General features: G+C 34.9%; 8 protein-coding genes, 1 non-coding gene and 1 pseudogene across 33 annotated transcripts; 6 read left to right on the top strand and 4 right to left on the bottom strand.

Annotated features, from left to right (window-relative positions):
• The first annotated feature begins 9,300 nt into the window (after positions 1-9,300).
• On the top strand, positions 9,301-9,408 carry LOC112753413 (small nucleolar RNA R71). The gene has a single exon (XR_003177801.1). It is a non-coding gene; the product is annotated as a small nucleolar RNA R71 (small nucleolar RNA).
• Positions 9,409-29,749: 20,341 nt separating this feature from the next.
• LOC112749660 (lysine-specific demethylase JMJ17) lies at positions 29,750-45,917 on the top strand. 2 transcript variants are annotated; one of them, XM_072218670.1, is made up of 34 exons: positions 29,750-29,873; positions 29,970-31,305; positions 32,491-32,548; positions 34,096-34,218; positions 34,556-34,613; positions 34,706-34,842; positions 35,221-35,382; positions 35,485-35,571; positions 36,372-36,545; positions 36,843-36,995; positions 37,083-37,268; positions 37,388-37,453; positions 37,616-37,711; positions 37,841-37,927; positions 38,101-38,217; positions 38,302-38,509; positions 38,626-38,690; positions 38,791-38,849; positions 38,936-39,067; positions 39,196-39,346; positions 39,426-39,761; positions 40,041-40,214; positions 40,402-40,463; positions 40,843-40,921; positions 41,324-41,473; positions 41,559-41,683; positions 41,809-41,926; positions 42,015-42,088; positions 42,882-43,026; positions 43,170-43,319; positions 43,450-43,545; positions 43,626-43,721; positions 43,826-44,016; positions 45,405-45,917. In XM_072218670.1, exons 2-34 carry the CDS (start codon positions 29,972-29,974, stop codon positions 45,667-45,669), a joined length of 5,514 nt encoding a protein of 1,837 aa, XP_072074771.1. In that variant the 5' UTR covers positions 29,750-29,873; positions 29,970-29,971; the 3' UTR covers positions 45,670-45,917. The 2 variants fall into 2 exon arrangements, with proteins under 2 accessions (XP_072074771.1, XP_025653768.1); XM_025797983.3 differs by having other exon boundaries at positions 41,550-41,683.
• Positions 45,918-49,792: 3,875 nt separating this feature from the next.
• Positions 49,793-52,975, top strand: LOC112749659 (uncharacterized). Of its 20 annotated transcripts, none has more exons than XR_011873187.1 (9): positions 49,793-50,098; positions 50,343-50,572; positions 50,659-50,716; positions 50,896-50,964; positions 51,056-51,151; positions 51,229-51,321; positions 51,672-51,737; positions 51,898-51,939; positions 52,470-52,975. XR_011873187.1 is itself a non-coding variant. In XM_072218667.1 (9 exons), the coding sequence occupies exons 2-8, from the start codon at positions 50,430-50,432 to the stop codon at positions 51,895-51,897; spliced, it is 510 nt and encodes a 169-aa protein (XP_072074768.1). In that variant the 5' UTR covers positions 49,793-50,098; positions 50,343-50,429; the 3' UTR covers positions 51,898-51,939; positions 52,470-52,975. The 20 variants fall into 20 exon arrangements, 8 of the variants coding, with proteins under 8 accessions (XP_072074768.1, XP_025653762.1, XP_025653766.1 ...); XR_011873184.1 differs by having other exon boundaries at positions 51,894-51,939; XR_011873188.1 differs by having other exon boundaries at positions 51,880-51,939.
• Positions 52,976-53,884: 909 nt separating this feature from the next.
• Positions 53,885-57,384, top strand: LOC112749658 (AT-hook motif nuclear-localized protein 5). The gene is made up of 5 exons (XM_025797975.3): positions 53,885-55,374; positions 55,925-55,992; positions 56,357-56,488; positions 56,607-56,765; positions 56,901-57,384. Exons 1-5 carry the CDS (start codon positions 54,828-54,830, stop codon positions 57,141-57,143), a joined length of 1,149 nt encoding a protein of 382 aa, XP_025653760.1. The 5' UTR covers positions 53,885-54,827; the 3' UTR covers positions 57,144-57,384.
• Positions 57,385-73,835: 16,451 nt separating this feature from the next.
• LOC112749656 (large ribosomal subunit protein eL6z-like) lies at positions 73,836-74,891 on the top strand (annotated as a pseudogene).
• On the bottom strand, positions 73,879-76,295 carry LOC112749657 (probable phospholipid hydroperoxide glutathione peroxidase). Of its 2 annotated transcripts, none has more exons than XM_072218661.1 (6): positions 76,098-76,295; positions 75,914-75,990; positions 75,751-75,812; positions 75,538-75,671; positions 75,290-75,448; positions 73,879-75,201 (listed from the first exon to the last, which is right to left on the bottom strand). In XM_072218661.1, the coding sequence occupies exons 1-6, from the start codon at positions 76,131-76,133 to the stop codon at positions 75,172-75,174; spliced, it is 498 nt and encodes a 165-aa protein (XP_072074762.1). In that variant the 5' UTR covers positions 76,134-76,295; the 3' UTR covers positions 73,879-75,171. The 2 variants fall into 2 exon arrangements, with proteins under 2 accessions (XP_072074762.1, XP_025653759.1); XM_025797974.3 differs by having other exon boundaries at positions 75,538-75,656; positions 76,098-76,272.
• Positions 76,296-76,339: 44 nt separating this feature from the next.
• On the bottom strand, positions 76,340-97,731 carry LOC112749654 (probable copper-transporting ATPase HMA5). Of its 2 annotated transcripts, XM_072218659.1 has the most exons (7): positions 97,184-97,702; positions 80,486-81,865; positions 80,142-80,396; positions 79,953-80,075; positions 79,371-79,853; positions 78,871-79,270; positions 76,340-78,033 (listed from the first exon to the last, which is right to left on the bottom strand). In XM_072218659.1, exons 1-7 carry the CDS (start codon positions 97,463-97,465, stop codon positions 76,625-76,627), a joined length of 4,332 nt encoding a protein of 1,443 aa, XP_072074760.1. In that variant the 5' UTR covers positions 97,466-97,702; the 3' UTR covers positions 76,340-76,624. The 2 variants fall into 2 exon arrangements, with proteins under 2 accessions (XP_072074760.1, XP_025653756.1); XM_025797971.3 differs by lacking the exon at positions 76,340-78,033 and having other exon boundaries at positions 78,764-79,270; positions 97,184-97,731.
• A 5,138-nt stretch (positions 97,732-102,869) lies between these two features.
• On the top strand, positions 102,870-104,052 carry LOC112749653 (actin-depolymerizing factor 7). Its single transcript, XM_025797970.3, has 3 exons — positions 102,870-103,156; positions 103,237-103,496; positions 103,603-104,052. Exons 1-3 carry the CDS (start codon positions 103,154-103,156, stop codon positions 103,751-103,753), a joined length of 414 nt encoding a protein of 137 aa, XP_025653755.1. The 5' UTR covers positions 102,870-103,153; the 3' UTR covers positions 103,754-104,052.
• Positions 103,946-108,426, bottom strand: LOC112749652 (probable LRR receptor-like serine/threonine-protein kinase At1g63430). 2 transcript variants are annotated; one of them, XM_025797969.3, is made up of 13 exons: positions 107,644-108,426; positions 107,349-107,487; positions 107,149-107,220; positions 106,883-107,026; positions 106,640-106,789; positions 106,373-106,489; positions 106,215-106,285; positions 105,796-106,035; positions 105,505-105,710; positions 105,275-105,410; positions 105,028-105,185; positions 104,634-104,849; positions 103,946-104,543 (listed from the first exon to the last, which is right to left on the bottom strand). In XM_025797969.3, exons 1-13 carry the CDS (start codon positions 107,735-107,737, stop codon positions 104,298-104,300), a joined length of 1,989 nt encoding a protein of 662 aa, XP_025653754.1. In that variant the 5' UTR covers positions 107,738-108,426; the 3' UTR covers positions 103,946-104,297. The 2 variants fall into 2 exon arrangements, with proteins under 2 accessions (XP_025653754.1, XP_025653752.1); XM_025797967.3 differs by having other exon boundaries at positions 103,946-104,849; positions 107,644-108,407.
• A 15,263-nt stretch (positions 108,427-123,689) lies between these two features.
• Positions 123,690-127,736, bottom strand: LOC112749651 (uncharacterized). Of its 2 annotated transcripts, none has more exons than XM_025797963.3 (6): positions 126,692-127,736; positions 126,025-126,608; positions 124,940-125,132; positions 124,784-124,848; positions 124,485-124,695; positions 123,690-124,401 (listed from the first exon to the last, which is right to left on the bottom strand). In XM_025797963.3, exons 1-6 carry the CDS (start codon positions 126,884-126,886, stop codon positions 123,997-123,999), a joined length of 1,653 nt encoding a protein of 550 aa, XP_025653748.1. In that variant the 5' UTR covers positions 126,887-127,736; the 3' UTR covers positions 123,690-123,996. The 2 variants fall into 2 exon arrangements, with proteins under 2 accessions (XP_025653748.1, XP_025653749.1); XM_025797964.3 differs by having other exon boundaries at positions 126,766-127,120.
• Positions 127,737-131,947: the final 4,211 nt, after the last annotated feature.

Here is a 131,947-nt window from a genome sequence, read left to right as displayed (position 1 = left end):
CCCTCAAATGTTGTGTTGAATTTGCCAAATCCACAATGACTTCCTATGCTTCTTCCGTGGTCTTGTGCTTAGTGAGAGATCATCCACTTGAGGCATTGATGAGCGAACTTTTGTGTGGTCTAGAATTCCACTAATGAATGAATTCTCGTTGCAAGAATAGTTCTAAACCAACAAACAATTCCCACATAAAAAATATTGGTTTTGTCACATGTACAAACCCCAAATAAGAATTAACCGAAGTATTTGAACTCCGGGTCGTCTCACAAGGAATTGCAATGAAGTGCTCAATTATTGGCTATGAAAATGCAATGGGGGTTTGATTTTGATGATTGACAAGAAAATACAAAAGCAAGAAAGTAAAATAACGAGAACTAATAGAAGAAATAGAAAGATACTCTTGGCTAGACATAGGTAATTGAGATCACCATCCTTGTCTACAAACCATACATTGACAATTATGAGAGGCCAACCTATTAAGTCTACTTCCAAAGCCTTAAGTACGTAATATCTACTCCTAGGCTTGAAGTACGTCAAATAGGTTTGATCACATCAATCCATAAGTCCCAACCTACCTACTAATTAGATTAGTAGTGGGTTGGCGTCAATGAGTATCAAATTAATCACTAAGGGTTCTCAAATCACCAATTCAATGAGACCCAAATGACTCAAGGTCACTCAATTCCCTTAGCCTAGGCCAAGAGCAAAAGAAACTACTCAAAAACTAGTTAAAGCATTTTAACAAACACCTAGAGTGCAAGAAAAGTAAACATCATCAAATGCAAGAATTAGTAAAACCCATAACTATCATAAGCAAGAAATCAACAATAACAATGAAGATGAACATAGAAGAGCATGGAAACATAAAATTCCATTAAAGAAAAATAAGATCCAACAATTGTTCATAAACATAAAAGAGAGCAAAACAAGAAATTAACAAGAGAAACTAAGAAGATTAAGACAATAGAACATTAAAATATCAAGAGAGTTGAAATTAAAACAAGAATTGAAAGACAAATTTGAGAGTGATTAACCTAACTTTACCCTAATTTCTATCCTAAATCTAGAGAGAGGAAAGAGCCTCTCTCTCTAGAATTCTATCCTAAAACATGATGAAAACTAAACTATGACTAATTGGTTCATTCCTCCCTCAATCCTTGGGTTCAATAGCATCAGAAATGAGTTGGATTGGGCCCAAAATGCTTCAGAAATCGCTGGGGGCGATTTCACTTTAGTGGGCCACGGACAGCATCGGCGCGCACGCGTACATGGCGCGTGCGCGCCCCTGAGCGCGAAGTAACATATGGCAAATTTTATATCATTTTAAAGCCCCGGATGTTAGCTTTCCAACACAACTGAAACCGCCTCATTTGGATCTCTGTAGCTCAAGTTATGGTCAATTGAGTGCGAAGAGGTCGGGCTTGACAGCTTTACGGTTCCTTCATTTCTTCATGAGTTCTCCCACTTTGCATGCTTTTTCTTCATTCCTTCCATCCAATACTTGCTTTATAAACTTGAAATCACTCAACAAACACATCAAGGCATCGAATGGAATTAAAATCACCAATTTTAGGGCGTAAAAAGTATGTTTTCACATTTAAGCACAAATCAAGGGAGAATTACAAAACCATGCTATTTCATTGAATAAATGTGAGAAAAGGTGATAAAATCTCCCAAATTAAGCACAAGATAAACCACAAAATTGGGGTTTATCAAATCTTCCCACACTTAAACCAAGTATGTCCTCATGCTAAGAATAAAGAAGGACAAGAAAAGGGTATGAACATTTATTCAATGCAAATAAACTATATGCACCTATCTATATGAATGCAACTAAATGCAAGATGATTCTACCTACTTGGTCAAAAGCAAATCAATCTCGAAGAATATATATCAAGTAGGGCTAAGTAGTATGAAGATTCTTAAATCCCACCAATTCAAATATCAAAATGAAGTTCAAATAGACTTGCAAGAAGAAAAGCTCATGAAAGCCGGGAACAAGGAATTGAGTATCGAACCCTCACCGAAAGTGTATCTGCTCTAGTCGCTATAGTGTATAGGGTCGATCACTCAATTTTCTTCTAATCATGCTTTCCATGATTTGTTTTTCATCTAACAATCAACAATTATTCAATGCTGCATACATTCATCATGAGGACTTATTCATAGGTTGTAATGGGGCTAGGGTCAAGGTGGGATGCATATGGTTAAGTGAGCTTGAAATTTGTATCTTTGATTAGCCTAAGCTCTCACTAAACACATACAACAACCTATAAAATTCTAATATAGTACCTAGCTACCCATGATTCCCACTTTTTCACATACTCATGCATTCTCTTTAATTCACATTCCATATGCATTGATTTTTTTTATTGAACTTTACTTTGGGGCATTTTTATCCCCTTTTTATTTCTTTTTCTCTTTTTCTTTTTCTTTTATATATATATATATATATATTCTTTTTCTTTTTCTTTATCATTTTTTTCTAAAGTATATACAAATGCATCAATGCATATGGTTTTACATATTTAATGCATAAGCATGTACCCAATCCCATGATTTTCAACAAAAATGAAAAAATACACTTTTACTTCAACCAATGTCCCAAGGTTCCCATACCCAAATGATACACACCCCACTAGCCTAAGCTAATCAAAGATCCAAATTAAGGACATTTATTGTTTTTCGCTTAAGGGTAATGATGTGCTAATATTAAGAACATGGTGCACGAAATTGTGATGTCCAGGCTCAAACAATCCCCGGCAATGTGAGCAACTTGGTGCTCTGATCTCAATACATAATTGTCACAACTTCGATACAACTAACCAGCAAGTGCACTGGGTCGTCCAAGTAATACCTTACGTGAGTAAGGGTCGAATCCCACGGAGATTGTTGGTATGAAGCAAGCTATGGTCACCTTGTAAATCTCAGTCAGGCAGATATAAAGTGATAATGGTGTTTTCGAATATTAATTAATAAGATAGGGATAGAGGTACTTATGTAAATCATTGGTAGGAATTTCAGATAAGCGAATGGAGATACTTTTCGTTCCTCTGAACCTCTGCTTTCCTGCTATCTTCATCCAATCAGTCTTACTCCCTTCCATGGCTGGCTGTATGCAAGGGCATCACCGTTGTCAGTGGCTACATCCCCTCCTCTCAGTGAATAATATGCTCACGCACCCTGTCACGGCACGGCTATTCATCTGTCGGTTCTCGATCATGCTGGAATAGGATTCACCCTCCTTTTGCGTCTGTCACTAACGCCCAGCACTCGCGAGTTTGAAGCTCGTCACAGTCATTCAATCATTGAATCCTACTCAGAATACCACAGACAAGGTTTAGACCTTCCGGATTCTCTTGAATGCCGCCATCATTCTAGCTTACGCCACGAAGATTCTGGTTAGGAGATCTAAGAGATACTCATTCTAGCTTAATTCATGTAGAACAGAAGTGTTTGTTAGGCACGCGTTCATAAGGGAGAATGGTGATGAGCGTCACACATAATCATCACCTTCATCACGTTCTTGGGTGCGAATGGATATCTTAGAAGCGAAATAAAAAGAATTGAATAGAAAACAGTAGTACTTTGCATTAATCTTTGAGGAACAGCAGAGCTCCACACCTTAATCTATGGAGTGTAGAAACTCCACCGTATGAAAATACATAAGTGAAGGTCCAGGCATGGCCGAGATGGCCAGCCCCCTAAACGAGATCACAGGATCAAAATACAATCCAGGATCCAAAGATAATCCAAAGATGGTCCAAAAGACTAGTAAAAGGTCCTATTTATAATAAACTAGCTACTAGGGTTTACATGAGTAAGTAATTGATGTACAAATCCACTTCCGGGGCCCACTTGGTGTGTGCTTGGGCTTGGGCTTGAGTGTTACACGTGTAGAGGTCCTTTGTGGAGTTGAACGCCAGTTTCTGTGCCAGTTTGGGCGTTCAACTCTGGTTTTGGATCCTTTTCTGGCGCTGGACGCCAGATTTGGGTAGAAGGCTGGCGTTGAACGCCAGTTTACGTCGTCAATTCTTGGCCAAAGTATGGACTATTATATATTGCTGGAAAGTCCTGGATGTCTACTTTCCAACGCAATTGAAAGCGCGCTATTTCGAGTTCTGTAGCTCCAGAAAATCCACTTTGAGTGCAGGGAGGTCAGAATCCAACAGCATCAGCAGTCCTTCTTCAACCTCTGAATCTGATTTCTGCTCAAGTCCCTCAATTTCAGCCAGAAAATACCTGAAATCACAAAAAAACACACAAACTCATAGTAAAGTCCAGAAATGTGAATTTAACATAAAAACTAATGAAAACATCCCTAAAAGTAACTAGATCCTACTAAAAACATACTAAAAACAATGCCAAAAAGCGTATAAATTATCCGCTCATCACAACACCAAACTTAAATTGTTGCTTGTCCCCAAGCAACTAAAAATCAAATAGGATAAAAAGAAGAGAATATACGATAAATTCCAAACTATCAATGAAACAGAGCTCCAATCATATGAGCGGGACTTATAGCTTTTTGCCTCTTGAATAGTTTTGGCATCTCACTTTATCCATTGAGGTTCAGAATGATTGGCATCTATAGGAACTTCAGATTTCGAATAGTGTTATTGACTCTCCTAGTTCAGTATGATGATTCTTGAACACAGCTTTTTTATGAGTCTTGGCCGTGGCCCTAAGCACTTTGTTTTCCAGTATTACCACCGGATACATAAATGCCACAGACACATAGTTGGGTGAACCTTTTCAGATTGTGACTCAGCTTTGCTAGAGTCCCCAATTAGAGGTGTCCAGGGTTCTTAAGCACACTCTTCTTTTGCTTTGGACCTTGACTTTAACCGCTCAGTCTCAAGTTTTCACTTGACACCTACACGCCACAAGCACATGGTTAGGGACAGCTTGGTTTAGCCGCTTAGACCAGGATTTTATTCCTTTAGGCCCTCCTATCCACTGATGCTCAAAGCCTTGGGATCCTTTTTATTTGCCCTTGCCTTTTGGTTTTAAGGGTTATTGGCTTTTTCTGCTTGCTTTTTCTTTTTCTTTCTTTTTTTTTTTCGCCCCTTTTTTTTTTCTTTTTCTGCAAGCTTTGTTCTTTGCTACTTTTTCTTGCTTCAAGAATCATTTTTATGATTTTTCAGATTATCAAATAACATGTCTCCTAGTCATCATTCTTTCAAGAGCCAACATATTTAACATTCTTAAACAACAACTTCAAAAGATATATGCATTGTTCAAGCATACATTCAGAAAACAAGAAGCATTGTCACCACATCAATATAATTAAGCTAAGTTCAAGGATAAATTCGAAACTCATGTACTTTTTGTTCTTTTGAATTAAAACATTTTTCATTTAAGAGAGGTGATGGATTCATAGGACATTCATATCTTTAAGACAAAGTTACTAACTACTAATGATCATGTAATGAAGGCACAAATATAGATAAGCACATAACATAGAAAACGAAAAACAGAAGAAAGAAGAACAAGGAATGAATCCACCTTAGTGATGGTGGCGTTTCCTTCTTGAGGAACCAATGATGTCCTTGAGCTCTTCTATGTCTCTTCCTTGTCTTTGTTGCTCCTCCCTCATTGCTTTCTGATCTTCTCTTATTTCATGGAGCATGATGGAGTGCTCTTGATGTTCCACCCTTAGTTGTCCCATATTGGAACTCAATTCTCCTAGGGAGGTGTTGATTTGCTCCCAATAGTTTTGTGGAAGAAAGTGCATTTGAGGCATCTCAGGGATCTCATGGAAGTGAGCTTCTTGCGCCTCTTGAGCTCCATGACTGGGCTCTCTTGCTTGCTCCATCTTTTTCTTAGTGATGGGCTTGTCCTCTTTGATGAGGATATCTCCCTCTATGTCAATCCCAGCCGAATTGCATAGGTGGCAAATGAGGTGAGGGAAGGCTAACCTTGCCATGGTGGAGGACTTGTCAGCCACCTTATAGAGTTCTTGAGGTATAATCTCATGAACTTCCACCTCTTCTCCAATCATGATGCTATGGATCATGATGGCCCGGTCTATAGTAACTTCAGACCGGTTGCTAGTGGGAATGATTGAGCATTGAATAAACTCCAACCATCCTCTAGCTCTAGGCTTGAGATCCAATCTTCTTAGTTGAACCGGCTTGCCTTTGGAGTCAATCTTCCATTGAGCTCCTTCTACACATATGTCCATAAGGACTTGGTCCAACCTTTGATCGAAGTTGACTCTCCTTGTGTAGGGGCGTGCGTTCTCTTCCATGTATGGCAAGTTGAACGCCAACCTCATATTCTCCGGACTAAAATCTAAGTATTTCCCCCGAACCATTGTAACATAGTTCTTTGGATCCGGGTTCTTACTTTGATCATGGTTCTTAGTGATCCATGCATTGGCATAGAACTCTTGAACCATTAGGATGCCGACTTGTTGGATGGGATTTGTTAGAACTTCCCAACCTCTTATTTGAATTTCATGTCGGATCTCCGGATATTCATTTCTTTTGAGTTTAAAAGGGACCTCAGGGATCACCTTCTTCTTGGCCACAACATCATAGAAGTGGTCTTGATGGGCTTTGGAGATGAACCTTTCCATCTCCCATGACTCGGATGTGGAAGCTTTTGTCTTCCCTTTCCCCTTTCTAGAGGATTCTCCGGTCTTAGGTGCCATCAATGGTAATGGAAAAACAAAAAAGCTATGCTTTTACCACACCAAACTTAGAATATTGCTCGCCCTCGAGCAATAAACAAAAGAATAGAAGAAGAAGAAGAAGAAGTATGGAGAGGGAGAGGGAGATGTGGTTTCGGCCAAGAGGAGTGTAGAGGGGTGTGTTGTGTGAATTTGAAGAAGAATGGAGGGCTTTATATAGGGTAGGGAGGTGGGGTATTGGTTCGGCCATATGGGTGGGTTTGGGTGGGAAATTGGTTTTGAATTTTGAAGGTAGTGGGAGTTTATGAGGTAGGTTTATTGGGAAGAGTGGGTGGATGTGAGTGGTGAAGGTTTAGTGGGGAAGAGAGATTGAGGTGATTGGTGAGGGGTTTTTAGGGGAGAGTGTTTATGGGGTTGTGTGAAAGAGAGTGGTGGGAAGAAGTGAGTGGAGGTAGGTGGGGATCCTGTGGGGTCCACAGATCCTGAGTGGATCCTGTGGGGTCCACAGATCCTAAGATGATCCTGTGGGGTCCACAGATCCTGAGGTGTCAAGGCATTTACATCCCTGCACCATTAGGCATGTAAAAATGCCTTTGTACCTAACTCTGGGCGTTCAGCGCCAGGTTGGTGGCCATTTTGGGCGTTCAACGCCCATTTGTGTGCCATTTCTGGCGTTGAACGCCAGAACCATGCCTGTTCTGGCGTTCAACGCCCAGAAGCTGCCCATTTTGGGCGTTCAGCACCAGAACCATGCTCTGTTCTGGCGCTGAACGCCAGACAGATGCTCCTCCAGGGTGTGATTTTTCTTCTGCTGTTTTTGATTCCGTTTTCAATTTTTCTATTTATTTTGTGACTCCACATGATCATGAACCTAAGAAAACATGAAAAACAATAAAAATAAGAATTAGATAAACATTGGGTTGCCTCCCAACAAGCGCTTCTTTAATGTCAATAGCTTGACAGTGGGCTCTCATGGAGCCTCACAGATGTGCAGAGCTTTGTTGAAACTCTCCAACACCAAACTTAGAGTTTGGATATGGGATTTCAACACCAAACTTAGAGTTTGGTTGTGGCCTCCCAACACCAAACTTAGAGTTTGACTGTGGGGGCTCTGGTTGACTCTGCTTTGAGAGAAGCTTTTCAAGCTTCCTCTCCATGGTTGCAGAGGGAGATCCTTGAGTTTTGAATACAAGGGAGTTCTCATTCCATTGAAGGACTATTTCACCTCTGTCAACATCAATCACAGCTCTTGCTGTGGCCAGGAAAGGTCTTCCTAGGATGATGGATTCATCCTCTTCCTTTCCAGTATCCAGGACTATGAAATCAGTAGGTATGTAAAGGCCCTCAACCTTTATTAATACATCTTCTACTTGTCCATAAGCCTGTCTTCTTGAGCTGTCTGCCATCTCTAGTGAGATTTTAGCAGCTTGCACCCCATAGATTTCCAGTTTCTCTATTACAGAGAGGGGCATGAGGTTTATCCCTGAACCAAGGTCACACAGAGCTTTAAAGATCATGGTGCCTATGGTACAAGGTAATATGAACTTTCCAGGATCCTGTCTCTTCTGAGTTAATGTCAGTTGATCCAGATCACTTAGTTCATTGATGAACAAGGGAGGTTCAACTTCCCAAGCATCAATGCCAAATAATTTGGCATTCAGCTTCATGATTGCACCAAGAAACTTGGCAGTTTACTCTTCAGTAACATCCTCATTCTCTTCAGAAGAGGAATACTCATCAGAGCTCATGAAGGGCATAAGGAGGGTTAATGGAATCTCTATGGTCTCTAGATGAGTCTCAGATTCCTTTGGTTCCTCAGAGGGAAGCTCCTTATTGATCACTGGATGTCCCAGGAGGTCTTCCTCCTTGGGATTCACGTCCTCTCCTCTCCTCACAGGTTCGGCCATGGCGCTTATGTCAATGGCCTTGCATTCTCCTTTTGGGTTCTCTTCTATATTGCTTGGGAGAATACTAGGAGGGATTTCAGTGATCCTTTTACTCAGCTGGCCCACTTGTGCTTCCAAATTTCTAATGGAAGACCTTGTTTCATTCATGAAACTTACAGTGGCCTTGGACAGATCAGAGACTAAGTTTGCTAGATTAGAAGCATTTTGTTCAGAGTTCTCTGTCTGTTGCTGAGTTGATGATGGAAAAGGTTTGCCATTGCTAAACCTGTTTCTTCCACCATTATTAAAGCCTTGTTGGGGCTTTTGATCCTTCCATGAGAAATTTGGATGATTTCTCCATGTTGAGTTATAGGTGTTCCCATAAGGTTCACCTAAGTAATTTACCTCTGCTATTGCAGGGTTCTCAGGATCATAGGCTTCTTCTTCAGAAGATGCCTCTTGAGTACTGTTGGATGCAGCTTGCATTCCATGCAGAATCTGAGAGATCATATTGACTTGCTGAGTCAATATTTTATTCTGAGCCAATATGGCATTCAGAGTATCAACCTCAAGAACTCCCTTCTTCATAGGCGTCCCATTACTCACAGGATTCCTTTCAGAAGTGTACATGAACTGGTTATTAGCAACCATGTCAATGAGTTCTTGAGCTTCTTCAGGCGTTTTCTTTAGGTGAATGGATCCACCTGCAGAAGTGTCCAGTGACATCTTTGATAGCTCAGATAAACCATCATAGAATATATCCAGGATGGTCCATTCTGAAAGCATGTCAGAAGGACACTTTTTGGTCAACTGTTTGTATCTTTCCCAAGCTTCATAGAGAGATTCACCTTCTTTCTGTCTGAAGGTTTGAACATCAGCTCTAAGCTTGCTCAGCTTTTGAGGAGGAAAGTACTTGGCTAAGAAAGCCGTGACCAGCTTATCCCAAGAGTTCAGGCTGTCTTTGGGTTGAGAATCCAACCATAATCTAGCTCTGTCTCTTACAGCAAAAGGGAAAAGCATGAGCCTGTAGACTTCAGGATCTACTCCATTAGTCTTAACAGTATCACATATCTGCAAGAATTCAGTTAAAAACTGAAAAAGATCTTCAGATGGAAGTCCATGAAACTTGCAGTTCTGCTGCATCAGAGAAACTAACTGAGGTTTCAGCTCAAAGTTGTTTGCTCCAATGGTAGGAATGGAGATGCTTCTTCCATGTAAATTGGAATTAGGTGCAGTGAAGTCACCAAGCATCTTCCTTGCATTGTTGTTGGGTTCGGCTGCCATCTCCTTTACTTGTTCGAAATTTTCAATCAAGTTGTCTCTGGATTGTTGTAATTTAGCTTCTCTTAATTTTCTCTTCAGAGTCCTTTCAGGTTCTGGATCAGCTTCAACAAGAATGCCTTTTCTCTGTCCCTGCTCATAAGAAAGAGAAGAGAAAAAGAAAAGAAGAGGAATCCTCTATGTCACAGTAAAGAGGATCCTTATTGTTAGTAGAAGAAAAGAAGAAGAAATTCGAACACAGATAGAAGAGGGGGTTCGAATTTGGTGATGATGTGAGGAAGAGATGTTAGTTAATGAATGAATAAATAGAATAGGATGAGAGAGAAGGAGGGAATTTTCGAAAATTATTTTTGAAAAGGAGTTAGTGCTTTTTGAAAATTGGTTTTTTTGAAAATTTGTTAGTATTTTTCGAAAATTTTTGAAATCAAAAATAAAAATAAAAATAATTAGTTAATTAAAAAGAAATTTTTGAAAAAGAGGGAAGATATTTTCGAAAATTAGAAAGAGAGAATTAGTTAGGTGGTTTTGAAAAAGTTAAGAAACAAACAAAAAGTTAGTTAGTTAGTTGAAACAAACTTTGAAAAAGTAAGAAGTTAGGAAGTTAGAAAAGATATTTTGAAAAGATATTTTTGAAAAAGATAAGATAAGAAGATATTTTTGAAAAGATATGATTGAAATTAGTTTTGAAAAAGATTTGATTTTTAAAATCTCAATTAATGACTTGATTCACAAGAAATCACAAGATATGATTCTAGAATTTAAAGTTTGAATCTTTCTTAACAAGCAAGTAACAAACTTCAAATTTTTGAATCAAAACATTAATTGATTGTGTTATTTTCGAAAATTTGATTAAAAAAAAGAAAAATATTTTTGAAAAATATTTTTGGAATTTTCGAAAATAACTAATAATTTTGAAAAAGATTTGATTTTTGAAAAAGATTTTGAAAAAGATAAGATTTTCAAATTTTGAAAATTTGATTTGACTCATAAGAAACAACTTGATTTTAAAAATTTTTGAAAAAGTCAACCCAAATTTTCGAATTTGATGAGAGAAAAAGGGAAAGATATTTTTTTGATTTTTGAATTTTTATGATGCAAGAGAAAAACACTAAAATGATGCAATGCATGAAATTTTTAGATCAAAACATGTGATGCATGCAAGAATGCTATGAATGTCAAGATGAACACCAAGAATACTTTGAATGTCAAGATGAACATCAAGAACATATTTTTAAAAAATTTTTGATGCAAAGAAAACATGTAAGACACCAAACTTAGAATTCTTTAATGCTTAGACACTAAGAATTCAAGAATGCATATGATAAACATGAAAAGACACAAAACAAAAAATCATCAAGATCAAATAAGAAGACTTACCAAGAACAACTTGAAGATCATGAAGAACACTATGAATGCATGATATTTTCGAAAAAAATGCAGGATGCATATGCAATTGACACCAAACTTATAACATGACTCAAGACTCAAACAAGAAACAGAGAAATATTTTTGATTTTTTTGATTTTCTAATTTTTTTTGGATTTTTTTCGAAAATTTTATGAAAAAGAAAAATAAGGATTCCAAAATTTTTAATATGAATTCCAGGAATCTTGCATTCTTAGTCTAAAACTTCAGTCCAGGAATTAGACATGGCTCACTAGCCAGCCAAGCTTCAGCATGTGATTCAGACATGACATGCTTGACATGCCCTACAGTCGTATAAAGTGATGGTTGGAAGCCTCAGTCCAAACGAATTTAGACATGGCTTTACAGCCAGCCAGGCTTCACATGCTTCATGAAACACTAGAATTCATTCTTAAAAATTCTGAATAAATTTTTGAAAACATTTTTTTTTCAAAAACAGATGAGAGATTTTTGAAATTATTTTTGAAAATTTTTTGAAAAGAAAACAAAAAGAAAATTACCTAATCTGAGCAACAAGATGAGCCGTCAGTTGTCCAAACTCGAACAATCCCCGGCAACGGCGCCAAAAACTTGGTGCACGAAATTGTGATGTCCAGGCTCAAACAATCCCCGGCAACGTGAGCAACTTGGTGCTCTGATCTCAATACATAATTGTCACAACTTCGATACAACTAACCAGCAAGTGCACTGGGTCGTCCAAGTAATACCTTACGTGAGTAAGGGTCGAATCCCACGGAGATTGTTGGTATGAAGCAAGCTATGGTCACCTTGTAAATCTCAGTCAGGCAGATATAAAGTGATAATGGTGTTTTCGAATATTAATTAATAAGATAGGGATAGAGGTACTTATGTAAATCATTGGTAGGAATTTCAGATAAGCGAATGGAGATACTTTTCGTTCCTCTGAACCTCTGCTTTCCTGCTATCTTCATCCAATCAGTCTTACTCCCTTCCATGGCTGGCTGTATGCAAGGGCATCACCGTTGTCAGTGGCTACATCCCCTCCTCTCAGTGAATAATATGCTCACGCACCCTGTCACGGCACGGCTATTCATCTGTCGGTTCTCGATCATGCTGGAATAGGATTCACCCTCCTTTTGCGTCTGTCACTAACGCCCAGCACTCGCGAGTTTGAAGCTCGTCACAGTCATTCAATCATTGAATCCTACTCAGAATACCACAGACAAGGTTTAGACCTTCCGGATTCTCTTGAATGCCGCCATCATTCTAGCTTACGCCACGAAGATTCTGGTTAGGAGATCTAAGAGATACTCATTCTAGCTTAATTCATGTAGAACAGAAGTGTTTGTTAGGCACGCGTTCATAAGGGAGAATGGTGATGAGCGTCACACATAATCATCACCTTCATCACGTTCTTGGGTGCGAATGGATATCTTAGAAGCGAAATAAGAAGAATTGAATAGAAAATAGTAGTACTTTGCATTAATCTTTGAGGAACAGCAGAGCTCCACACCTTAATCTATGGAGTGTAGAAACTCCACCGTATGAAAATACATAAGTGAAGGTCCAGGCATGGCCGAGATGGCCAGCCCCCTAAACGAGATCACAGGATCAAAATACAATCCAGGATCCAAAGATAATCCAAAGATGGTCCAAAAGACTAGTAAAAGGTCCTATTTATAATAAACTAGCTACTAGGGTTTACATGAGTAAGTAATTGATGTACAAATCCACTTCCGGGGCCCACTTGGTGTGTGCTTGGGCTTGGGCTTGAGTGTTACACGTGTAGAGGTCCTTTGTGGAGTTGAACGCCAGTTTCTGTGCCAGTTTGGGCGTTCAACTCTGGTTTTGGATCCTTTTCTGGCGCTGGACGCCAGATTTGGGTAGAAGGCTGGCGTTGAACGCCAGTTTACGTCGTCAATTCTTGGCCAAAGTATGGACTATTATATATTGCTGGAAAGTCCTGGATGTCTACTTTCCAACGCAATTGAAAGCGCGCTATTTCGAGTTCTGTAGCTCCAGAAAATCCACTTTGAGTGCAGGGAGGTCAGAATCCAACAGCATCAGCAGTCCTTCTTCAACCTCTGAATCTGATTTCTGCTCAAGTCCCTCAATTTCAGCCAGAAAATACCTGAAATCACAGAAAAACACACAAACTCATAGTAAAGTCCAGAAATGTGAATTTAACATAAAAACTAATGAAAACATCCCTAAAAGTAACTAGATCCTACTAAAAACATACTAAAAACAATGCCAAAAAGCGTATAAATTATCCGCTCATCAGAACAAAAGGGATTAAATAGGCTCAAATTTAGCTAACAATGGTTGATAAAAGGTAGGCTATTTGGGTAAGTGAGCTAAATAAAATGATAGCATCAATCATATAAATGTATGTATACATGGAATAATGGACATATAGAATCAAACAAATCAAAGATCATAATCATAGAAAGAGAACAATGCACACAAGACTGAAAATAAGTGGTTATAAGATGTAACCACACAATTGGGCTCAAAACTCACTTGCTTGTGTTCTTAGCTCAAAAATCATGTTCCAAAATACATTCTTCAAGAAAGTTCAACACAATTTTTTTTTTCAAATTGGTAGGGTGCCCTAAAAATAGTTTCTTGGAAAAGAAATCATCACCCTAACAAAGTAGTCCTAACATAAAAAGAAGTGGTAAAATATGTACAATTTCTAACTAGCATGCAACCTATCATGCAATGCAACAACTAACTAACAAAGAAAATCAAGGATTGGTGTTGAAAAAGAAAATTGTTACCCATGGAGATCAGTCGGACGACCTCTCCACACTTAGAAATTTGCACCGTCCTCGGTGCATGTAAAGAAGAGCAAGGTGGACGGATTGCTACAATTGATGAGCTCCTTCAAAAGGTTGTACGGATGAACTTGTTCGTTGCCCCATTTGAAGCTTCCTCATTCCTTTCCTTCTTGGTGGCCAACCTAAAAGGAAAGAGAAAGAAGGATAATTAAGCCTATAACAAAGATATCAAAGCAAATAGAACATAGGCGGGGGCTAATGCCAAATAAGAGTGAGGTTCTCACTACATGTTAGCTACGCATGTAAGTGAGAGAACAATATAGGCAAAGGGTATATCAATTAATACTTGATGCAAGAGAAAAGACAAAGCATGGGTACATGACATGAAGAGTATGTTGCATCAAGCTTAATCAACTAGTGACACAAACAAGATTAGTGATAAGCATGAGAGCATTTGGTCCCATCCTAACTCAATGATAATAAGGTACAAAAATAAGGGATCATGAGTTGGGAAGGACTAAAGCATTAATCTTGTGTGTAGAGCAAATATTACAATTAATATCAAACAAGTCACAAAGCACCAAGATTAACCAAGAAATTATCAACAATTGAATATAAGAATCCAACACCATTATTAAAATAAGAACTTAGAAAAGAAAACAAGAACAAGCTATAAAAACAAAATTAAAATGCAATAAATGAAAATAAGTAAATGCAATAAAAGAAATTGGAAGAAAAGAAATTTTTTTTTAATTTTTTTTTTACCGGCGCGGACGTGTCATGCACGCTTCCGCGCCGATGCACAGTTTGGCTAACGGACACGTACGCGCCAGGTGCGCGCACGCGTGGGTTGCAGGCACAGGATAGGCACAAACTGGGTATAACTCTCTGGGACATGTACCATGAGGGTAGGTGATGCCATCGGCGCGCACGCGCACAGCGTGCGTGCGCGCGCATTACGCAATTAGCTTCAAGGGCGCATACGCGCCAGGTGCGTGCACGCGCGGGTGGTTTTGTGCCTCAGGCATGGTGCTGGTGCAGTGTAGGCGCAACTCTCGGGTCAATGTATGGAGGGGTGAGATTTTTGCATCCACGCATCCGCGTACATGGCGCGTCCGCGTGAATGGTCGAAAATGCTTAAGGCGCGCGTACGCTCCAGGTGCGCGCACGCGCGGGTTGGTGCTCTGTTTTTTCAAAATTTCTCCAAGTTCTTGCACCAAACCAAGCATTCCAAACCTCCAAATAGCTACCCAAACACCTTAAAACCTTATTGGGCATACTAAACTACCAAATAAACTCAACAAACTTAACAAAACATGAAATTAAACTAATTACCAATATGTACAAAAGGGAAAAATGAAAAGAATTTACCATGGTGGGGTGTCTCCCACCTAGCACTTTTAGTTTAAGTCCTTAAGTTGGACATTTGGGAAGCTCCTTGTCATGGTGGCTTATGCTTGTATCCATCCTTGAACCTCCAAAAATGCTTGCTCCTCAAATGGTTGTCAGAATTTCCAACCATCCTCACCAAGCTTGGGGGAAGTTCTTCCCAAGATATGAGCTCCCAAAATTGGTCTTCATGTTGTGATCCGGGATCCCATATCTTATTTTTACACCCATCGTCTAGTTGATCATCATGATTCCAATTGGGTGGTAGGCACATAGAATTCTCAAAGAAGCCTCCAAACAATTTCCTAGACCCATACAATTTAGCTCCACACCAAACCTTGCAATCACACTTTGAGCAAGCAACCATCATGAACTTAGAGTGATGCTTCCAACCACTACACAACTCTCTCTTACTCTTAACTCCACAAAGAGCTCTAAGTTGACCATCATTTTCAATCAAACCATATTCAAGTGGGAAAGTGAAGCTTAGGATAGAAATTTTACCTACTTGAATATTGTATTGGATGGTGACTTAGGAAGGGATGTCTCCAATGGTCTTGCAAGTTCCACTCCCTTGTGCTCTTCTTTGATTATTTCTACCTTTTCACAAGCTTCTTCAATTTCAACCTCTTCCTCTTGGTAGCTTCCTTCCAATTCAATCTCTTCTTTATTGCTTACCAAGGGCATGGGAGGTGAGGTATCTTCTTCCTTACCCTCTATGTCAAACTCAATTGGAGAGAATTCAATTATACATAAGAATTCTTCAATGATTGAATCCATCTCTTGGTCAACCTCTTCAAAGGCTTCAACCACTTCTTCCGGCTCAATTGTCTTAACTTTCTCCTCTTGTTGCACTCCTTACTTCAACTCCTCTTCTTCACCTTGAAGTTCTAAACTCACTCCCTCACTATGCTCCTTGGGTGCTTCTCCACATTCGTCAATGGGAGTGCCTTGGTTGCTTAGGCTTAGTCGAGAGGAGGCCATATTGCTAACGGCTTCCACTAGGATAACCATCTTGGCTCCTAGCTCTCTAAACTTCTTTTCATCCTCCTCTTGTCGCCTTAAGATATGAGATTCAAGATCTCTCAATTCCAACATGGAGGCTTTATCGGAGGGCGATGGTGGAAGAGAGGGTTCATTGTTTGAGGGGAATGCATTATAGTTGGAAGGTGGTTCATTTTGGTAAGGGTATGAAGTTGGTGTATATTAAGGTGGTTTTTAAGAGTAATTGTGTTGGGATTGTGGTGGTTCTATGTATGGTTCATATGGCTCATAAGGTGGTTGGTAGGGTGGATAAGGGTTGGGGTCATATGGGGGTGTTTGGTGGTAGGGGGCTTGTGAGTAAGGTGGTTCAAAGTCATGTTGAGGGGTGGTTCATAGGCATATGGTGGTGGTTGTTGACAATCACAATAAGGGTCACCACATCCATTAGATTGATATGCATTAGGATGAGAATTATACCCATAAGAAACCGGAGGTTGTGGTTGCCAAGAAGGTTGATCAATCCCTTGAGGCTCCTCCCATCTTTGATTGTTCCATCCTTGGTGCACATCTTCATTATAGCTCCCATTTCCTACAACATAATTTGAACCAAACTCATAGCCAAAGTGATGAGAATTCATAGTGGCAAGAGAAAATAAAATAAATACTAATAAGAACTAATAAAAACTAACTCCTAAAACAAGCAAAAACTAGCAAAGAAGCATATTAACATATATACAATAGCCAATAACATACACCATTGCAACTCCCCGGCAACGGCGCCATTTTGATGAGCGAACTTTTGTGTGGTCTAGAATTCCACTAATGAATGATCAATTCTCGTTGCAAGTATAGTTCTAAACCAACAAACAATTCCCACATCAAAAATATTAGTTTTGTCACATGTACAAACCCCAAATAAGAATTAACCGAAGTATTTGAACTCCGGATCGTCTCACAAGGAATTGTAATGAAGTGCTCAATTATTGGCTATGAAAATGCAAGGGGGTTTGATTTTGATGATTGACAAGAAAATATAAAAGCAAGAAAGTAAAATAACAAGAACTAATAGAAGAAATAGAAAGATACTCTTGGCTAGAAATAGGTAATTGAAATCACCATCCTTGTCTACAAACCATACATTGACAATTATGAGAGGCCAACCTATTAAGTCTACTTCCAAAGCCTTAAGTACGTAATATCTACTCCTAGGCTTGAAGTACGTCAAATAGGTTTGATCACATCAACCCATAAGTCCCAACCTACCTACTAATTAGATTAGTAGTGGTTTGGCGTCAATGAGTATCAAATTGATCACCAAGGGTTCTCAAATCACCAATTCAATGAGATCCAATGACTCAAGGTCACTCAATTCCCTTAGCCTAGGCCAAGAGCAAAGGAAACTACTCAAAAACTAGTTAAAGCATTTTAACAAACACCTAGAGTGCAAGAAAAGTAAACATCATCAAATGCAAGAATTAGTAAAACCCATAACTATCATAAGCAAGAAATCAACAATAACAATGAAGATGAACATAGAAGAGCATGGAAACATAAAATTGCATTAAAGAAAAATAAGATCCAACAATTGTTCATAAACATAAAAGAGAGCAAAACAATAAATTAACAAGAGAAACTAAGAAGATTAAGACAATAGAACATTAAAATATCAAGAGAGTTGAAATCAAAATAAGAATTGAAAGACAAATTTGAGAGTGATTAACCTAACTTTACCCTAATTTCTATCCTAAATCTAGAGTGAGGAAAAAGTCTCTCTCTCTAGAATTCTATCGTAAAACATGATGAAACTAAACTATGACTACTTGGTTCATTCCTCCCTCAATCCTTGGGTTCAATAACATCAGAAATGAGTTGGATTGGGCCCAAAATGCTTCAGAAATCGCTGGGGGCGATTTCACTTTAGTGGGCCACGGACAGCATCGGTGCGCACGCATACATGGTGCGTGCGCGCCCCTGAGCGCGAAGCAACATATGACAAATTTTATATCATTTTGAAGCCCCGGATGTTAGCTTTCCAACACAACTAGAACCGCCTCATTTGGACCTCTGTAGCTCAAGTTATGGTCGATTGAGTGCGAAGAGGCCGGGCTTGACAGCTTTACGGTTCCTTCATTTCTTCATGAGTTCTCCCACTTTGCATGTTTTTTCTTCATTCCTTCCATCCAATACTTGCCTTATAAACTTGAAATCACTCAACAAACACATCAAGGCATCGAATGGAATTAAAGTGAATTAAAATCACCAATTTTAGGGCCTAAAAAACATGTTTTCACATTGAAGCACAAATCAAGGGAGAATTACAAAATCATGATATTTCATTGAATAAATGTGAGAAAAGGTGATAAAATCCCCCAAATTAAGCACAAGATAAACCACAAAATTGAGGTTTATCAGGCATCAATGAGAAGCTTATTTTGAGGGACTAAACCTTGGCTAAAGTAGCTAATAAGCACCAAATCATCTATGCAGTAGTGAGGACAAGACTCCAACAACTTCTTAAACTTTTTTCAATACTCATAAAGTGTCTCTCCATCTCTTTGCATAATGCATGAAATTTCTTTCCTCAAACGATTCGCCTTTTGAGGTGGAAAGAACTTTTCAAGGAACTATTTTCTCAACAATTTCCAATTAGTTATTACCTCATCCGGTTGGGTGTAAATCCACTCCTTTGTTTTTTCCTCTAGAGAGAAAGGAAAAGCAAATACCATCATGGCTATCTTATCCGAGCCATGTCTCCTTACGGTTGAGCATACCATTTGAAAGCCCTTCAAGTGCTTGAGAGGATCTTCACCCGGTAAACCATGATTTTTTGGAAGCAAGTTGATCAACCCCGTCTTAAGTTCAGAGTTTGCATCTAGATCCGAGTAGCGAACTTGTAATGGTTACAAGGTGATGTCTAGAGCTCCCGCTTCCTTAAGAGTGACTCTCCAAGGTGGTGCCGCCATGTTCTCGTCACCTAATTCACTCACAGAAATTTTATTACTTCCAACAGAAGAATACAAGGTCACCTCGTTAAATGGAGAATGAGAATTACAGTTAGAAAGTGATGGTAAATTGGGTTGCTCTTCAAGAGAATTCGATTCACTATGCACAAATGCTAATCAGTTCCGAGCTTGCCTAATATGAGTTAAAGTCCTTTCTATCTCAGGATCAAAGGGGGCTAAGCTCGGGTCTGAAAGCGGTCGTGTCATTCAACTGGAGAATCATAGAAATCATGCAATTATCAAAACCAAACAAGAGTAAGAAAGTAACCAAAAGCAAGCTAACAACTAACAACTACCAAAACTATCAAAATAAAAAAACTAGCTACCAATTAGTGTCAAGTGACAAACAAAAATCAAATATTCACACTATTCACATATTTACAACAACAAAAAATGTGGCACTCAAGTGCATAAACTCTCCGGCAACGACGCCAAAAACTTGATAGGGGTTGAACGTTGGTTAGGAATTTCTTAGGAATAAAAATTGCGTTGCAAGTATAGTTCTAAACCGACAATTGACCCCAGATTAAAGTTTAAATTAAGGAGTGTCACAATTCAATTTAATTAACCGAGAGTTTTACTTCTCGGGTCGTCTTTCCATGGAGCTAGCAATTACAAGTGCACAAGTTTAGTTGTGAAGTTGGGGGTCCCAAGCATAGAGTGAAAAATAAAGGAATTAAAGAATCAACAACTCAAACAATGAATTAATAAGAACTAAAACTAACAAACAAGCAAGGGAATAATGGTAACTAAGTAATAATATAGCAAATAATAAACCAATAATGAATCAAAGAACAATTAATGCTAAATTGGAGAGAATACAATCAAAACTAGTGAAAATATGGTTCAAAGCATAAGGGAACCTTGGCTTGGGGTTGAGGATTGAGAAATTATTTCCTTGTCATAACCACAACTATGACAATTACAATGAGTCCCATTTAGTCAACTCTTAACATCGTGAGTAAGTCAAGTGAGCATAATTGTCCTTAATCCACAAATCCTAGCTAACTTACTAATTAACCTACTAAGAAGCTAGCGTTAGTGAAAACAAGAACAACTAACAACCCAAAATCACCACTAAATGTTGGATATTATGACTCTAGTATATATGTATTCATTTTTCCAAGCCAAGGAGTGAAAATCTACTACATATTCAAAATTGACATTTTCACACACACTTGGTGGGCATAATGACCAAACATAGTGATATTGCAAAAAAATTTGAAAAGCTTGCTCACATTCTTGGGTCCATTCAAATTGATTCCTTTTTTGAGTATCGAGTACAAAGATAGAGACTTCAATCCTAACCCTACCAGGAATCTAGAGAACGCTGCCAACCTTCCATTTAGTTGTTGGACTTCTTTAAGACAAGTCGGGCTTTTCATCTCTAATATTACTATGCATTTGTATGGGTTGACCTCTATGCCTCTTTGAGTGATCATGAAGCCTAAGAACTTTTCGGCCTCCACTGCGAAGGTGCATTTTGAAGGGTTCAATCTCATCCCATGCTTTCTTATTATGGAGAATACCTCGGAGAAGTCGGACAAGAGAGTAAGTTCATCCTTAGTCTTGACGAGCATGCCATCCACATATACTTCCATGAGTTTTCCTAGGTGAGAGGCAAAAACCTTATTTATTAGTCGTTAGTACGTGGCTCCAACATTCTTTAATTCGAAAGGTATTACTATGTAACAATAGTTAGCCTTGGGAGTGATGAAAGAAGTCTTTTCCTAATCTGGTTTATACATTAAAATTTGATTATATCCCGAGTATGCATCCATAAAGGATAGATACCTATACCCTGAAACTGAGTCAACAAGGGCATCAATACTGGGGAGAGGGTATGGATCCTTAATTCCAGCTTTGTTGAGGTCGGTGTAATCAACACACATCCTCCATTGCTCGTTTTGCTTTTTTACCAGAACCACGTTAGCCAGCCACAAAGGATACTTTACCTCTCTTATGAATCCGACTTCTAATAAAGCTTGCACCTGTTCTTCCACAACCTGTGTCCTTTCAGGACTAAGCTTCCGCCACTTTTGCTGAATAGGTCGAGAGCCCAAATAAACGACGAGCTTGTGAGACATGAGGTCGGGTCTATACCAGGCATATCGGAGGCTTTTCAAGCGAAGAGGTCAGAGTTCCTTTGTAAGTGATCAACGAGCTGTGCCTTTAGACCTTCCTCCAGGTTGGCCCTTATACTCATTGTCTTTTCAGCATGATCCCCAATTTGTGCATTTTCTATCTTCCCTTCAGGTTGGAGACATAGCTCTTCCCGAATTCGAATATTGTCGAGCTCAATAGTGTTGACTTCTTTACCACCTGTACAACCTCTTAAATTGAGGATTTCATTGTAACACTTTCTTGCCAATTTTTTATCTCCCTTTACGGTAGCAATTTCTTCTGCAGTTGAAAACTTCATACATAGGTGGGGTGTAGAGACAACTGCTGCTAGTCAGTTTAAAGTAGTTCGACCTATTAAGGCATTAAAAGCGGATATGACGTCGACCACGATGTAGTCCATGCTTAACGTTCTTGACCTTGTGCCTTTAACAAAGGTGGTGTATAACGAGATGAATCCAAGAGGTCGAATCGGCGTGTCTCCCAACCCAAAAAGGTTGTATGCCTTCAAATCCTTTTCTTCTATCCCGAGTTTGTCAAAAGCGGACTTAAACAGTATGTCCACTAAACTCCCTTGGTCCATCAAAGTTCTATAGAGATTTGTATTTGCAAGGATCATTGCTATTACTACTGGGTCATTGTGGCCAAGTGTCACCCATTGTGCATCCTCTTTGGTGAATGAGGTTGTGGGTAAATCGAGAACTTTGTTGTTTTTCCCAATCTGGTTCTTTAAGATGCCTTTTACGTGAGGATTTAGTGATTTTCCCTCCTGCGAACCTTCCATTTATCATATGTATGTGCCTTTCAGGAGTTTGTGGGGGTCGATCTCGCCGTCCTTCGTCATCATCATCTTTTCTTCTTTCTTTGGTCATCAACCTCTCGGCTAGGTACCTTTCTAGCCGACCTTTTCTGACTAGCTTTTCTATGACATTTTTAAGTCGTAACAATCATTTGTCGAATATCCATACAGCTTGTAGTACTCGCAATATTCCGTCTGACTTCTAGCCTTTTTGTGTTTGATGGGTCGAGGAGGTGGAAGCTTTTCAATGTGACATATATCCCTGCAAACATCTACAAGAGAGACTCAGAGTGGGGTGTAGTTGTGTTATCTTCTATACTCCTCCCTTTTCTTAGCTTTCTTCTCATTGTTCTGAGCTTGGTAGGATAAGTTTGGCCTCGAGGGAGGCTCTCTAAGTCAGAAATTCTCCTCCATATTGATGTACTTTTCTGCTCACTCTTGTACTTCATATAAGGAGGTTGGGTGTTGGTGCGGAATTTACAACCACAAACTAACCGGCAAGTGCACCGGGTCGTACCAAGTAATACCTCAGGTGAGTGAGGGTCGATCCCACGAGGATTGATGGATTAAGCAACAATAATTGATTAATTAGCTTAGTCAGGCAAGCAGAAAATAATGTTTGAGGGTTCAAAAGACATTAAACAATATAAAGAATATTAAAGGAAGGCAAATAAATAAGTTGGGAATAAAATATGGAGAAGGCAGTTAAGGCTTCAGAGTTATCTATTTTTCTGGATTAACTTTTCTTACTAACTATTTTAATCATGTAGGATTTAATTTATGGCAAACGATATGTGACTAGAACCTAATTCCTTAGACCTTTCTAGTCTCCTCTAATTTTTATCAACTGCCAATTCCTTGCTCAACTAATTCCAATTAGAGGGTGAAGTTTAATTCTAGTTATTATGCCACAAAAACTCTAATTACCCAAATATAAAAGGATTATATGTCACGTATCTCGTTAAGTCCAGATAATTAGAAGTTTAGGAGAATTTGTTTTCAAACTGTTGTTCATGTAAAGAGCTTTTTCAAGTTATACAATAACTCAATTAGAAAGAGGGTCATACTTCCGTTCCACCCAAATTCATAAGATAAAGAGCGAAAACAATTCTTAAATTGTAAATCCATACATGAATTAAAATAGAAAAAGCAATAAAATCAATCCATACAAATAGACAGAGCTCCTAACCTTAACAATGGAGGATTAGTTGCTCATGGTTCAGAGAAGAAAACTAGGATTGTAAATTGGGCTAAGTTGGAATGAAAAGTTAACTAATTGGGATCCCCCTGGGACCTCTGCAAAATGGAGGTTTCTTTTCCCTTTTATATATAATCCTAATAAATTTAAAATCTAAATTTTAAAATTAAAATAATATCATTTCCTAAAATCAGATTTGAATTTAAATCAGAATTAATTAAATAATCAGCAAGTCTTCAATTGATGGATGGGGACCACTTGTTTCGTCCATTCTATAGCTTCTAATCTATGTTTTCTGGGCTGAAAACTAGGTCAAAACAACAGTCAAAATCGCCCCCAGCGTTTTTCGGTGTTTTCTGCACGTGGCGCATGTCACGCGTACTCGTCAGGTACGCGCACGCGTCGCCGTGCAAATCTTCAAATCACGCGTACGTGTCAGTCACGCGCACGCGCCGCTCCTCGCTGTCATCTCCTTTAATTTTTGTGCTATAAAAACTCCATCAAATCCAGCCGAATGCTATCTAAAGTAAACAGAATTGCGCAAGACTCAAAGTAGCATCCATAGTGGCTAAAATATAATTAATTCTTGATTAAACTCAACAAATTAAATGCAAATTCACTAGGAAAAGATAGGAAAGATGCTTACGCATCAGGTGTCTCTTGGATATGGATTGGGAGAATGACCCTTCTTTAAGGCCATTAACCAAATCCCTTATTACCGCTTCAGGAGGTAAATTTTGTATTTCCAAGCAGGCTTTATTAAATCTCTCCATATAATCTCAGAGTGTCTCTTCGACTTTTTGTTTAACCTCGAGCAGGCTTGGAGCATGCTTGACTTTATCTTTTTGAATTGAAAATTGGGTAAAGAACTTCCTTGCCAGGTCATCAAAGCAAGTTACCGACTTGGGTGGTAAGTTGTCAAACTATTTCATTGTTGCTTTAGTAGTGTAGTTGGGAAGATTTTGCAACGAGTTGCATCAGAAGCATCAGCTAGGTACATCTGACTTTTGAAATTATTGAGGTGATGTCTCGGGTCGGTCGTTCCGTCATAGAGATCCATGTCAGGGGTCTTAAAAATTTCTTGGAACTTTGGCTCGCATAATCTCTTCAATGAACAGATCCTTTCCTCCAAGAGGGCTTTCCTTCCGATCTGCTCGATTTTTCAGTCTTCAAAGGTCGGCTTCTAACTTCGAGAGCTTTTCATCCAGCTCTTTTCATCATCGTACTTCTTTTCGTAATTCTCTTTCTGCTTCTCGTTGTCCTTCAACCTTTGTTTGAATTGTTCCAATCGACTGCGTTGGCCGTGAACTAACCCTAATATCTCCGTCAGATGTGGAGGTTCTTCGTCTTCAGGTGGGTGGACTTCCGAGTGAATCCGTTGCAGATGATTATTTCCTGACGTTCCTTCCCCATGGGGGCATTTGTTTTCTCCCGTGGTGGAAGTAATGTAAGCGTTAGGTCGTTGTTGTGGGGCTCTGGTTCCGACTCAGATGCCGTATAACCATCTTCATATTGGTTGTCCGCCATACGTAGATGTAGACTTCTAAGTCCCCGATAATGGTGCTAATGTTCTGAGGATTACCTGAAACTGGGTTGTATTTGGGCCTGGAAGTGAGGTCCAGACTCATTCTGAGACAGCGTCTGACTTATATTGGAACCGAGGTGCCGCCGTCCGAGTTCCTCGTGAGGGGGGTGGGGGTGGTATCTACAAGAGACTCCGATGCCTAAGTTAGCAATGACTTTAAGTTGGTTTTTAGTAGATTGAGTCTTGAATATACCTGAGATTTTGTAGTGTATTTATACTAGAAAGATAACCACCTCTTTAGAGTAGTTCCACCTTTGATGGTAGATGACCGTTCCCTTATTCTTAAGAATTTGTTGAGATCTCCCTTCTAGATAAAGGAGAGATAGTAGGAGATATTTTAGGGGTCGGTTGCTTATTTAAATAAGCAGAGCTGATCTCCTGTTGTCGTGTCCAACCTCTATGAGGTCGGGTAAGAGTAGCCACCTTTATTGGATGAACTTTTATCTTTTTTGGGCCTGACTTTATGTTTTAGGCTAGAAAGGGTAAAGTATACTTTTTGTCCCTGAAGTTTATTAAAAGTTTTAAAATTACCCCTAAGTTTCAATTTGTTTCAATTTTATCCCAAAAGTTTTCGATTTGGATCAATTTTATCCTTTAAGTTGACACCATTTAAATTAGTAACAGACGTTAGTGATATGACAAAGTATAGTGTGTGATGTGGCAAGAAACGTGAAACTCCCAAAAGACCCATGGCTGAGTAACCCAAGTATACTAATTGGCTTTCTTTTTCAAACATAACCTGTTTGTCTTCCCTTTGGCACGAAGGAACATAGCCAGAGAAACAGAGTCACATGAGGAAGCTTGGTGGGTGGTCAGACGTCGCACCGTTGTCTTCAGTCCGCCGCGACGACGTGCAGGACGGCTCATGTTGCGACTCCATCGAGACTGAGGGAGGAGTCTGGGATAACATTCAGTCATCAATGACTCAGTCTGGGTAGCGCCATTCTGATCAAGGTTTCTGACGAGGTAGGCCACCATTCTGATCAATTTTGCTACTGCATGTTTGAACGGTTAAGATTTAGGATTTTTTTTATCACTCTTAATTGCTGTTAGGGTTCTATTGTGTTCTATTTTTGTAAAAAATATAACTTTTACGTGGTCTATATTTTTGAATGATTAGTTACTCTATTCTTTGGTCTGAAAATGTTTTTATAACGGCATGATGGATGATTTCAGTGTTAGAGTTCATCACAGGGGTAGGTTTTGTAGTGATAAGGATAAAACTAAGTATATTGATGGTGAGGTGACAACAGTTGACTGGTGTGACAGAGATAGATGGAGTGTTATAGAGGCTTATGATGTGGTTGGATCTTAAGAAAAGGATGTGGAGAGCTGCAAAATGTACATATCTAGCAGCATGGGAAAAAGAGTTGATGAAAATCCGAGCCATTAGTGAGGGTGCCTATCGACACTTGATAGGAATTCGTCCAAAATATTGGACTAAATCAAGGTTTTAATTCTATCCTAAATGTGACGCTCTTGTCAATAATATGTGTGAAAGCTTCAACTCTGCAATTGTTGAATCAAGGGAAAAACCAATATTGACAATGCTATAAGATATTAGAGTTTATTTGATGAAGAGATGGGCTGAAAATAGGGTACTTATTGAGAAGTATAAGGATGATATTCTTCCTAGGATTAAGCTTAAGTTACAAAAGGAAATAGATGCTTCTAGGTGGTGGTTTCTGGTTGCTGCCGGAATTTCAAAATTTAAAGTCATAAGAGGCAGGGACAAATTTGTAGCAGATCTTCTGAAGAAAGAATGTACTTGTAGAAAGTTTCAAATGACAGGTTTACCTTGTCCACATGCAGTTAGTGCAATTAATTGTGCTAAAGATGATATTCGAAAATATGTTGCAAGCTGTTACACTAAAGCTGCTTATGTGGCTTGTTATACCCCATGATTAACCCTTGTAATGGACATACAATGTGGGAGAGAACTACTCATCCAGATGTGATGCCTCCACCACACAGAGTGCCAATTGGGAGGCCTAAGAAGAAAAGAGCAAGAGGGGCGGGTGAAGAACCACAGGGCCCAAGCACATCTAGGCTGGGGTTACAACAAAAATGTTCTCGTTGTCTAAAATTGGGTCACAACAAGCGAGACTGCCCTCTTAAAAGGCCAAGTGTGAGTACTTGTCTATTAGATATGGTTCCATACATAACACTGTTTTTTTATGTTGTTTACCTCTTTATAATTGTAACTTGTTGCTGTTTTTTGTTCATGTCCATCATAGGAAACAACTGCTGCCACATCCTCAGCATCGCTAGCCCAAAACAATAATGCTAGAACTGCTACAACATCACCAGTCCAGCACAGCACTGCTAGGAAAGCTGGATCTACTAGCTCAGTGCATAAGAGGACCAGGTTGGCCAATGTTGCAGCAAGGCCTAATACCCAACCAAATGCATACAAAAAATTTCAGCCACCAAGACCAACTAGAATCCTTAGGAGCAACTCCACTTTAACTGCACAGGGACAACCCTCATCACAAGGGAGTCAGACTCAGAGTGCTCTCACAGGGTCTTAGTTGTGTCACATCTTGTGTTTGTTGTTGCTTTTGAAAGATTAAACAATGTTGGCATTTTGTATTATGACTTATGACCTATGACTCCAACTCTTTCTTTGTTGCTGAATTATTTTTGCTTATGACTTATGTAATTAAGTTTTTACTTTGGTTATGACTTATGTTAATTAGAGATTATGTTGATTAACAACTTACGTTATTTTGATAATGACTGATATGATGGATTCATTCATGCAAATTTATTTTAGTGCACTACTGAAATTATTTCTCATTACTTGAGTTTGTCTTTGCCACAACAGGTTCTTAATGCCAATTTTAGTGCCAAACTATTTTAATCCTTTCAGGGATATTTTTGAAACATAAATTAAACTTCAAGGACAACTACATTAACAAGTTTTCGAGTTGAGTACAATTTTGTAACTGATTACAAACAGCCGCCCTATTCTTACTTCTGCTAATTTCAGCTGTCCCAAACGCATTAATACCCTAATCTCAAATGGGTTCCATTCTTCACCCATAAATAAACCATTAGAATTACCATAAACCAACCCAACACACCAAAAATAACAGCCACCAATAATTTGCATTTAGCATAAACTAATTTAGCCTTCAAGGTGAAAATCTTCATCTTCAACCTTGTAACCTCAGCCTCTTCTGTCTCTACAACTCCATCTGCCCAGGAAAAATATGTGCACTCCTTCCCAATCTGCAACATAAACAAAAAAAAAAGGGAACTTGAAGAAACTCATGAAGACATCAAAATAAAAAAGCACTCAAACTTGCATCAAAGTATACACAGCCCCAAAATTTCCGGCCGGAATTTTCTGGTGTCTTCGACCATCTCAGTACAGGGGATTCACCACAGTTGCATGTCAGCGTTTGTCGTCGCCGACTACTTTTTTGTGATGATACAGAGCCTTGGGAAGCCATTCTTTAGGGTTTCTTATTCTTGCAGAGAGTGAAGAAGATGAAGATGCAAACGTAAATGAAGAAGTTAATTTTAGGGTTTGAGGTTGAGATTTTTAGCCATATCATTTTTGTAATATAAATTTTTAAATAAAAATTAAAAATTATTTAAAAAACGTTTTAGAAATGACTCACACACATATGTGCCACATAGAACTCCTTTATTGCCACGTCACTAACGTCTGTTAGTGATTTCAATGCTGTTAACGTTCAGGGATAAAATTGATGCAAATTGAAAATTTTTAGGATAAAATTGAAACAAATTGAAACTTAGGGGTAATTTTGAAATTTTTAGTAAACTTCAGGGATAAAAAATATACTTTACCCGGCTAAAAATGAACAAGGTCAATAGCAATCACCTTTATTTATTTAAAAAATAGAGAGTACAATAATAAGAGTACAATATTCAACTGTTTGGTTTAAAAAATTTTAACTCATTTTTAAAAATTGTCTTTGAAAATATGTTATTTTAAAATTTTAAAATCTAATTTATCCAAATAATTTATTCTTACAAGAAATTATTGTGATAAAATTGAAAAAAAAATATTTTTATTCTAGAAGCAACAATAAATATGTATAAAAAATATATTTAAAATTATTTTTTAAAAATTAAAAATAATTTTCATTACCTTTTGAAGGTGTTTAAAAAAAGAATTTAACTTTTATGTTCTGTGAACATAAAAGAAGTTTACAACTATAATCAATCGCACATAGTCGTATAAAAAAATAGATAAATTTAATTGAGTGATAGTAAAAATATTAAATTTTTATTTATTAAAAAGTATGTAAAATAATTATTAGTTAAAATGAAAATAAAAAATATTTTTTAAAATATATAATGTATATTTTTTTTGGTGACAAATATATAATGTATAATAATATTAAATATAATATTAGTTAAAATGATAAATATGTTGAGTTTTAAAAAACAAATTTGAATTCAAGTATTAGAAATAATAAAAAAAAATTTGTTTTTGAAAAGATAAAATACATTGTTCTTTTTGTTTGTTTGTTTGTTTTTTTTTTCCAGAAACGCATTGTTCTTAATAACGTGTTCAATAATTACTAATCAGGGTGATTTGGGTCTCTATGGATTAAACATATTGGGCCTGAGATAAACAGCCCAACCCTTTATTGAGTGTTATCTTTCCCACGAAGGTTTTCCATTGTCCCACGGCACATCAGCATTGCTCCATCCTCCTTTTTTATATAAAAAAATCAACAGACACTGCTCCTTTAAACAAAAGCACCAAAAGACTAGTCCCCACTTACACCATCCATAAACCATAAACCATAATTTATCCACTCTCATTGACTTCACTTCTCAGAAGGTAAGCGCCATAAACCTTAGCTCTTTACTCATTTTCATACTTTCTATATCTGAGTGTTGTGTTGTGCACTGCACATTCATGAATTGGTATGTATAGTGATGGGGAAGGGTAGACCTAGGGCTGTGGAGAAGGGTGTAGTTGGGGCGAGCAACACTGTTACCTGCTGCGAGTCCACCAGTGTACCCTCAGGTCCTGTGTATTACCCTACTGAGGATGAGTTCAAGGATCCTTTAGATTATATTTACAAGATTAGGCCTGAGGCTGAGCCTTATGGGATTTGTAGGATTGTTCCACCAAAGGGTTGGAACCCTCCTTTTGCTTTGGATCTGGATACTTTCACTTTTCCCACCAAGACACAGGCCATTCACAAGCTCCAGGCTCGCCCCGCCGCATCGGACTCCATGACTTTTGACTTGGAGTACTCTAGGTTCTTGCAGGACCAGTGTGGTAAGAAGTCTAGAAAGAGGGTTGTGTTTGAAGGGGAGGACTTGGACTTATGCAAGTTGTTCAATGCGGTTAAGCGCTTTGGCGGGTACGATAAGGTTGTTGATGCCAAGAAGTGGGGGGATGTTGCTAGGTTTTTGAGGCCGGCCGGGAAGATTACGGATTGTGCTAAGCATGTGTTGTGTCAATTGTACCGGGAGCATTTGTATGATTATGAGGAGTTTTATAATAAGATGAATCAAGGGACTGCTGTGAACTGTAAGAAAGGTGAGAGAGATGAGAGGAAGAGTGATCACAGAGTGCAATCCTCGACGTCCAAGAAGCATCCCCGGAGGGTTAGTGGTCTGAAAGTTAAGGATTGTAAAGTACATGTAGAAGAAGAACGTGATCAGATTTGTGAGCAGTGCAAGAGTGGTTTGCACGGTGAAGTCATGCTTTTGTGTGATAGGTGCGATAAGGGCTGGCATACTTATTGTCTTTCCCCGCCGTTGAAGCAAATTCCACAGGGAAATTGGTACTGTTTCAGCTGCTTGAATTCTGACAGGGACAGCTTTGGTTTTGTGCCTGGGAAGCATTACACATTGGAAGCCTTTAGGCGTATTGCTGATCGGTCAAGGAGGAGATGGTTTGGATCAGGGCCTGTTTCAAGGGTGCAGATGGAGAAAAAATTTTGGGAGATTGTCGAAGGATCAGTTGGTGAAGTTGAGGTTATGTATGGAAATGACTTGGATACATCTGTATATGGAAGTGGTTTCCCACGCGTTGCTGATCAGAAAATGCAATCCGTTGACGACAAGTTATGGCAAGAATACGCAACAATCCCATGGAATCTCAATAACTTGCCAAAGCTGAAAGGCTCAATGCTTAGATCTATTCAACACAATATCACTGGTGTTATGGTACCCTGGCTATATATTGGGATGTTGTTCTCATCTTTTTGCTGGCACTTCGAGGATCACTGCTTTTACTCAATGAATTATTTACACTGGTATGCTCTAATTTTATTCACTTGTGCTGTCCCCGTACAAATTATCTTGTTATTTATTGCACAAGTTATCTTGTTATTTATTTGTAATACATTAGTTATCAGCACCATCAATGGCCTGATTTTTGTTTTTTTTTTTGGATAATGTACCAACCTTACTGTAGTACTAGGTGATTTAGGGTCAGTTTGGATAGGTCCATAAGTAATTTTTTTTTTACTTTTAACTTATGAAAAGTTATAGCATGGTGCAAATTTCAAAACCAAATTGTAACTTTCTAAAAAGCTATTGAAGTGCTTATGAAGAAGTTAAAAAATGACTTCTCTCGTAATAAAAAGCTTTTTTTCACTCTTCTTTTAAAATAAGCACTTTTAGGACTAAAAATCCAAATACAAAATAACTTATTTATAAGCTACTTTTAATATAAATATTTATTGTTTATGCTCTTTTTTCAAAAGGAGCTTAATTAAGTTGTTTACCCAAACTGGGCCTTAGAGTTGAATTCCATAAGCTAATGTCTTCAATGAATACTAAAATAGTCATAGGAGCAAGATTTTATTATATTAGGGATGGCTTAAATGTGGAAAATTTTCACTAGTTCATTCAACTTATATATGTATTATGGAGATCCTGACATGCCTATGAAGTACCCTACATGTAAGAATACAAAGAAATCATGGGATTTAATTTTAACTTTCATTATTGGTTCCAATGCCCATTAAAAAGTCTTATGCTAAAGAGTGAAAGAAAGATAAGGGCAAACAAGGAACTACACATAGTGAGAATTAACAAATAGTGGGGTATGCACATTTGTAGCAAACTCTGCAGAGTAGGCATGTGGAGTGAGGTGGTAAGAACTATATAGGATGTGGGAGAGTGCTAAGTGGAGCATTCCGAAAGGTTGGAAATGGACCCGGAAGAGCTAGGTCTCTCGAACACCTAGCGGTTATCATACACTCTATTTTTTTTGCCCTTTCTTTCTGGGAATAATGTATACATGGAAGAGGGTAATATATTCTACAGTACTAGTATGGCTTTATGCCTAGAAGTCTACACATCTGGTTAGTATTGCAGCAATTCCTTAACATTTCGTTACTATTGCTGTAATTCCTTAACATTTTTAAACGTTTCTACCTGAAATCATGTATTTTTTCCTTACGAATCTGGTCCTGATTTCAATTTTGTTCTAGGGGAGAGCCAAAGTGCTGGTACAGTGTTCCTGGCAATCAAGCCAGTGCATTTGAGAAGGTATGTCTTGGGGTTCTTGAATTTCACTGTGTTATTACTTCTTCTACTCTTCTACTTCTATTGCTTTTTCCATCCTTTCACTTGTAGGATTGAAAGTTGCCAAAAAGAATTAACCAGTTTTATCTGATTCTATTATCTAGTAGAACCTAATTATTCACATTTGTGCGTATGGTAGCCATAGGTACAGGATTTATTTGCTTTACAGGAACTAGAGATGTAAGATAAGTAAAGATAGATGGACAATATTTTGAAAAGGGTTCCAGTCATTGAAAAATCAATTTATTTGTAATTTACAAGATAAAACAAAACCTAGCACAGAGGTGGAATACCAAGATAGCCATGACTTATTGGCCACATAGATCTGATAGTAATCAACATGCTAATTTAGTTATAGTAGGTGGGGTAGTTATGGCAGCTCTGCAGGTTGCTGGCCGCAGGGAATGATCCTGCATTACACTTATACTAAAGCTTAGCTCATACTCTTAGAGCTAAAAGTATTTTTTGGAGAAGCCATTCTTTCAGCTTCTATTAAAAAATTGAAAAGATTTTTTTAAATATTCTGTTCATTTAAGATAAAAAGTGACTTGGTTGCCCCAAAAAATGAAACAAATACACCCATAGCATAGAGGGATTCCTTCAATAATTTGATTGAAGTGATTTTTAGAATTTATTAGTTAAAATTTGAAATTTTGATTATGTAAATAAACAACTTTTATGAATTGATAACATCACTAAATTTAGATAGCCTTGCCTGTGAAGAATCTCTATCTATTGGTGTACTTTGGATTTTGAAATAGTTTAAGTATAGATATGATTTTTCGCCAGTATGGTGTTGCTTGATCTATATAGTCTATCTCATTTAGTGAGAAAAGGCTCAGATTTTTATAGTTAGTGTACTATGAATAAAGATAGACTTAGAATAAATTTTTGGTCTCTATAAAATACTCCTATTTTGATTTTGGTCCCTATATTTTTTTTTTGATCCAGTAATATTTAAAGTCTCTAGTTTATTTGTTGTCAATAGTTTGCTCTGTTTAAGTGCTGACGCTGCATTACAATAGGGACTAAAATAGAGACCACCTGTATTTTACTGGATTAAAATCAAAAGAAAAGTTTTATAGGGACCAAAACCAAAAAGAGTATTTTATAGGAACCAAAATCTTATTTAAGCCAATACAATATTTCATTTTCTAAATGTAAAAATATTTTACAATTCACATGTTTATAGAGATTTTTTAAAATTTTTTTTTTAAGATAAAGCATTTTGTTATCATTATTATAAATGTATATCAGGCATATGATGTGATTCAAATTTTGGTAATACTGTCTAAATATCACTTTATGTGCATTTATTAATTGCTTCTTTATTAGATCTTATGTATTATATCTCCTTTGTTTAACTCCAAAATAAAAATGCTTTTCTTCTTTTTTTTTGTTAAGGATTTATTTATTATTTTATTTATTTATTTTTTAAATGGAAGAGTCCACCTATGTGAGTGTTCAAATACTTATTTATAATGACAGTAAAATGATCAACTTCATTGTAGGTGATGAGAAGTAGTCTTCCTGATCTTTTCGATGCGCAACCTGATCTACTTTTCCAGCTTGTTACTATGTTAAACCCATCTGTCTTGCAAGAAAATGGGGTTCCTGTCTACAGCGTACTTCAGGTTTCATATACCTTGCTCATTATTAGTGAACCTTCTTTTTTTTTGGCTTACTATTGTAAATGCATGATTGATTGTTTGCTTTTATTGAAATTGTGAAATCAGAAGAGAAATGTTTTATATTGTAAATAAGCACTCCACACTAAATGGACTTGAAAATCATGATTGGCGTAGTAGTTTTATTGAAGTTGCTACTACGAACATATTATAGATTCTTTGCGTCTACCTGCTTGCATGTTTTCTTAGAATGCCTAGAACAACTGTAGAGATTTTACTCTTCATTTTCTTGTTATATGTGTTTACCTTTTGACACTTTTCTTCCATTCTTTACATTCATCAGGAGCCTGGGAATTTTGTTATAACCTTCCCACGATCATATCATGGAGGTTTCAATCTTGGTATGTGGTTATATATTGTATCTATCAAAAACTACCAGCTTATTATTCAATCTAGTGCCTCTGAAGCTCGTATAATTTGTTTGTGTTCTCAGGTTTGAATTGTGCAGAGGCAGTAAATTTTGCTCCAGCTGACTGGCTACCTTTTGGTGCATTTGGTGCTGATCTCTATCAGCGGTATCACAAACCTGCTGTATTGTCGCATGAGGAGCTTCTTTGTGTAGTAGCCCAGGTTTGTAGATCTTCTGACTTTGTTGCATGCAATTAAGTTGCAATTTCCAGACAGCATTAAAAAGCTACGAAGTATTTGGCTTATTTCTTGTATTATTGCAATGACAAATGCCATATTTTTGAGGGGGGGAAAAGTTCTTGCATTCAAAATTTTCTGAAGTTTTTGTTTCCACCATTTTCTTCATAGAATTTTGAAACCATGAAAGGTAAAGAAAATAAAGTAGTTTCTGTAATTATAATGGAGAATTTCAACAACAAATAAAATCAGGGGGGGAACTTTGTAAATATTTGAGGCATGTTGTTTGTGGTTCAAATCTAGCAAACAAAAACCAGTCTTGACCAAAATATATCATTTGTTGGTTGATTTTCGTTGTTTCAGCATGGCGATGTTGACAGCAGAGTATCTTCATATTTGAAGAAGGAATTGTTGAGAATATCAGATAAAGAAAAGTCTTGGAGAGAGAAACTATGGAAAGATGGTATAATTAAATATTCTCGCATGACTCCTCGCAAATGTCCACAATATGTGGGAACTGAGGAGGTAAGGTAGTTGTTGTTGGTTTTGTTTTTAATCTATGTCAACATAAATTGATTATTCCTAATTTCTTTCTCTTCTGGTTGTATGCATTGGTGTCTTTTGTAGGATCCAACATGCATTATTTGCCAGCAATATCTCTATCTCTCTGCTGTTGTGTGCAGTTGCCGACCATCATCTTTTGTGTGCCTGGAGGTAAATAGATGTGCTTATGGTATTGCTAATGGGTTTGATTAGCATCTATCATTCATATGCAACATTGAATCAATGCAAAACTCAAAAATAAATCTGAACTCATCTCTATATGTATTTCCAATTTTTTCGGTTGAATCATTCAACTTTCTGTATCTTATTAATTTTGAAGGAAACTAATAGATATATAGACACGTCTAAAGATATCCACATGACTGCTTTGAGCTCTTTACAATATTCTGCCTTATATTCAGTGTGATCATAAAGATTTTGGTTCGATATGCATGTTGGTTCACATCTTACATATGATTGAAAATTGCTAATATATGTTCTGTTGTTTTGTTTGTATTCTTCTGAAATTTACGATAGTACTGATCCAGCAAGTGTAGTTGCATTATTCCATGACAAATCTGGGGATCAATTTGCTGCATTTGCAAAAGTCATTTTTCAGTTTATGTATTACACATCTGGCCTCTTAATATTGGTTTTTCTTTCACTTTATCCCTTATTTTTTTGTCTCTCTTGATTTCCAACTGAAGTTTGCAATGTCTTAATTCTTGGTGGTTATTTGTTCTTTCAAACCTCTTTTGTCCTGATCTTTTGAGGTTAAATTGGCTTTGTAAACACCCACCGAAGATATAATTCCCAATCATTGTATTTATCAAGTGGCTGTGAAACTTTAACCCATACTTATTATTATTTGTATTGTATATGCTCTAAATTTCCAGGATTTTACTAGTCTGGGTTTGTTAACTCACTGATGGTGACATTTCAATTGGCTGAATTCGGTTTTTATTGTGCAGCACTCGGAACACCTTTGTGAGTGTAAGACTGTGAAGCTGCGTCTTCTCTACCGTCATTCACTTGCAGAATTGTTTGACTTGGCCTTTTCCATGGAAGAATTTACTTCTGATGACAAGGCTGAATGTAGAAGTGTTAGAAGGCAATCTTCTTGTCAGGGTGCTTTGACCAAAAAGGTTATATATTTAGTTTTTTTGGTTCTTTTTCAATCTTGTTAAATTATAATCCAGTTTGCAAGAGTAAGATTTGGTTATGTTTCTGTAATCAAAAGATATGCTGTCTTTATACTTCCATACCTTTGACTTAGCTGTTCTCTTGAAAGTGGTATGTTGTTATCCTCCCTAACAACGACCACCTAGTTGATTGTCAACAAAGTTTTGCATTTCTTAAATAAAGTTAGACAACATGATGTTTGTATTGTTATTCATAAATAATATTTCTTGTTTTAAATCTGAGACCTCGAATGCATGTAGGTGAAAGGTATCTCCGTTAATTTAAATCAACTTGCTACAGAATGGCTTCTGCAATCTAGTACGATTCTTCAGAATCCATTTCTGAGCAATGCATTTGTTACTACACTAAGGAAAGCTGAACAGTTTCTTTGGGCTGGTTCTGAGATGGACTCTGTGAGTTCTCGTTGTTGTTGTTGATGTATTACTTCAAACTTATTATGCACTGTACACAACTAAGTCCAGCTTTATTTTGGGATATAGGTTCGAGATATGGTGAAGACCTTGATTGAAGCTCAGAAGTGGGCAGAAGGGATAAGAGATTGCATAACAAAAATTGAGTTTTGGTATCAAGACTCAACTGTAAAGAAAGTTCATTTAGAATTCATTGATGAGTTATTGAGATTTAATCCTCCACCTTGCAATGAGCCTAATTATCATAAATTGAAGGTGCCTTTTCACTTGAATAAGCTGGATCGTGTCTTTTGGCTGAGAAGCTCTATAGTGTTTTTGGTGGTTGTAACTTTCTGCAAATTGGATTTGTACAATAAAAACTTTTGTTCTTGCAGGAATACGCTGAAGAAGCGAGGTTATTAGTTCAGGATATTGATACTGCTTTATCGAGGTGTTCAAAGGTACTTTGTCCTAGAATCTAGACTATTCATATGCCTTCATTACTTCATATTGACAATAAATGTATCTCCTTAAAGCTCATGTTTTTGCTAGTTGTAATAACATATTATGACATTAATTTTTCTTTCCACTCCATTCAATTTGATTAATATTATTCATTCCAGATGTCTGAGTTGGAACTTTTATACTCCAGAGCTTGTGGCTTGCCCATCTACATGAAAGAGAGTAAGAAATTAGAAGGGAGGATTTCTTTGATTAAGGTAGGCATTGCCACCAGATAGTTTGACACATATTTCTTTTCTTTTCCCATGTTTAATCTCCTGTTCATTACTTTACTGATAAGTTTGTTTGGACACTAATATTATTTTTGTTTGTTTGAGGCTTGACAGACATGGCTGGACAGTGTTAGAAAGTGTATCTCTGCGAGACATCCTACTGTCTTAGAGTTTAACATTCTTTACAAGTTAAAATCAGAGGTAATAAAAACCTTTCACTGGTTTTGTTAAATTTGTTTATCGTTCTATGGCCCATCCAAAAAAAAAAAAAAAAGAAAAAGAAAAAGATGGAAGGTAACTTAATAAGTCGAGGAAAAGTAATATGATGTTAACTTTGAGCTTATATCATATTAAGAAATTCATGGTTTCAATAGATCTTGGATCTTCAAGTTCATCTTCCAGAGATAGAGGTGTTTGAGAATATGCTAAATCGAGCTGAATCTTGTAGCATCCAATGTCGTGAGATGTTAGAAGGTCCTATGAATCTACAGGTCTGCCTATTGCTTCTTTTTCACATCTTTTAATTGTTTGTGATGATTCAAAGGCATAATTTTATTAACTAATGAGGTCTGCAGAATGTTAGTTTGCTGCTTAAGGAATGGGACAATTTTGCAGTTGCTGTACCAGAGTTGCAGCTTCTAAGACAATACCATTCAGATACTGTGTTGTGGGTTGCCCATGTTAATGATCTTTTAAGGAGAGCTCATGTGCAGGGTGATCAACATAATACAGTTAATGAATTGATGCACATTTTTGAAGAAGGTTCATCTTTAAAAATTCAAGGTATTGTGGATTATTTCAGATCTATGATCAATTAGATTTTTGAAGGCCCGTGCATTTGGTATTTTTTCTTTTATTGTTAATTTACAGTAACTGAAGGTTCAGTTTATATTTTGCAGTTGATGAGTTGCCATTAGTTGAGATGGAGCTAAAGAAAGCTAGTTGCCGGGAGAATGCTTTGAAGGTTAGTCATCATTTTACCAAGCTCACCAATTTTGGTATTATATGCTCAATAAATTCTTACAATATTGAGAAATGATAGAAATTATATCAAATTGGTACAGGCTCATGATTCTAGAATGCCTTTGGAATTCATTCAGCAACTGCTAGAGGAAGCTAAAATGTAACATTTTACTTCCTTTCTTCATTTGAACTGACATGTCATTTGGCTTTAGTTTTATTCAACTAATATTGTTATTGATTCTTCAGGCTACACATTGAGGAAGAGAAACTATTCGTTGATTTATCTTGTGTCCTTGCTCTTGCCATACCTTGGGAGGAAAGGGCTAGAGAGATTCTTTCACATGAGAATCCTATTTCTGACTTTGAGGACATGATCAGGTTCAACAATGTCTGAGTTGTTGTTTTTTGATGTTTTTTTTGTTTTGTTTTCTCGGTGTTTACTGAACTCAGCTCAGCAAGCTAATTTTGGCTCCTGGGAATATTTTTGTTTCGTTGCTTGTTTGTAGGGATTCAGAAAACATATTTGCTATTCTTCCTTCACTTAATGATGTTAAAGACGCATTTTCTGAAGCTAATTTATGGTTAAGGAATTCAAAGCCATATTTAGTCTCTTCTCCGTGTGCTTCAAGTTCTTTGCTGAAAGTTGAGGACTTGCAGGTTCATATTTTGTCCATCCTTTGTTATCTTCCCAAAAATATTATGATCATAATATGACAGTTTAATTCTGCACTACTAGATGTTGGTTTCTGAATCGAAGCTTCTTAAAGTATCTTTGGGAGAAAGAAGGATGCTGGAACTTGTTTTGAAGAACTGCAAACTTTGGGAATGTGAAGCATCTTCTCTACTGGATGATTGTCGGTGCCTTTTCGAATTGGATAACTGTGTTGATGGAGTAAGCAGTGATTTAATGTTTAGGGTGGAAGATTTGATTGCAAGAATCCAATCTGCTATAGCATCTGGTGTTTCACTTGGTTTTGACTTCATAGAGATTTCAAAACTTCAAGCATCTTGTTCTACACTACAATGGTGCAAAAGAGCCCTTTGTTTCAGTGATTGTCCGTCATCGTTAGAGGTTACTATTTTTGCTTTAGTCAAATATGCTTCTAAGCTTGTATTTGTAGTGTACCCAAGTTGTCTTTCCGTGACTTCTGTTGGTTTTAATGTATGCTTTGCTGCTGTTTCCACCCTCTCAATATTTGATTGCGCTGCCTTTTTAAATCTTGTTTGTGAGGATCCAAGAGGATTCCTTGTTCTTTCCGGTCTTTGTATCTCTTCTATCTCGATGAATTTCTTCTTATATAAGGAATAAAAACACTTATTTGTGCGACATGCTTGCTGATTGTTAATGTAGGATGTTTTGGAGGTTGCGGAAGGTCTTTCTCATTCCTCTGTTTCTGGTGCGCTGTTGAAAGTTCTGGTTGATGGAGTTGAATGGCTTAGGAGAGCGTTGGAGGAAATATCTCGACCTTGTAATTCTAGAAGATGCCATTTGACTGAGGTTCAAGATACTCTTAATGATTATAAGGTACTATATTATGCAATTTTCTGAAGTTACAATCTCATGTCTTATCTATCCATCTGTTAACAAGAAACAACAACAGCATAATGATAAATGAACGACTTTTTCACTATGTTGGGTGCATAATGATAAATGAATGACTTTTCCTCTTACATCTACCACTTTTTCTTTTTTTTTTTTCCCCCACTTACAGAATGTTAATATGACCTTTGGAGCAGTATATGGTCAACTTGAAGAAGCCATTAGAAAACATATGTAAGTCTTTTCTATTAAAAATGGAAAAAAAATGCTTATTTTGTTGGTTGTAGTATTAAGATTGTATTTATGATATTTAATTTTGTTTTTAGTATTTTCAATGGCAATCCATCCTTCTTTGGGTGTTCTTTATATATTGGCCTTTTCTATTCTTGTGAAGTCTTTGTTAAGTGATTTAGATTTCTGGCATGCAAATTTGGAGCCAAAGGTTTTTTATCTCATTATTGAAGCCATTCTCAAATTGAGTCCATGCCTTCTGACATTGCTCTCTGAACCCTTGTTTTTACTAGACTAAATTATGTTGGTCAAGAATATATTACTAGTTTATATCACTATTGACTGATTGCCTACGCAATTGTTTTTTCATTTTTTACTTTAGGTTATGGCAAGAACAAGTGCACCAATTTTTTGGCCTGAATTCTAGGGATCGATCTTGGTCATTGATGTTGCAGCTGAAGGTATAGTTTTTCGATGTATCAATAGGTGACCTTATGCATACAATTGATGAGTATATTTTGAGCTGCATTCATAGTTGTAATCTTCTTTTACCGGTGGCTAAGCTACAACTAGCCGCTACCACCAAAAAAAGAAAATAAAATAAAAAATTACTATGGGTGAAAGACTGGTGGTTAATTGCTTTCTCTCCTTAGAGATTTTCTTCTAGTGCTGAGCTTCTTGATAGCATGCCGGTTTTAAAAGGTGAAAGTTATAGTATAAAAGTGAAAGCTATGGTTAAAAAGTGGAAGCTTTCACAACTTTCATCAAGGCTTTACCAGTCATGATGTATTTTAGTAGGACTTAAATATCATATCATTGGTTTAATTGAGAAGAGTCATCAAATATGATTTAATTGCATTCAGGAGCTTGGAGATACTGTTGCTTTCAGTTGCTCAGAGCTGGATATGATTTTATCTGAAGTTGAGAAGGTGGAAAATTGGAAGAAACGATGCTTAGACAAAATAGGATCTTCTGTCCAAACTGACAATTTGCTGTTTAATGTGCTGAAGAAGGTATGGATTTTAAAATATATTTCTGCGTCTCATTTGTATATTCTACATACTTAGGGTCTTGCCTGATATTTTTCAGATAAAACAGACTCTAGAGAGATCATTGTTCATATATGGTGATGTTAAAGAAAGGAAGGATCAAAACCTCTGCATTTGCTGTCTTTTGCATTCTGAGTGTCAGGAATTTCTTACTTGTTCGACTTGTATGGACTGGTAAAGTACTTATTGCCTTGTTTCAAATAATGGAATTTTATTTCTAACTTTTTGCGTTTATTTTGTTACTATGAATTTACATTTGATATATTTTCTCTATCTATCGTTATCTTCCTTCTGGACAGCTATCATTTGCAGTGCATTGGACTAACAGCAAAGGACACCTGCATTGAAAACTACAAATGCCCTTACTGTGCAATTTTGATTGGTGAATCTCATTATCCAAGTGGAGGTGGCCTCCTGGTATAGTCAAATCATTTTTAGCCATACCAAACTAGTCATAATTTCACAAAAGCTCACATATTCATTCTATTTCTTTTGCTTGGTGCAGAGGTTTGGTAAGAAGCGTATTGAATTGAAAATTCTCACTGCTCTTCTGTCGGAAGCTGAACATTTCTGTTTGAGGTATTGTGATCCACATCAAATCTTTATTTTCATCGTATGCAACGACCATTATTGATTCAGTAAGATTTATCATGTTACTCAAACAGGAACACATGGATTTCCAAGAGATGATGTTACGCATGATAAAAGCCATGTAAATTTCATACTAAACTAATAAATCATTTGATACCAAAATAATAAAATAAAATGGAGCCATTGTATTCTTTTAATTATTATTATTATTATTATTATTATTATTATTATTATTATTATTATTATTTTGATAAAAGGAGATTTCATTAAGATGAGGAGAAGGATAATACATTCTTGGGATAAGAGTTTCCTTATACAAAAACAAAGCAGAAGAAGGATATATCTATTAAGCGTAGCTTTTCAAGTAGAAAAGAATAATTGTATTTAATTACCATGTAGATATTGTATATTGAATTAATAGAATTTTCAGGTAGAAAAGAATAATTGTCTAAGTTTAGGGGAAAAAGGTTGGAGCTGCGGCCATGATTTATGTTTTGTCTTACAGTAACAATTTCTTTGTGATGCATCTCCTAGTTTGCTTGTCAAGTCACTTGAGCCACTCCGGCTCTCTGAATACATATAAAGTTTTAAACCAAACAAAATGCTCTTGCCTTTTATTTTCTCCATGTCGAAAATCATAACATTGCAAAACATGCCTTAGATACATTTATTTCGTAAAGCTATCTTCTACACTTCATATTGATAGTTGCAGATGATGTTTTAATTCTCTATACCATTTCACCCAACAGTTACTTTGGGTAACAAAATTTAGTCTATGCAGGATTGATGAAATGGAAGTTCTGAATGAACTTGTTGAGAAAGCCCTTCTGTGCAAATCTTTCTTGAGAGAAATACTGAACTTTGCATCAACTGTTGTTGATGAAGATATAAGCATTGTCTCTGAAAAATTGATGAAAGCTATAAAGGTATGTTATCCATCTATTTTTAAGAGCCTGTTACTAGTTTTAATTCATATTATGTTTCACTGTGGAATATGATTATTTCATCTCACTTGGCCGGACACCGGTCACAATTTGGTTCATTTTGCTTACTGAAGTTTTATATATAGGCTAGCGATGTGGCTGGTGTCTATGATGAACATGATAATTCTGACCTTGAGTTGGCTTTAGCAAAAAACTTGTGGAAAATTCAAGTCAATAGATTGCTAAATGGTGTATGCAAGCCCACAATCCGGCAGATTCAGAAGCATATGAATGAGGTACTTGCTGTTGGTTAGGTTGATGTGGTAGCCTTATTTATTTCAAGTACTTGTTTCACTTTTCTGTTTTATAAAATTTCTTTTGAATTAAAGCAACTTTGAGGCTACTAAATTTCGAAGAACATGGCAGGGAGTGGATATGGAAATATCAGCTGAAGATCACTATATGCTTAAACTTACAAGTGTGAAATGCTTGGGTTTGCAGTGGGCAGAACTAGCAAAAAAGGTGGTGATCTTTTTCCCCTTGTTATTGTGTCCCTGTACCTCCTTTTGATTCAGGTTCTTAATACGTATCACCATGGGCAGGTGGCAAACGATTCTGGGGCACTCAGCCTAGATAAAGTTTTGGAAGTAATAGTAGAAGGTGAAAACTTGCCTGTTGATGTTGATGAGGAACTCAAGGTAAGCACTTTTCATGGTTATTAAAATCTGGAGATTGTCATTTATATTTATTTTAATATAACTTGTGGGGATGTTGTTAATGAAGAGGTGGTTTTTGTTGGCAGATGTTGAGGTTTCGATGCATGCTTTACTGTATATGTCGAAAGCCTTATGATAAGAAAGGGATGATAGCATGCAAACAATGCAATGAATGGTACCATTTTGATTGCATGAAATTACCATGCACGCAGCAGCTCTACATTTGTCCTGCATGCAACCCCTGTGCAGAAGAACCATTGCCTACAAACCATGAGAGGTCACATTTTTTCTTATGAAATTCGGTTTGTTCAACCGTAGCTTTTATTGAAAGTATTAGAATTAAAATTGAGTGGACCTAATTAAACTCCAAAAGGTAGTTCATGGGGTGAGGGCCTCGCATTTATAAACTATCTAGGGATCTTATCTTTGCGAGTCCAGAGATGTGAGACTTATAATACATCCCCTTCAACATCATTGGATCGGATAGGTTCTCAAATCATATTAGAATTGAGATTAAATGGACCTAATTCATGGTATTAGAGCTCTAGATCCGAAAGGTCAAGAGTTCGATCCTTGGTGTCACCAAAAATTCAATCCCAAAAGCTAGCGCTTTGGATGAGAGATGTCTCGCACTTATAAGTAGGGGTGTCCGCGGATCGGATCGGATCGGATATGGCCAAAATTTCGATCCGATCCGCACTAAAATTATCGGATCGGATCGGATCCAATATCCGCAGTTTTTAAGGTTGGATCCGATCCGCACATTTGCGGATCGGATCGGATCGGATATCGGATATATCCACAAAACACAAAAATATTTTTAAAAGCTTATTTTTATTAAAAAAAATCAATAAAATTTATTTTTTTTATTCTTTTAAATATGTTTACTCTTAAAATAATATTAAACATACTTTTCTTGAATAATAAATTAAAATAATTTAACATATATGATAATTATTAGTTAAAATAAAACATAAAAAAAATATTTTACTTATTTATTTCTTTATTTTTGCGGATACGCGGATATGCGGATACCAACACAAAATCCGCAATCCGATCCGATTAGTGTGTGGATCCAATCCGATCCGATCCGAAAGCCTTGCGGATCGGATCCATATCCGCAATTTTCGGATCGGATTCGGATAAACACTGCGGATATGCGGATCGGATCCGATTCATGGACACCCCTACTTATAAGCTATAAGGTAGCGTTTGGTGGAGAGACAGAGATGGAAAGGCTGAGACTAAGAGACAGAGATTGAAATAAATCTTAGTATTCTGTTTGGTGCAAAGTGAGAGAAAGAAATTAAAACAAGAATGAAATTCTAATTTAATTTGCACAAAAAGGTATTTTAGGTATAGAATGTTATTAAAGTTTGAGTCTCCATTTCTAAAAATTTTAGTCTCCTGTGTCCCTACTTTTTGGAGGTACTGAAATACTAAAATTTTGGAGACAGAGACAGAAATTTTAATACCAGTCTCTGAACCAACAAACATGATATTGAGTCTCAGTCTCACAGTCTCTGTCTCAGTACCTCAAAACAAACGCTACCTAAGAGACCTTATTCTTAAAAGATGTGAGATTTGTAATAGTGTTCTGCTAGAGGATTACATAACATCGTGTAAATTTCTATTGCATGATTATTATGTTTTTGTGCTTTGCAGATTAGGTAGTGCTAAATTTGTGGAGCCTAAAACCCCATCTCCGAGGCACACAAACCCGAGAAAGAAACAGAAAAGAGATGTGGGCAATGTCACTTGCAAGATGTTTACAACAGCAACAGCAGCAGAAGATAGAGATAGTAGTAGGTGTAGGAAATCAAATGGGATAGAATGTCTTAGGTGGCAAAACCGAAAGCCTTTTAGAAGAGCAGCTAAGAAGCGTGTTGAGCTTCGAAGTCTTACTCCAATTCTATACACACAACGATAAGCATGCATATTAGATACTCATTGGCCATTAAATTGATTCCATTGATTCTTATGATGTCATCTCTATCGTTTTTAATCCATCTCAATATGGGGGAAATCTAATCTGTAATTCCTTGTTAGTGGTAGCTATTTATTTGTTTGCATGTCACGCCATCCAGATTTATTATAACGATGGTGTGAATTCACTTAATGCTACTAGTGTTTATGCAGCTGAAAATAGAATGCAAAATTACGATTAAGTTTGTTAAACGAAGAATTCCCCGGTAACTAATTTGTCGCAAGGCCCCGGATTATATAACTCTTGTTTAATGAGTCTACTCAACCATATAAGTATACTCATCTTTGCATATATGTAAGTTAATACATAAGTATTATCATAAATAGAAATTAATATTTCATCTATTATTATTTGTCAGATAAGTTTTTTATTTAAAATGTTTTTTTTTATAGATTTTTTTAATTATATATTTTCATTCAATAGCCTTAATTAGTATTATTTTCTAATTAATATTTAAGTTTTTGGACAACTAATGTATAGTGGGTGACTGGGTCTGGCTGTATCCAATTTTTTGTCCCAAAAAAAAAGGATTTTTGATAATAAAATTATTATATTTTATTTTTTATACATTTAAGTCTTTTTGGCATACAAGTTGATCTAAACTCAATAAATAATTTTCAGATTAGATTGCATGTAAACATGTTTTCCCAACTCAAACAGTTTTTTTTTCCTCAATCAAAATTGCAACCAAAATCGCAACGTTTAAAATTCAAACAGCGATTAAAATTTCTGAAAAACCTCTCAAAATCGTGGAAAAAGTGAAGGAAGTTTCAAAGTTGAATTCGAAAAGAATTATGAAAAAATGAAATAAGAAGATGAAGAAGAAGAAGAAGAAGCAGAAGATGAAGAGTAAGAAGAGGAAGAGTTTTGAATTATGAAGAATTTATCAGTATAAATTCATCGAAAATTCTTAAACAACACACATAAATGTCTTAGTCTTACACGAAATTTGTTGCAACTACACAAAAATGTTTTCTCTAATGCTGCATTTTTCCTTCTTCTTTTTTTCCTTATTTCTTTCTTTTAGTTGAATGAATGTAAGTTTATCCTCTTCCAAGTAATTTTGTAGCATTATGTGTTTCTTCTTTTTCTTTGTTTGATTTTTTTTTGTTTTTATTCTTATTAAGAGAGTAAAACAAGAAAAAATATGAGAAGGTGAAACAAGAAATGGATGATGAAAAACAAGAAAAAATATGAGAAGGTGAAACAAGAAATGGATGATGAATAAGAAAAAAAAGATGGTGATGATAATGAAAAAAAAGAAGCAGAAGATGATGAGGAAGAAGATGAAGAGTTTTGAATTATGCAAGACTTATCAGTATAAATTCATCGAAAATTTTTAAACAATACACATAAAAGTCTTAGTTTTACACCAAAATTTGTTGCAAATACATAAAAATAATTTCTCTAATGCTGCATTTTTTTCTTATTTCTTTCTTTTAGTTGAATGAATGTAAGTTCATCTTCTTCCAAGTAATTTTGTAATATTATGTGTTTTTTCTTCTTCTTTGTTTGATTTTTTTTTTTGTTTTTATTCTTGTTAAAAAAGTAAAACAATAAGAAACTTGAGAATGTAAAACAAAAAAGAAAAGATGAATAAGAAAAAAAAGATGGTGATGATGATGGAAAAAAAAGAAAGAGAAGTAATAGAAGATGAAAAAGAGGAAGAGAAAGAATTTTGAATTATCAGTATAAATCCACCAAAAATTCTTAAACAATACACATAAATGTCTTATTTTTACACTGAAATTTGCTGCAACTACACAAAAATGTTTTCTTACCTGTTTGGACACCTTTAAATGATGGAATTAGAATTCAATTCCATCAAGAAATAAATTCCTAAAGAAATGGAATTCAATTCCATAGTTTGGAACAACTAACTCATTTAATGAGATAGAATTGAATTTCATTGCTTGGAATGACTTGTTGATGAATTATATTATTTCTCTAAGACATTTTTATCCCTCAATAAATATTAAGTATAATTTTATTTATTAGTTAAATTAGATAATATAATTATATAAATCACTTATAAGTAAAATTGGTTTAACACAATCTCACCAATTAGATCCATCTCACCCATGAAATCATGATAGTTGGAATTTTTTTAAAAATGAGAAATTTAAATTATTTTAAAAAAAAATCAACATCTCATAGAGTATGGGTTCATCTTTGCTATACGTGTTAACCACACACTGTGATGGATGTGGAATTGGTCAATTCATAAAGGCCATAGCAGAAATAGCCCAAGGTGCATCAAAGCCTTCAATTCTCCCAGTTTGGTGTAGGGATCTTCTTTGTGCCAGAGACCCACCAAGAGTCACATTCATCCACCATGAATACAAACAAGTACCAATTGACAATGATGATAAAACTGTCTTCTTAAAACCCTCCCAAGTTTCCTTCTTCTTTGGTCCCAAAAGAGATTGATGCATTGCGCTGCCTCCTCCCTCGTCACCTTGCTCAATCGTCGACTACATTCGTTATCCTCACTGCATGCTTGTGGCGTTGTCGTACAGTTGCACTACAATGGAACCCTAATAAGAAGGTTCGATTGATGTACGCTATCAACGCCCGTTTTGAAAATAACAAGCCAAAAAATCATGACAATTTATGGAACTAGAAATTAAATTAGACATTTCATCAAACAAATTATGCACATTAAAAAAATCCACAAATTTAGAGTATGGGTAACAAATTTTTGTTAAAGTAATCAATATTTTCCTACTTCTAATTCCAGCTCCTAGCAATGGACAGAGTAGAGAGTTTGCATTGCTCAAAGAGGAAAGCTTCACGGCACTGCAACAAAGAGCTTGCACCTTGTCAGAAAATGGTAAAAATAGCGAACAACCTTGACGAACACGAATAGGGCTTCACAATGTGCAGCTTCAATCCTCTAACAAATAAGCAAAATAGGGTTTAAGAAAGTGAAGGGATTATGGAATATTATAATTTGGACAGTGATATTTTTAATATTGCACAGTTTAAGTGAGATTTAGGTGATAATTGATTTTGAAATCAGACCAAAGTAGGTCTGATTTGTAAATGGGAGTAAAATGAGAATTGGAATTCTCACCGGAATTCAACTTCATGTTTTTTTTTTTCTATTCCAAAGCAAGGAATAGAATTCAATTCATCTATGATTTCAAATCAGATGCATTCCAAACAGGCTGCAATGTTACATTTTTTTTCTTCTTCTTCTTTTTTCTTATTTCTTTCTTTCTTTTAGTTGAATAAATATAAATTCATGCTCCTCCAATTTAATTTTACAGCATTATATGTTTTTTCTTCTTTTTGGTTTGATTTTTTTTTGTTTTCATTCTTGTTAAAAGAGTTAAACAAAAAGATTCTTTAGAAAAAATAAAATAAAATAAGAAAAAACTTGAAAGAGTAAAATAACAAGAAAAAATGAATAAGAAAAAGAACAAGAAGAAGAAGAAGATTGTGATGATGATGATGAAAAAAAGAAGCAGCAGAAGATGAAGGAGAAAGAAGAGAAAGAGTTATACAGAACTTATAAGTACAAATCCATCGAAAATTCATAAATAATACACATAAATGTCTTAGTTTTATACCAAAATTTTCTGTAAATACACAAAAATATTTTCTTTGATGCAAAACTCGTACATTATATTTAATTCAAACCATCAACGATGAATAGCAATTTTCACAAACAAAAATAACATTATTCACCTATCAAATCATAAACTACTAACGAAAATATTAACTAGAATCGAACCACAACTCAGCCACTTGATTGGATTCAAAATAATAAATTAATAATCCATTTCGCTCTGGTTCAATTAACAATCTGAACTTGAATCATTTATTATATTTAATAATGAGATAACTGTTCAAAACTGATTTCAAAACTTGATTTAAAAAACGTAGAAAACGAAAAAAATCGCAAAAACCTAAAAAAGAGAACACAGAAAATAAACAAAGAAAAACACAAAAATAAAAGAGAACGTAAATCGAAAATGTCAAAAAAATTCAAAAAGAAAAACAAAATCCTTTGGAAAAAAAGGCAGTTATATATTATTTGGTGTTGGTTTTCTTGGTCATTAATTATTTCTGGGTTGTTTTGGTGTTGACTTATGGGTTATGAATCTGTTTAATCCACTATTGATGTGGGCTCATATAACACAACATGTGTATGCATAACCCAAAAAAAAAAAAAAAGAAAAGAAAAGAAATAATATGAGTATGACTCGTTATTACAACGATGGAACCCCTCTTCTTCGTGCAGTCGTGCTCTACCGTTCAATCCCAGGCCGCCACCGCGCACCACCCATCCTGCCGCAACGCTCCCCACGTCTGGCCTCTCACCGCATCTCGTGCTCTCATCTCTCAGCCTTCCAAGTTTCAGCAGGTAAACCTTTATGTATTTTTTTGGGGTAAGAAACCTTGGTTATAACTTTAAAACCCCATTGTTGTTATTATTGGTTAATGAAAATAAGCATATAATGATTATGATATATGTCGATGCAATTACAGGGTTTCCATATCCTGGAGAAACCACCCGTGTTATATATTTTGTTGCTTTGTTGTGTAAATTGTAAACATATACTGTAGTTATATATAATATCCTGTGATTATGATTATCTTTTCTATAGAATATCAGTGTTTAGGGTTTTAGACTTTAGTTGCTGTAATCTCCAATCCCAAATGAAAAGCAGCACTATGTTGTTAGATGAGATGAAATGAGGCAGGTGAAGGCGCTTCAGCTGTTTCATGATTTGGTGAACAAGAATGAACCAGCTCGGTTGCTTGGTTTGGATGTCGGTGATAAATACGTTGGTCTTGCTCTTTCCGACTTCCAGAACAAGATTGCTTCGCCCTTTAGGTCCCTTTTTTAACTCTCCTTTTCCTTTTCTTATTTATAAGATATTGATTTTGATACTATTTTCTGTATGTTCTTCAATGCCACAGTGTTCTGGTCAGGAAGAAATCAAATATTGATTTAATGGCTTCCGATTTCGAGACTCTAGTGAGCTTCTTCTCTTCCTCTCTCTCTTTTCCATTCAATTCAATTCAATTTATATCTTTTTTGTGTTCTGTGTTGTAAATATGATTTGTCGAGGTTGCTGCTTTTGAATTCAATGGTTCAAGCGGAAAATGAAAAAATCAATATCATCCTTGACAGTTTTACTATTTGTTGTTTTGCAGATCTCTAAATATTCATTGAAGGGCTTTGTTGTTGGCCTCCCTTTCAGCTGTCACCGTGTTTCTACTGATGTCTGTTTCTATCTTTAACCATCGCTATACTATGTATTATGTATTATAATTATTTCCCCCCTTTACTAATGGATTTCCTGTTTTTTATTAGGCTGGACAAGTGAAGGTCTTCATTGATGCCCTTTCTAGAACTAAAAAACTTCAAGGTCTGAAATATACTTATTGGAACGAGTCTTTCACGTCAAAGGTGAGCTCCACGAGTGCAACTCTGAAACTAGTGGATAGAAATCTGGTGTTGAGTCTCATATATCCCATTTTTTGCAGAATGTTGAATTGCTCTTAAGGCCTTTGAACTTGAATAATGCAGTTCATTCCAAGACTATGCTCGACAAATTTGCTGCTGTAGGGATACTCCAGGTAGGTTCTTTGGGTTCTTCATCTTTGACGTAATCTATTATTTTGTTGTTGTGACTTATGACTCCTAACGGAAAAGGTAATTTTATTCAGCATTCGCAATTCATTTACAACTGCAATCCTATTGATGTATACATTATTTGCTTCTGAAGTTGGCAAAGGTTTGTTCGTTCTAAGAAATTCATCATACGTAATATAACGTATTTACATATTTTTTTAAATATTATTTTGCCTTTTGAAAACTTTCACTTTTTCATGGAGTCAATTGAAGATAGCTTTTTGTATTCTGTCTTGTATGTTGATCGAATTAATCGGGTTCAGTTTATATACATTCATATGTTGGTGTTTTCTAGGGGTACCTGGATTATGTTAACAGAAAAATGAAGTTAATTGAAACAGAGTAAGACTCTAATAATGGTGTAAGTTCTCAAGTATCCTAGTCTTTTCTTTTGCATGATTGTTGCCTCTCAAAACTAGTTGCTTACTTTGTACTTCTTTTCTTTTCCTTTTTAATTTACTGTTTCAGTGTGTTTGTTGGATTCTCACAATTTGATGAATTAGGTCTCTTTCTGCAGGTAGGCATGAGCCAGATATCACATGTAGAAAACTGTTGTTGTAAAGGTAGGTTTTTGGCTACAATAATGAATCTTAATTTTTTTTTTTTTTTCTGTATTTGTATTCTTAATCTATGAGTGAAATGAAATTAATCATGTCATCATCGAGTCTACTGAGGTTGTTAGCTTTCAACCTTGATGAAAACTGAAAGGATTAAGTGGGAGTTCATAAATACTACAATATTATTTGATAAAGAGTTTCAGTATTGTATTTTACAAGTTCTTCAGCTTTATGAATCCAGTAGTTAGATATGTTAGAAACATCTATTAATGATCTAATAATTTATTTATAGACTTTTTATCCAAAGAATAAAGAATCCATGTAGAATGCACAGTTAGATGGATTATGGAATTGAAGATGTAAACAATGATATATTACTTTGGGACTTCATCAGTGTTTTATGTTACTGGTTGATCAATAGGTAGAACTTGTAAGTTTGGTCATTCTTATGATTCTCTTGTGGCATCATGGATATTTTGGAATGTCGGTCACGTTTTAACATTGATAACTGGATTTTTTTGGTGATTGAATTGAAGGTGTAAGCACCAAAGTAGGGGAAGGAAAAATTGGCTTCACAGAAGATCAAACGTGCGACATCAACTCCAGCAAATTTTAAACCTTTTAAAGTTGAACGGCAAGCTTGTTGTGATTGACTCTATTCAATTTATTTCTTGGAGATTAGCAGAGAAATTATTAAGAAAAAGCAGAGAAAGTAGAAAAAAGACTTGGTCTCAGCAATTTGACTGCCCCACCAAATAGACTACAACCAATTTCTTTGGAAAGCAAGCATCAAATTATTTCATTAACATACTTTTACTTTTTTTTTTTTTTGGGAATTTGATTATGACGAAAAGTGACTCAGGAAATTGTTTTCTCAAGCCAAGCTCCATACTTGTACCTTGCTCTTTGTAGGTATTACTTGGTAAGTACCATGTTAATTCTTCGAGCTTGCACATGCTGGAAGTTTTGGAGAAACTTTGGATTGCGTTTCTTTTCTGTTATAGATTCTATAAAATATTTAGTATTTGTGTTTGTTTTCACATTTCGATTATCCAAGAAAAGTCTATTCAGTATCAATGATACCATTATCAACACAAACATTTGAAAAATGATCTCATCTATTCACTTGTGTCATTTCACAACTTTTATATAAGAAGTCTTGTTTTGTGAAATGGGGTTGTCGGATGGTATTCTAAGAGATTGACTACGTGTAAAGAGACAACGGATTAAAATAATATTATGGTAGTTCATAATTGTCTTTAGTCTCCTAGTTTATTGGACTATTTTCAATTTGATTTATTTTCATTTTGTTTTTACTAGTCTTTTCCTCTCACATCATCGAATCAAGTTGATTAAAATTATATCATTTTTTAATACAGGATTTTTTATGGTGTGTAGTTGTTGCCTTGTTTTCTGGAAACTTGTTAAGGTTATTTCTGATATACATGTTTTATAAAATATACATTTAAAAAACTTTAAAGAAATTATAATGATATATCGTGTCTTGAGAGTATTTATTAGAAAATTTCATTACTTAGAAATAAAGATGCATTGAAGTGAGGCAATAAAGTGAGAAAGCGTGAAATTAAACCTGACAAATGACAATATCGCTTTAAAGAATACAAAGACTAAAATTAGATTTGCTTTTGGTCCGAAAATAAATAAGTTTTTTTCCTACTATCCAAAAAAAAAAAAAAAAAGGTTTTTTTCCTTTCTCTCTTTGATGGGATCAAGTGGGTTAACACTAGAAACTGAAACATCCTCCAAGGTCTAAAACGAAAGGGTTCACTGCCCTAACCTAACAATTGGCAATCTGAAAAAGACATCTTGGGGGGTTTGGTACTGTTGTAGGGCCCCACTCTGTCCTTCCAACTCAATCCCACTATTCCCTCTTCGTATTAGTTTTTCCTTTTTCCTTTTTCCCCTTTTTCTTTTATTGTTAAGTTTCTTATTCTTTTTTATTTTTTTATTTTTCACCATTTTTGGTCAGATGTTGTTCAGATAACAAAAAGCCTCTTTCTTTTCATTCAACATGCAGCATAGCATAGGCCTATCCCTTTCACACGCACTCTCCTCTCTAATTCAAATCAAAAGCTCTCTTTTCCTTAACCCAAAAAATAAAAAAATAATAAAAAAGGATCTCTTTTTTTCCAAAGAAAACAATAATAATAATTACAATAATAATAATAATAAAGTTTAAATTCAATTTGTTTTCCTCCTCAAGTCCCAAGTGAAGTCCCACTCTTTGTCTTTTCTTCCCTTGCTTTTTCCCTTTTCCACCTCCTGCACCCCTCTGTCAAAACCCTAGATTTGAAAATCTAGGGTTTTTATTTTTTCTTAATGTGTTACAGTCATAATTTCGGAACTGCCAGCTTGCTACTCTCGCTTCTCTCTCCTCAATCCAAGCCCTTGATTTTTCTACATTTCTCCGCTCACTAAAAATCTGCCATGCGCCTTCAATGGTGACTCTGCTTCAGCTCTTAAGCCACTTCCTTTTTCCTTTCTCTTCTTTTTCTTTTTCTTTTTCTTTCACACACTCTCTCCCTCACTCTTTCTACTAGCGCATTCGTATTTCATCCTTTTGATGCTTCCTGTATCTTCGCTTAAGTAACCTGGCATTCACTTAAACAAATATCAGAACCTTGTCAATTGGAAAATAGTTAGATCCCGTTCTCTTCTTTTGTTGTTTTCCGATTAAAGATCCATCCTTTTTCGAACATTTTGAAGCTTTTTTGTTCTTGACCACGCTCTTAAACCTCGTTTTGGTATTTTCGTCTGGGTAATTTAGCTGTTGAATAGATTCTAGTTTTGAAGAGGATCTCTACATTAACTTAGATACCCTAAAAGCAAGCTGCATTAATAACAAATCATACAACTTTTTTTGTGGTAAATGCATGGATGGGCGAGAAGCAATGTCATTCTCTGGCGGCTCTGCCTCATTCTACATACATAGAGGAGGTGGAGGAGGAGGAGGAGGAGGTGTTGGTGGTTCTCGAACACCAACACAGCCACAACCCGGAGGCTTCCAAGGACCTCCTGGGTTCCGGGCTCTCTCAAACGTTAGAGGTGCTGGTGGCCCTGGTCCTGCTGCTTCTGCATTCTCACCAGAGCCTCAGCATCCTAATTTTGGCCATGGAATCAGCATAGGTTCCTCCTCCCCTGGTGGAGGTGCTGGTGCTGGTTCTGGTGCTGGTGCTGGTGCTGGTGGAGGTGGAGGTGGAGGAGGTGGTGGTGGAGGTGGTAGTGGTGCACCTCCTTCGTCTTCAGGGGAGCCTGTAAAGAAGAAAAGAGGGAGGCCAAGAAAGTATGGTCCTGGTGGACCTGTTTCTTTGAGGCTCTCTGCCACTGCTAATTCCTCTCCTGGCTCCGGTACTCCCTTGGAAAAGAAGCGGCGCGGACGCCCCCCTGGAAGTGGAAGGAAGCAACAGCTAGCTTCTCTAGGTATACTTAGCTTTAGCATTATCGTTTATTGTTTGATTACTTTGTTCTATTTGATGTATAAAGTGGTATGTGGCTGGCTATTTGCTTAATGTAGATGCAGATAACTATGTGAATATCTGGTTAATTTCCTGTGACTTATTTTAAATTTTCCTTTATTTGCTGTCATTATAATCTACTGAATGAAAAGGGTGGATGCGTGGCCTTTCATTTCATACCAATAGTTTTTCATTTATAGACACATTGTAGTTTATATGGTTGGATTGTTTTTCCATCTATTGTGGTTACTAGTATTGTGTAATTTGATTCCTCTTGATATCATTTCTTGGTAGCCATGAATAACCGAACATAATGTTTGTCTTAGAAGAACCATGAAAATCTGGCCAGTGGCTTTTGCGCTTTTTCCTTCCGTTTTGTGTGTAGCTCTTTTAAATGATAAGCCATGTGGGGTTAACAAACTTATTATTATCTGCTATGCTTGGAAGTGTTTTATCTAAAAAATTTGCTTTGAAAATGTGTTATTTGACATTCTTGTGTATGTTTTGTTTTCTAGGTGAATGGATGAATAGTTCTGCAGGGATGGCCTTCTCACCTCATGTTATAAGTGTTGAACCTGGGGAGGTAGTTATGTTCTTCCATATCATTAGATATTTTGTTTTTGATGCACTTTTTTATCTAGTATTATCTTTTTTTTTTTCCTCCCTTTTTTGACCTAAATACATTGCTTTATGTATTTAAACATGATGGATATCTTGCCCCAAAAACAGATCAATGCTGAATGCATTGGGTGTTGATTAGGTTTGTTCGTCTGGGATCTCTAACAGTTTATTTGTCTAGTATTAACATTATTTGCATTGCATTAGATATGTCTTCACTTAATGGAAGCCACTAATTGAATTGTCAGCTTTCAAATAATAATCATAGTTTGCCTTATTGTTGTACATGAAAACATGGTTTCTCTAGTGATAGAATTTCTCTGTTTCAGGACATTGTAGCAAAGTTATTGTCATTTGCACAGCAGAGACCAAGGGCTGTATGCATCATGTCTGGTACTGGGATAGTTTCTTCAGTCACTATGCGTCAACCTGCTTCTAATACTGTCAGTGTTACTTATGAGGTAAATGAATTAAACTACTCTACAAGCATCATCATGCCTTTTGTTTTGTCTGTATCCCCCTTTGATGATTCTTATGATGCATTAGTAAGCTTATGTCATGTTATTTTCCCGTTCTCAGGGACGATTTCAAATTTTATGCTTGTCTGGTTCTTATTTGGTTGCGGACGATGGTGGAGCTCGTAGTAGAACAGGCGGCATCAGTGTTTCCCTTTCTAGTCCTGAGGGGCATGTTATTGGTGGTGGCGTTGCTGTGCTTATTGCCGCAACCCCAGTGCAGGTATATAAAACCTATCACAATCTAGGGGCCATTCTTATTCTTGTTGCATGCTCATTCATGTTATGATAGAACCATAAGAATGCATCATTCCTTGCATATGTTATGCTTCAGAAACTGAGACATTGCTTGGTGCAGGTGGTAGTATGCAGTTTTGTATACGGTGGCAGCTCTAAGGCAAAGCCTAAGCAAGTGACAAGCACAAAAGATAGTGGTTCGGAGCCTCAAAGTAGCGACAAGTTAGCTTCTCCGGCAAGTGCACCTCCTCCTAATCAAAACTACAACTCATCTTCATCCGCGGTAGCCATTTGGCCTGGTTCGCAGCCGGCTGATCTTAAAAGTGCACATCCACACACTGGTATTGACCTGACTCGTGGATGAACACATTTTTATTATGGAAGAGATGTTGCAGTTTTGTATATAAATCTCTCTGTTGTAAATCAACTTGATTGTGAGCATTTGTAACTATGCTTATGCTTGTTTTCCCTCTCACTGGGTAACAAGATGGCACTAACATAATGCTGTAACAAATGGCGGTGGATAATTTCTGGGGTTAGTTTAACAATCTTGACTTGTTCAAAAATTTCTGCTGAAATTAATTTCAGAACACAATTAGGCTCTCTGGTGTTGGTGTGTTGTGATTATTTTTTGGGTGTCTAGAACGGATATAAGTTGGTAATTGTTTCAACACGATGGAAAGAAATCAGAGTATAGAAAGGAAGTATTAAAAATTTTAGTTGGATTCATCTAGTAAAAGAAAATTCATTCGATTAAATCAGCTTGTTCCCATTTGAATCATAATAACATGATTATGGTTATTAGGTTTATGAATTTTCTTTTCAGGTTTGTTCGAGGGTTTGTTAAGGAGTTTGTTTTTGGAGGAGGAAAAAAAGGTTTTATAAGATTCCATTGAGCTCACAAGTTTTTTATTATTTGGAAAACAAAAACTAAAACCCTCAAATCCTTTTGTTTCAAGCCATGGCTAGTGAAGTTCGTTAGGTAGGTAGTTTTTTGCCTTGGATTCGATTCTCACTTGTAAACAAAAAAAATTATTTATTTTAAAGTTTTTTAAAATTAAATATTATTTTTTGTTTAATTTAATTTATATTTTAATATAAACTTGTTTGATGTTTTCATTTATTTTAATTTTGTGAATAGAAAAATCTTTAAAAAATTAGTTGACATGAATTCTAAAAAGTACATATTAAGATTATTATAATATTTTTATTTTTAAATTTTAATAAGTATATAAAATTATACAATTTTCATAAAAAAAATTAATTTATAATTTTAGCATGTATCTGCTAACTCAGAAAGAAAGCTCTTATTTCTATCTTCTTACAAAGTTTTCTCTTTCTTTTTTCATTTTTTTTTTGAAAACCTGCTTATCCATATTTGCGTTTATACTTTAATAATTAAAGGAAATAAATATTGTCACTTTTATTTTGATAATGCTATTTTTTTTATAAAATTACAAAGCAAAAAAATCATATGAGAAGTTGTATTATAAAAATAGGAGTGGTATTATTATTTTTATAATTAAATTATTATTTTCTTATGGTTCTAATTTCTAATTTTTTTTTTTAAAAACGAAGAATTTATTGGTTTTATTTATTAGTAACATTTAATAGAGAATTTAATGAATGGCGACGAAATCTTTAAAATCACACAAGTCAATTCAAAGTGCAATGTTTGTACTTTGTAGATCATTACGACAACTCAGTTGAGCACTTGCATACAGTAGGCGAGTAGGAGGAATTATTAAACTTATTATGGATGAGTTCCTCTGAAGAAAATTGTACATCAATAATTGGAATTGGAAATCTAGAAATTTTACGGGTAGATTTACAAAATAAGCATTACATAGATTATTAGTTAATTCATTATATTATTTAGTTCAATCATAATATATATATTGGCGGAATAAAAAAATTTTATACGAGGGGACCAAATTAGATTTTTTTTTCTGTTGTAAAATAAAAAAAAATGATTAATTCTCATAACAAATTATTCTCCCATTATATATTGAAATCTATTTTTTGTAGAGGTTATAACAAGTTTGCCCTACGATCGGCAAATTTGTAGATATTGGAACAAATTCAGCCACATCAGCGACAAACTCTATAAAGTCATTAAAGTTCGAACTCTATAAAGTCGAGTAAATCCCCAAAATGGTCCTTCAGATTGGCCCATGCACCAATGTTGTCCCTCAGTTTCTAAATGCTCTAAATGCACCCTCCAATTTGAGCTCCGTGCGAAATCCTGGTCCTTCCACCCAATTTCGGCATGACTCAGCAGCCGGAGCGCTGAGCTGGCAGTTCCACCACCTCTACGTGGGCTTCATCACCCTCCACCATCACCATCGTTCCTCCTCTCCTCCCAACGGAGCCACTACCCTTCTCTCTTCTTCCAATCCTCCTTTCCTTTCTCCCTTCCTCAAGCATTGCAACCCTTTCCTTCTCTCAGTTCACCAGCCTTCAGATCACTACCTCAGAACCACTGCCGCAACCCTTTCTCTTTTCTTCTTCCTCTCTTCTTTTCTCTTCTTCCTCAAGCTTGGAGAATATTTCCATACACTTTCAGCAACAATCAGAATCCAACAAACTAAATTAACCTATCATAACCACCTAAAATCAATTAAAACAGATAATTAAACTAAACTAAGCCTAAAACTGGTGAAAATTAAAACTAAATTCTAAATAAACCTAAACTAATAGGGGAAGTTGGAGGTGGTCAGACAGAGAAAGAAGACAAACCGAAACATGAGGAAGGAGAGGAGGGTTAGTCATCATGGGTGATGGAAATGACAAGGAGAAGCAGACGAGGGGAGGACACCGGCAGAGTAGTGGTTGCAGCGGCTATTGCGGTAGCAGTAGTTCGGTGATGAGGAACAAAGATGAAGGTACCCGGCTCTTTAGCTGAGAAGAGGAAATGGGGGAGGAAGATGTGGCGGCACTGGGTAAAGACTGGAGGTGATGGTGGTGGCGATGGAGATGCTGGAAGCTGCGATAGGACTAGGGTTCGGTGCGTGGAAGAGGGTGATGAAGATGGCAGATTGGCGGCGACAGTAAGCTCGGGCCCGGCAGAAGTGGTTCGCCAGGAAAAAAGCTCGACAACTCTGGACCTGATGGGGAAGGAGAGGATAGAGGGAGGAGGTTGGACGCGGTAGTCGCAGATGGTGGAGGCTATGGTGGCTCGCGGTGGTGGTTCAGCCTTAGGCCAATGGAAAGAGCTACAATGCTTGAGGAAGGGAGAAAGGGAAAGGAAGATTGGAAGAAGAGAGAAGGGTAATGGCTCCAATTGGAGGAACAATGGTGATGGTGGAGGGTGATGAAGCCCACGTGGAGGTGGTGGAACTGCCAGCTCAGCGCTTCGACTGCTGAGTCATGCCGGAATTGGGTGGAAGGACCAGGATTTCGCACGGAGCTCAAATTGGAGGGTACATTTAGAGCATTTAGAAACTGAGGGACAACATTGGTGCACGGGCCCAATCTGGAGGACTATTTTGGAGATTTACTCCTATAAAGTCATTGAAGTTCGTCCATAAATTCGACAAATTTTAAGGGTATGTTTAGCAAAAGTATTACAAGAGAAGAAGTAATCAATTTTTGGTTTGACAAACTTTTGATCCATAAACGCAGAAGTAATTTTACTTTCAAAATCACGTTTACAAGAAGCTATAATTTTGAGTTTTTGCGTTTCACCAACAGACTTTTAGCCATCAATACTCCATGTTTATTTATCTTTTACTAACTTTATCCTTTATGCATGTTATTATATTATTTCTGGAATTCGTATTATTTTTGTTTACATGAACTTTTTTTCTATTATTTATTATTTTTATTTTTTATTAATTATTTATTTGATATTATACACTTTTATAATTGCAATTTTTTATATTATTTTTATTATCTTTTTATAATATGATTTATTGATTCTATTAGGTAAAGTAAATTAAACAAAAAATTAATAATAAATAATAATAATAATAATAATAATAATAATAATAATAATAATAATAATAATAATAATAAATTATAGCATATTAAAAAAGAGTATTAAGAGTACTAAAAATATACTATATAAAAAATATCATAAAATTTTTTTTATTTATTTCAATTACTACCAAGATAAATATTTAATTTTTTTTATTATTCTTAGTACTCTCTAAAATTTATATTTTGTTAGTTTTAATTAAAAATATATTTTGCCAATTTTTATATATTATTTTTATTTTAGTGTATAAATATTAATTTTATTATAGAATTAATTAATAAGATCTATTCAAATATCTAAATTAAAATGATAAGATAATATACAAAAGTTATTTAAGTTGGTGTCTATTTTAGTAATTTTTTTATCTACAAGTGATTTTGAATAGTATAATCCAAACAACATTTATTTTACTATAATTCATTTTGATGCAAAGATTACCAAACATAAATCACTTTAACACAAACCTATTTTTCATCAAAATCAAGTTTGCAAAATCAATTTTATTCAAACTCCCGTTTGTAAACTGTAATCCAAACACACACTAAAAAATTTACCCAATTACATAAAGACATAATCCTTCTTCTTTTTTCTCACAATTAGAAATAACTTTTAATATTTATTCTCCTTTTCTCTCATCTCACATCAACTTTTAAATAAGTTTTATAAACTATTTTTACAAGTTATTTTTTTCATATATAATTTATTTAATGTTATTTATTTAAATTCAGAGTAGATATTTTGTAGAAACTAATGTTAAGTATTAATATAGAAATAATTATTTAGGGTTAATTATTTAAAAATGTAGAGATAATTATTTAGAGTTAATTATTTAAAAATTAGTGTTAAGTACTAGACATATTTTATTAATTATTTAAATTTGTTATGTAAATTTAATATGTTTTAATTTTTATTTTTTTAGTTTTAATTATTTAGAGTTATTGATATTAATTATTTAAGTATTTAGAATCATTGTTAGTTGTAAAATAGTTGAAGTTATTGATATTAATTTTTAAATGTTTTATTTTAGCTACTTTGATAGAGTAAAACTTGTTAGACTATGAGAACAATTTTTATAGCTTAGATCAGGTAAAGCATATTGCTAGCAGACTTAGACAATTGGTATAACATCTAAGTTATGTCTTTAATGAATATAAAATTTATATTATTTTAAACATGAATTTGACATAAAAAAAAAAATTTAGCCTAATAGGGTGTTATGGACGCAACGAAATTTACTGGCAAGACCTAACGAGCGTACTAGGATATATCTCAGACGTGCTGATTTTGAGCATGTAGCCTACATGATTCAGTAGGACCATGGTTGGGCTTTAGTTTGGGTTTCACACTTTTTACCTACCCTATTGAAAAATAACCATCACCCTACATGATATGGCATATCAATTAGATCTTAATATTGATGGAGATCCTATTAATGACTGTATTGGTGGATGAGAGCATTTCTACGATAGATGTTTCATGGAGGATCTGTGTCAGCAGCTACTAGGACATGTATACCATGTCCTACCACAGACAGGCGCAAAATAAATGAACTTTCAACTTATCGTGGTTCAGAGATACTGGATGTTGGGATTTGGAAGAAGATGCAACGGAGAAGCGATTACTGCAGTACACCCGAGGGTACATAGTGTAGATCTTAGGGGACATCTTGTTTCCATATGTGTCCGACTCCCGCATTCAGATGGCTACCTCTTTTATAGGATCTGGACTGCTGTGACTAGCTATCTTGGGGTTCAGTTGTGCTTGGATGGTTGTACCGTCACGTGTGCCATACCACCGATTATAGTCAACAAAACTTAGGTAGACGTGGGAGTTGCTTTTGTCTTGGGCATATCATAACATTTGTAGTTGTCGACCTAACAAATTTGAGCAGTGGCTTTTTTTTATAGAGGTATTATATGCATTTAAAAAATTATGTTTCATTCTCATGTAAGTTAATGTTTATGGTTGTATAAATTTTAATATATCATTATATTATAGGTGTATGTGTGTCACAAGTCGTGAAATGACACTGTGCAAACCAGGCTTCGGTCTTGGAGACAGATTCTGAACAACATTGGGATTTATAATATATCTAATTAGTTGCATTTTTAGTTAAATATCTTTGTGTTGTGCTTCGATTTTATTTTACTCTTATCTTAATATTGAGTGTATTGTCTTAGCAATGTGTACAAGTCGACTGGACTCCATATATTGACTCACATATCCAGAACATGGTTCCATCAAGGGTAGTACAGGCTGAACCCTCATATGTTTTCATGTGTCCACTATTGTGCTTTGCGATTGTGGGGTGGCATCAGATGGATCCTGTTGTCAGGCAATTCGGTGGTTTGCAGCACATTCCTATGATGCCACTTAACATTGAGGAGCTACATAGACATGATAGTAGACTTGGTAGAGTCGAGTGGTACCCTGATTATTTAAGAAACTGGTACGAGATGTGGGAGGCTCAGTTGAACAATTGCATCTTTATACATCACGCATTTGATCTGTGCCCATCATAGGAATATCTATGATGGTACTTTTGATAGGCACATCTAGTCTTGGTAGGATTAGGTGATCGGCTGGATGTTGTGGTTGGAGACATTCCTGGGAATCTACCAGTTGACGACCCACTTGCTCCATAGTTGCATAAGCCGGAAAATGGCAAACTCCCACAAGTGTGACCATGAAGAGGGAGACGGGACAGAGCGCATCTTAGGCGCGAGGCTAGTGCGGCTCACCAGTCATTCTCTCATTGGCCTACAAAGAGTAAAGGAGTATACAGTTGTTGAGTTGCAGATAGTAAAGGAAGTTGCAAGATGTGACAGATAGTAGAGGAACCATCCCTGTGGATTATTTGACACTCAGACCACCACATCTGACACAGTCATCAAATTTCGAGCTTAGTCATCAGGGGCAGGCATTAGAGGTAGACCTCAATCATCAATGGAAGATTCGTTTTGATCCTATATTTAGCCAGAAGGATTTGTCTACTTCACAATCTTATCATCCCGAGCTCCAAACACAAGATCTCGACACTCAGACTGGGTTTATACTAGATTGGATTAAGATTTTTCTCGACCCATCCACCGATGTCATGGGTTGTCAGGGAGCTACGTCTAGGGATAGCTAACCACACTATATAGAGCTGTTTTGCATAGATGCATGCCTCTCCACCACCTTCAGCCTATGTCCCACGACACATTAATGATTCATCCAAGTGAGTGCTATCAAGGAGATAAATGGTTTGCAATGCTTGAAAGCCTCTACACAAGGAGGAAACGTAAAAAATGTCTGACGAAACATAGCACTGTTATTATCACCTTGTGTTACAAGTTGCATCAAGTACCTAAATCACCATAGTTGTTGGAACATATTAAAATACAAGAAACCATATGTAACTGAATGCAATACAATAAATCTTACCGGATAAGTACATTTGTATTGCGAATAACCACCTAGGAGGTTCGTTGTACACTTCCTTCCAATCTCCATATATCCTGGTAATAATTTTCTACTTTGCAAGCCAAACTTTTTTATAAGACGTTTTGTAATCAAAGGTGATTCTCAAAGATCCTTGAAGAACTCTTATACTAATCGTTTGATCTATTTTGACCATTTTGAATATGTGTTAAGCTACCACCTTCGAGTTCAGCCTTCCATGGTCTAGCCTAATGATGTTTGCATGCAAGAATGAGGGTCGTTGTATCTCCTTACCTCCTATTTTTTCTACTTTGGCAATAGAAAAGGCATATGCTCTATTGATAAACCGACCCAAACTTAGTACATTGTACACTATACTTCAACTTGTCACTCTCTAATATCTTATATTCTATAGCCCTCCTGATGTTATACATTTTAATTGCCATAATGACTTCTTTTTTGTTTTCAAATTGTTACCCAATCTCAAACTCATTCGTTAGATCATCTTTGAGGCCTCCCTGACCAAAAGACCAATCTCGATTCATTGACTCGAGGTTCAACATGAAAAAGTGAATGGGATGATTGTACAGTTTGAAAATAGCAGACTATGTCAGCGTGACTTATGAGACTGTGAAGTTATTTATCTCTTCATCCTCCTCATTTGGTATATCCACAAGTTCATTCTCTACTACTTCACCATCGAACACATGGTTAATTTTAGAAGAATCCATCATTAGATCTCTGATCGCAGAACTATTATGGATTTTAAAATCTGCCAACATCCCATCATTGTAACCTTCAGGATTTGACTCTCCTTGACTCCCCTTAGGTGGCATGTTCAGATTGTTCTAGGTGCCCCATTTGCGGGGTTCTCATCATCAACTTCTAAAGAAGTCCTCCCACACAGGTCGACCAACAGATGGTCATTTGAAAAATGATTGTGCCAACCCGTGATTAGACATATCTCTTTGTCATCATGTATTCTGAAGGTTCTGAATGTCCTAGAAAAAGAGGGTTGAATCTATGGCCTTTTTTAATTTTTGTACACTTTAACTTCAAACTGGATTTAAATCAGTGTTGTTATTGAGTCTATAATGTTGATTATGCAGGAGACAATTTGATTTTGTCTCTTGACAAATGATCAATAACAAAGCAAACAAGTTCCTTTCAACAAGCTACAGTGGTTGCACAAACATAGAATTGCTATGTTGATTTTTCTTCTTTTTCAACCTTTGATTTGATTTTTGCTTTTGGCACCGGCATTTGACTTTTTCTTCTTTTTTTTTTCTTTTTAATGTTGAGACTTGGTGATCACCTTTTTTATTTTGATAAAACCCTAATCTGAACATACCTTTTTGCTTGTGAAACTTTTCATCCTTGATTTACAGTTAGTCACGTAGGTTACAATCCGAAGAGAGAAGAGTGTTTGATTAGAGTGTTGGGTACATTAGATATGGGACAGAGAAGAGAATAAGTGCTGGCTCTTGGGAATTTTGGACCTATTTAACATATTTTAATTTTCTGCACACTGAATACATACATCAACCATACTTTTGGACTTTTAACCCAAAACTATAATGTTAATCATCATCAAATTATTGTTTTTTATTTTCTCAAATTCAACATATTTGATACCTAGATAAAAAAAATATATTAGAAGTGATAATGAGTTAATGACATATTAAAATAATAAAAAGTATCATCTATGAAAAATAAGATAATAATAAAGTAATTAAATACACGATGTGAACAACATAATACATTTTTTTAAATAAAAGTGTTGTCTACCTCTATCGAATATATATAATAAATTTTCTCACTTTCTTTGCGTGGTATTGACCAATGACATGTACTACAAAATTTTTTATCGTTATTAGATCCCTCACTTCAATTGACAAGTATACAAAAATTGATTGAACATAACCAAATACAGCAGATCCATTTTGATCAAACACAAATTTTTTATCATAATAAATTGATTACAATGGTATCAAGGACGAAGTTATATACTAGGGAGGAGAGGCAATGGCCCTAAAAAAATATTTTCTTTATAAAAAAACAAAAAAGAAGAGTGGTCCTCCAAGTTAAAAATGTATGACCTCCTCCACTTAATCAGACTTTATGGATTTAGTTTGGACCATGGACTTAATTTGAGCCATGAACTAATTGTAGTTTTAAATTAAAAAAAAAAACGTAATAAATCATTTATTATATGATGTATTTTTAAATTGAATCAAAAATAAAAAATATGTTCTTTTTTTTCTCTTTCTTAATGTCACTCTTTGAGTCTTTAACAAAAAAAAAAAGTCACTCACTTATTCTTCTCTTTTCTTTTGTCTTTGTAAATTATTTTTTTATAAATCTTACTTTAATTCCTTCCGTATTAATATGTCCCTCTTTTTTTTATTTGGCTTGTAAATTGTAATTATTATTTATTAATTTTTCAAGTTCTAATTTTTTTGCCGACACTGGAGATACAACAATGTTCATACTGTAAAAAGATATATAGTCTTTATCATTGAAAAATAACGAGCAATGAGAGTTTTAAAGGTTATACTATTATCATAAATTTTTATCAAAATATATTAATGAATATCAATATATATTAAAATTCAAAGTTTGTTATTTTTTAAAAAGTTTAATTGATAACTTTAGCCTTCGATCTTAAGTTTAAGTATTTGTTTAGCCTATAATTTTATAATAATAATTTAAGTTTTTAAAAAAATTTGAAGATGATAATTATACAATTATAATATTAACTTAGCATATCTTTTCTAAATTTTTTCTTTCATTATTAATTGTTTGTGACATTGATATTATTAATTTGTAAAAAATAAAATTAATTAAATTTTGTTAAGTTGTATAATATTTATTTATGTATATTCTCAATTGTAGGATTTTAGTTGAATTATGGGTAAGATGAAAATAATAGACTCTTTTTTAAAAAGACTAGCCAAAAGAGTGAAGATGTTTCTAATATTGTTACATCAATAACCAACTTCTTTAACACTTGAGGTATCAAACGTCAATACTTTAGATCCTCAACAAGATAGTTCAAAGTCAAAGTGCCCACGACTTAATCTTGAACAAATGGAAGTATGTCATTTGGTAAGAGATACGAGAATTCGACCAATAATTTGAAAGTTTCATCTAAGTAAAAGAGATGAAATTCATCGAGCTTATCTTAAAGCTGGAACGAATCAACAAATACTTGACAATTATCCATTCTCGAGCGATACAAGTCATGTCGTCGTTTTCAAGCTTCTTGGTTTGAATTATACCCTTCATGGTTAGAGTATTTTATTGAAGATGATGTTGTATATTATTTACCATGCTACCTATTTGCTAAGGAATCTTCAATCAATACAGGTTCAAATGCCTTCTTTAAAAACGACTTCAAGAATTGGAAGAAGGTAAATAGTGGAAAGGATTGTCCTCTTTTAAATCATATTGACAAATGTCCTCGTTCGTTCCATCACAAGGTAACAAAATCATGTGATGATTTGATGAAGCAATCACAACATGTTGATACACTTATGAAGCGACAACATAAAAAAAAAATTGAGAATAATCGACGTAGACTTGGAGCATCTATTGATTGTATTAGATGGTTACCTTTTCAAGGTTGTGCTTATAGGGGCATGATGAAAGTTTGAGTTCATATAATCGAGGTAATTTTATTGAATTGTTAAAAATTTTTGGGATCTAACAATAATAGTGTTCAAAAGCTTGTTTTGGAAAATGTTCCTAAATTTGCTAAATATACTTCAAGTGATTTTCAGAAGGAAATTCTACATGTTCTTGCTACAATGGTGAGAAATTTAATTAAAAAAGATATTGGAGATGCCAAGTTTTGTATTATTATTGATGAAACTCGTGATGAATCTAAAAAAGAACAAATGGCTATAGTTTTGAGATTTGTTGATATGGATGGTTTTGTTCATGAACGCTTCTTTGATCTTGTACATGTTAGTGATACTAGTGCCTTGACTTTGAAAAAAGAATTAGTGTCTATACTTTCTATTTATAATCTCCAAATTGAAAACATTCGAGGTCAGGGGTATGATGGTGCTAGCAATATGTGAGGGAAATGGAATGGTTTATAAGCTTTATTTTTTATTGATTGCCAACAAGCATATTATGTCCATTGTTTTGCTCATAAATTGCAGTTAGCACCGTCGGCTGCTTAAAGAAAAGTACTTCAAATTCATGAATTTTTCACACAATTAACTGCTATTGTCAATATTGTTGGTGCATCTTTTAAACGACATGATCAACTACAAAAAGCTCAAGAAATTGAAAATGCAAAATTGATTGCCAATAATGATCTAGAAATAGGCCAATGTGCAAATTAAGTAGGTACTTTGCAAAGAGTTGGAGATACAAGATGCAGTTCTCACCTTTATTCTATTTGTAGCTTGATCAAAATGTTTACAACTATTCATACCGTTTTTAATAACGCTAGATTCATATTCACGCGATGCACAGAATGATAAATTAATTATAGTATGAAATATGTTTTAATAAGTATTATATTATTTAAAAATTAATTAAAATATACAAATTAATATTAAATTTGATATGTTTTTTATTTAAAATATTTTATAATACAAAAAATTTTTATATTGAAGTTATACAAAGCTATATCTTTATTGTTGTTTTTATTTTCGCATTTGTTTTAATTGACAGACTTAGTCTTTTTATGTGGTGTTTGTCCTCCTTTTTTAATTTTCGGTTGTTGTTAGACTTGTCTCTTTTTTCGTATATTCTTATGAAAACATATTCTTTCTAAACTGTTAACTTGTATACATTTTCTATTATCTAAACTGTTCTTCATGTGAAGATGTGTCTTAGATTCGTTTACTTTTTCTTCTCTTTAATCTCTTGATTGGTATGTCATCTATATCTGACGATATTAGTGTTGGTGAAGTAAGTTCCTATAATCAATGAAGAATATAAATGATATTTTTAATAAATAATTTTTTTGTAGTATTACCTATTAGATTTGTTGTAATAGGGATCGAGTTTCAGTATTTTTTTGTTGGGACAAATATCTTGATAACATTTGAGAGTCTTTTTAAAAGTTAAAATCATTTACTTTGACTTCTAATATAAGTGTGATGTTGTATAAATTCTTTAATTGAGATAGTGCTTTAATGCCATTGGAGACTTGGAGTGTAATTAGATTTAAAATAGTTATGTCTAATATTTTTTTTTTATCAAATAGCACAAAAATTATTGTAGTACTTTGATTTGCAACCTTTAATATAATTTTGAATATGCAGTAACGATTGAGTTAGTAATTTATAATTTTATGAAAATTGTTATGATAAATATAATTTGAATTTGTAATAATTTTTATGTTATTGCACGAAAACTTTTTTTTTTTTTGTATTTTTGTAGATTTTTCTTTGACATCTATTTATTTTTCTTCTCTTAGTACATACAGGTTTTTAATGACGTTTATAATAGTAAGAATAAAATTTTTTAGAATATTTATTATCTTCTGTATATATATTGAATACGTTATTTTTAATAAGAATAATTTAAATAGTATAAAGTAAAAATATTTGTTAATATTTTTTTAACACACTCTATCAAACAATGTTTCAAGTGATACAAACTCAAAATAGTATTGAAAAATGATCAAAATTAATTCTTTGATTTAAATAGCATATTGAAATAAGTATAATTATAAGAATCTTAAAATATAATTATATGTAAATTATTACAAAAACTTAAAAAATTATAAATAGTAAAAGGTATAAGAGTATTTTTTCGTAAATTTATTTTAAAAATATAATAAATATTTTTATTTTGTATCTAATTATCTAATAGAATCATTTATAAGTAGACAAACTCTTCTTCATTTGTTAGTGTAAATATTTTTTATAGACGAATTACGAATTATGAAATGAGGTAATAGTGATAAAAGTCTTATGTATGATAGATATATAAGTAGGTCAAATATGATAGAATTTGAATATTCTGTAATTTAAAATTTATTATGATCATATTATTATTACGATACTTTTAATATAAATATTTATTATATTTAATTAATGTTTCATATTTTTATTGAATAATAATATGTAATAAATTAATTAATTATACATGGGAGTTATAGTTTTAATTTTTTTTAATATTTTACTAAAAATTAATTGGTTAATTTCTAAGATTTTGTTAAGTAATCAAAATAGATGATGTGACATCATTACAAGAAGAAACATGGCTTAGATCCAATGTACAAAGAGTTCGTATCAACTTTTATATAATAAGAATGGATGGATGAATTATTGAAGATGGTATAACTTATGCTCAAAGAGGTGAGGCTTATGGTGTCAACAAAGTGCTATCTTCGTTTGAATTTGTTTTTGCATTATATTTGATAAAGAAAATTATGGGAATTACTAATATTTTGTGCTAAGTATTACAACAAAATTCCAAGATATTTTGAATGCAATGTACGTTGTTTCCACATCAAAACTACTTCTTTAACATTGAAAGATAAAGGTTGGTGCAATTTACTTGAGACTGTTAAGAAGTTTTGTAAGAAGCATGAAATTGACATCCCTGAAATGAGTACATAGTACACGGTTGAAAGAGGTCGATCTCGTCAACCAAAGATAACAGTTGAGCATCATTATTAAGCAGATGTGTTTTTTACTCACTCTCAAATACAAGAGTTAAATAGTAGATTCAATGAGAAAACCATGGAGCTTTTGACTTTAAGTACTGCTTTAGATCCTAAAGACAATTTTAAGTTGTTTAATATTCAGAATATATGTAAGTTAACTGAAAAGTTCTATCCTTAATATTTTTCTAATCATGAGAGAATTCTTTTAAATGCTCAATTGCAATATTATGTATTTGATATACCAAATCATTTAAAAGATGTCTGGACACTTTGAGTTATGTCAAAGATTGAAAGAAACAGAAAAATCAAGACTTAGAAGTAAAATGACAGATGAATTTTTTGCAAATAATTTAGTCATTTACATTGAGAAAGAAATTGCAGATTTATGTAAGTTATAAATTTTAATTCATTTCAACTCTAGTAATATTGTTATTGATTTTTTCATTGCATAAATTATAGTTGTGATTTAAATTATTTAAATAAAGCATAGATATATGTTGTTAATATTTTTTTTTTATAATTTTGCATGAAACATCTAAAAAGAAATTGAATAATATTTGTATATTTTAAATGAAACAACCTATCTTTACAATATTTTAAGGTTAATTTTAAGATATTTGTGTTTAATTATTTTGATATACGTCAAGAAAAATATCTTCTAAGAAATAAGTTTAAGTCTTAATTATTATTTTAAATTAATTTTTTATATATTTTTAATTATTTTTTATTAAAATAAAAATTCAAAAAAAAAAAATCTTGGCCCCTTGTTAAATATTACCTAGTTTCGCCTTTGAATGGTATTTCAAATATTTTAAATGATAAGAATCAAAATAAAAAGAAGTAGAATGAGAGATAAATACAAAGATAAATGAAGAACACTCGTTGACTATCATTTATAGAATGTATTTTGTGTTAAGGGAGGAGGACAAGTTCGCCTAAAAGATAGGCAAATCTTAGGCATTGCAACGAGTTTGCCGCTAACCTAGACAAACTTCTGTAAATTTTAAAAAATTTGCCGATGTGTGGGTGAACTTCAGCATATTTCCATTAGTTTGCCTATGTCATGTGTGAACTTATAAAAATTGAGTTAAACTCCAAATTAGTCCCTGAGATTGGCGTCGTGCACTAAAATCGTCCCTGAGATTCTAATTGTACCAATTACATCTCTGAGATTGAAAAAAGTGCACCATATTAGTCCCTGACCTATTTTCCATTAACGACGTGATGACATGGCATGATGACGTGGACTGTAAGTGACACATATCACTTCATGATTTGGCCACGTGTAATGGTATGATGATGTGGTGACCAGTGACACGTGGCATGCTGACGTGGATGGTTGTGCCACGTGTCACAATATTATTTGGCCACGTGTCCGTTTGTGCCACGTGTCGCAACAGTATTCGTCCACGTGTCATCCATTATGTCATCGTTGTATATGCATCGAATTAGTCCCTCACTTTGCATTAAGTGACTCATTTTAGTCCCTAAAATTGAATGTCGTGCACCAAACTAGTCATTTCACCAGATTTTTCTCATTTTTTCTATAAATTCAAAATTCTCAATATTTTTGAATACGTTAATTTTAATTCTATTTTTTCACATGTTCTTCAAATAAAAGTGTTTTTATAAAATATTTTTTCTCTTGCAAATACCCTAACCGCCGACTTAGAGTTGACGTGAAGGCTTTTCAAACACCTTCACTACCATCTCCGACATCTTTCAATACTTTTATAAAATATTTTTTTTCTTGCGGATACCCCTAATAACTGCCGTCTTGGAGTTGACGTGAAGGCATTTCAAGCTTCCCTCGTTACCATCTCCGACCTCTTTCGTCTAGACTGCAGAGGTCAAAGATAGTAGTGAGGGTGCTTGAAGTGCTTTCAATCTAGCTCATTTACACATAACGAAAACTTGTATTTCATAAGAAAAAAATGTTTATTTTAATTATTAATTTATTGTTAAAAACACATATTTTTTTTATAAAAAAATGTGTCTAATCAATCATATAATTATTTTTTTATAATAACATACTTATATATTACAAAATTTACCAATGTTAAATTATTAAAAAAATTATATAATTAAAACTAAAAAGTAAAATCTAAAAAATTTTTATGAAAGCACTTGTATTTAAACGATATATGAAAAAATAGAATTGAAATTAGTGTATCCAAGATATTAAAATTTTAAATTTAAAAAAAAGGAGAAAAAATTGGTGAAGGGACTAGTTTGGTGCACGACATTCAATTTCAGGGACTAAAATGAGTCATTTAATGCAAAGTGAGGGACTAATTTAGTGCATATACAACGATGACATAATGGATGACACATGGACGAATACTGTTGCGATACGTGACACAAACGGACACGTGGCCAAATAACATTGTGACACGTGGCACAACTATCCACGTCAGCATGCCACGTGTCACTGGTCACCACATCATCATACCATTATACGTGGCCAAATCATGAAGTGATACGTGTCACTTACAGTCCACGTTATCATGACATGTCATCACGTCGTTAATAGAAAATAGGTCAGGGAAGTATATGCTGCATTTTTTCAATCTCAGGGACGTAATTGGTGCAATTGGAATCTCAAGAACGATTTTAGTGTATGACGTCAATCTCAGGACTATTTTAGAGTTTAACTCTAAAAATTATCAAAAAAAAAATTGAATTCCGAAATATAATGACAGAATAATTTGTTATGGAAATTGATGTTTTTTATTTTATAACAGAAAAAAATTCGGCCAAATTAAGCATAAAATAAATTATAATATAATATAATAAAAAATTAACAAATTATAATTTATGACATGTATATATATCAAGTCAATAATTATATTATATAGAAGTTATATTCAGCAACATATTTAATGATGATAGTATTTTTAGATTTTTTTTTTTTAATAATGCTTCATACAACTAAAATAATCAGTTATCATATCTGAAGTAAATTTTAAATTTTTTTTCAATATATACAATGATATAGTATTTTAAAATTTTATATTTCATCTGTTAGAATATAATTGATCCTAATTGGCATTTGCGTCTGTGCTGCAAAAAACTAAAACTAGGGTTTGTTGCAGCAAGCGCGAGTGGGAGTGGAGCAGCAATGGCGCCGAAGCAGAGAACAGCGAGGAAGGTGAGCCGGAACCCCGAACTGATTAGGGGAATCGGAAAGTACTCGAGGTCCAAGATGTACCACAAGAGGGGACTCTGGGCCATCAAGGTCAAAAACGGCGGCGTTTTGCCTCGCCACGATCCCAAACCTAAGCCTCAAGCACCTTCTCAGAAGCCTCCCAAATTTTATCCTGCTGATGACGTCAAGAAACCCCTTGTCAACAAGCACAAGCCCAAACCTACCAAGCTCAGGGCTAGCATTACTCCTGGAACAGTGCTGATTCTTCTAGCTGGCAGATTTAAGGGAAAGAGGGTAGTGTTCCTGAAGCAGCTTCCTTCGGGCTTGCTTCTTGTTACTGGCCCTTTCAAAATCAATGGAGTGCCTTTGAGACGTCATTGGTACATCAACCAAAGTAGATGTCTCTGGTGTTAATGTGGATAAATTTGATGACAAATATTTTGCAAAGGAAGCTGAGAAGAAGAAGAAAAAGGAAGAGGGAGAGTTCTTTGAATCAGAGAAAGAGGAGAAAAAAGTTCTGCCCCAGGAGAAGAAAGATGATCAGAAAACGGTGGACTCTGCTTTGTTAAAAGCCATTGAAAGCGTTCCAGATTTGAAGGCATATATTGGTGCTAGGTTTTCCCTCAAGCAAGGCATGAAGCCTCATGAGCTAGTTTTTTAAAAGGGTTTTACACTTGTTTTTATCATATTCTGTTTTTTATTGAATTTTTGTCCTAATTATATTCTAACATCATCTTTGTTTAAAAAATCTTGTTTTAATAATTTTCATAGCTAATATAATTTTTATATTCCTCCTCCTCTTTTATTTTTGTTGTTTCCTCATAACAAAAAAGATGAATGACTATTTTGGTTTGTGGTATTATCCACTATTCAAACTTTATATGATTGAGAACTTCATGTATAATGATTTCTTTTACATCTACCATATTATAAGTAGCATGATCTCTTTTGTTACTGTATATAATTACAACTTTAAGGACAAAATAAATAGGCACTGTTCAGTTTTAAATTTGGATTTGTAACTTTTAGAATCTTTGAGGTCACATGCATATCCCCAAAAGAAAAGTAGCCTCAGGCTTGATTGATAGTTACTATGATTTATGAATAGATCATGAATACATTTAATTATTTCACAAACATGAAGAAGGTAGGAGTAATTCTTATTCATTACAATTCATATGTTGCGGCAAATCTCCACTGCTCATTCATGCTTCCAGCAGATTCTTGATGTCTTTCTGCAGATTAATGAGAAACATTTTATTGGAGTTGTGCATGAAATCACACAAATGAAATTGTGCTATGCATATATATACACATATTTACCTCAATGCTAAGAGGAGAAGTTGTGGGTTCATAACTATGAACAACATGGCCTTCTCTATCAACAAGAAATTTGGAGAAGTTCCACCTGATATTATCTCCACCTTTGCTTGATTTCAGAAACTTGTAAAGTGGAGCAGCATTCTCACCATTCACATCCACCTATATTCGAATTTAATCAACAACATGCACATGTTATGTTACACTTGGAGACACAAAAGAATTCTAATGAGATACCAAAGAATTCTTGCCTTGTCAAAAATGGGAAACTCAGCTTTGAAGCGAGTACAAACAAAATTTGCTATCTCTTCATTAGTTCCAGGTTCCTGTGCTCCAAACTGATTGCATGGGAATGCTAGAATTTCAAGCCCTGCACAGTGCACAGCTTTATCTTATGATCATTCAATAATGAATTTGTATCCTCCTAATTGGAAAGGAAATATATATGACAAGAAAAAACATACCTTTTTGTTTGTATTTGTCATACAATTGATTAAGTTCTGTGTAGTTTGAATTGGTCAACCCACTGCATCAATGAAAATTATAAAGCTTTTTCACCTTTGTATATGAACTATGAAATCATGGTAAGTTCAACTGAAGCACTTAATTAATTTGGAGATTAATTACCATTGTGAGGCAACATTAACAATGAGAAGGACTTTTCCTTTGTATTCTCCCAGTTTCACATCATTTCCCCTCCCATCCTACAAACCAATTAAGGTAAGAGATTATAATATATTAAAAAGAAAAAGGAGATAAATAAGTGCAGTAGGTATCATATTCATATTAGTGTATAAGAAAAAGAGCATACTTTAACTATGAAATAATGAACTGATTGGCTTGCCATTCTGTGATATCTTCTCAAACTCAGTTGAACTTGTAAACTAATTAATGAAAGTGATTTCTGAACTGTTAACACTAATGAAGGATCAAAGTATGTTGTAGTACAAGTACATGACCAAGAAGGCAACTAAAATAATTCTAAGATTACGATGTTAATATTCTCATCCAATGGGGAACAAACACTAGAATCTAGAGTGCTATTTGTCCAACTGTTATATCTATACATAGTTTTATATTTTTATTAGCTTCTAGAGTAAGCATCATAAGAATTCAACTGGTATATTCTTATTGTTCACATAGTTAATCAAATTAGGATGAATATGCCTTGGAATATAGGAATCCACAAGTGTTATAGTATTATCTCATTTTTCATATCCATGTAATATTTTATTGCTTGTGGAATCGGAAACCGGCCTGTGCCAATTCAAACAATTAACACATTGTCATTGATAAAAAATATAGTTACAAATATTGATTAAAGGTGTAATGAAAGAATCATGTAGCTAATCTTGTACCCCTCAGAAGCAGATTATTGATTGTAATAGCAAATGCATCCTGAAACTTGTAAAGCAAGGCATTGTGATCAGCATATACTAAACCAGGAAGAAGTTCATACACAATATACCTCCTCATGTTTTCCCTTTCTCTTGATGAAACATTGCTTAGCCTCTCCACCACATTCAAATTCTTTTCCTTCACTTCTTTCTTATCTATAAACACTGAATACTTGTCATGATCCTCAGGTAAATGCCATGGATATTGGTAATAAGCTGTGAAAGGATCAAACAGAACTGGGATGCAACCCGATATCAGCGAATCGAAAACAGACTTTCTTGTAGGGCTATCCCCTGGAGGCTGCAAGCAAAACTCTGACTCAACAAAAACATCTATGATTGACTCTGCCTCATTACACTTGGCAGAACTGCAATTCAGAAACTTGCATCTACCATTGCTACTGCATTGATCTATTAGTATTCTTCTTATGCTGTCCTCTGCATCAGAGCGCGCCGCTCCAGCGAAACTAACAAGGCTCTTGCGATTCGATCTAATGATTTTCAGTTGCCATGAAATGATGTCATTGTCTGAACTTGGATGGAAGTAAGTTGGATGAGGAACTCCAATGTCATTCGCATGCCACGGCTGGCGTTCGATCAAGATCTTGATTGGATTCTGCATTTTCTCAAGCTCTAACAATCTAGTACCCCATGGAGATTCACTATTATTAGTTCTCCTAAAATCCCATGAGATTTTTCCCAACACAAGAACATGATCCTTACCTTCATTTCTTTTCCATGGCCTCTGTCTCTGAAGCCAATTCACCAGCTCCAAACTCAAACCGTCCTTCACATCATTTGAAACATTCTTGAAATGCCATCTCAGCACATCTAAGCCACCATAGAATGGCACATAGAAGATCTTTGCTTCATTCTCATTATAAACCCTGCATGGATGCTTCAAAATCCTTGAATGGAATATGAGTTCAAGTGAGTATTGATGAGTTTGATACCATCCTTTACCAAACTTATTATTAGCAATAATAGCCTTTCCAAATCCATCATTGCTTAAGTAACTACAAAAATCTTGCCATGGAATCATCTTGCTGCATTGACCTACCAAATCCTTGTTAAACTTGGATGGCAAGTCATACACATATATCCCTTCACCACTGCATGATTCTGCATTGCTTCTATTCGACCTCCACGATCGATGAACCTGCAAATGCTCCTCAACAACCTTCACTGCATTTGCAACCTCTTCATCATATCTTCCATTGTTGCTAGTAACAAGATTTGATCCAACTGAAAACTTAACAGGCTCAGTTGCATTGTTGCCTTCGAATATTCGAGGTGCTAAGAAACTGTGATTGTTTGTGGAAGTTGGGATTTCAAAGGAGGGATGAGTGCCTGCAGAAAGACAATAGAGGCTATGAAGCTTCCTTGAAGAAGAGAAGCAAACATGAACTATGTTTCCAGTTATAATGGTGGAGAAGGAACACCACATGTATATAAGGATTAGAAGGAACAATGCAACAGATATTCTACTCAGAAAGTTGTATATGGCACTAAAATGAAAATAAGATTGTTTAGCTTCTTGCTTTCTATATGGTTTTGATCTTCTTCTGGATATTGACACTGCCATTTTAATTTCTTTCTTGCTAGGTGATTACAATTCATGAATCCAGAACACCTTACTTATGGTATTTCTAGTGTAAAGATCTTATTATTAGATCAAGTATCATTTTCTCGCCTAATGCTTTATCATCATGCAAGCACGTAGTTAGTTTCCAACTTTCAATTAATTAAATAATGTTCATGATTGGACTAATTATGTGTCAGTTATGCATCGTGCTCCCATATTAGCAGATTTTGAAGATTGAGAATGATATTCATGATGCACTGAACATTAATCCTCCCAAAAAGGTGGGGTCATTCAAATATTTGACTTTCTTAAATGTCAAATCATGGTTGATGTTGGTTCTTCCCCTTTCCCAAGCGCCATTTCTTTCCTCAAATGGTGGAAAAGAAAATTAACTAAACCCAAAACAGCTTTTCGTGATAAATGGTTAGTAAAAAATTGTGGACTTATTCTATAATTTTCCAAAATCTGTAATCAACATAGAGAACAAGAATAGACTTCACTAAAATCTGTATCATTGAACCATTTATCACATTCAGAGAGTAGTTCTATATACAACTTTATGCAATGGACAAGTAAATAGTTTTGTCACTCAATCTTTATACCATTTAAGTCCAATTTGTTTAGCTTGTTTGGTCTCTTGTAATTCTTCAACAAGAGGGAGGAGCAAACAACACTGATAGAAGAGGCAGCCATTGCAGCCCCAGCAATCCATGGTGGCAATCTGAATCTAGTGGAAGGGTAAAGTATGCCTGCAGCAATTGGGATTGATAAGAGGTTGTAACCAAGTGCCCAAATGTAGTTGAGGCGAATTCGGTTGAAGGTTTTCTTTGCAAGGTCTATGGCTATTACTATGTCCTCCAAGTTGCTTCTCATCAAAACTATGTCTGCTGCCTCAATAGCTATGTCTGTGCCAGCACCAATCGCCATTCCTACATCGGCCGACACAAGTGCTGGCGAGTCATTGATTCCATCTCCCACCATTGCCACAGTGTAGCCAGAATTCTGAATTAATCACATGAATTTAGTATTAACATTTTGACCCTTGTTGGAACTATCAAATTATGATATGTTAGAATTAAGAAACGATGAAATTTGTATGTACCTGCAAATCTTTTACTTGAGTAGCTTTAGTGTGAGGTTGGGCTTCTGCCATAACAGTTTCAATACCAGCTTGTCTAGCTATGGAATTAGCAGTACCCCAGTTATCACCTGTGACCATGATGCTTTTGATCTTCATGGACTTGAGAATTGAGATAACTTCCTTTGCATCAGGTTTCAATGGATCAGATACAGCCAAGACTCCAGCTATTTCTCCATCTAAGGATACTAAAATCCCAGTTTGTGCTAATCTCTCAGCTTCTGCTAGAACTTCTTCAGCATCCACTGAAATGGCTATGTTGTGATCCATCATCAGTTTTTTGTTCCCAGCCAATATCTCCTTGTTTTGAACAATGGCCTTAACTCCATGGCCTGATATCGAAACAAAGTCACGCACTTCTGGCCAGGTATGATTCTGTTCATCTTCTGTGATGATCTTCTTGGCATGCTCAACAATAGCCCTGGCTATGGGATGTTCACTATTCGCCTATATTAGTTTTGAGTTTTGACAATAACATAACCATTGTTTAGAGACATTGTTTCAAAGGTAAACAAGTGTAGTGTTTAGTAGTAGAAGAAGGCTTGCCTCTGCTGCTGCAACAAGTTCATAGAAATCTTGAACTGACATGTTCTTGAAGAGCTTTGTAGTTACAATCACTGGCTTCCCAATTGTGAGAGTACCTGTCTTGTCAAACACAATGCAATTCACCTGCAAAATTATGAAACTTGAGAGTGAAGTAAAAAGAGATAACCAAAGTAAAGTAACAATGCTAACCTTATGTGCACTTTCTAGAGCTTGTCCACCTTTGATTAACACACCTTGAGTTGCACCAACTCCAGTACCAACCATAACAGCTGTAGGAGTGGCTAGGCCTAGAGCACAAGGGCATGCAATGACCATTACCGATATCCCGAACTGAAGGGCAAGCTCAAAGCTGTTCATGGAAGATGGAATCCATGATTTTGGGTATGCATGCAGCTTTCCTGCTAAATACCAAGCAATCCAAGTTGAAAAAGAAAGCAGAATGACCTGCAACAAACAGAAAAAAGAAGAAATTAGTCCACAACTAGAGAACATTATCAAAATTAAAAGTGGTTAGTAGTTAGTAGAATGCTTACAAGAGGAACAAAGTACTTAGAAATGTGATCAGCAAGTTTCTGAACTGGAGCTTTCGCCATCTGAGCAGATTCGACTAGTCGAACAATCTGAGACAGGGCACTCTCTGATCCAACCCTTGTTACCTTAACATGCAAGACTCCATTCTGATTCACTGTGCCTCCAATCACCATGTCACCCTTCCTTTTTGCCACCGGCCTTGCCTCTCCGGTTATCATGCTCTCATTGACATGGCTCTGGCCCCATATAACAATTCCATCCGAAGCAACTTTCGCGCCAGGAACAACTTTAATCACATCATTCTTTTGTACCAACCTGCTATCAACCTGTTCTTCACCATCTTGATTCAACAGGATTGCTGTATCAGGTGTCAAGTCAATAAGCTTAGCAATGGCCTGAGATGTTTTCCCTTTGGCCAACACCTCTAAATACTTCCCTAACAGAATAAACGAAATCAGCATAGAACTTGTCTCAAAGAAATCATTGCCTTTGAAATCTCTTGAGAATGCAGCTCTTGCCACCACATAAACAGAATACAAGTATGCTGCATTGGTTCCCAATGCAATCAACACATCCATATTGGCAGAGCCTTTTCTCAATGATCTATATGATCCAATGTAGAATCTCCTTCCTATGATGAATTGCACTGGTGTAGCCAATTCCCATCTCAATAACTGTCCAACTTTAAGCATATTCACAACTTTGATATCAAGAACATGTTTAATTCCAGGTACATACATAAGAACCATTGATGTTAGAAACACAGGAATGGTGAAAACCAAACTCCAAATGAAGAATTTGAAGTACTGCTTAATCTCCTGCTTCCTATGTGTCTCCCTCCCTGCTTCTTCGGCCGGAAATATCTCCGCTTTGAAACATCCAGAACCTGCAGATTCTATGACTTGAATGAAGGTTCTAGGCCCTGTTATGTAAGGTTTATAAGCTACAGAAATTTTGTTGATGTCAATATATGTGTCAATGTTTACAACTCCAGGAAGAGATTGAAGAGATTTCTGAATAGCACTTATTGATTGTTCATTCTTAATTCCATCAACTTTAAGATGTATTTTGCTTATGTGCTCTCCCGTGCTTATTAATATGGATTCAAATCCAGTGTCCTCTATAGCCTCTTTGAGTTGATCATAGGTTACAATATTAGGATCATAGTGAATTTCTGCTTCTTCAGTTGCCAATGCAACTTGAGCATTGTGCACACCTCTAAGGGATTGAAGAGCTGATTCAAGAGTTGAAGAGCAAGAAGTGCAAGTCATGCCCCTTATGTGTATTCTACATATCTCAAAAGGGTGTTCATCATTTGATTCTTCTTCAATAAGCTTTGCTTCAAACCCTGCATCTTCAATGGCCTCACATATTCTCTCCACCTGCATGCATTAAATATAAGGTATAACATATCTTTCTATATGAATTAGGTTGTTACATTCTCAAGTTGAAGAAATAAGATAAATTAGCCATAATAATAAGAATTCCAAGTCTCATTCTTAAACGCTCTTTATTAAGTAAGGAGTGTTACAATTCGTGTTAGTTAAATAAATTTTAGCCCTTCATTTATTAAATTTTATATTAGTGATTCAAATTTAAAATATAAGAGATTTAGAATTTTTTATAAAGTGTATTAATATTCATCGAATTTCAATAATACTGATAAGATTTAAAATGATCAATCATAAGACTTCTAAGTTACTGGGTTAAAATGTAGGATAAAATCATTACAGGAATATTGGTTGAAAGAATTTCACGCAAGTTGCTGTGTGAGAATGAAATTAATGGCCACAGGAAAGAGTTAAGTGGAGTATGCATATCGATAACATGTTACAAGGACATCCATTACAAATGAAATCAGCCAACGAATTGAATTCATGAGGCATGCTAGTAGTGAATCTATATTCTATATATTTTTATTATTATCATATCGTAAATAATCCACTATGAAAAGTGATATTAGATATGTCTGCTAATCATCAAGTTCCTGATATCATAAAGAAGATATACGATAATACAAAAAGCTAAGCATATTGGTTAGCAAGTGGGCAGCATTATTAATTAAGTAGTACTAAAATGTGAATCACTTTTGTTGTATAAGATAACTTTGATAATTTATATATAAAACAGAAATGGTACTTGTCTTTTAACTTTTAGCCTTTAATAAGTTTTTTTAAGATTTATTATTATTTAATTAATTTAAATATTCAGTTTTATGGATTAGTTGTTCAAAAAATTAGGGGAGTTATTTGTCTTTTATTTTCTTTTTTCTGTAAAAACGAAATAAAAAATAATATTTAAAGGATACTTAATTACACCACAAATAAAAATATGTAATTAAATCAAATAAAAGATGTTCTCTTTGGCCTTATAAGAAGTTGGACACGATAAGAGAGGTCCGGTCCTACTTATCTGAATAAGTAACTACCTTCTTAAATATCTCTTACTATCTCTATTCATTTAAAAGGTAGATCTCAACAAATTCTCAAGATAAAAAGGACAGTTATTCATTAACAAAGGTGAAACTACTCCAAAAAGTGGTTATCTATTCTACTATAAATACAATGATACCTCTTAGGTATATTCAAGTCCCAATCTACTAAAAACCTGCTCAAAGCCCTTACTAATTTAAGCATTGGAGTCTCTTGTAGGTACCACCCCTCACCTCCTCGCGAGGAACTCGAACAGCGGCACCTCGACACCGGAAGAAGTCGGACGTTGCCTCAGAAGGAGTCTAAACCTCACATTCAGGCCCAAATTACCGTTTTAGGTAACCCTTGGAATATTGGTGCCGTTACTGGGACCTGAAAGTCTACATCAACATATGATGGACAATCAGTATGAAGACGATCATACAGCGTCTGAGTCGGAGCTAGAGCCCCACCATGACGACCTGACGCTAGCATTACCTCCACTGATGAGTTTGGAAAACTTCAAATTATTGTGATGATCAAACATTATTAAAAATATTAATTAAAAAATTGTTAATTTAATTTTGGTTTCAAATTGTTTGTATGATGAGTTTGTCATTGTGCAAATTTCTCTTGATGGGCCAAAAGCATGTTTTAAGTCCAAATAACTATCAGCATTGGATAAAGAAAATGTTGTTATAAATGGCTGAATTGGTTTAAGGCACAGCAAAGCTAATTGGACTAGGAAACTGATACAAAGCCCAAGTTATAATTGCCTTGGCCCAACATCATCATGGGTCCGAAATTGAAAGAAGAAAGAAAGTAGTGGAGCATGCTTGGTTCAGTTACCTACTTCCATAAGATTATGGAATTCAAATTTTAATTAAACTCATGCATTGGTAACTGAAAAGGAAAATCAAAATTGATTTGATTGCATTAAATGACTCCACATTACTTTATGCATAGGGGAATGGAAGTGGAAAATTAGTTAGTTTTAATATCATTCATTGCTTCCTTTGAAAGTTTTTTTCTCTCTTCTCTCTCTTCTCTCTCTTGCTTCGTTTGTCACATTCATCAGAAAAGAAGATGGAAGAAGATTGAAGTTATCAGAGAAACTATCAGAGAAGCTAAGAAGAAGCAAAAGGCTAGGGTGATGGCCTTTGCAAAAAGAAGATCCGAAGTATGGAGTGGCTAAAATTGTTGCCACTAAAGGCAAGATGTGAAGAAGAAGTTTCAAGATCTTCATACCAAAAATGTAAAGGATCGGCCTCGGTCAAAGAAGAAGATCTCTGTGATAAAGCTCAGTTCCATTTTTGTTCATCCAAGAAAAAAGGTAGCTACTGTAGCTACGTGGAGGAAGAAGCAAATATGGAAGGGTTGGAGCTATCAAGGATCAGAGAATCATCAAGGGTTGAAATTCATTCTTGGGGCCAAAGTCAAGATGGAAGGCTCAGATTGAAGAAGTTTGATGAGAAGGGTTGAGAGAGGTACATGCATGTTGATTTCAGCTTTGGTTTTCCCTCTCTCTCTTCTCTGCCCGAACTGGCAATTTGATGGAGAAGATGTTGGTGGTTTGGTTGAACCGGTTTCAACCTTGGAAGCTTTCCCTTCTATAATAAGGGTGAACGGCCAAGGGTTGAAGCAAGGAGAGAAAGCACAGAGTTCTCATAAATACCCTAAGCTAACAGAGTTCTTCTCCTTCAATGGGTTTTATTTTGTATTCTTTTCTTTAGTTTTGTCTGTCTGAGTTTCATGGTGAAAAAGACAAACAGAGTGAGGTTTGTAAGAAAAAGTCAGTGAGAGAAAAAAGGCGAAGAGTGTAAAATTAAAGAAAAAGTCATAGATGTCTAAGAGTTCCTTTGTACATCTATGTTGTGTTTCATGATCCTCTGGGGATTCCCTTGCAAGTTGGGTTAGCACTTTGTGGTTGAAAGCTTGGTAGGTAACCAAGTCAAGTTCAGTTTTGGGGATAGATTCTGAACTTATCCCGGATAGGAATGGGTAGATCCTAGGGAAGAATTGGTGTATGTAATCTATTGATTATAGTGAAATTCCGTTACTGTTGTGATGGAGACTGGACGTAGGCTGCATTGCACTTAGCAGCTGAACCAAGATACTTCTGGGTGTGATTCTCTCTTTCTCTTCTACTCCATTTCTGATTCTGTTGTGTAGGAGACAAAATTGAAAAATATCTCCTAACCGGTTACGAGACAAAAAGAAAATGTCTCTTGACTAGTTACGAGACAAAAACAGATTTATCTCCTGAAGCTATCATAAAAGGCAGAAAGTAATTCTTAGCAAAAAGGGACTAAGATTCAACCCCCCTTTCTCTTAGCCACTGATTACCATCATCCACCCCAAGAGAGAACAAATGCATCCACGGGAAAGGAACATCAGGAAACCCTCATCCACGATGGATTCTTCGGAGGTTCACCTTCCCGAAGATGAAAAACATCCCTGTCCGACGGAGATACTAGGGTTAGTTCACAGCCACCGCAGACAATTAGAACAACTCAAGCTGGAGGTTGAGCGATAACGAGAAGCTGAACGGGAATTACAAAAAGAAGTACGACGACGCAGAGAGTTGGAGAAAAAGCTCTTGAGGTTAGAAGCTGACCTCCGAAGACGAGGTAATTGGACAGATCGGGAGGAAAGCCCTCTTGGAGGTGAAGATTCGTTTGTTGAAGAAATCATGTGAGCCAGGGTCCTCCGAAATTTCAAAACTCCCGACATGGATCTCTACGATGGAACAACCGATTTGAGGCATCACCTTAGCAATTTCAAAATTCGGATGTACCTAGTTGATGCCTCTGATTCAACTTGTTGTAAAGCCTTCCCGACAACTTTGACTATAGCTGCAATAAAGAGGTTCGATAACTTACCACCCAGGTCGATAACTTACTTTGGTGACCTGGCAAGCAAGTTCCTTACCAGATTTTCAATCCAGAAAGACAAAGTAAAGCATGCTCTAAGCCTACTAGGGGTCAAACAAGAAGTCGGAGAGACACTTCAAGACTATATGGAAAGATTGTTTGGAAATACAAAACTTACCTCCTAAAGCAGTAATAATGGGATTGGTTAATGGCCTTAAAGAATGGTCGTTCTCCCAATCCAAATCCAAGCGACACCCGATTTCTTTATACGAAGTACAAGAGTAAGCAAAAAAGTATATTAACATGGAGAAAAATTCTCGACTTAGAGAACCTCCCCCAACTTAGATAGGTACTTGGCCGAGAGATCAGACGATCAAAGAAAGAGGAAAAGAGATGGCGATGACAGAGGACGGTGAGATCGACGCCCGCAAACTTCTGAGAGACATATACATATGATAAATGGAGGGTTTGCTGGAGGAGGAATTTCAAAATCCTCACGTAAAAGGCATCTTAAAGAAGTATACCAAGTCGAGAAGACAATAGAATTTTCGATTTACCGACCATCTCTTTCACCAAAGAAGAGGCACAAGGAGTAACTCCTGGCCATGACGACTCAGTAGTGATAACCATAATCCTTTCCAATACAAATCTCCATAGAACTTTGGTGGATCAAGAGAGCTCGGCAGATATTCTATTTAAGCCCGCCTTCGACAAGCTCAAACTAGAAGAAAAGGATTTAAACGCATACATAGATAACTTTTCGGGTTGGGGGACACACCGATCCGATCTTTTGGATTCATCTCACTATACACTACCTTTGGAAAGGGCACGAGGTCAAGGACGATAAGCGTCGACTATATTGTAGTGGACGTTATGTCTGCTTACAACGCCTTGATAGGCCGTGCCACTTTAAACCGACTTGTAGCAATTGTCTCTACACTTCACCTATGCATGAAAGTTCTAACTGCAGAAAAAATTGCCACCATAAAGGAAGATCAGAAGTTGGCAAGAAAATATTACAATGAAAGCCTCAATTTAAGAGGTGGTACAGGATATAAAGAAGTTAACACTATTGAACTCGGTGGTGTCCGAACTTGAAAAGAGTTACATCCCCAACCTGAAGGAAAGATAGAAAATGTGCAAATTGGGGATCGTGCTGAAAAGATAACGGGTATGGGGGCCAACCTGGAGGAAGTTCTAAAGGCACAACTCGTTAATCTCTTACAAAGGAACTCCGACCTATTCACCTAGAAAACTTCCGATATGCCTGGTATAGACCATGACCTCATGTTTCACAAGCTCGCTGTCTACCCAGTTCCCAACCTGTTCCACAAAAGCGGCGGAAGCTCGATCCCAAAAGGACACAGGTGGTGGAAGAACAGGTGCAGGCCCTATTAGAAGCCGATTCATAAGAGAGGTAAATTATCCATTGTGGTTGGCTAACGTAGTTCTGGTAAAAAAGCAGAATGAAAAATAGAGGATGTGTGTTAATTACACTGACCTCAACAAGGCTTGTCCCAAGGATCCTTACCCTCTCCCAAGCATCGATGTCCTGGTTGACTCGGCCTTAGGATATCGGTTTTGTCCTTCATGGACACATATTTGAGATATACTCAAATCCCGACATATAAACCGGACCAAGAAATTATTTTTCTCATCACTCCCAAGGCTAACTACTGTTATGTAGTAATGCCTTTCAGATTAAAGAATGCCAGAGCTACATACCAATGACTGATGAACAAGGTGTTTTTCTCCCACTTAGGAAAACTCATGGAAGTATATGTGGACGACATGCTCGTCAAGACCAAGGACAACTTCACTCTTTTGTCCGACCTCTCCAAGGTATTCTCCACAATAAGAAAGCTTGGAATGAGATTGAATCCTTCAAAATACACCTTTGCAGTAGAGGCAGAAAAAGTCTTAGGTTTCATGCTCACTCAAAGAGGCATAGAGGCCAACCCTGACAAATGCACAATAATATTGGAAATAGAAAACCCGACTTGTCTCAAAGAAGTCCAGCAACTAAATGGAAGGTTGCCAACGTTGTCTAGGTTTCTAGCAGGATCAGCATTGAAGTCTCTACCTTCGTACTCAGTACTCAAAAAAGGAACCAAGTTGAATGGACCTAGGAATGCGAGCAAGCCTTTCAGAATTTTAAAGCATGTCTGGGTCAACCTCCGATACTGACCCGACCTGTTGCTGGAGAAAAGCTCATCTTCTATCTGGTCGTTGCAAGCTGAGCTATAGTTTCGACCCTGATCCGAGAAGATGAGAACGGACAACAACCCATCTACTTCGTGAGCAAAGCCCTACAGGGGACAGAACTAAACTATCAAAAAGATAGAAAAGTTCACATATGCTCTTATCCTTACCTCCAGAAGGCTCAGATCTTACTTTCAAGCTCACACTATAAAAGTTCGAACTAATCAACCCATGAAGCACATTCTACAAAAGACAGACATTGCGGGAAGGATGCTACAATGGGCTATGGAATTGTTCGAGTTTGATTTAAAATATGAAATTCGGACAACAATTAAGTCCTAGTATCTGACTGACTTTGTGGCCGAATACACTAAAGGTCAAGAAATTCCGACCACTTGAAACCTATATGTAGATGAATCATCCAACAAAATTAGAAGCGGAGCTGAAGTCATCATGAATGATAAGGAACTCGGATTGAACTATCACTCAAATTCGAGTTTCCTGTTTCTAACAACCAAGCAGAGTATGAAGCCTTACTTGCTGGCTTGAAACTGGCTAAAGAAGTTGGGCAGAAATGTTGATAGTGTTTAGTGATTCTCAAGTAATAACCTCCCATGTTAATGGCACTTATCAAGCCAAAGACTCCAACATGAAAAAGTACCTATAAGAAGTACGGGAACAACTAGTACAGTTCTCGAAAAGAGAGGTCCGACATATAGCTCGGGTATCCAATACCCGAGTAAATGCCATCTCCAAGTTAGCCAGTACCAAGCCAGAGGGCAACAATAGAAATCTCATCCAGAAAACTCTCCATGCACCATCAGTGTCAAAAGGAGATGATAGTTTGGAAGTAATGGCCATATTCAACCAAAGTTTAGGATGGATGACTCCCATAGTCAACTATCTTAAATTTGATATCATTCCTGCAGATGAAAAGAAGGCACGAAGACTCATAAGGGAAGCACAAAATTACACCCTGATCCACAACATTCCATACAAAATAGGAACATCAACGCCTCTATTAAAGTGTGTCCCGGCCTCTAACACCAAAGATGTCCTAGAGGAAGTACACAATGGCATATGTGCGAACTACTTAAGTGCCTGATCATTATCCAAGAAGGTGGTCTGAGTCGGCTTCTTTTGGCCAACCTTGCAAAGGGAAGCGGCTGAGTTCGTCAAAAAAGGCCCGCCTTGCCAGAGGCATGCCAACCTCCATGTCACACCCCCCGAAAAGCTCATCAGCGTCACCTCACCGTGGCCATTCGCAAAGTGGGGTCTTGATCTCCTCGGACCATTCTCTCAAACTCCAAGACAAGTAAAATACCTCATAGTAGGAGTTGACTATTTTACTAAATGGATTGAGGCAGAACCATTAGTGACCATCACAGCCCAACGAAGTCAGAAATTTCTTTATAAGAACATTTTCATAAGGTTTGGAGTTCCCCACTCCATTATCACAGACAATGAAACTCAATTCACTGACTCAACCTTTAGAAATTTGGTGACTAGCCTGAAGATTAAACACCAATTCACATCGGTAGAACACCCTAAAGCCCACGAGCAAGATAAAGTAGCAAATAAAGTAATATTGCCTGGGTTGAAATGCCAACTACAAGATGTGAAGGGAGCATGGGCAGGCGAGCTTCCTCAAGTTCTATGGGTATATCGGACAACTCCTCATTCAACAACAAGAAAGTCACCTTTCTGACTTGCTTATGGCATAGAAGTCATGATTCCTATAGTGATCACTGAAGAATCTTCAAGAGTTATATTCTATAATGAAGTGGTCAATATCCAAGCACAAAAGGAAGAACTCGACCTCCTCCCAGATGTCCGAGAACAAGCTAGGATCAAAGAAGAAACATTAAAGCAGAGGATGGATTTAAGGTATAACCGAAAGGTAATCAAGAGAAGCCTTGCCCTCAATGATCTTATACTGATCTGAAATGATATCGGAGTTCAGAAGTCAGATGAGGGAAAGCTGGCAGCAAACTGGAATGGGCCTTATAAGGTCACCGAGGTCATAGAAAAGAGTTACTATAAGGTGTCTGATAAACCACTATTTTATGGTTTATCTTGTGCTCAATTGAGTGGATTTTATCAACTCTTTACCTACTTATTCATACTATTTGCATGGTTTTATATTTGCCTTCCTAATTATGTGCTTTGATTGAAAACATGCTTCTTTGGCCTTAAGTTCCCTATGTTTAATCCTCTCTTATTACCATTAGATGCCTTGATATGTGTGTTAAGTGATTTCAGAGATTACAGGGCAGGAATGGCTTAGAGGATGGAAAGGAAGCATGCAAAATTGGAAGAAATACAAGAAGTTGGAGAAATTGCTAAGCTGTCCAGCCTGACCTCTTCCCACTCAAACGGCTATAACTTTAGCTATAGAGGTCCAAATGACGCGGTTCTAGTTGCGTTGGAAAGCTAACGTCCGGAGCTTCGATTTGATATATAATATATCATAGTTTCCTTGACGCTAGGCGACGCGAACGCGTGCTCCACGCGGATGCGTCGCAGTTCCGAAAATCAGCGTGGCAGCTTTCTTCTCCAGCGATTTCTGGGCTGTTTTCGACCCAGTTTTCGGCCCAAAAAACACAGATTAGAGGCTATAAAGTGGAGAAATCCATTCATTCATAAGACAAGCTTTCACAATTCACAATTTTAGGATTAGATGTAGTTTTTAGAGAGAGAGGTTCTCTCCTCTCTCTTAGGATTAGGATTTAGGATTTCAACTGCTTCTCAGGTTCAATGTTCCTTTACTTTAAGCTTCCCTTCTACTTTTATTCATTCCATTACTTTAGTTGATTATTTGATGTTGCCAATTTGGTTTACGGATTCCTATGTTCAATTTAACTTTCTATTTAATATAATTTGAGGTATTTCAGTTTATGATTGTTTTATTTTATCTATAAATACTTTTAATTTAATTTAGAATTTTCTCTTTTGGCTTTGGTTAATTAATTGGTGACACTTGAGTTATCAAACTCATTGTTGATTGAAAATTGGAATTCTTCAAGAATTAATTCGATTTCTAATAACTAACTTTTCCCAAGGAAAGACTAGGACTTGAGGAATCAGAATTAATTCATCCACTTAACTTACCTTCATAGTTAGAGGTTAACAAAGTGGGAGAAAAATCCAATTCTCATTACAATTGATAAGGATAACCAGGATAGGACTTCCAGTTTCATACCTTGCCAAGAGTCTATTTTATAGTTATTTATTTTATTCTTATTATCATTCAACATACTGCTTTCTTACTTTCAAAACCCTAATTTACAAGACTCCTAACCAATAATAAGAACATACTTCCCTGCAATTCCTTGAGAAGACGACCCGAGGTTTAAATACTCGGTTATCAATTTTAAAGGAGTTTGTTACTTGTGACAACCAAAACGTTTGTACGAAGGGATTTCTGTTGGTTTAGAGACTATATCTACAACGCGACTGTTTTTATAAAAAATTTTACTGGCAAAAATCCTAACGTCAGTGTCCGACTTACAAGGGAATGAGCTCCCGAGGTCGTGGCAGGCATGTAACTTAAAAAGGTATTACAATTAGGGAAGCGAACTTTGCTCCTTGATATACTTTTTCTTCTGACTTCATGATTTTTTTTTAAAAGAGTTTTTCTAAAGGATTTTAATGAGGCATCACAGCAAGGGCTAGAGATTATGAGAAAATATATAATAGCAAACTTATGTAAACCCATTTTTCTTATCAATAATAAAATATCTCTTCTACCAGATTTTCTACTCTCAAACACATTAATTTAAGCTCAAAAAATCGCAAAAATCGTTGGCCGACGTGTATGGTCGGCAAGATGAAGCGACGAGGTACAAATTAGTGTAAGAAATTATGAAACAATTCGTAAACCAACCTCTAAAGCAATTTGGAACAAAAATAAAATGTAAAAGTAACTTGGCAAAGTCCGATTACACAAAGTCAAAACTTACAAAGGAAAACGTAATATTCGTATAGGCAAAGTCCAAAAAGGACCAACCAATTTCGCCGATACCATCTCTAACTTAGCGAAAAAACAGCTAAATTAAAAGTTGTTGAAGTAAATTTTTCAAATAAAATAGCTGTGTAAGATATATTTCAAAAAATAAGCAATCACTTAAAACCTAAAATCATTATCAAAGTGAAGAAAGATTTTTAATAATATTCTAAAGTTGTAAAAATTGTTCAAAACCAACTACTAGACCCACAGACCAAGCCATTCAGGAGCTACGAAAACAAAGTTTATAAAGAATTAAGTTGTTTCCCTATGGTAGTATTCTCGGCGTGAACAAAGGAAGTCAGATTGTATTTAGAGACTGGCGCGGCAGGAATTGGATGAGTTGGAGGAGGAAGGAGTTTGCCACCAACGACCTTGCCTCTGGGTTGAAGATCAAGATCCTGGGAAGTCTGATCGACCTCTGCCCCCGAAGCCTTCGGGTCAGGCAAATGAGTATCATCATCCTCATCGGGAGCAGGAACGACTTTCCCATCTCCACTATGTTGTTTGGGTTGATCAGGAAAAGGTCCACCTCGGGAGCAATAACTCGAAACTAGGCCTTCAGATTTACAACCATCTCGTCCATACCTTCGGTCATAGACTCCTCGAGCTCTGCATATTTGTCCCGAGCTTTAGTCACTTCATCCACAAGATCAAGCTTCTCCCCAAAGACGCGGGTATAACTCTCGTCAACCTTCTTTTTCAATCCCTCTAACATAGCCAAGGCTACCTTCGCCTGTTTGATTTTGGCCCAATCTTTACCAAGGTCGGAGAGCAGTGCATCCCTCTCCTCCTCAAGCTCATTTTTTGTCTCCTTCAACGAGGCTACCTCGACCTGTGAGGCCACTAAAAAACTATGGGTGGTATTGAGGGGAGTCTTCTCCAACTCCTTGGCCAAGGATGCACATATACCCGTCGTTCGAACTCCACCTCAGGCCAAGAGTTGAAGCTAACTTTTAGTGGCCACATCATCCATGCTAATATAGCTATGAGGAAGGATATATTTTTCATTCCACGCAAGGCTGTCAAAGCCTGCTCGTATATGCTCCCTGACTTTGAGGTCTTGCGCCTTTTAGGATTTAGTTCGTTAGTAGCAGGGGGAGGCCGAGTTACTTGTTTGGTCGAGCCAGGAGGAGGAGTAGATTGAGAGGTCGGGTTAGGAATAATATTCTAAAAAGTTGAAGGGCCTGAGTCTAACTTCGCAGGCGAGGACAGGATGGCGGGGTTACCAGCTTCTTTCAGTTGAATGTTCTATGCAACAACGTTCTTTCTGGTAGAATGGAGCATCTTCATGGCAACTAATTTAAGAGCCATCCTTTCTGTAACATCCAAATAAAGGAATATTAGTCATCAATGAAAATTTACAAGTAGAATCTATAAAGGGAAGAGAATACTACCTAGCTCGGACTGAAGTTGGCTCGAGTTCCCTAAATACCTCTTTGTGTCCAGATAAGGAGCTCGGCCCCAGAACTCTTAAAACACCCCGACCACACTCGACTCTATCTCATCTAAATCATCTGAGTTATACTTAACTATTACGAGGCTATCTTCCCAATACAAAGGGAAGACGGGTTCATCCTCATCATTCAAGAAAAAAGATCAGGCACCCTCAACAGCTCAAACCTTAAAAAAGTAATTTTTGAAGTCATGAAAGGACTCATCATAGATAGTAAAGATAGGATAGTACTGAAAGATAGCCATCCTAGTTTAGAACTAAAGGGTTTGGTGAGTACAAAGAGATAAAAGAAGACCTTGAGAGAAGGTCGGACATCTAGTTTCCGATAAAAAAGTTAATATATTTTCAAGAAATCCCAAGAATTAGGATGTAATTGAGTAGGGGCAACGTTGCAGAATCTAAAGACCCCAGATTCAAACTCAAAAAAAGGAAGGTAACCCCTAACTTTTTGAAAAAATAATCATAGACATATATGAAATGTCGTCCCAACCTATCAAGTCGGGGAAAGCAAACTCTCTCCTTAGGGTCGGCAACAACTATCTCATAGTTTCTCTCATCCTCTCGACTTAAACACAGCCTATGATGCCTACGAAAGGCCACGCCATATTCATTATCAACAACAGGGACAGGGGTAAGGACAGATAAATCTACCCATATCAAGTCGAACGGAACCTTAGTCGACATGCTGTGAACTACTGAACGAGACATACAAGCTACACCTACAACACAAATAAAAAATAATCACTACAAATCAAGCCAAGCAAGCTAAGCAATTAGAAGGTTGGGTCAACATCACAAGTCGACACCAACTTCCTGGACGAAAAATAACAACAGCACATGCATCAACAAAATCCCAAAAGAGGTCGGGCCAATATTGCGAAACCCTTTCAGAACACAAACAGATACGCGATACCTCTAACAAATACAAATGAATTCATCTTCTATCTGAAAATGGCATCATTTGGGACCAGTATAAAACCACCCCAAGAACAGGACCATAGCAACAGTGAAACAACCATAGTGAAAATCTTTTCAAATCTTTTTTCAAAAACCAAAATTAGATTTTCAAGAACACAAAATCCCAGAGTCAGAGTGACAATCACAAACAACATTTCAAAATTACCATTCATTCACACATGCCAGAATACAGAAAAAAAAAAAAAACAAAAAAGAGTACCAACCTCAAAGATGCACGAAGATAGAAGGGCACGATTTAGCGGCAAAAATGCGAACGGTCCTCCCGTAAAGTGCAAACAAAATCCTCTAAAAGGGTTTAAGATAGAGAAATCTTGAATGATGGAGCGAAGAATAAAGAAAGTGAAAAAATGAGAAAGCGAACATTTCAGAAACACAAAAAGAAAGAAGAGGAAAAAAGTGAAGTATTTATAAGACACGAGGGGCAAAAGAGACATTTCGCACCCCTCTTTAATGATGTGCATGGATCCCAAGGAAACTGCAGCGTAACCCACATCGTGTCATTAAACGACACAATAGTTCAAAATTTTTGAAACACGTCAAGTATCCAACCTCCCAAAGGCAGCGTACTTGACAAAAGGAACTAAAGCCACAATTACTTGAACCCGCCCTTATAAAAGCATAGATTCAAGTAGGGGCCTTATTCATACCCTGACCCAAAAATATAAAGCCAAGTCCAATAAGGATAAAGGCCCACCCAAAAAGGGTGGCCTCTTCTACTTGTCTAACCTCATAAGAAGTCGGACACGACAAGGGAGGTCTGACCCTACTTATCTGAATAAGTAACTACCTCCCTAAATATCTCCTACTATCTCTACCTCATCTAAAAGGTAGATCTCAATAAATTCCTAAGATAAAGGGGACAATTATCCACCAATAAAGGTGAAACTATTCCAAAAGGTGGTTATTTATTCTACTATAAATATATTAACACCTCACATGTATATTCAAGTTCCAATCTACTAAAAACCTACTCAAAGTTCTTACTAACTTAACCATCAGAATCTCTTACAGATACCATTCCCCACCTCCTCGCGAGGAATTCGGACGACGGCACCTCCGCACCAGAAGAAGTCAGATGCTACCTCAAAAAAAATCTGAACCTCATTCAAATCCAAATCATCGTTTTAGATAATCCTCAAAACACATAGTACCTAAAATTCTTCATATCCATTTCACAATATATATATAATTCATGAATATAATCATTTTCAAAAAACGGCTATATATAAAGCATTATTAGGATGCTATTCGGTTATTGATTTTGTGATAGACTTTGTTAGGTAGATAATAACTTTTGTGAATAATATAAATAATGGGTTTTAAAATTGACTCAATAAAATAAAAACACACTACACCCTCAAATTATCTACCTAAATCTTAATATTAAAATAACTATATACATACTTAATAAATTAAATATTCAATATATCTATTATACATATTATTTAATATTTTTATCGTCTACCTGTACTTTTAATGCGATTTCGTTTTTACAAGTTAAAAGATATTGACCAATAGCCAATTGCTTAATTATTTGGAGGAAAGACAATGTAAAACGTGTACATGCCTTGAAAGTTGAAATATGCTTTTTTTTTTTAGTGATCCCCACACACACATAAGATATTGACATGACAACGAAAAATATCACTTTCCAATAATTATTAAATGAATCATCTTTGTTAGAACGTGTCCTTCGTTCTGCTAAAAGTCTGGATTAAAACTTGGAAGAAATGACGCTATGATTAGTATTAGTGCAGTAATTAACAGGTAAAAATGTGTTTATTAATTTGTTTTTTTCAAATTAAATGTATATACTATAATAAATAATAATAAATCTAAATTTAATTAGTTAATATAATAAAAACTTCATATTTTAATTAAAATATCTTAAGTTTAATAAAGAATTCTTAAATATCATTTCCATATAAATGATCATGTAAGAAGTATTGGATCAAAGTTTAAACTCTTTATTTTAGATTAAAAGGAAAAAGTTAGTAAAATAAGAAAATAAAAATTTAATCATCCTTAAATTAAAGTGATAAAATTTACACATAATAAAAATTATAAATTTGACAATATGACAATAATTAATGTATTTACATTATCATTTTATAATTCAATTCTCTCTATTTTAGATTTTTTTTTTCGAAGTATTAATATTCTATGCACTTCAGAATAATTTTCAGGTTTAATTAAAGGTGGATACTACCATAAAGATTTTATTATTGTCTTCATAGGAAGATGCTTCTTTTTTACCATTAGATCATGAAATGTATGGTTTGATTTTGATGTATTATAAAAGTGTTATTTTTTTTAAAGTGTGGCTAAACAAACAAAATACACTTTTAACACAAGAATCTTCATAAAAAGATGTTTTTAGCATCTTCATTTGAGTAGTTACCTTAATTAAAAAGTCCATATTATCAAATATTTTTAATTTTTTTTTTGTGACATATTTTTAATTGGTTGATTAATAGGATCCCTTTTAACTACTTAGAATAATGTAATTGCCACAAACACCCTCCCCCCCCCCCCCTTAAAAAACCTATTTTAAATGTTATTCACACTTTCAAATCATTTATCTTGGTAATCTGAACCTCTTAAATAGTTGACCAAAGAAAATAAAAAAGTATACAACAGTTCTGAGTTGTCACAAATATTTTATGGCAAGCACAAGAAAACCATACACAAGCAATTTAACAAGCTAACAAGAATAAGTGTAGATTATATTCATCACTTATATATAGATAAATTAAACTAATGATAATACTTACATTAACCATAGATGGATAATATAGAACCTGAGCTTTATCATTCAATACATCAACGGCAGCTTCTAGAATCCCAGGTAAGCGTTTGATAGATTTCTCCACGGATCCAGCGCAAGCAGCACATGTCATTCCCATCACACTCAACACCGCTTTCGCCTCCGATCCTTCCGGCGACATCCCTTTAGGATATGTCGTCATGGACGGGTAGTGTGGCTGAGGAGACAGATTCCCACAGCACTTGAAGCTGTTAATGCAGTCCCAACTCTCAAACTTTCTACCCATCATTATTGATCTATCTTCGATCTCTTGCTTCGCAAGCTAAGCGAAGATAGAATTCTTTTTTGTTAACAGTGAGAATAAATTCTATGGCTAGCTCTATTTTATAGAATCCAAAGAGAAAAAGAGAGAAAGGAGGGTGGTGGGGTTGTCTATGGAAATGAAGTTAGCTTGGGTAATTAAGAGCATAATGTCTTTGATTCTTAATTATTTTATTCCCTAATTGCCTTAATTAACGCTATGCTTCATCAACTAATTAATGGAGGAGTATGTATATCTATAGTAGTGTCCTTTCTCATCTTTTTAAATATCATTTTTATTATTATTAAATTAGAAGTTCGGTTCCACTCTCCCTTTTGAGTAATCTTTTTTCAACTATGTAAATTTAATAATGTCACACATATTAATAATGAAACATCATCGTCCCTTATTTAAACAAACAAGACTTGAGCAAACTGGTTTTAATTAATTAGTTTAACGAAAAAAGTTTTATAAAAATATTATTAATACTCTAAAATATTTTTTGTATACTAAAATTAATATTATATATTTATATATAAATATATGTATTGTTAATTAATTATTTTTAATTATATTTTATATTTTAATATATATATTAATGACTAATTTTAATATACACGGTATAAATAAAAATTTATATGATCAACTCTCAAATTGATAATCTCTTTTTCTTTTTTTTTTCTTCGTCTATTACTTTCATTAGTCAAGGTTCAATTTAGTTGCTAAATAACTTAATTTTTTTTCGATAATGTCAGTAATTATAAACAATTAATGGAATAATGACAAAAGAATATATTAAACCATACGCTCATACTTATTAGTTATTACAATCTTAAAAACAAATTTGGAAATTTACTCTACTCTTTTTTTATTAATCTTATTGTGAGAAGGATATGCATGCTATATATGTGCACAATGACAAACGTAAGGACGAACAAAACTATCATGGAAGCATGCAAATGAGGGGAGAGGTTTTTGGTATATATATATATACCTATAAAATATATGCAGATATTTGGATGTATATAGTGCCGGGATATATATGTCCCTATAAGTAGGAGTCCCTAACTTTATTTGTTCTTAACACTACTTGACAAAATACTTATATATATAGTGGAAGCTTATACATAGTGTAGGGCAATAAGCAATAATTATCATATCATACTTTCTAGTCTTCAATGGAGTACTACCCACTACATACTACCAAGCGTATATATACATTTACATGTACCGATCGGATTTCAATGACAAATTATATGCGAAAAAAATATTTTATATATACTATTTTTGTGTACATGTTTTTTTTGTATAATTTTTAGTTTTATATTAAAAATAATTTATAAAAAGTGAGAGAAGATAAAAGATTTTTCCTTTGTACCATATAAAGAAGGTGTGCGAAAGAGATGTAAAAAAAATTGTACAAATATTGTTTCTGGAAAAAAAAAACTTTGTTGTAAATGTCAATTGAAATCTTGAAGTTATGTTAATGAGGCTTGAATGGGACTTGTCTCTTCTAATGAGTAATAATCATACTAATAAACAGAAAATTCACTTGTCCAATATTCGTTAGTAGTTATTGTATTTTCGTTTTCTCTCACTGCAATCCTCAGAGTCAGCCCCATAATTATCATTACTAAGATAGCAATTTTCTTTTGTTATTTTGTTATTTATTTATCATTATCATTATTATTTATTTTGTCGTTATCAAGCACGCACTACATACTCTACGTCTAATCAAATTTGACAACTTCTCTTTAATTATTATTCAGTGATTTCCGCATTATTTACAAGTTATAATATAATGAAATAGAAGTATATATTAATTTGGTTGTTTGTGGAGTGAAAAATAAAAGCATTTGGTTTATTAATTAGTCCCGTAACATCATCCACTATATAGGTATAACAAGCTGAAATATTTGGTGATAAGAAATTAGATTGACTTTTTGCTTATTTTAACATATCCAACTCATGACTTGTAATGACCAACAATCACATTGGCATTATTATAAGTGCTAATAAGAGTTTTAAATTTCTTTGATAAACTAAAAGAAGAATTTAACTAGGGTTTAAAAATTATAATTTGGCTGTACGATGTCGATGGAACCATTAAATATGCATTAGTGCACTGTATAATATAAGAAGTAAGGAAACTAGCTAATATAAGAAGTTAACACTATGCTGACTTTTAGTTTAAAATTAGAGTAATTGCTCGTGAAATGTAGTATAAAGATAAGCTTAATTATCAAGTAAATTGGTGTGACGATAATAAACATATATATTAAGTTTAGCTAGTGTTAATTATTCTCTACAATTAAAAAAATATTTGAAAGGAGCAGATCTTAAAAATGACTCGACACAGAACAAGCTCTACTGTATGTTGTTTTCTGTTGTGATATATTAGTTATACATATTTGTTTTTTTTTTTTTTCTGGTATCAGTCCAAATGTCCAATCCATTTAAGAATTTATCCTTAGTCAATGAATTGAAAAGTAAAATTCAAACTTTTAATACTTATTTAAGTAAATAAATTAGACCAATAACTCGACTAATTTAAATTACTTAATTTTGTTTTAGTTTATTGAGGTGTTTTTTTTTTTTGTTTTGTTTCTCACGGTATTTTCGAACCCGGCAGATTAAGGAGTAATCCGTCGCGGTACTGAGCTCTATTTAAGGATTTATCGCTAGCCAATAGGTTACTGCATGCACAAGGCGGGATTCGAATCCCAATACTTGCTTAAGCGGACTAGTGAGTTAACCACTAGACCAACCCAACTTGGTTATAATTATTTTATCTTCAGTTTTTTGTTTTTTTGTTTTTTTGTTGGTCATGTCTCCAGTTTTTTTTTTCTTCTGGTGCAATGGATTTTCGCGTTGAGCAAAAATTGAGGAAAAGACATCATACGAAGAACCCAAGGACAAGGTGGTGGCAGATGAAAGGTGAGGAACAAAGAAGCTTCCTAAGACGAGTAGGAGAAGAGGCAAAGTGGGATGGGAATGGAAGCGCGAAAGAGATGTGGAGGGAGATGGCAAAAGTTATTAGAAGAACAGCAAAAGAAAGTTTTGGTGAATCTAAAGGAATAGGACCAAGAGACAAGGAGTCCTTGTGGTGGAATGAGAGTGTACAAGATAAGATAAAGATAAAAAGGGAGTGCTTTAAAGAGTGGTCTCTATGCCGCAACGCAGATAACTGGGAAAAATATAAGGCGGCTAAGAAAGAGACAAAAGTGGCTGTAAGTGAAGCAAGAACAAGAGCATATGAGGATCTTTACCAGTCTTTGGGCACGAAAGAAGGAGAAAAATGTATATATAGAATCGCAAAGAGCCGTGAAAGAAGAACGAGAGATTTGGATCAGGTTAAGTGCATAAAGGATAAGGATGGAGAGGTGTTGGCTCAAGAGGAGAAGATTAATGAAAGGTGGAAGAGCTACTTCTACGAGTTATTTAATGAGGGACAGAAGACTCTTCCGAGCCTTGGTCGGTTATGCACAAGGGAAGAAGATCAAAACTTTGACTACTATCGGAGGATCCAAGACTTCGAGGTAAAAGAGGCTCTAAAGCAGATGAAAAATGGCAGGGCAGTAGGACCTGATAATATCCCGATTGAGGTTTGGAAGGGTCTTGGAGAAAAAGGCATCAACTGGTTAACCAAGTTTTTTAATGAGATTTTAAGGTCAAAGAAGATGCCTGATGAGTGGAGAAAGAGCACCTTAGTACCTATCTACAAGAATAAGGGAAATATACAAAGTTGCGAAAACTATAGAGGGATCAAGCTTATGAGTCATACCATGAAGTTATGGGAAAGGGTGATAGAACGGAGGTTGAGAAAAGAGACACAAGTAACAGAGAACCAATTTGGATTTATGCCAGGCAGATCTACCACTGAAGCGATATACCTTTTAAGAAGGATGATGGAGAGGTATCGTAGTAATAAAAAGGATCTACATATGGTGTTTATTGATTTGGAAAAAGCGTATGATAGAGTACCAAGGGAGGTCTTATTGAAGGTTTTAGAAAAGAGGAGAGTAAGGATCGCATATATTCGTGCAATTAAAGACATGTATGATGGGGTCACAACTAGTGTGAAGACTCAAGGTGGTGTGACAAAGGAATTTCCTATTGGTATAGGATTACACCAGGGATCATCCTTAAGTCCATACCTTTTCACATTAGTCTTGGAAGTCCTCACAGAGCACATCCAAGAGCCTGTGCCATGGCGCATGCTTTTTGCCGATGATATCGTCCTTATGGGAGAGTCAAGGGAAGACCTAAATAAGAAGTTGGAGTTATGGAGAGAAGCTCTAGAAGTGTATGGTTTGCGCATAAGCCATAGCAAAACGGAATATATGGAATGTAAGTTCAGTCTGAGAAAGGAAAACCCTAATATAGAGGTGAAGATTGGAGAAAACAGCCTACGGAAAGTAAAAGTTTTAAGTATCTTGGGTACATCATATAGGATAATGGAGAGATTGAACATGATGTAAATCATAGGATCCAAGCAGGTTGGTCAAAATGGCGGAGTGCATCTGGTTTTATATGTGACAAAAAAGTGCCTTTAAAACTTAAAGGTAAATTCTATCGCACCGCTATAAGACCGGCTATGCTTTATGGTACAGAGTGTTGGGCAGTTAAAGGGGAGCACGAACATAAGCTGAGTGTAGCAGAGATGAAGATGTTGAGATGGATGAGTGGTCATACGCGATTGGATAAAATAAGGAACGAAGATATAAGGGAGAGAGTTGGAGTAGCACCCATTGTGGAAAAGATGGTTGAATCGTGTCTCGGGTGGTTTGGACATGTGAGAAGAAGACCGATAAAACATCCAGTCAGGAGGGTGGATGAGATGGAAGATGGACAAGGGGCGAAAGGCAGAGGAAGACCTAAGAAGACCATCTATGAGGTGATCAAACGAGATCTACATGTAAACGGTCTCTCTGTAGACATATACATGACAGAGCACAATGTCATCGTTTGATTCATGTAACCGACCCCACTTAGTGGGACAAGGCTTTGTTGTTGTTGTTGTTATTGTTGTTGTAGTTGTTGTGGTGCAATGGGTATTATTGAACTGGGCCATCGGATTTATCATGGATTACGCTTTGAAGCTGGATAACCATAGTTGAATTTGACACTACAAGAAAAATCCATTCAAAAGTTTCTCTCACCAAGTCCCAAAAAAGATAAGTTTCTATGGTATGAATTTAGTCGGGTACATTTATAAATCACATTATTTAATGATTCTTAATTATTAGCATTTTTGTACGAGTAATCAAATATCCCTCTCCCTTGATAATTAAAGATAATGACGGATACCGACATAAAAAAAATGAAGATAATTATGGAGAAAAAAATGTTTGTTAAAAGTGGAGGGTAAAAGTATCTAAATAAGCATATAGTTAAGAAAAAAAAGTTGATATTAATGGATAGGAATAATGATATGATATCTATAATTAAGGGTTCTCCAAATATGGATGATGTGGGAATTGGGTAATTAACTAATTACGTTAGTTAGTGTTGTGAAATTTTGCGCCTCTCGTGACTCCAAAAAACAAGGATCTTAATTCCTTAATTTCTCTGCATAGCTTTTCCTTCCATTTTCCCATTCTCTGTTGCTTGCTCCCCCCACCCTTTTCCTTCTTTCCACATTTCGCAGGGCGCTTCTTCATTATTCTTGGCAAAATGGTATCTCCATTGCAATCAACGCTAGTTATTGTTATTAATTAATTAATGTGATGATATTGTTTGTGTTTTATGCATGGCAGGCAAATGCGGCGTCCGGAATGGCTGTGCACGATGAGTGCAAATTGAAGTTCCAGGAACTAAAAGCAAAGAGGATCTATCGATACATTGTATTCAGAATTGATCAGCAACAAGTTGTGGTCGATAAATTAGGAGGACCTCATGACACCTACGACGATTTCCAGGCCAGTTTGCCAAACGACGAGTGTCGTTATGCTGTCTACGATTTCGATTTCACTACCGACGAGAAATGCCAGAAGAGCAAGATCTTCTTTGTTGCATGGTATAATAATATTCTTAGATATATAACCATTCATGTATTTTCTATTTTCTTTTTTATAATATTTAACGATGCGTGCGTGGGTGCGCACGTGCGTGCATGCATGCAGGTCCCCTGACAGTTCAAGGGTGAGGATGAAGATGGTGTATGCAAGTTCCAAGGACAGATTCAAGAGGGAGTTGGATGGCATTCAAGTCGAACTTCAAGCAACTGATCCAAGCGAGATGAGCTTGGACATTGTCAAAGCCCGAGCCATCTGATCTTAGAAGGAACCAATTCACCCTCTCTCATCATCAATTCGATCCCTCCTACTGTTTGTTTCATCATTTTCTTCTTAGCTTGGATTCAACTTCCACTAATCCAAAAGAAAACTCACTCGCATGTACTATTATTATCTTCGACTTCACTCAATTATATGCTCAACAGATATATTATTTTAGAGTGCCTGCCACTATTCTGTCATTTTCTTTTGTTTTCTTCTATGTATATTGATACAACCTGTTCTGTACTATAGAAGAGGAATAATGAATGAGTGGCTTGAAACTCAAGTTTGTTAACATATACATGCACTCTAAAGTCTAAACCTAATCCTAATATACATAATTCTTCTATTCAACAATTTCTGGAAAGTGCTTTACAACGAGGCCTTGTCATGATTAAACCTAGCATAATCCCTTCTATAGCAATCATTTACAATAGGAAGAGATAATTGAAAAGAAAGAACAAGAATAAGTGCTGCTTGCTCTTGTATATCTATGTATGCTTTAGTGTAGGATCTGTTAGTTTTTTGAGTTTTGAACTCAATTATGATAAGAGTGCAAGTTCAGCCCAGGCCAATGATGATGACTTGAGCTCCACGCTAGTTGACGTGTCGATTCTGCTCTCAAGCATGCCGCATAATTCTCGCATAGACGGGCGAGCAGTGGTATCAGGGTTGATACAGAGGCTCACTACTTCACATATCACTTTGAGGTCATCATATCTGAAATGTTTCAATTCCGGATCGACCACATATGACATCACTTCTGGCATTTCAAGATAGTCCTTGGCCTGCAGAGGCATCACATATACACGTTTAGCATAACCACTTAGCCAAACCAAACGTTTTTTAACATAACATTTTGTCAAGTTTTTTATTACCCAATCAACCAAGTACCCCTTGTTCTTGCAGTATGGAAGTCTTCCACTGATTATCTCCAGTAGAAGTACCCCGAAAGCATGTATGTTTCCTTTTGTATCGAGATGGCGAGCCTCGACGGAATTTGGAAGGACACAAATAGCACCTTGACTGCCAATAGAACCAGAATTCTTTTCTGATCTTTCAAGGATTGTCTTCCAACTTTCGAAATCAACCAACTGCAGTTCAGGTCCAAAGCAATGACAATCTTAAACAAGATGTTGGTTTCTAATAATAAATAGCCATGTGCATTACTCTATTCCATTCATTCTAAAACCGGAATAAGATGTTATTAAACATAATCATAATTGCTTGTGATTGCTAATTTACAAGATTTGAACTAGTTAGCATGCAAACCTTGGGGGAAAATTCTTCTGTAAGGTATACAGCACTAGAATTCAGCTCTGAAATAGTGAATGGAGGCTCAATTTCCGTATGTAGATACTTGAGCCCACGTGCAATGCCTATTATGATTTTCATACGCCTTGTCCAGGAGAATTGACATCTTTCTCCGTCTGTAGTCGTAAATTTCATGTTTAATGAACTGGAAACGCCTAAATTATAATACACAAGCTAAGAATCATTGGTAAGAAAGTTGACTTACAGCAATGTAGGTGCTCATGAAGTGTCCCATTTGAAGCATACTCAAAAACTAACATCCTTGTAAATGGAGTGCTCTCTCTACAATACCCCAGCAGTTTTCCTGTATTCTCATGATCTAACCTTGCCAAGTCTGCCACCTGAATGCCATGATAGCATAAACATTAGAGAACTTAGCTAAATATTTGTCTGCAAATCTTGCAATTTCGTAAGCACTTGAATGTTTGCATTTACCTCTCTTTGAAAATAGAGTTCAAGATATCCTGTCCAATGCTCCTCCTTGATGCAGAGGGAGATTACAGCAATCTCAGGTCCACCTTTCATGGTTCCCTTGTAGACCACACTGTCTGGTGATGACCCGATTATGTTGCTAAAGTCTTCGCAGGCAACTTCAAGCTCTTGTCTGGTATACCTTCTCACATCCTTCAACATCTCGGGGTCTATACAGTAATAAAGCTAATTACATTGAAAAACGGCTCTATAAACATTAATGTGAACAGATAGTAAAACACAAAGAAGCTGAACCTATATATACTGTCGTGCTGTCGTTCTGGCTTGTAGATTTTTTCCAAGGAATAATGATGGATGCTTTTTTATTCCACCTCTGAAGGGCAGCGAGAAGAGCAATCAGAAAGAGAGAACCAATCATGGTTCCCGTTATTATTTCTAGAGCCAGAAGCCAAACAGGTTTTGATGCTCCATGATGCTTCGACACATACATATTAGGATTCACCAATGGCTGGCTTCTTGCGGGTGATGCACCGGCTATGAGATAATATTTCATAGTTAGTTACTTTACAAGAATAAAAAGGAACACTAGGTCTTACGTTTCTAAGTATCACAGTAAATGACACTTTACATTTTAATCTATGAGATTATCTAGGAAGAGAAATCTTAATTACATTCATCATTTTTGAATGCTAAAAAGGTCATGTCCTGCATACCACATTGAATAGAGGGCCGCTGCTTTGAGTCTTTGTTCTGAATCTGAAGGCAGTTTCCTTGAAAGTATAAACTGATTGACAGAAAACATATTTTTGTTAAATATGATGGCGGAGTAGAAAACCAACCAACCAAGATGACAATGGTATCAGAAGAATACCTTGGAAGATAATGCAAACAATCAGGTATGCTGCCAACTAAATAGTTATACGAAAAGTCCGCTACTTTTAACTGAGACCAACGACAGAAGCCAGTTAAATTTGCATTTGTAGCATACCTGAAGAAATTATGGGAACTTTAAGGCATCAATTAACTAAAGTCAAACTTTGATTGGCATAACTAGCATTTTTCAAGGTTCACTTAAAGAATTATGCGAATAAGGATACAGAATGCCTTAACCAAAGTATACCAACTAAATTGTACTCACATCCCATTGATAGTTGAGGAAAAATTTGAACTGTCACCACCAGGAACAGGCCCTTGGAGCTTATTCCTATCGAGCCGAAGTTCTTGAAGGTATTTCAAATTCCCGAGCTCCGGAGGTAACCTGCCAGTCAGATCATTGGACTGCAGATTCCTACAAAAGAACACACAGAGAGGAATAAGTATAGGAGTAAACTGGAAAGAGAGTCAATATTTGTTTATCTATTCATCGTGAATTTCTTTTTACATGTCCACAAGTTCAGTTAAATTTCCAAGCTCTGGAGGAATTGGTCCGGATAACTGATTATTTCCCAAATCCAGCACCTTAAGGGACTTCAACATGCTCAACTCTTTAGGTATTATTCCTATGAGTTCGTTGCTGCACAAAATTCTACAAACACGAAGAACCAAAGTTTAGCTTCAACCATGACATTCTAGAACTAAGAAACTTGGTGATAACATAACAGTGATCAAAACAGAAGGTATTCAAGGACGAGGGGAAAATGAACATACAGTTCTTGCAAGTAGGTGATTTGCCCCAACTCTGGTGCAAGAAATCCCTTCAATGATGATCCTGAAATGTTTCTGCAAAGAACAACCCCAATCAATGTGCTAACTCGGAAAATTCATTTCATCATTTTGCTCATAACAATCATACAAGGCATTTCAAATGCAACAGAAGCAGAAGGAGCAATAAAAAAGTAATATCTTACAGTTTGATGACATGATCTCTAGCAGTAGTGCATAAGACACCAAACCAGTTACAAGGATCTGAATCTATCGTATTCCAATTGGATAGAGCTAGAAAAGGGTCATCATACATGGCTTCTTTGAAGCTAGAAAGCGCCCAAACTGCACAGAACAAATATAAAGCAATGCAAAATACTTCATTACATTGAATTGAACCCCACAATGTATAAAGTTAGCACATCACTAAAACGAAAACAAGATTTGAAAAGAAAAAAGTAATCAATTGAGATCTGAAAACAAAAGGAGTGAATGTCATACCTTCATTTGGGGGCAGAGAATCAGAAGCCACAAGAGCAAACGTGGAAACCAAACCCAGAAACAACAACAACAATGAAGTGCATAGCTTCTTCATATTTCCCTTTTCTTTCTCCCCCTAAAGTTCTCCACCTTCTGTTATATATCTAACAAGAACCAAAGACCTCTTCTTTCCAAGAACAAAAACAGCAGAACCGAATACATGACTGAAGAATATATGAGCTAGTTGCTACAACCACTTCAATGGTTCCAAAGAATGCATGCTAATTAGCAGTTTAAAATGATTGAGATAAACAAAGTGAGGAGGGAAAGAAAAAAAGGAAGCAGTTTAAAATCCAAGAATTAGTAACTGCCACTGGAAAGAATAACCAACTAGCTGGTTGGGAATTTGGGATGAGAAGGATGGTGACAGTGACACTGGAAACTGAACTCAAAGTGTGAAGAAAACCCAGAGAAGAGTGAGAACGAAAAATTGAAACTTTGATTCACAGAGAGTTTAGCTACAAAGTGAGTGCCAAGAATCAATGCATTTTCATCAAGAAAACTAGCCTCTTAATTAGCCTGAAAAAAAGGCACCTTTATGTTGAAAATGGCGGTTTTTTATTATTAAAAAAATGAACCTTTTTATTTTTGGGATGTTGCTGTTGTGCTATGTAACACTAATTAGGGATTAGAGTGAGCTAATTGGTAAGACTAGGGGTCCATTATTAACAACTAATTTGAGGGTTAAACAGCCAGCGATCATAATTATGAGGTCCTCAAACTCCTAGGTAATACTATTATTCTATTCTATTTATATTATTATATTTATTATTTATAATTTATAATGATAAACAAAAATGACTTTAGCAATTATTTTATTTTATTTGTTCAATTTGTGTTGTCCCTCCCCTCATGGATTGAATTCAATTTAACGTGTAAAGTCAGTGTCAATCAATTCCGTAGTTTTCTTTTCTTTTTAACAAATATTCTGACTTTTCGTTCATCTAAAATGTTATTTCATGATTAAACTTTGTTATTTATTATATTTTTTCGTTCTTAATATTTTAGAATTAATACAAAATTATAAAAAAACAAAGTAGTAATGAATTAATGATTTATCTTATTTAAAGAAAAGGAATAATGTTACAAATTACTCTCGTATTAAATTTTTTGTAGTGGCATATACTTTATCATTTTCAAAAAATATATATAAAAAATTAATTTTTAAATAGTTAATATTAATAATTTTTTATTGTAAAAATGTTTTTTTTTTGTAATTTTTATTTTTTAAAATTTAAAATTTAGAATCAAAATTTAAGATATAAAATTTTAAATTTTAAATTTTAAATTTTAAAAAATAATTAATATTAATTTAAAAAAATTAACTCGCTAATTAAACTTTTTTTTTAAATTGATATCACCGCAATTCGGAAGGATGTATGAAATCATCAAATTCAAACCACGACATGAATTAATATGACAAGAAAATTTTCTTGTAATATTTGACGTGGTTACTGATTATTTAAAAATGAATTAATATCAAAATTTAGAATTTATGAAATATGAATCCCTTTTGTCATGTATTGTATGTGATTGATGATAAGAAATTTTTTTTTGGTCTATATTATTGTCTATGACATAAATATTTATTTTAGATAAAAATATATAATATATCGCATAAATATTAATTTATGATTAATTTTTAAAAATGGTTGTGTCTTTTTTATTATTTGAATCTTTTTGTCTTAAATTTAATTTCGTTTTAAACAAAAATAATAACAATTGATTAATAAAGATTCTTAATATTATGCGGTTATATATACTGTGGTCTATTATTTTATTTTATGCTATATAAACATTTTAAATTTGTTACATAAAAAAATCGATAACAGTTTAGATTATATTATACTCATATATTTTATAAGGTTTAATTTTTAAATAAATTAATTGAACATGATACTAGTATAGTAATTTTTTTTTGTTGAGAAAATTGATTTATTTTAAAACATAATTAGGAATATATTAGTCGATCCATTCCAAAGGAAGGCTATATTTAGTACAATTACATATACATGTTAATGATAAATATATGCTTGAATAACTAATTAAGAATAAATCAATACTTATTATTTATGCGAACAATAATTGATTCAAAAGAAGTTTATTGTTTGGCCAAATAATAAATATTGAATTTTGTGTTTATTTTTTATTTTAATTATGTGATCATTAATCAGCTCAAAGGAAGGTTGGTGTTTGTCCAATTAATAAAAAATATATGCGATAATAAGGAGTTGAAATTCTCAAGTTTTCATGTGAATAATGAGTCAATCTAAAGATAGATTTATTATTCGACATAATTTTGTTGAGAATATTTGATAAATCGCACTAAATGAATTTATGTAGTTTATACGAGTATAGATCGGCCCAAAAAAGTTTTGTACTTGACTAAATTACATACAGATTTGTGTAATAGACATGTGATACTTATTTGATTCCATGTGAATAATAAGTTTGTCCAAAGATAAACACTTTATGATAAACTTATTATTTAAAAGGATTTATTATCAATGTTTAATTATTATATTAAAAATACAACTTACAAATTAATATTTTTGTCCAAAAATTAAATATTAATATTGTGTAGGGTATTTGTGATGAGCCTACCATTATATGAATTTTATTCATATAATATGTAGCTTGTGTGAATAACTGAATATATTATTTTGCTTTCAAGTTATATCTGCCAATGTTAATTTATTTTTAAATAGATTTGTTTGAAATTAAAAAAAAAAAAGACTTTCTGTTATTAATAACTTATATTTCATCAAATTAATTATTATCTCATATAATTTTTTGAGATAAATATAGTTGATGACTTATATCAGTTCAGTGGGAATAAGTATATTTTATTATTTTTATATGTCAGCGGCATGCAAAATTATAAATAAAGTTATATACTCAACTCTGAGAAAAATAAGTATAGTTTTATTAGATGACTCAAGAAAGTTATAAAACTCAATAGTGCGTAAGTTTTATTATTCTTTAACAGTAGTCTGATGGATAACAAATTTATACACTTATAGTTATTGTGTACTTTATTGGTATTTTTGACAGATATTTAGATCAATTAAGAATGAATCACTAAATAGTAGATAAATAAATCTTGTTATAGCAAAATATTACATGTTCACACATATGAAGTCAGAAACTAAAATTAGAGATTATTTGGTATTCAAATTCTGACTTTGTTGGATGTTTAGATAATTTGATCAATTGCAAGTATATTCATATGTTCATTGAAAGAGCTCTTTGGAAAGGTGTTAAAAAGACACTTGTTACTCTTTCTACTAAAGTAATTGAATATAAAACACTTTTTGAAGGCATTCATTTTAGTGACTACGAATACTTGTCACAAATTATAAAAAAAAAAAAAAATTTGAAAAGACCACTTGAATTATTTTGTGATAATGTATTAGTAGTCTAATATTTTAAATTGTAATTAAACAAGAGTTTAAAGTATTTAAGTGTCTATTGAGCATATTAGTACAAACTCCATAAATGCATGCATATTTATTTAGTAAAAAATAAGCGCCCTAAGTCTTTTATGTGGATACTATTCAAGTGGATGTCATCATTTTATATGATACGTTGTTTCAGTGGAAGTGTGTATTTGGATGCTCATATGATTTAGACAAATTTAAGAATATAGATAATTCTGCAGAAATAAAGTATTAAGTTTCATTTTCACTTTAACTCATGATCTCATAAAGTTTATCAAAGTTTGGATCAATTGGAAATTAATAGGCATGTATGAAATCATTTTTGCATATAATTTTTGAATTTTTCCGTCCAAATTTGATCTACATCATTGAGTATATTAGTATGGTAATCATCGTAGTTTCGTTGCGACAATAATGTGATAAAAGTTGCGGTAATTCCGTAACTAATATATGAGACGGACCAGATTGTTAAAGTAACAAGTGAAATAGCATTCAGATATGCGCATAAAGTTTATAAAATGTGATTATCTCAGGAAAGAATATATGTATAGCCCAAGTGGGAGATTGTTGATAAATTATTTAATTTCCTAATTTGTTTGTGGGCAATACATATATTAATTATAATCACAAATTAAGCCATTTCAAATTAAATGACTTATATAACGGTGCTCATTTATTGTTATAAATGCTAAATTGAATAAGTTATAATTACTTTTAATTTAGAATTAAATGAGGATAAAACCAGATACTATCTTTATTTAGGCTTTAGATATTATTTTATTTGGATTTTAGGGTTTAGTAGATGTCATGTTCAAATATAAATAGTGACTTCAAGATTTTGGTTCTCAATACATCAAAGCTACTTTCATAGCTCTTTTTTCATCAGAGGAGTTGCAATTCAACTCTATTAACGATAAAGAAGGCTTTAGTTGAGAAAGATAAAAAAATCAAATTCTTCTAATTATACTCATAAATTCAGGTACGTTTCATATTCAAGTATTTCTTTTTTAAATGATTGAACATGGATGGTTTTAAGGTTTAAGAAAATTTTAAGAGGAGTAAAGTATTGTTTTTGTCCCTAACGTTTGTGATAAGTCCTAAAATTATCCCTAACGTTTAAATAGTCTTATTTAAGTCCCTAATGTTTCAAAATTGGCTCAATGTTGTCCTGCCGTTAGAATTTCGTTAATAGAATTGATGATGGGACAAAATTGAGACGATTTTAAAACGTTAAGGACAAAAACGATACATAGAAATAAATTTTAATTTTATCTTTCAATAATATCAATTTGTAGGTACATAGTTATTTAATTATTTTTTAATTTTATTCTTAATCACATTATTTTTTTCTAAGTAAATTTATTTTTTATTAAAAATAAAATCAAAAAATAAATTAAGTAATTATTTGTTATAAAAAAATTAAAATTATCGAAAAAAAGTTTTTAATAAATTTTAATCTTTTTTCGATAATTTTAATTTTTAATAAATTTTAATCTTTTCTTTAATAACTTTAAATTTTTACGATAAATAATTATTTAATTTATTTTTTAAATTTTCTCTTAATAAAAAATAAATTCACTTAGAAAAAATAATGTAATTAAAAATAAAATTAAAAAATAATTAAATAATTAGCTATCATAAAAATTTGATATTATTGAAGAATAAAATTAAAAATAAAATTTAACTAAATTAAACATTAAATAATTTTTATATATTAGAGACAAAAAGTACAATTTATACTTTATTGTATATGTATCATTTTTTTTCGCAAGTTTATGTACTAGTTATTCTACAAATATTTTATGATGAGTAAAAATTTTTAAGAGTAAAATTATAAAAAAATAAATCTATTTAAAATAAAAGTAATGTGATTAAGTGTAATTTACTTAGATGTGATTAAAAATAATTGAATAATTATGTACCGTAAAAAATTGATATTATTGAAGGATAAAATTAAAATTTATTTCTATATATCATTTTTGTTCCCAACGTTTTTGTCCTATTTAAGTGCCTAACGTTTCAAAAGCGTCTCAATTTTGTTCCGCCGTCAATTTTGTTAACAGATCCCTAACGGCAGGACAATACTGAGCCAATTTTAAAATATTAAGGACTTAAATAGGACGATTTAAACGTTAAGAACAACTTTAAAAATTACTCCAAATGTTGGGGACAAAAACGATATTTTACTCTTTTAAAAATTTTTAACAAGTGACATTAGAGTCTTTGTTAAAAAATCTTGATTTTTTATTTTTAAATTATGTTAAAAATAATATATGTGATTAATAGGTAGAATTTTAATAATAAAAAATTCTTGAAAATCAGCCATTTTTAGTAATGTGCCAAATCAATTGATTGACTTTTTTTTTATTGTTATTGTTACTTAGTCAGTGTAAAATATACATTAACTAAAAGAAGAGTGCCTTTTGAAAATTGCTAGAAAATAGAAATGCTTGCAAAATTCCACATTTTACAGTTGTTCTCCATAAAAATAATAATCAATATCTATGGTCTTCCAAATATAACAAACCCCACCTTACCTTTCGTTGTCTAGATTACGATTTTGGATATTAATATGCAACTAATACCTAATAAAGATTGCCATCATTCATCTGCATCTATCTCCAATTTAGTTTATTTAATTGTTGAATCAAACTCTATATATGTCTGCATCTTTGTGTCTGCATGTATTTATTTAAAATTTATTTATTAAAGCTTAGGTACAAATAGGGAAATACAACATAATCAAAAGCCAAACATTAAACATGAAAATTATTATGTTCTTTCCTTTACTACCCTGTTTGATTACTCTTCTTGTACGGGCAATAAAGTCTCTTCCCTATATACAAGGGATATATTGAGGGAGTACATTCATTTTGTACTGTAACGCTAAAAAATAAAAAATAATCAAAATTTATTTTATTTAATTAATTTTTATTAATTTATTTTAGTTATTAAATATTTTTATATTTTTATATTTTTTAAAATTAAAAAATTCTTATTATATATTTAATCAGTAATATTAGAAAAATATAAAATAATTAAAATTTATCTTATTTAATATTTATTAATAAATAATAAATATTAAATAAAATAAATTTTAATTATTTTTAATTAATTTTTTTTATTACCAAATATTTTCGATATTTAATTAACAATGCTTCCAAGCAATACATGTAATCAAGGTGTTACACTATATTGGAGTATTTTTCAAGATTGAGAAACCTCATCATGATGTTGAATCAATCAAGATTGTTGCACCTTATATAAAACGGTCATTCACAACATGATAAAAAGAAAGTATTATCAATTGACAAGTAATCAAATACTAAATAAATAATGGAAATGCAGAAAATGAATTTTATTTATTATTATTTATAAGGGACCTAAAATAATAAGTACGTAATTGAAAATGAGTATTGAAGGTGAAGCATGAAGGCATGTTGTCGGGTCCACAATATAATTTGAACTTTAAAAACATGACATGACTTTTGTTCTTTAGCTCTTGTAAAAGGTCCATATGTTCAGATCCCAAGTTGATGATGAGTCCCCAGTAGTTGAATGTTGATCAATTGGCATGAGGTTATTAAGAGTGCTAAATGTGCTTTTTACCCAAATAATTAAAGAACTACACATCTCCATCTTTATCCAAGTATTACATCTTTCTCATACTAGAGGAAATTCCTATAAGTAGTTTTATTATTCCCTGTGCTATTCTTTGTTTCTAGGTTGAATTGATTCCCTCCAAAGTCTTATTAAAATGTTTTTTTTTCCTACCATTATCAATTTAAGTCTAGTATTTTTTTTGTGTATTATATAATTTATTAACCAATGACACGCTCTTAAATATATTCTTAAATATTATAGAAAATAAAAAAGTCTAGTAATTAATATAAGTAACTTTATTTTAATTTTAGTGATTTAAAGTTTAAGTTTTAATGGTAGGATAAATTTGATTTGTATTTTTTTGTTTAATATTTTTTTTAAATTTTGTAAAAAAACAAAAGATAAAAATAGAAAACATAATTTTATTATTTTTACTTTTTGTTTGTTTATAAAATTTTATCAAATAAAAATATAAATTAACTAATTAAGTATCTGGTATCCTAAATAAGAAAAAAACATTACCTTAACTTTAATAATATTTTTTTAAATATTGTAAAAGTTATATATAATCATCATGATAACTACAATGATATATATATATATTAAATTTTTATCGAATACAACAGAGTGTATTAATTTCAGTACCATTTAAAAGGAAAAAAAATCTATTTAGATTTATCTATTTTGTGAAAAACATATATTAAGATTATAAATCAAAATTTTTTATTAAAAATATAAAAAATTTAAATTTTATTATATTTATTTTATATTTATTAAAAAATCAGAAATTTAAAATTTTCTTCTAATAATAATTTTATTATATGCTCTAAGAAAGCATGTTAACGAAACTCTCTATTTATATTTCCTTGGTGTTGTATGTGAAAATTAAATTGGTCACTGAAACTTCGTGGGCTAATAATAGCATGTCCTACCTAGCTATATAATTATTTTGCTGTTCATATTTTAACTACATGTCTTTTTACAATAACGCATACATAATATATTGTTCCTAAATCCTACGCAACATTATCAAATTCCCCAAACACTAGGATGTGTACAATTGACGCGGCAGAAAATATAGGGCAAAGTCTTACAAATGCTTCTGAATCTTATGATCTTTGGAGTTAGTTTGCCTGTCCGTGTCGTAATCAAAGTTGATTCAAGAACAAGCTAAGTAATTATATGAATTGGTTGGACACATTGGAAAAGTAAGAGAAAGCATTATAATTTGGTTTGGTGAGAGGTTAAAATTAGAAGGATCTAGGCAAAATATATCTTTTAAAATACATATTAAAATTATTACTAGTAAATCAAATTATTGGATTGGTCTAGACTCTAGTAATTAGTACAAATTAATTCTTGACTTATTGAACTAAAAAATACTGTTAAAAAAATATTATTAATAAAATTTCTATATTTTTTAAATAAATAGATAGTAAATACTTTAAAAACTTAAATTTTGTTTTTTTTTTATGTAAATTTTTTAATTAATTTTAATATATACTCTAAAGACATAGCTGAATTAAATCCAAATTAAAATTAAAGTAGCTAGCAGGTTATTACTGCAATGATGTGCGGGTTTCAAGTCAAATTATCTCTCATTCTCTCCGAATTCACAGAAGCAGCAAGAGTCAATCATTTTTTTGTGATGTTAATCATAACTTAGCTTCACGCTTAAGGCCAGGATAGCTTTCTTTTTTTAAATATGGTTAAAAAAGGCTATAGAACTTTCAATAATGGCAACAGTCATTAAAATACAATAGTATCATATTTTGAGATTCAGAAAGCGTACTTAGTTTTATTCATTATGATATTAATTAAGAATTAGGCAGAAGCAATAAGATAATTTTCGAATAAAACCATAATTAAGGAAAGCTTGCTCTCTCTAAATGGCTGTATGACAGTAATAACCTTTGTCGGTAGGGCAATCAATCAAGAAGCTAGAAATGTAGTAGATATAAGGTTTAATTATTCTACCCATCATCAAATTTTTTTAATTAGGTTCTTATATTTTTTTAAATTAAATTTTATATCATATCAAATTTTATAATTGAGTCTTAACTGTTACAAAAAATTAAAATTAATAAAATATTTTGTTAAATAAAATAATTATATATACCACAGATAAAATAAAAAATCTAAAAGATAACATCTCTTATTTTTTTTTAAATTACAAAAATTTCCTAAACATAAAATAAAAAAAACTCTACTCTCTCTCCTTCCTCTTTCTCTTTCATACCATCTATCTCTTCCATCAAATCTAACACTTCAAGTTCCATTAAGAGAAAAAAATATACCAATTAGTGTACTCTAAAAAACCTGGTGTTATATCTAATTCACTCTGCACGAAGAATTCACAGGATCCGAGACTAGTGAGAGACAAAATCGTGGTTTGCGATTGGAGACGTAGCTCTAGGGTTACCAATTTTGGTGGTGAAAAAAGTTGGAGTTGGAATTATCCTCGCAAACAGAATCTCCAACGGTGAGCGTCTCATCGGCGATTCTCATTTCATCCTGACGTGCACCATTGGAGCAGATGAATGTAACATGATCAAATCCTACATCATCTACTGTAAACCCTATTGCAACTCTCGAATTCAAAGGAACGATCATCGGAATCAAATCGGCACTGGTACTGGCATCATTCTCTGCAAGAGGTCCTAACGGCGTGAACCCTGAGATTCTCAAACCAAATTTGATTACTCCTAGTGTCAACATCCTCGCAACTTGGACCGATGCTGTTGGACCTACATCTCTCGATTCAAATTTCAGGAGAACTGAATTCAACATTTCATCTTGCTTCTACTTCTGTTTCATTTTGCTTTTGTTTCATTCTGCTTCTACTTAGTTTTACTTCTGCTCACTGATTATGTTAAAAAAAATTGATTCATTAAAAAATTCTGATTATGAGTTTTGATTATGTATTTTGGTTGTAATTAACTGATTATGTTATGAAAAAATTTTGCTTCTGATCATGTTAAAACAATTTTGGTTGTATTCTGATTATGTATTTTGGTTCTGAATTTATGTTGATTATGGCAAAAATTCAACTATAGAAGAAAGAGAACTTCTTGGTAGTGGTGACGAAAGAGAAGGATGAGAAAATGGTGGATGAAGGAGGGCGGGAATGGTGGATAGCAGTGAAGGTGGAAGAGTGTAAACCCCGCAAAATTAATAAATAATTAGTCAATAAATTAATTATTATTCAAAAAAATTAGAAAAATTAAATTTTATAATTTAGAGGAGTAGAAATATTAAAAAATATGAATTTTGACACTAATTTTAAAGATTTTGGCTCAAAACCGGATTAACGAACCGAACCGATTGGACCAAGCCCAAACCAACTCAAGGCCCAACCTATATAAACTTCCCAACGAAGCTTCCTTAATCACACTAAGAAAACCTAACCCTCCTTCTGAAAATTCAATTGTCTATAACTTTTAATCCGGAATTTCGATTGACGAGCTGTCAGTGGCCACATGTTTGTCTTGGAATTCTCTTCAATTCTATCCGAACAAAGTGGTAAGAAATTTACATTTCTCCCCCAGTTCTTTCTCTTCTCAAATTCATAGATTTTGAGTTTGGGTATTAAGAAATCGAATGATTTTGATGGTTTAGGTGAACTCTAGTAGCAGAAAAATACTGGGTTTTATCCAATTGATCCGTAGGTAAGGCAAGAAACTGTTGAACCCTTGTAAATCATTGAATTAGTAAACCCTATGATGACTATAGTGATATTGTGTGAATTAGATTGTGTTCTTGTTGATTTGGAGTTCAATTGGGCGGTTTGAAACGAAATCCGGGTGATTAAGTTTGAGAAATTGACATTTGGAAGCTTGGAGCTTGTGAAAGGAGAGATTTTTGAGGTGTTCCGAGCTTAGGGAGAAATCGGTCAAGGTATGGTTTTGGTTTCTCGTAGTTAATGTTTAATATCACGTGAAAACTTAGGCTATAAGACCCTAAGATAGGGATGAACTGAACGAATTATTGATGGATTGTATATATGGTATAAGATATATGGTTTAGTTGTTGTTAATAATTTGCTATTGGAGTTGGTTGGTTTTGAAAAAATATTTAATATTAGTATTTATTTGCTTTTGAAATAATTTGATACTGGAAATGATTTGAATGACTCAGAGGTGTTTTGTTTGGTGGTTGGGATCCTTGAAGGGTAGCAGAAGTTTAAATTTTAGAGAAAATACTGTCGAAATTTCTATAAGAATTGGAGTTTTGATTTGAAGTGTTGTTTTAAAAAGAAAAAGATTATTATGTGGCTTGTGTATTTGAGACTATTTGTTGATCCTCTATTACAAGATGTGATCGGGCACTTTAACTCACCGGGTTCCCCATGGGCAGGCATATATATATATATATATATATATGGATTTTGAATATTATATTTGACCTTGGAGTTTGACTCTATAAAATATTATATTTGAACTTGGAGTTTGACTCCATAGATATTATTTTTGAGTTTAGGGATGCGCACACAGAAGGACTCTCCAATGATTAACTACCAGGATATGTCGGGCTGACTATATAACTGACAAATAAGACTCATCAGCCATAAGATAGGCATACATCATGTGCATTTGTATGTTTTGCTTGGGTGTGCATTATTTTGCTTTGCTTAATTGCTTAACTCTGCTTATCTGCTACTTATTCTATTTGCTATAATTGCACTTTTGTCTGTGTTATCTTTACTTGAATTGTATGTGTATATTTTCTGAGAAACCCCTCTTGGTGGAGGTGTGAGGGGGGTTGTTCCACCGGTGATTCAGAGGGTTGAAGGAGACAGAAAGTGAAGTGTTAAGTTAAAGTTAGATTTAGAACTTGAATACCTTAGATAACTTACCTAATTTCTGGTTTAGTTGGGTCTTTAAGCTGAAATCTGAATGTCAGAATTCTAGGAATGCTTCTGGCTTTCCCGAAATCTTTTATATTAACTATGTGGGCACATTTACCATGCTGAAAAACCTCTGGTTCTCATTCCATATATATTCTTTTGTTTTTCAGATGCAGGTCGAGAGGCACCTCGCTGAGCATCTGGAGTTTCCTGTGCAAACGAAGTTTGGTTGTTTTGGGATGCTGTATTTTGTATTTATGCTATGTATATATGTATATAGATTCTCCTTTGTATATATTTTATCTTTGCCCTTCCTAGAGGTTGACTTGGAGAAACATGTGTTTGTTATATAGTTTGAGTTTTATTTTGGGTTATATATATATACTCTGGCTGGCCTTAACTTCGCAGGTCGAGTCTGGAGTTTGATATCTGTATTTTTGGAACTCTGATATGTATATTATGTTTTAGCCTTCTTTTGAGCTTATCTATCCATTTTACGATTATCTACGCGAGTGTGAAACGATTTTCTATTTTCGCTTTATTTAGCTTATTCTTCAAGACTCCTAGATATACTTTCTTTCAACTATATTTAATGAGCCTTTTCTTTTAGAGGTCGTAGTACTTCACTATCTCTACTTTACGACTTAATCGTAAGGCTTTGTATGGTAGGATGTTATAAAGAGGGTAGATGGTGTGGATAAATCAATAAATTTATATTTTATATACATTTTGTTAACGTTTATTGTTAATAAAGACTTAACTATAAAATCTGATATGGTATAAGAACTCAACTAAAAAAAATATAAAAACCTAATTAAAAATTCGATAAAACTATAAAAACTAACGTAATAATTAAACCTAAATATAAAGTGTATCAAAAGAAATGCATGTAGACCTAAAGTACATAATAACACAATAAGTGCCTTATTAAATTTCTTGTACAACAATCAATGAAATAAGAGGAGATAAAATTAAATAAACTACTAGCTTTTAAATGAAGTAAAATCATGATTTATTTGTCGAAAACGTTTAATAATAAAAAAATTAGTAAAAAATAGTTAAAATTTGTTTTATTTAATTTTTATTAATTATTATTAAAATTAATAAATAATAAATAAGATAAATTTAAACTGTCTTTTAGCTTCCTAGTATTATCGTTTATTTTTATACAATAAGGCTCTTAATTATTTAATTCCATTGAAGACATGTATACATGAGCTTCTAATACAACTTGCTAAAAAAGTACTTGTTAAATGCGATGGATTATCATCAAGTTTGCTTGAATATATATAATGATCAGTTTTTAAGAGAAATGGAAGGTTATGATATATGGAATGGCGAAGTAAAGCATGTTTCTTCTCCCATCATTTTGATATATGGCCACAATGTTAAAGTATAGGTTAGGTTATCATACACTTTATTGGTTCTTATATCTTCTTAATGTTAGATCCTTGTCCTTCTATTCCACTTCAATGAATATCATTATGTATATATTCATAACTAACACAATAGAGCCCCACAATTTCGTTGACCTCAATTAGAGTCTCTAAATTTGTAATTGTGGCTTTAACTGGCCTCTGTGATCATCTCCGTTACCAGAATGCTGATTTGATGTAATTACATGACACAGTGGATATTACTTAAACAACGGCGCATTAGTTTCGCGCCTAAACCCTTTGGAAACCACGTCATTTCAGTTTTTTGTGGGTTAAAACTCTCTTTCTTTCCACTACGACGATCATAAGTTGTCAAAAATCAAGAAAATTCTTACACTACGTGGTTTCCAAAGGGTTTGCACGCGAAACCAATGCGACGTTGTTTAAGTAGTGTCTACCATGTCATGCAATTGCGCTAGATCAGCATTCCAATGACGGAGATGATCGTAGGGGCAAGCTGGAGCCACAATTGTAAATTTGGGGGTTCTAATTGAGGCCAACGAAATTGTGGGATTCATTTTGAGCATAAGGCCAAATTTCAGGAGGCAAATTGAGATTTAACTCGGTATCATTCATTCCATGGACAGACACCACAAATTTAGTTGATCAGTTATATATGTTTGTTTTGGGGGACAGGGGAGCGAATTGGTCACCCATTAATTAAAGGTAACTTGTGATTATTTATTTATGGGTAAAGTATATTTTTTGTCCCTGAAGTTTACTAAAAGTTTCAAAAATACCATAAGTTTTAATTTGTTTCAATTTTATCCTTATCTTCAAATTTTTTGGTCAAACTATGGTCAACATTAATTTTTTCCAATAACACCCCCAAACCCTATTCTCTTTCATCATCATCAAGAACTCTCTTTCATCATCATCAAGAACATAGACTATCATCATCAAGAACAACAACTAGCCTACATCCCCGCCGCCGTTTGCGCCCCAACTTCGGCCACCGCAAGTGATGTATATCAAATCCTCCTTCTCTCTTTCATGGAGAAGACTCCATTACAAGACCCATCATTTCACCACCGATCCCTGACCATGGCTCCAACCAACAAGTACTACGAAGCACTTGAAATCGAATCCATCAACATTTAAAAAGAAGAAGCAAAATAAAAAATGGGCAACGGCAACATCAACAACAACAAAACACAACAACAGCTCCATGCAACAACAGATCAAAACTCCATAACAAATAAGAGGTACATGTCCCTTCTGATTCTCAATTACTTTATTCTACTCTTTGTGGGTACCGTATATATCTTCAAGCATGTTCTCAAAGATTTCAACAAAAAGATTCTATCTTTATCATCTTCATTGGAATCATGTTGGGAATCAACAACCTTCTCTTCTCATGGGGCGTTATATCTTTCAGTTTGCAAGTGTTGAAGGTAAGGTTCCATGAAAGTTGTTGGAGTCAAGCCAGAGATGCTCGAGCTTCTTTAGAGCTCCGATGGTGACCGAAATCCCACCGAAAAAGTCATTGTAGGACAAGTTAATAAGCTGGACTTGAGATTTGGAAGAGAAGTTCATTGGAACGTCGCTGGAAAATGTGTGGGAAGACAAATTGAGGTACCAGAAAAAGTTCGTTATGTAGCCGAAGAGCGTGCCGGAGAAGAGGTTGTGAGCGAGGTTGAGTAGCTGGAGGTTGGCGAGGTTGAGGAGCGGCGGAGGGAGGTGGCTGGAGAGGGAGTTGTTCTGGAGGTAGACTACACAGCAGAAGAAATAATGAGAGAGGGAGTGAGGGATGGCCGGATGGGACTGTTGCTGAGTAAGTTTGGGGATGATGATGAAAGAGAATAGAGTTTGGGGGGTGTTATTGGAAAAAATTAATGTTGACCATAGTTTGACCAAAAAATTTGAAGATAAGGATAAAATTGATGCAAATCGAAAACATTAAGGATAAAATTGAAACAAATTAAAACTTAGGGGTATTTTTGAAACTTTTAGTAAACTTAAGGGACAAAAAATATACTTTACCCTTTATTTATTTATGAAAATGTTTCTATGTAAAGACAATAGTTAAAATATCAATACATATTAAACTAAGTAGTTTAGTCAAAATATATCAAATTTTTTAAAGAATTTTGAACTATAGTCTTTACATCTTCATACCAGAAATTATGCTAATTAAATGCCCCATCATCAATAATACAATTGCATGACATGTATGATACCAACAAGTCCATTATGATGTTGTTCAATAAAATTTGGTCCAATAAAGGTGTAGGGTATGGCAGTGGCACTGTGGCTGGTCCAACCTAACCCCACCCTCACTTGGACCACTTTGTTAGCACAAGCCCAAAACAACATTTATTAAAATTAGGCTTCTTTTCTCAAAAATAAAAATAAAAATTAACTAAATTGAGTTAGTCACTAATCCACTTAAATAAATATTGGAGATTTAAATTCTGTCTTGTGTATACAATAATCTATTGGCCAACAGCAAATCTTTAAATGATTTATCTTTAGTGTTTTTTTTAATCAAAATTAACTTTTTTTACAAAAATATTTATTTCCTAACATTTCCTCTATTATCATTATCTTATAAAAAACTAATTCTTTTGCCCAAACTAAATCCTTTTTACAAAAATATTTATTTCCTAATATTTCCTCTATTATCGTTTGCGGCACAAATAAAAACTATTAAAACTTAACTCAAACATGAATTACTAGTACTTTACCCTAAAAATTATTTCCCTTCTATATAAATGAAACATTTAGTTCAACAGGGAATACATTCGCCTGCATAAGTACAAAAGTAGCCTTTTTTTTTCAAAAGAAAAACGAAATTGATTTGTCTTCTATAATTGCGAATTTATGGCTTTACAGATTCTGTATTTTCTTTCTTTCTTTCTCTTTCTGCTGCATATACATTACAAATTTTGTAATTTGAATTTCACTTTTCAAGTAACATATAAAGGATGACTAGCTCGTAGCTATTTTTAATTTATCTTGTGCTAATGATTTATACCTGTTTAATTATTTATTGAGATTTAATTACTTGAGATGTTATAGTGTTTCCTTGTCGTTGAGTCTGAGTGCTATTATTCCAGTAGTTATCTTCCCACCTCTCAACACGCTTGATTAAATTGAGTTTGGTACCATAAAAGACTCTAAGCGATGTGGGCTCAAATGGAGGTGGTAAGGTACAAGGTGCTTTTGTGGAAGGCTCATTCACCATTGATTCAATCATAAACTTCTTCTCCAACCCACTTCTTGTGCATGCCAAGGCCTCAGCACACACCTCCACTGCTCCTTCAGGCACTTCTGGCTCATAGTTTAGCAGCTTCGAATATTCATTTAGAAGATGGAACATGTAGTCATACACGTACTCCATCTTCAGTTCTTCTTGAATAAACTTACTCGCTGCTTTACCAATATCCTGTGCCTGAGTTAACTCGAGATTTTGATAACTTTGTTTCAGATACATGGACAAATGCAAGGAATTTGAAATGTCTCAAGAGTACTTACTTTTTGTTTATGATTATTTCCCCAATGAACAGCAAACTTGATGGATTTGCACTTGTCATCGTCCCTAATAGGCCAGTAATGTTGTGTTGGTTGCAGGCTTCTTATGAAGAAATCATAGAAACGAGGCTTCACCATGAGTGTAACTGAATCACATGCTAGGATGTTCTTCTCACTCACTGACCATGCATACCCTTCAATGTAGATCTTATATCTAACATGGGATCAGAGCCACAAATATATTATCATGATGATTAGTTGGAAACAGAATTTTGAGGTGATGATCAAATGGAAGGAAGTACCTATGTGTGCATTGACTTGCCAAGTTTGACTGATTGAATCCTTGCTGTGACTCCTTAATCCAATCCTTCCATAATGTTACACAATAAACAATGTTAATTCCAGTGGAGGAACATTTAAGTGAGGCTACTAAGGTAATATGTGAGAGATGTGTAAACCTGAACAAATAAACGTGCATTCCAATCCTGCGTGTCTGAAACATTACATTTGAGGAGATCTTGCCTGATTTCAGCAACAAAAGGGTTTCCCTTCCAATATGCATATGGTTCTCTATCTATCCATTTAATAATTTCATTGCCAATTTTAATCTCCTTCAACAGATGTTCCCAAGGCCTTATATTAATCTCGGCCCTGAAATAATCATTTTATTAATATCCTTAATGATGATTAGTTTAACGAAACAGAGGACATTGGACAACAATAATTAATGTTATCCTTAGACATGGCAAAAACCGGCAGTTTCCATGTCAGTAGATCTGATGAGGTTATGTTGTTTTCCGTACTCAATTCTTATTGCCCTACTCACTCTTAGGAATTACAGTAAGATATGCACTAAATCCACCCCTTATGATTTGTTTTTTAACTATTAAATGCAAGATTACAGACGTGTTTAGCAAGGATGCACAAGGGAAGAGGAAATGGTTGGCAATCCCGACACGTAACGGTAATTGATCACCATCTTAATGAAGGAAAAAGTCAGAAGAAGATGAAAGCAGTTAGGACTTAGGAATGACTACTTGGATTCCAATAAACAGAAACACTCAATCCAAGTCAAGTCAACAGTGAAAATTTGTATTATTTTGTAGCCTTCTTCAACAACCGCAATCAGAGGGGCAAATTAGAGCGGATGCTATTCCTCAGAACAAATTCCAATGAATGAAGTGTAGTGTCTTGTTTGTAAGTGGTATGGTAGGTCACGTCATGTAGGATGCGTCCTTTTCCTAGATAGAGATATGGATAAATACTTATATTGCTCTCCGGAAATTCTAGATAGAACATTTTGGATTTTTGACAAATTTATATTTATATATTTGTAGATAAAATATTACTTTGATAAATAAAAAGGCCTAGCTGTATGCGTGCAAAGCCGCCGATGAAGAGTCATTATCCAGTTCAAGTTGAAATTGGATTCTTATATAATTACTTTGTTACCCTTTTCTGAACAAATGAAAACAAGCACCGCAAGCAAATATGAATAAAAATAAAATAAGGTGATTGAGGCAAAGAAGATGCAAATGCATACCAACCCCAGAAGGACCAATCAGGGAAGACAATGTCATGCGTCCAGCGATCGCCGCAGTAGCGAAACAAGGGTGGTGGGCCTATGGAATTGGGCCCGCGGTAATCTCGAGCTCTAATGACGGGCCTGTCATCGCAGTCGAACATTAGGTCGAGGTCTGGCACCATGGAAGGGTACCTCCTCAGAAGCTGAAGGATCCCCCAAATGGTGAATACATCGCGTGTCTGAATCGATTTCTTGTATCTCAACACGTACGCTCTTCCCTTCTTCACCACTATTCGAAAGTGTGCTGTTGCGTTCGCCGCCTCCACCATCTCCTTCCTGATCTTGTTCTTCTTCCATGGACCAAGGTCCTCGTGGATCCACCTCAAATACTCCGGGCACACCGTACTGTTCTCTTCCACCACCTCCTCCTCCTCCTCCTCTACCCTTCTTCTCCTCCAGCATGTATGGTTATTCTCAGTGGTGCTGCTACAATTGAGCCTCAACCACCGTTTCTTGGTTTTCTTCTCTCTCATTTTGCTCTGCACTACTATTACGCTTTGGTTCGCAACAACAGTTGCAGGCTCACCAGTAGAAGCCGTGGACTGCATGCAACACAATCGATCATTTATAACTAACTATAATTCATTCATTAATTAATAATTAAGTGTAGTAAGTGTTAACGAACCCAGAAGGAAGAGACAAATAGAGCGGTGAGGAGAATAAGGAGGAGGAGGAGAAGGAGAGAAGTATAAGCAGGACCCTTGTTTAGAAGAGGGCGCCATACGGTGCTGGCAGTGGCAGTGGCAGTGGCAGTGGCAGTAGCAGTAGTAATGGGGCCCCCTAACTGTCTCTTGTGTCTTTGCGCTGTGAATCTTTGCATGGATGGATCCCTGCTATTCTGATCAGATTTATTATTATAAATTATATATATTTGATGAATGAATTTGGAAAGGTTAGAATATAATTGAACTGAATGAAGGAGCTGAAAAAAGAGAGAAGGGTGCACAAGAGAGAGAGAGAGAGAGAGAGAGAGAGAATATAATTAGTGCTAGGTAGCTTTTTCTACGAATTAAATTAATAATGTAAGAAGAATACCCTAGTTGATAAGCTAGGTAGCTTGGACATTGGGCAATGAGAGTAATAAGAAGGGCTAAGGGCTACAGGCTACATCATTGAATAATGCGAAAATTCTGTATTGTGATTACCGACAACAATTATTGACAAGGGCACGCAAATGCCAACAATGAGTAAGGAGCCACTATGATATAATGCACTAGAGATTAGAGATAGTATTAGATTAACAAGTGAAGGGGCCGGGGAGGGTCAAAATCACAAGCAACGCGTGGAAGGTGTTCCCCTCCGACCGCGCCACACAATGAATTGACTTCGTTAATCTGCCCATGTCTGGTTAGTAGTGCTCAGCCTCATCCATTTTCCCATCTTTTTCCAATGTCTGGTTAGAAGATACAAGGCTTAGTGCAGTCCAAGACTTTTTTAAAGTTTGGGTTCCTAGTTTATCCATAGAGGTTTTTGAGGATGATAAAAGATGAGTGAAAGAATTTGGGTGATGATCAGTTAACTAATAAGCTAAAAATTTTGACGATATTATTGAGAAGATGGCATAAAAATAATTTTTGAGACATGGATAATAGGATAAAGAAGTTTGAGAAAGAGACTAAGAAGATTGATCATATGGCCAGTATTGGTAAGGGATTATGAAAGCTAGACGAAAGGCTCTTGTAACTTGTTGTGTAAAGTGGTATATCAGAAAGGAGATTTATTGGAAGCAGATGTCTCGATCTCAACATACTAGAGATATGGACAAGAACACTAAATACTTTCATAACCTAGCGTCAGCTAGAAGGAGGAACAACAGAATCGATTCTCTGTTAATTAATGGAAGGTTGGTGCGGAACCAGGCTAGAATAAAGGTTGCGATTAGAGGGTTTTATAAAGAACTGTATCGGCAGGAATATGCTCCTATGATAGGGTTCCGTGATGGATTGGTTAAGCAAATTGATATCGAAGAGGTAGCAGGGTTAGAGGTGATGCCATCGCCTGAGGAAATACGACAGATAATTTGGGATTGTGAGTCCAATAAAGTGCCAGGTAGTGATGGATATAATATGAACTTCATAAAAAAATGTTGGGGTGAGCTTAGCCAAGAGTTTACTATAGCTGTGTTGGGATTCTTTCAAAGTGCGACAATACCAACGGATGCTAATATAACATGGGTGGCGCTAGCTCCAAAATTTGTGGGGCTAAAAAAATCAAAGACCTTCGCCTGATTAGTATGGTTGATTGTGTGTATAAGATGATCTCAAAAGTATTGGTGAGAAGAATGCATTTAGTGATGCTAGGTTTAGTAGGAGAGACTCAGTCTGCATTTGTAAAGGGTCAAAAAATACATAATGGTGCTCTTATTGCTTGTGAGACGGTCCAATGGCTGAAGTTGCGCAAAAAGAAGGTGTCAATTATCAAGCTAGACTTTCGAAAAGCATACGATAAGGTGAGATGGAGTTTTGTGGATATTGTCCTACAAAAGATGGGTTTTGGTCTTAGATGGAGGACATGGGTGAAGGCATGTATCACTACAGCATCTATGTCGGTGTTGATTAACGGGTCACCATCAAAGGTGTTCAGGATGGAGAGAGGTCTTAGACAAGGAGATCCTCTTTCTCCTTTTCTGTTCATTATTGCCGTTGACGTCTTGCACAGGATGGTGGGTGAAACAGTGAGAAATGGATGCATCTCACCACTGTTGGTTGGGAGGGACAATATAGAGTTGTCGCATCTCTAGTTTGCAGATGACACAATCTTATTTTACCCACAGAAAACAGACAGTCATGAATTATAAGAGGCTTCTACATTCTTTTGAGCTAATGTTTGGCCTGGGTATTAACTTTGATAAGTCAAACTTGATTTCGATTAACTGTGAGCAGGAATGGATGACGAATATGTGTAGTTTGTTGGGATGTGCGGAAGTTGCTTTACCTGTCAGGTATTTAGAAAATTTTCTAGCTGCAAATCCTCGGTTGGTGAAGACCTGGAAACTGATCATAGATAAGGTGGAAGATAAGCTCAGCTTATGAAAAGCGAAATCTCTCAACAAAGCTGGCTAGCTGGTTCTCATAAAATCTGTTCTTAATAGCTTGCCGGTTTACTACCTTAACTTTTATAAGATGCCAAAGTCAGTTGCAGAGAAGTTAATTGGCTTATAAAGAAGGTTTTTGTAGAGTAAAGAAGATGGGAACAATGGTATACCACTTGTGAAATGGGAGGTGGTGCAAGCATTGAAAAAACTGGGTGGATTGAGGGTGGGGGATGTATTAATCAGAAATACGTTGCTTCTGTTTAAGTGGTGGTGGCTCTTTTCGAAGGAGGACTGCCCACTGTGGAAGAAGGTTGTATGTTCTTGTAATAAGTTGAATCCAAATATAATGTTGTCAAAACAGCCACTACCAACAAGAGGTGGCCCTTGGAAATATATTTGCCAGCTTAATATTTAGGAGCAACAAGTGAGAGATAAGATGATCAGTGGGCTATCTATGGAGGTGGAAAATGAAAGACGTACTCACTTTTGGGAGGATGATTGGTTACAAAGTGGCTCGTTGAAAGAGAGTTTTTTGAGGCTCTTCTATGTTTCAAATCAACAAGGATCTGTTATAGGGGACTGTGGGTTCTGGGATGGGTTAGAGTGGGTATGAAACTTTCAGTGGAGGAGAGTTTTATTTCAATGGGAGTTAGAGCTTCTCAATAAATTTCATGACCGATTATGACTCGTGAGATTATCATCTGGTAGAGAGGATACAGTTATATGGAAATTTGACAGGACAGGTATTTTTTCTACTAATTCATTTGTGCAAGTGTTGCAGAAAGAGACTCTTTCGAAGGACATCACAAGCTACAGTTTCACAAGTACCATGTAGAAAGGATTGGTTCCTCCAAGAGTTGAACTATTTGCATGGTTTGGTTTAGTAGACAGAGTTAATATGAAAGAGAGATTGAGTAGGTTAGGAATTATTCATCATAGTGATAATATTTGTGTTTTGTGTAAAAAAGATGTAGAATTTGTGCATAATTTGTTTCTTGGTTGTGAGTATACGTGGCAGGTGTGGTGCGCTTAGTTGATGTTTGCAGGTAGAGCTTGGGTTATTCCGGGGACTGTTAAAGAGCTTTTTGAGAGTTGGATTGGAGTGCCTGGTCGTAACTCGGAGCAAAAGAAGTGGCCAATAGGTTTCTTTGCGATTATTTGAAACATTTGGTTGGAACGAAATAGCAGAATGTTCCAAAACTCAGAGACAGGTGTTGATAAAATTATAAATAAGTCATTTTTGAGCTATAGGGAATGGCTTGGATTTGATCCGCTTGATTGTTAATGATGGCAATGCCGGAGATGACAACGGGTTATATCCTATTTATTGTGCTCATTGTCTTATGTTTTAGTTGTGTTTTATAGTTTTTACCTACTCCTATATATTGTGGTGAGCTTTCTTTGTTAAAAAAACACACACACAATATTCTCCCCGCTTTCTTTGCTTTACGCCAAGCACCTTACTATAACTATCCATTCCATGCTCTCACAACTTCATTCTTATTTTTAATTACTACTACTACTACTACTACTACTACTACTACTACTACTACTACTACTACTACTGAAAGATTACATAGGATTCATAGAAATTCGGAGGCGGGAGGCCGAAGCTTTAGGCCCACAGTCATGTACAATTATCCAATGTGGCAAATCCTGTATTATAGAATACTGACAGCAGCTGTAAGCCTGTAACATTTCACAAACAACAAAAAGGGTGCCAATCTTTTATTTTATGGGAAACGCGGGCAGAAGGCCCATTTAGTTATTCTAATGAAGAAAAATGAATGAAATTAGTTTAATATTTAGAATCTCGCTAGGGAGCCAATGAGTTATCTATACAATGGCTACAATGGGCTGTTTGTTAGGCCCAATATGAGTTAAAAATGAGGATTAATCCCCTTTTATCCTAATTCACTAAGACCTGTTCAGTTTTGTTTTAACCCCTAATTTTAATTTTTCTCCAATTCCCCTTTTTTGAATGGAAGGTCACGCTACCCCCCACTGTCGCAGCTAAACATTCCGTCCCCCCAGCCACCGTTTGCCTGCAAACTGCGTCCGTGCCGATCAGGACTTCAGGGGCCAACCTCCATCGCGCTCGTCCTCCTTTGCTCGTAGCAGCCGGTGCACACTGTCACGGCTGAGCATCCCCCCGCCGAATTGCCGCCTGACACAGAGCGTTCCTCACGCGCGACCGCCCTCACTGGAAGCAACCGCTTCACAATGTCGCGACTGAACCCCCGGCCGCTACGTCCCTGCGTGATCTGGAACTCCCATATGTGCCAACCCGACCTGCATCACCCAACCTTATTCGCGCTCGCCATCCTGCATCAGCCGGCGGCCTGGGTCCTCCTTCCTGCGTGACCATTGGATGGTTCACGGTCTCGTTGGTGTGCCTGCCCAATCACAGCTACCATCATCGACGTTATACAGTTAGTGGCGTAATGTCTTGTTCTCATGATTCCTATTTCTACTGTTTCTAGTGGAGGATACTGTTTATCTTGCTGAATTGTTCGATTTATTACAGTGAAAATCTCACTAGCTGCATTTGTAGTTTGTTAGAGCTTGTTGAATAAAATTCTGATGTAGATGGTTGCAGTTGATTTAATGTTTGTGTGGGAAAAATTGCAAAAGCTTGGTTCAAATGGGACATTTTTTCCCCTTGCTGTGTGGACCATTGCATGCAATGCTATGTAGACCGGTTGACCATTATCGATCTCTAGTTGACATTGATTAGCGGTTACTTTAGCATGTTATCGGATGGTTGGTTTCCATCGACGATCACTTATTTGCTTAACTGGATTTTTTTTTGCAAGGAATTTTTTTGTTTTCCTCGTAAGCAATTAA

This window comes from Arachis hypogaea, chromosome 15, assembly GCF_003086295.3.
Source record: "Arachis hypogaea cultivar Tifrunner chromosome 15, arahy.Tifrunner.gnm2.J5K5, whole genome shotgun sequence".
Lineage (NCBI taxonomy): Eukaryota > Viridiplantae > Streptophyta > Magnoliopsida > Fabales > Fabaceae > Arachis > Arachis hypogaea.
This window is presented reverse-complemented; position numbering and strand designations above follow the sequence as displayed.

Coding starts and splice junctions, on each gene's coding strand:
- LOC112749660 (XM_025797983.3), top strand. CDS start 29,972: ATGGGGAAGGGTAGACCTAGGGCTGTGGAGAAGGGTGTAGTTGGGGCG. Junction 36,546..36,842: donor AGGGTGCTTTGACCAAAAAG/GTTATATATTTA, acceptor GAATGCATGTAG/GTGAAAGGTATCTCCGTTAA. Junction 40,464..40,842: donor GAAGCCATTAGAAAACATAT/GTAAGTCTTTTC, acceptor TTTTTACTTTAG/GTTATGGCAAGAACAAGTGC.
- LOC112749659 (XM_025797977.3), top strand. CDS start 50,430: ATGAGGCAGGTGAAGGCGCTTCAGCTGTTTCATGATTTGGTGAACAAG. Junction 50,717..50,895: donor CTTCCGATTTCGAGACTCTA/GTGAGCTTCTTC, acceptor GTTGTTTTGCAG/ATCTCTAAATATTCATTGAA. Junction 50,965..51,055: donor GTCACCGTGTTTCTACTGAT/GTCTGTTTCTAT, acceptor GTTTTTTATTAG/GCTGGACAAGTGAAGGTCTT.
- LOC112749658 (XM_025797975.3), top strand. CDS start 54,828: ATGGATGGGCGAGAAGCAATGTCATTCTCTGGCGGCTCTGCCTCATTC. Junction 55,375..55,924: donor GCAACAGCTAGCTTCTCTAG/GTATACTTAGCT, acceptor TTTGTTTTCTAG/GTGAATGGATGAATAGTTCT. Junction 55,993..56,356: donor TAAGTGTTGAACCTGGGGAG/GTAGTTATGTTC, acceptor TCTCTGTTTCAG/GACATTGTAGCAAAGTTATT.
- LOC112749657 (XM_072218661.1), bottom strand. CDS start 76,133: ATGGCAAGCCAATCAGTTCATTATTTCATAGTTAAA. Junction 75,991..76,097: donor TTCATTATTTCATAGTTAAA/GTATGCTCTTTT, acceptor ATTGGTTTGTAG/GATGGGAGGGGAAATGATGT. Junction 75,202..75,289: donor CTTCTCCTCTTAGCATTGAG/GTAAATATGTGT, acceptor ATTAATCTGCAG/AAAGACATCAAGAATCTGCT.
- LOC112749654 (XM_072218659.1), bottom strand. CDS start 97,465: ATGATGGGTAGAAAGTTTGAGAGTTGGGACTGCATTAACAGCTTCAAG. Junction 79,271..79,370: donor CTCAAGTAAAAGATTTGCAG/GTACATACAAAT, acceptor TGATTAATTCAG/AATTCTGGCTACACTGTGGC. Junction 78,034..78,870: donor AAACAAATTGGACTTAAATG/GTATAAAGATTG, acceptor GTCTTTCTGCAG/GCACTCATCCCTCCTTTGAA.
- LOC112749653 (XM_025797970.3), top strand. Junction 103,497..103,602: donor AAGATCTTCTTTGTTGCATG/GTATAATAATAT, acceptor GCATGCATGCAG/GTCCCCTGACAGTTCAAGGG.
- LOC112749652 (XM_025797967.3), bottom strand. CDS start 107,737: ATGAAGAAGCTATGCACTTCATTGTTGTTGTTGTTTCTGGGTTTGGTT. Junction 106,036..106,214: donor GCGGCCCTCTATTCAATGTG/GTATGCAGGACA, acceptor ATTATCTCATAG/CCGGTGCATCACCCGCAAGA. Junction 105,711..105,795: donor CAGCACGACAGTATATATAG/GTTCAGCTTCTT, acceptor ATTACTGTATAG/ACCCCGAGATGTTGAAGGAT.
- LOC112749651 (XM_025797963.3), bottom strand. CDS start 126,886: ATGCAAAGATTCACAGCGCAAAGACACAAGAGACAGTTAGGGGGCCCC. Junction 126,609..126,691: donor TATTTGTCTCTTCCTTCTGG/GTTCGTTAACAC, acceptor TGTTGCATGCAG/TCCACGGCTTCTACTGGTGA. Junction 124,849..124,939: donor ATGCACGTTTATTTGTTCAG/GTTTACACATCT, acceptor ACATTATGGAAG/GATTGGATTAAGGAGTCACA.